General features: G+C 46.3%; 2 protein-coding genes across 5 annotated transcripts; both read left to right on the forward strand.

The window, feature by feature from the left end:
- The first annotated feature begins 2,849 nt into the window (after positions 1-2,849).
- On the forward strand, positions 2,850-49,036 carry LOC137421102 (neuronal acetylcholine receptor subunit beta-4-like). The gene is made up of 6 exons (XM_068106822.2): positions 2,850-3,114; positions 29,624-29,769; positions 37,542-37,586; positions 37,717-37,826; positions 38,041-38,986; positions 48,299-49,036. Exons 1-6 carry the CDS (start codon positions 3,054-3,056, stop codon positions 48,437-48,439), a joined length of 1,449 nt encoding a protein of 482 aa, XP_067962923.2. The 5' UTR covers positions 2,850-3,053; the 3' UTR covers positions 48,440-49,036.
- A 31,723-nt stretch (positions 49,037-80,759) lies between these two features.
- Positions 80,760-119,869, forward strand: LOC137421106 (neuronal acetylcholine receptor subunit alpha-3-like). Of its 4 annotated transcripts, XM_068106828.2 has the most exons (7): positions 85,581-85,861; positions 91,240-91,382; positions 91,490-91,534; positions 100,251-100,360; positions 101,530-102,307; positions 102,461-102,520; positions 119,292-119,851. In XM_068106828.2, exons 1-7 carry the CDS (start codon positions 85,633-85,635, stop codon positions 119,409-119,411), a joined length of 1,485 nt encoding a protein of 494 aa, XP_067962929.2. In that variant the 5' UTR covers positions 85,581-85,632; the 3' UTR covers positions 119,412-119,851. The 4 variants fall into 4 exon arrangements, with proteins under 4 accessions (XP_067962930.2, XP_067962929.2, XP_067962926.2 ...); XM_068106829.2 differs by lacking the exon at positions 85,581-85,861 and adding an exon at positions 80,760-80,880 and having other exon boundaries at positions 101,530-102,520; positions 119,292-119,869; XM_068106825.2 differs by having other exon boundaries at positions 101,530-102,520; positions 119,292-119,869.
- Positions 119,870-144,179: the final 24,310 nt, after the last annotated feature.

Below are 144,179 nucleotides of genomic sequence, written 5' to 3' on the forward strand. Positions count from 1 at the left end.
AAATTGTTGAAAGCACAAGCCCTTCAACGTGGTAGCCACATCACCTTGATTCATATGGATTTAACGTTAATTGCGCTTTTTCTTGGGATAACTGCACCTTAACCATACTATAAGTAAGCGTCTGAATATTAACCAAGCCTAAGGGTTGGCAGGGTAATGGTGGCACCAAGCCTAAGGGTTGGCAGGGTAATTGTGGCTTAGAGGTACACACACTCCCTTCTGAGTAGTCTCGCCCAGATTCCAAACTCTTGTCCAGCTACAAAACGGTCTGAGGCATCATGGTGTTTGTCAGGCAGGGCGATGCATAACTGTATGTGATGTCCCTCCGATGGATGTTAAACTGGGCGTCCCATCTTGCTGGCATTAATTGGTGGACGTTTAAAGATCCCAAGGTGTCCTTCATGAAACGTAGGCGAGCTATCGCTGGCTCCCTGGCTAAACTCCTGCTTCAACCTGCAGAGGGCAATGCATAAGTGGCATGGCCACTCTCCCAGCAGTGATGCAAACCATTATAGCCACAATTATATATTATAGCCACGGGCTCTGCATGCAAAATGAATGAAGTCAAGCCACATGGGTTTAATTTCACGTATACGTTTGAGAAGCAACCACCGTGGTCAGCAATCATTACCTCCGCCACCGAAGGTGGATGGACGTTGTTTTCACCCCTGTCTGTTTGTTTGTGAACAAAATATCTCAAAGTTGTGGATTCGGACGAAATTTGGCAGAGATGTAGCGTATGTCCAAGGACGAAATGATTCGATTTTGGTGAAGATTCGGATTCAGATCCGGCTACTAGAAAATTTTAAGTGATTCTTCACCATTCGGAGATATGGCCAAAAACGATAAATAGCAGGATATCTCAAAACAAGTACAAAAAGTTTTAATTAAAACAAAAGCCGCGTCGATGTTACACAATGCCTAGATGCAGCTGTGCCTATAACGTCGATGTTATAGGCACAGGACATTCCTATTGATTCGATTACTTGATGTTATTTTTGTGCAAAGTGAAAATATATCTCGGCAATTTCCCGTGTGTGGCGACGAATTTTTAATATATCTCGGCATTTTCCCGTCTGTTATTTCAGGCGGTGTATGACTGACCATGCCGCGATTTAAAAAAAATATATCTCGGCAATTTCCCGTGTGTGGCGACACGTGAACGAAGCTATGCTCCTCTCTCCACATTATTGTGACGATGTATAAATTAAATATTTCATCGTGACGATTGTCATCAAATGGACGAATTTTTTATATATCTCGGCATTTTCCCATCTGTTATTTCAGGCGGTGTATGACTGACCATGCCGCAATTTAAAAAAAATATATCTCGGCAATTTCCCGTGTGTGGCGACATGTGAACGAAGCTATGCTCCTCTCTCCACATTATTGTGACGATGTATAAATTAAATATTTCATCGTGACGATTGTCATCAAATGGACGAATTTTTAATATATCTCGGCATTTTCCCGTCTGTTATTTCGGGCGGTGTATGACTGACCATGCCGCGATTTAAACAAAATATATATATCTCGGCATTTTCCCGTCTCTTATTTCGGGCGGTGTATGACTGACCATGCCGCGATTTAAAAAAAAAATATCTCAATGGACTTGAAGTTACAGGCCTTTGAGAATTCATTTCGTTCTATAAAGGGCAACTTTCATTGGATTTTCTTCCCGTTTTTTTTCAACCGAGTCTAAAACTATGTTAGCGACTGTGAAAAATGAAATGATATATCGAATTTGATTTGAAATTAAACTGTGTGAGAGAGGAGGACACCACGGGCCTACAAAACAGGCCTCAAAGCTATGCGAGTTAATAAAATGGTGGATATTTGTTTATATGAAGGCTCTCCCAGAATGGGTGGAGCTATGGTTCCCAGAATGGGTGGAGCTTTGAGGTTTTGTCTTCTCTGCAAGAACAACAAGAAGAAGAAGAACAAGAAGAAGAAGAACAACAACAACAGCAGAGGGCACTCTATGAGCAGCGTCTGCGACGCGGCTAACAAGAAGAAGCAGAACAACAACAACAGCAGAGGGCACTCACTCTATGAGCAGCGTCTGCGACGCGGCTAAAAATGAGGACGGATTTGGACGAAACTTGGTGGAGAGGTTGGGTGTCTGACAAGGACAAACAGATTCGATTTTGGTGAAGATTTGAATATGTATTCGGTTATGAAAATTATTTAATATTTTAAGTGATTATTCAACATTGGGAGATTGGGCCAAACACTATACATTGCGGGATATCTCAAAAAGTTATGGATGGATTTGGACGAAACGTGTTGGTCAGGTTGTGTGTGTGACAAGAAAGAATCGATTCGATTTTGGTGAAGATCTGAATATGGATTCGAATATTAGAATATTTTTTTTTTAAGTGATTCTTCACCATTGAGTGATATGGCCAACCAGGTGGAGGTATGCTCTCTACTGAGTGCCGTTCTGGTTTCAACATGAACTGTCTGTCGCTCCAAGGTTTTTAGGCATGAGCGTGCTGTTTCTCAAAATGCCTTTTAAGCGTCTATCTTTTTAAGCAATAAAGACAAACTCATCGACTTATGTTTAAGAAATGTGCAGCAGCGTCTCAGTTCGCCTTGAATGGTTAACATCCCCATTGCCTGCATCCAGATCCTCCGAATCTTTAAAATCAAGACTTCTACATGCGCATCCGGATCCGCACATCAACCAAACCGAAGACCAAGAATCGTGAAATTCGATTCGGGTCAATGAAGCAATGAGAGTTCACTGCTATTTGTGCAGTCGGGATCACAGAGCTATCGGAGTTCCAGGCGGGGCAGTCGAGGTCTGGAGGCGCGTCTTGGGCAGCGGAGGAGCGCGCTCAAGAGGCACACGCATCGGGCTTTGTGCGCAGCGTGGGTCGACCGCGGCATCTCGAGCCGATTCATCTGCAATTTCGATGGTTGCTAGCGACGCGGGGCACTTCCGAGCACCGGCTCCGAAACTGGTATAGCCGCACCTTCCGTCGGAAGCCGTCCAGATATACCTGTCATCTGCGATACACTCCGTGTGCCAGCGCGGGTCAGGCCACACCATGGAGGGGTTAAGACTGCTTTGGTGCTTGACGCTGGTTTTCCTGTGTGCTGCTGCTCGGCGTGAGTACCCTTGCAAATCCGTACACCCATTTATTTCACCGATAGTGTGATTTCGATGTTGACCACGACCTATAAATGGACCCGCATACTCGGTTATAGAAATGCGTAATCGAGCAGGTATGTTTGGTGCTCCCAGGCGAGGCTCTCGGGGCGATGAAATCTCGTTTTAATGTGTGAAAGTATCGGCGAGAGTGTGAGATCGTGCAGACTTGTGTACATATATATACATAACCCAAACCGTTGTTTAAGGGAGGTATTACGCTTCTGCTTCACTTTGATTGCTTTAGCTCTCATCTTCATTTACTTTGGATGTCTTCCAATAGCCTCTTCTTTTCTCTTCTTCTTTCTCTTTCTCTCTCTCTCTCCCCCAGCTCTCTCTTTCTCTCAGGTCGAACATCTGGGACACGATCACTGTTTGGCCGGAGAGCAGACCCTTCAATCTGTCATTGGCAATTACACGAGAAGATCACCTCTTGACATTGAATCGTGTCTAATTAAAATTATTCTCGCCAAAGTAAAATTGCCCACCTGTCCCACTGAAAGAATCGCAATTTTCTACGTCTTCAATTTTAATTTCTATACCAAATGGGTCTTCCAGCATTGAATCGAACTTTAATTAAGCCCGATGTTATGGCTTGCTACAAATAGTTTGGAAACATTGTTACCACTCACACGCCTGCGTGTGCGTGTGTGCAAATGCAAGAAGCGGGGTTAAGCAATTGGATCAGTTTCTGTCTATCTGTCGACAGACGTCAATTTATGATCGAGGAACAACTATGATCGATTGGTCTATTTTGAACATGAAGTGGAACATGAATCGGAAAACGAGATCTCGGTTTTCTTTAGCTCTGGAATCATCCTGATCAGTGATCACACATGTGCAGAGAGGAAAGAGATTTTTTTTTTTTTTACTCTGTCTGTCTGGCAGTCAAAAAAATTGAAAATCATTCCAAACAAGAAACTTGCTGTTTTTAAGGGCATCATAAAGGACACAGAACAGGCATGGAGAACTAATATAGCGTGTTAAATAAGGTGGTGTAAAAGACGCTGCATCAACAGCGGAAACCTTCCAAAAAATTTATTTACAACCTTTAAAATCATTGTGTCATCTAAATTAAATAGTATAGTTGATGACAAATCATCTACACTTTCAGAACCCTTTCATTTAGCAGTACTTGGGCAAAATATAATGGCAATTTACATCATCTCGACCAATCAAATTTGCCGCTCGCAGACCTTTTTCTCAAGGCTACGCAGGGTAAAGAGTTCTAAGAACTCCCTAGTTTTTGTAGATTTTTGTATAAAATAGCGTCATTGTTAGACAATTGGAAGCGTATTGTGACAATATATATATTTCCACACCTGTTGATGTGGTGTTGAGGAATGTTTGTACATAGACATATGGTGCTTCAACCATTGAGTGCTTTATGGGTTCCAAATCTACAACTACATTTTCAAGGATTGCACATCCCATTATGGCTCTTCTAAGGTACACGCTCAATTTGTGCTCTTATGGATTACCTTTCCCATTTTACCTTTTTTTTAAACACCCATTTACTTCCTTATACAGTGCCTTCAGAAAGTATTCACACTCCTTGACTTTTTCACATTTTGTTGTGTTACAGCCTGAATCTAAAATGGATTAAATTGTGTTTTTTGTCACTGATCTACACATAATACCCCATAATGTCTGAGAATTTTTTTTTCTACAGAATAATTAAAAATGAAATAAAGAAATATCTATTTTTGAGTCAATACTTCATAGAAGCACCTTTAGCAGCGATTAGAGCTTCGCATCTTCTTGGGTATGTCTTTATCAGCTTTGCAAATCTGTATTTGGGGAGTTTCTCCCATTCTTTCTTGCACATTTGCTCAAGCTCTATCAAGTTGAATGGGGAGCATCGGTGAACAGCAATCCTGAAGTCTTTCCACAGATTATCAATGGGATTCAAGTTTGGGCTTTGGCTGGGTCTCTCTAGGACCTTTACATTATTGTTCTGAAGTCATTCCAGTGTTGATTTGGCTGTATGCTTGGGGTCATTATCCTGTTGGAAATCTTTGCCGCACTATGAGGTGTTTTGCACTCTGAAGAAGCTTCTCCTCAAGGATTTGCCTGTATTTGGCTCCATTCATTGTTCCCTCTATCCTTACAAGTCTCCCAATCCAAGCAGCTGAAAAGCATCCCCATAGCATGATGCTGCCATCGCCATGCTTCACAGTAGGGATGGTGCTGAATGGGCAATAAGCTGTACTCATTTTCTGCCAGATGCAGCACTTTTCATTCAGGTCAGAGTTCAATTTTCATCTCATCAGACCACAGAATATTTTTGCCTCATGCTCTGAGTCTTTTACATGCCTTTCTGTAAAATCTACAAGCATGCTATCATGTGCCTTTTTCTCAGGAGTAACTTCCATCTGGCCACTCTCCCATATAGCCTACATTTGTGAAGTGCTGCAGAGACTGTTGTCTCCCATCTCAGGTAAGGAACTCTGTAGTTCTGTCAGAATGGTCATTTTGTTCTTGGTCATCACCCTGACCAAGGTCCTTCGTGCCCGGATGCTCAGTTTGGTCGGACAGCCAGCTCTAGGAAGAGTTTGGGTAGTTCCATATTATTTTCATTTCCTAATGGTGGGGCTCACTGTGCTCTTGTGAACTTTCAACACTCTAGAAATTGTTTTATACCTTCCCCAGATCTATGCCTTTTTATAATTCTATCTCAGAGTTCTATGGACAGTTCCTTGGACTTCATGGTAGAGTTTCTGTTCTGACATGCACTGTCACCTGTGGGACCCTATATAGAAAGGTGTGTTTCTTTCTAAATCATGTCCAATCAATTAAATTTACCACAGGTGGACTCCAATCAAGTTGTAGAGACATCTCATGGATGATCAAAGGAAATTGGATACACCTGAGCTCAATTTGGAGTGTCATAGCAAAGGGGTTGAATCCTTATTGACTCAAGACATTTCAGCTTTTCATTTTTAATTATTTTCTAAAAAAAAAAAAAAAAAAATCCACTTTGACATAATGAGGTATTATGTGTATATCAGTATCAAAACAATCTCAATTTAATCAATTTTAAATTCAGCCCGTAACACAACAAAATGTGAAAAAGTCAAGCGGTGTGAATACTTTCAGAAGGCACTGTAGGTCGCATATCGAGCTTTTTGTGTGCTGCTACGTTTCCGACCCTCATTCGCCCCCTGAGGAGTTGCAGGACACCTTCATTCATGCACCTTCTGTGTTTCAGACTCTGATTTGCACCATGATGGCTTCTGCATTCTCATTTTGAGTCTCTTTTTAATTACATAAGTTAATTTGCACCCTTCTGTATCCCACAACCCATAATGTTTGACCTTTTAGTTTGCGATCCATTTATACCTTGCCCAAGGTACTTGTATACCTTGCACACCTTTTCAACACATAGCCTTATTAGCTGCGCACACACATTTGTAAAATCTTTATCAGAAACTTACTTTTAGCTGGATTTGAATCCACAAGTTCTGGGCGGCTGTAGTTAAACATACTTACCACTTAATCTTATGGATTGTTCATCTGCAAAGCTTTCGACATAGGATTACTTATTGAATAGCAAAAATAGGTCAAGCAAAGAGGCTACAGGGAGGTGTTTAAAGGGCTATTTTAGCCCATTTCCACCTTCTATATGCGTTGAATCTATTTTTATGGCGTAGCTCGTAGGGCATTGCCATCTAGAAGAACGATTGTCTGTCCATATATATGTATGTATATGCATATGCATGTGTGTATGTATGTATGTGTGTATGTATATGTTTGTGTATGGATGTATGTGTGTATCTATGTATTTGTGTATGCACGTATGTGTGTACGTATGTTTGTATGCATGTATGTATGTATGTAAGTGTTTATGTATGTTGTCCTTGTGATTTTCCCCTCGTTATTATAAAGCACAGTTGGCTAGCCATGTGATTGGCACGTAATTGTAAAATAACATAATCGCCAACGATACACAGACACCACTACACCACCCAGCTCAAATCTTCTCGTGTGGGCGCCAAGTGTGGCCGTGAGGCCACGCCCCGAAGGACGATTGGTTGGGACGATTTGACGGCGCTCATTGATTGGAGCGTGGGTGACGTCAGAGAGAACATTCTAGCATCGGAGCAAAAAGGGACACGTCCCACCATTTTCTCTCTCCTGGTCCGGGCTCTGGGTACGAGCGGTCGCAATCGCGCTCTCTCTTGGTCCTGGCTTTGGTCCCAGGTGGACGCATTTCCCTCTCTCTGTGCTGGGCTTCTTCGCGAGCAGTCACATATTCTCCCTCTGTCCTGGGCGGTTGTATTCCTGGCTCGTGTGCAATCGTGAAGAGGAAGAGTCCGTCTCGTTCTCTCTCTCTCTCTCTCTCTCTTGGTGCTGGCTTCGTGACTGCTGCGCTTGGTGCTGGCTTCATGACTGCTGCGCTTGGTGCTTGTGTACTTGAGAAACAGCGGAGCTTTGTGCAGCATGGAACGAGCGAAGGAGGAAGGAGTTTTGCCACCGCTTCACGGCTCAGTGTGCCGTGTGGAAATTCGTGCCATCCAGACCAGAGTTAAGTGCCGGCCGGCAGGAACATTATTTATTTTCATTTGTCATTCCCTTGTGTTGTATACGAGTCTGTAGGGAGCCGCCTCAAATAGGAATTAGGTGACTGTACATTCATTTTCGTTATCGTGGCATTATTTTGATTGAACCTATTATTTGTTACATTTTCAATTCCTTGTGTTGTACGTTTTTTTTTTTTTTTTTGGTTTTTTTTTGTATACAAGATCGAGGCTCGTGAAAGAGCTAACATTAATCACACAAAAAGTCAAACCGACACAAACCGACACATAAAACACAAAATAAGGGGAGCGGTGGACAATATTGGGAAAGAGGGGGGAGGACACAAACACAACATTTGAGAGCAGGGACATCGAGAGAACTGTGGGAGGGAGAGGGCTTGGGAGGAGGTGGGAGAGGTATAAAACATATGGACACTGCAAGGACTTCCAGGAAAGAAGTTGGAATTTCGAAAAAGTGTATCTGGGGTGAATTAGCGGGGGTAGAAAAGATCAAGGTTTTGGATGGGGGAAGATAAGAGATGGTGGTGAACAGCTGTTTTACAGACCTGGAGGGAGGAGTGGGACTGAAGGGAGTGGGGGAGTTTGTTCCAGAGGTGGGGAAAAAGGGGAATGACAGAGTGAAGGTGAGCATAGAGCCTAGATTTTGGCATTTTAACCATAAGAGGGTTGCTGGCAGATCTTGTGCGACCTGTAGGAATATTAGGGGGACAGACCACAGAGAGAGCTGGGGGAGCAAGGCCGGAGAGGAGTCGGTAGAAAACAGAAAGACCACCAACCTGCCTGTGGTGAGTGAGTGAAAGGCCCTCAGAGTTAGCTTCATCGCAGGAGATTCCAATGATTCTGAAAGCTTTGGCTTCAACAGCGTGAAGCCGAGCTAGGTGTGAGGCAGGAGCACCGGCCCAGAGGTGGGAACAGTATTCCATTGAGCTGCGGATGTAATGCTTGTATGTGGTGAGGAGCTCAGGTGTGCCAAGGAAGGACTTGCACGACGGAGGATGCCCAGTCGGCGACTGGCTTTGGAGGCCAGCTTGGCAATGTGGTTTTCCCAAGAAAGATCATGGCAGATAGTGAGACCCAAAAGCTTGAGCGACAGAACTTCTTGCAGAGGATTGTTGAGAAAGTAGATGGGAGGGTTTTCCAGTCGGTCTTTTCGGAGAGACATAGTAAGAGTGTGAGATTTGTCAGGATTGAAAGACATGTTCCACTTGTTTGACCAGTCTGTGATTTTGTCCAGGTCTGCAGAGAGTGAGGAGGCTGCAGACTGCCGATCTGAGGGATGAGGAATGGAGCGGCAGAGAGTGGAGTCATCAGCAAAGAGATAAAGGGGATTTTCCAGAGCGTCGGAGAGATCATTGATGACGACCAGAAAAAGCACAGGGCCCAGAATACTACCTTGGGGAACTCCAGCCAGAACAGGAAGGGGAGATGAGAGAAACCCATTCAGGGCCACACGTTGACTACGACCAGAGAGGAAGTCCGCAAGCCAAGCGTGGAGATTTCCATAGATACCATAGGAGGAGAGTTTAGTGAGCAGTTTATTCACTCAGTTTGGTGAGTTTATTCAATTGTGGGTTCGCGGAATAAACCCCCATCGTGTCCGCCCGTGCAGGTAAGCCCTTGCAACCCTCCACCCCCACTCCCCCACGCGTGCAAAAGGTACCGCCATAGTTTGGCATACGCCTCGGAGTTAAAGCTCGTTTGGCCATCTGTCGCCCTGAGGTCTTTACTACATGGTGGGCACACACGACAGTATGTATGTAAGTTTGTAAGTAAGTATGTATGTATATGTTTATCTATGTACAGTCACATGAAAAAGTAAGTACACACCATGTAAAGTTTTGACTTTTTCAACATATTTCAACATACAGCTATTTGATCTTCATTTCAACGATATTGATAGATAAAGGTGATATAATATAACAAATATCATGAAACATTTACATTTTGTAGTCCATTGTATAATTTAAATAAACATAAATGCAAATTTCGCATGTGGAAAAAGTATGTACACCCCTACATTTATCACTACTTCAAATACCTAAAATTAGAATCAGTTGCACCAGCTCAGGTGCAAATGATTAGAACATCGTTAGAGAGGATCTTGGAGGAACCTGTCTTATTTAAACCTCAGACATTTAGGTTCGTTTGCTGTTTGTTGTTGAAGTGTGCGGCATCACCGTGCCTAGATCAAAAGAGCTCTCTGAGGCCTTCAGAAAGAAGGTTATAGATGACTACGAGTCTGGGAAGGGATTTAAAAAGATCTCCAAACAAATTGAAATCAATCATTCGACTGTCCAGAAGATCTACAAGTGGAGAAGATTCCAAACAACTGCCAACTTGTTCAGGCCAGGCCGCCCCAGCAAGATCAGCCCAAGAGCAGACCGCAAGATGCTGAAAGAAGTCTCGAAGAACCCCAGAATGTCATCACGGGACCTACAGGTAGTTGTTGCCACTGTTGATGTCAAAGTGCACGAGTCTACCATTAGAAAGAGGCTGCACAAATTAATCTGCATGGGAGGTGTGCCAGGAGGAAACCTTTGCTGTCCAGAAAGAACATCAGGGCAAGACTAAAGTTTGCCAATGAACACCTTGGCAAAGACCAGCACTTCTGGAACAATGTGCTCTGGACAGATGAGACAAAGGTAGAGCTATTTGACCACAGTACCAGAAGACATGTTTGGTGAAAAGCAAAGACAGCATTTGACCACAAGAACCTGATACCAACTGTAAAGCATGGTGGTGGAAATATTATGGTTTGGGGCAGCTTTGCTGCATCAGGGCCTGGGCAGATCACCATAATAGAATTCACTCTGAATTCTTCATTGTACCAGAGGGTGCTTGAGGATAATGTGAAGCCATCTGTCGGAAAGTTGAAGCTCAACCAAAGGTGGACCTTGCAACATGACAATGACCCTAAACATACCAGTAAATCCACCAAGGAATGGCTGAAAAGAAAGAAATGGAGGGTTCTGGAATGGTCAAGTCAAAGCCCGGATCTAAATCCCATCGAGATGTTGTGGAGGGATTTGAAACGAGCTGTGCATGCAAGAAACCCCTCAAACATCGCACAGCTGAAAGAATTCTGCATGGAGGAGTGGGCAAAAATTTCTCCCAGTCAATGTCAGAGACTGGTGGACAGTTATAAGAAACGCCTACTTGAGGTTGTTTCTGCCAAAGGGGGCAATACCACCTATTCGAGCCAAGGGTGTACTTACTTTTTCCACATGCGAAATTTGCATTTATGTTTATTTAAATTATACAATGGACTACAATATGTAAATGTTTCATGATATTTGTTATATTATATCACCTTTATCTTTCAATATTGTTGAAATGAAGATCAAATAGCTGTATGTTGAAATATGTTGAAAAAGTCAAAACTTTACATGGGGTGTACTTACTTTTTCACGTGACTGTATGTATGTATGTAAGTGTGTATGTATGTGTTTGTGTATGTATGTGTGTTTGTGTATGTATGTGTGTATGTATGTGTTTGTGTATGTATGTAAGTGTGTATGTATGTGTTTGTGTGTGTATGTATGTGTTTATGAATGTATGTGTGTCGCTTCCACTGCATTTTGCGTGTCCATTCCCTTTAAAATCTGTTTTCTCTGCAACCGTTGGTCCGATTGACACACATTTTTCACCAAAGGAGTGCCTCCTCCTGTAGGTTATTTTAATGGTAATTATGACGTTATAGGTCATTTGGTACGGGCGCCATCTTGGAAATACCCAAAAAACCTTGTACATCTAAATCTCTGCAACCGCTCCATGGAAAAATTGAATGGTGCCTCATTGTAAAGTACACCCCATGGGGAATAACTTATGTTAATGATTATGTCATAGGTGCCTTCGTTATGACGTCATAAATCAATCAACATGTAGAGCATTTGATCCCATCAGTATGAAGTTTCTCCGGCTATGCCGTTGTTAAACTATCCGTCCTGTTTGTACAGTGGCAGACAATTCTACATACATGAGTGCAAGTGTGAAAGTCATTCGCATGAACACGAGGTTTCCCACCTTTTCATGAATTGTAGAATGCACTTTTTGAGTTATTACCCCTTTGGCATTAAAACAAGCGTCTTCTGCTTTTCAACCTTAGGCATCCTGTGCACAGAGGCATAATATAAACTGAAAACAATAGTCCCTTGTTCTTTTCTTATCTATTGCAAACACTTGTGTTGCGTGAATTGAGGACACTAGTATCGTACCTAGAGATCCCCTTATTTAGTCGCAGTGAATCCTGGTGCTTGGTAACCTGGAACTAACAATGTGTTTTATCTGTGTAGCTGTTGCTGCCATTACTCATTACATTTCTTAAATCAATGCCACAAATCCAATACATTCTGTCACTTTCCTCATCGTGTGTGACCTTTTGCCTCGTGTGTTAATCATTGTAGAGCAAAGGATGAGAGCAATAATTCCAGCTGCTTCCAAATCCAACGGGAACCAACAAAATGTCAAATATAAAAGTGATAAAGATGAATTTGATAATAGTGGTTTACGTTTAAATATAGGGGCAATATGCTTCTGGCAGGAGAGATGTGGCAACATGCCGCCTTGTAATTATTGATGTATGTATGTTATATTCTGGTTTAAATGAAGTCAATAGGGGTTAAAAAAAAACGTTATTCAGTAGAGTAGGGTTTATCACGTGATTTGTATGAAAGTCACAAAACCCCATATGGGGAAGACCTGAAGGCATGTATTAATTTGGCTCCTGTCCTCCCCAATCAACACTCTGTAACTTCTTCTTTTAAAAAGTGCTTTCCCTTCTCTTTCGTTATTTGCCCGTCCCCGGGGTTATTGCAATCGTGTGTGTGTCCGTCCGTCCATCCGTCTCGTAACCTTTTTACCATTTGAGCTTTTGTCATCAAATTTCAACAAAGCTTTATTATGGGAATATGAAGTCGAAAAGGTGAAAGGTCAACGTCATATAAAATACAAAAGGTCAAAGGTCAATGTCACATAACATCGTCAATTTTCATCGAATTCACCTGCAATTTTAAGAATTTTCATATTGTCACTGCATTGGTTAACCAATCAAAAGCTAGAAGCAGATTGTTTTTAGTTGTTTTTTTTTTAGATCAAAAGGTTAATGGTCAAGGTTGTATAAAATCGTCAACTTTCATCAGATTGACCTGAAATTTGAACAGAGTCTGCATATTGAGTCACTTAATTAGTTCAGCAATAAAACCCTAGAAGCAGATTGTTTTGAGGTCAAAATGTCAAGGTCACAAAATCATCAATTTCCATCTGATTGACTTGGAAGTTTCAGCAGGATTTGAATATTGTGTCAATGAAGCCTATTGCTTTTGAGGTCAAAAGGTCAAGGTGGCCTAAAATCGTATTTTTTTTTTAGTATTTTTATGCCTCTGCTGACAGTCACCGGAGGAATTATGTTTTCGGGTTGTCTGTCCGTCTGTCCATCTGTCCGTGATAGTTTTTCGTTACCATGATGACTTGAGAACGGCTGAAGGGATCTAAGTCAAACTTGGTGCAGGTATGTGTAACAAAGTAAAGATGAACTGATTCTATTTTTGAGGTCAGAGGTCATGTTAGGTAAAAATCCTGTTACCGCGATAACTTGGGACCAGTGTGGCGATTTGACCAAAGTTGGCACAAGTCTGTATTATGATGTAAAGATTTACTCATTTGATTTTGGGGTTAACAGGTCAAAAATCAAGGTCTGTAATAGGTTTATAACTTGAGCGTGGCTGAAGGGATCTAAGTCAAACTTGGTACAGGTAAATATAATGATGAAAAGATGAACTGATTAGATTTTGGGGTCAAGAGGTCAAAGGTCAGTTTCTGTAATAGGGTTTTGTTACCGTGACAGCTTGATAATGGCTGAAGGGAACGAAGTCAAACTTGGTACAAGTATGTATAATGTAAAGATAAATGGATTACATTATGGGGTCAAGAGGTCAAAGGTCAGTGTTCATGTCAGGTAAAATGTGAACCTAGAGAGCTTCTGAAGGGATTTAAATCAAACTTAGTATAATGATGTAATAATGTGGGTGGAGGCATATCGGTTGACTGTCGCGATATTGATGAGTGGCGTTCTCGTTTTTAGCTGTTTTTGTCATGTTCAGCAAACGGAAGAAGTCCGAATACAAAGCGGATGTGGACGTGGACAGACTTTGCATTTTCAGATGCTTTCTAGTTATCCCCCACCACCAAAGGTGGATGGAGGTTGTGTAACCACTGTCGTCTGTTTGTCTGTCTGTGAACAGGATATCTCAAGTTGTGGACGGATTCGGACGAAATTTGCTGGACAGGTTGGGTGCGTGATAAGGACGAAGTGATTAGATTTTGGTGAAGATCCAGATCTGAGAATGTTTTAAAGTCATTCTTCACTATTGAATGATAGATAGGGCTCAAATGATATATAATAGCACGACATCCCAAAAGGTTATGTACGGATTCAGAGAAACCCGTTGCACATGTTGATGTGTGACAAGGACGAATCACTTCGATTCTGCTGAAGATCCGAATACGGATCAGGATACGAGAATTTTTTCATTTTAAAGTAATTTTGCACCATTGAGAGATGCAATTTGCATAATATTTCAAAAAGTTGTGGACAGGTTATGACAAAACTTGGTGGATGAGTTGGTTAGGTGACAGATTAGTGATGGATGAAAAAGCGATTTGATTTTGGTTCAGGTCCAAATCCAGATCCGGCCTATCAGTGGGATACAAAACGTAAACTGTTCCACCTGGTGGAGGTATGTGCTCTACCAGGTGCCATTCTTGTTATTATTTTCTCTTTCTCTCTTACCTCTGTCTTTTTACCTTCGCCACCAAAGGTGGATGGAGGTTATGTTTTCACCCCCGTTTGTCTGTCTGTCCGTTTGTGAACAAGATATCTCAAAATCTTGTGGGCGGATTCAGCCGGAATTTGGCAGAGATGTAGCATGTGTGACGAGGACGAAATCATTAGATTTTGGTGAAGATCTGGATCCGGCTACTGGAATTTTAAAGTGATTCTTCACCATTGGGAGATAGGGCCAAAACCAACATATAGCAGGATATCTCAAAAAGTTATGGATGGATTTGTACAAAACTTGTTGGACATGTTGTGTGTGTGATAAGGAAGAATCGATTCAATTTTGGTGAAGATCTGGAGTCTGGATCTAGCTAGTAGAAGTCATTTAACTTCTACTAGCTGGATTGCTAGTAGAACAAGCATTCTGAGTATTGCGCTGCAATACATGTCCCCTACCGGCAGTCTGTCGTCCAGAAAACTGTTGGGGAAATTACCAAGGGTTATTTACCACAGGTTCTGAATCGTTCCCAATTGCTAATTACCTCAGGACGGGCTCACCTGTGATTCGCACTCGGGACTTCGATTTATACACCTTGCAGACAGGTCAGCAGAAGCACGAGAAAATAAGTTGTTGATAAAGAACCTTTCGAGTCGCTAAATATCAGTAATTTATTATATTTTCCGGTTCACGATCAATGATCGATGTGTATATATATGTTGCTCGGCTTGGCTCCGCCCCTGCCGAAAGCGCGCGCTGTGTCGCGCTTTTGACGTTCGCAGACGAGGCTGAGGGCGCGTGGTGCGGCTTGAGGAGAACACTACAATAAACAAGATATCCATTTTAAAAATAATTTCGTTTAATTAATGATATCTGCCAAACCACGTGCCCTATCGCAAATTCCAAAATGACATTTTAGTAGACTGACATGCTGAACAGATCTGTGAAGTTTCCCCTCGATTGGATAAAAAATGACGGAGGAGTTAAGTTTTAAAGGTTCATGCATAAAAACGTCATAACTCTGAAACCATGTGACGCATGACGTCATGCTCGTTGACTTTTTTGTTCGTCATGGGTATGCGATTCTGCCTGTAAAGTTTGGCCTCGATCTGTTCAGCCGTTGCAGAGAAAAAGGGGTTTTGTGTTTTCACGAAAAACAATATGGCGGCCGAACCACGTGACCTGTGACGTCATAATTACCATTAAAATATTCTACAGATCGAGTCCCCCCTACGGTGAAAATTTGATCTCAATCGGTCCTATTATTGTGGAGAAAATCTTTTTTAAAGGAAATTAAAACTTAAAATGGCACTGAGTTAAGGATCATCAGAATTATCAAAATTTCCAAAGTTCAAAGTGCCATAACTTTGTCAAAAATGATCGAAACGTCGTGAAGTTCGAACTTAAACTGTAACTTATCATGAGGAAACCATGTGCCAAGATTGAAATCATTAGCATTAAGCGTTTAGAAAAAAAGTCCGGAAAACTGTTCTTTGCGTGACAGACTGATGGATTGACAGACTGTTCCTTTGGCACGGGCTCAGGAAGGATGTGTGCGACTGGGCCAACCAGGTGAGCGTTCTACCTGCGTCGGCATCATACCGGCAGGCCGGGAGTCACGGTCCCACCCTGGAAGCCGCCAACGGCAGTGCTATTCAGACTTTTGGCAAACGGACCGTGGCACTGTGCTTGGGCGGGCAGCGGTTTACATGGGATTTTGTCATGGCGAGGGTGTCCACCCCCTTGCTGGGCGCTGATTTCCTCTGCGCCAACGGCCTATTGGTGGATGTTAAAAATCGGCGGCTCATTAATGCGGAGACATTCAGTTCTCTTCCATGCTCGCTGAGTGTGTCCGCCTCGACGAGTCTTGCGTGCACGCTCTCGACCTCTGATGAGTTCGTCCGCCTCCTCACCGAGTTCCTGGCCCTTACACGGCCCACCTTTTCGGCCGTTGTCGTCAGTCACGGAGTGGAGCATCACATTCCGACCACCGGCCCGCCTGTCTATGCCCGGGATCGACACCTCGACCCGGGGAAACTCGCTATCGCAAAGGCGGAGTTCGACACGTTGGAGCGTCTTGGCATCGTGCGACGGTCCGACAGCCCGTGGGCCTCGCCTCTCCACATTGTGCCAAAGCCGGGTGGCGGTTGGCGCCCGTGCGGCGATTATCGCCACCTTAACGATGCCACTACCCCTGACCGCTACCCAATCCCGCACATCCAGGATTTTTCTGCCCGCTTGGCCGGTAAAGTTTTTTTTTCTAAGGTGGACCTTGTTCGTGGTTACCACCAGGTACCCGTCCGGTCGCAGGACGTTCCTAAGACCACGGTGATTACACCGTTCGGGCTTTTCGAATTCCTCCGTATGCCTTTTGGGCTCAAGGACGCGGCCCAGGCTTTCCAGCGCCTGATGGACAGCGTGTTGCAGGATTTGCCATTTCTGTTTGTCTACCTGGACGATATCCTCATCGCCAGCGCTTCAAAGGACGGAGCACATGCTTCCCCTCCGAGTGCTCTTTGAACGCCTCAGTCAGCATGGCCTCATCATTAACCTGGCCAAGTGCTTGTTCGGGGTGGCCTCAATTGACTTTCTCGGCCACCACATCATGAGGGAGGGGGCCATCCCACTGCCGGCTAAAGTGGAGGCTGTGAAGGGTTTTCTGCGCCCCCTCACCATCAAGGCCCTGCAGGAGTTTTTGGGCATGGTGAACTTTTACCATCGTTTCATGCCCCGTGCGGCCCAGCTGATGCGGCCCCTTTATGAGGCCCTCAAGGGCAAGCCTACCAAACGCGCCATTGACTGGACCGAGGAGATGGCCAAGGCTTTCACGGATGCTAAACTGGCCCTCACCAGCGCAACCATGCTGGCGCATCCGTCGCCCGATGCACCGATTGCTCTCACCACAGACGCTTCGGACTACACGGTTGGTGCCGTGCACGAGCAGTGGGTCAATGGGGCGTGGCAGCCGCTTGCTTTTATTTAGCCGGCATCTCCGCCCTAACGAACGAAAGTACAGTACCTTCGATCGTGAGCTCCTCGGCCTCTATCTAGCTGTCCAACACTTCCGTTACCTGTTGGAAGCCCGCCTGTTCATGGCGTTTGTGGACCACAAGCCCCTGGTTTTTGCCATGGCCAAGACCTCGGAGCCGTGGTCTGCCCGTCAGCAACGCCAGCTCTCCTTCATTTCCGAGTTCACGACGGACATCCAACATGTTGCTGGGAAGGATAATACGGTCGCCGATCGTCTCTCCCGGTCCATAGTTGGCGCGGTTCACCTTGGCCTCGACTACGCCCGCATGGCGGCCGATCAGATCTCCGACCCGGATGTCCAGGCCTGCAGGGTGGCGGTCACGGGGCTGACATTGTCCGACGTGCCGTTCAAGGACACGGGCACCACGCTACTGTGCGACGTTTCTTTGGGTCAGCCTCGCCTCGTCATACCCACCAGCTGGAGATGGCTGGTGTTCGATGCCGTCCACGGTCTTTCTCACCTGGGCAGGAAGGCGTCGCAAAAGTTGGTGGCGGCGAAGTTCGTTTGGCACGGGCTCAGGAAGGATGTGTGCCACTAGGCCAACACCTGCGTCGAGTGCCAACGCTTGAAGGTGCATCGCCATACCCAGGCCCCATTGGCGCCATTCACAGTGCCCGAGCGACGGTTTGACCAGGTTAACGTAGACCTGGTGCCTTACGACGGGCCTTTCCGCGTTCTGGAGGCCGGGGACAAGTCCTTTGTGGTCGACATCGGCGGCAAACCGAACCACCTTTCGGTGGACCGCCTCAAGCCGGCTCACTTGGACTAAGACAGGCCCACTCGGTTGACTCAACCCCCACGGCGGGGCCGTCCCCCATCGGGTAAGTCCCCGGTTGGCCCGCCTACCGCCAAGCCGCTAACAGTCCCTGCTCGGGTCATCAGGGGTCGTTTCGGCCGGGTGGTTAAGTCCCCCCAAAAACTGGCATTGCCCGTGCGAGTGAATTCTGGAGGGGGGGAGGGGGGGTGCATATGGGGGTTACCCCATTGGGACATAATCCACAGGCACGGGACCAATGGGGCTATTGATTGTAAGGGCGTGGCGTGCGCTCGGTTGTTGGAGCCACGCCCCCTTAAGAGTGAGTTGTGTTATAAAAGATGCGTAAGTTCCGGTTTGAGTTAGTTCTGTTGGAATAAAGGAGGTTTGAACAAGCTGAGAAGTGTCTCGCCCTCTCGTCATCCGCAACTCCTACAACATGATATTTTAAAAAGTTATGGACGAGTTATGACTAAACTTGGTGGACGAGTTGGTTAGGCGACAAGAACAAGCCGATTAGATTTTGGTTCAGGTCAGAATCCAGATCCGGCCTATCAGTGGGATGCAAAATGTAAACTGTTCCGCCTGATGGAGGTATGGGCTCTATTGAGTGCCGTTCTGCTTACCTTTTGTGGTCGAGCCCGGTTATGTGTTGAAATAAATACTATTAAGCGAGGTCTGCTCCGCTTATATATTTTTGCGTAACTTTGAGGGTGGGGCCTTCCATTCAATTTGAGGGTGGGGAAGTTGGTCTGTGTTAATCCATTTCAATTTGTGTTATTAAAAGTCTTGTAAAACATAATCGCCTTCCATTCCATTGCTGAGGCGAAACCAATGGGCCGTGCCAGGAGGATGCCATTGATGGAGATGGCTGTGATAAATTCTAATTGGGATAACAACCAACCAAGAGGTCTCTGTATGTCGGAAATACCCCGTACACCCTGGTGTCTGCTAGGGACCAGGAGCTGTTAAAAAAAATAAGTATGTATATGTATATATACAGTCACGTGAAAAAGTAAGTACACCCCATGTAAAGTTTTGACTTTTTCAACATATTTCAACATACAGCTATTTGATCTTCATTTCAACAATATTGATAGATAAAGGTAATATAAAATAACAAATATCATGAAACATTTACATTTTGTAGTCCATTGTATAATTTAAATAAACATAAATGCATATTTCTCATGTGGAAAATATAAGTACACCCTTGGCTCTAATCGGTGGTATTGCCCCTTTGGCAGAAACAACCTCAAGTAGGCATTTCTTATAACTGTCTACCAGTCTCTGACATCGACTGGGAGAAATTTTTGCCCACTCCTCCATGCAGAATTCTTTCAGCTGTGCGATGTTTGAGGGGTTTCTTGCATGCGCAGCTCGTTTCAAATCCCCTGGCCTGAACAAGTTGGCAGTTGTTTGGAATCTTCTCCACTTGTAGATGATCTTCCGGACAGTCGAATGATCGATTTCAAATTGTTTGGAGATCTTTTTAAATCCCTTCCCAGACTCGTAGGCATCTATAAGCTTCTTTCTGAAGGCCGCAGAGAGCTCTTTTGATCTAGGCATGGTGACGCCGCACACTTCAACAACAAAGAGCAAACCAAACCAAATGTCTGAGGTTTAAATAAGACAGGTTCCTCCAAGATCATCTCTAACGATGTTCTAATCATTTGCACCTGAGCTGGTGCACCTGATTCTAATTTTAGGTATTTGAAGTAGTGATAAATGTAGGGGTGTACTTACTTTTTCCACATGCGAAATTTGCATTTATGTTTATTTAAGTTATACAATGGACCACAAAATGTAAATGTTTCATGTTATTTGTTATATTATATCACCTTTATCTATCAATATTGTTGAAACTAGGGCATTGCCCGTACTATATCTATATCTAAAATTATATCCCCCCCCTCTATTTACATGAAATGGTTTGGTCCAAAGCGAACGGCTTGCGAGTGGTGACAATCCCCCCCCTCTATTTACATGCAATGGTTCGGTCCAAAGCGAACGGCTTCCGGAGTTTGGTAAAGAAATCGCCATCGCGTACACAAACGCGCAGGAAAGCGAATGAATCGCAAATTCGTTTTTATCAGTTGTAAAACATAGTTTAACGCCAACATAGTTTGCAAACGTGAAATAAATGAATACGCTCTCAAATGTGCCATCCGAGGCAGAGTGTGCCCGCCACGTTCGGCAAACGCGATCGTTCGCTGCTCTGTGATTGGTTGAAGCGTTTTTTGGACATATCTCGGTAAGTAATTGTCCGATTAATTTCAAACCTTGAAAAGGCACATCCTCGGGTCCCCAGCAATATACCTGGCAAGTTTCAAGTATATCGGACCGGTAGTTGTCGAGAAATCGTTGTCGCATACAAACACACAGACAGACACACAGAGATTACTGGAATTATAGATAGATGAAGATCAAATAGCTGTATGTTGAAATATGTTGAAAAAGTCAAAAGTTTACATGGGGTGTACTTACTTTATCACGTGACAGTATATATACACAACACACACACACACACACACACAGACACATCTCGTTTTTTCATTTCTGTTCCTCACAATTCTATCTCTCTTTCATTCACAGACAGACAGACAGACACACACACACACACACACACACACACCAGCCAGTGCCAGTTGTAACGTGCTCCTCCCCGACCCCCTGGTCACGGTGTACCTCCGAGCCCCGAGAGGAGTCACGGCAGAAAAATGTGTTATTCTGTGTGTCAAAGATCAACGGAGAAGCCACCCCAATTGGGACTCACAAACAAATATTGTATAAAGATCACACAAGAATAACAGTACAACAACAATAGTATTCAAAAGTACAATCAATATGTCCTATGATGGTACCATCAGTTTTGTAATATATAACTCACTGTGCTCCAAGTGAGTGAAACACGAACATTCCCCAATGTCTCTTATTCCCGGCTTCAAGACGAAGTTGATTCGCTCCAGCGATCGCCAGAACGATGTCCAATCGAGACCAGAATCCCGTGCGGATGGCAAGTACCGACACACCGCCGAAGCTGTACAAATGTGCTCCAAGGCGGCTGGGAAATCGAAAGGTGCCCTCCAGGCGACTGAGAGATCACACCCTCGGGTATGGACGAAGTAACCTTCAAAAAGCCACGTCACACATGTTGTGGAAAACCAATCAGGTCCACACAACTTTAGTCCAACTGGTGGTTTAATCCCATTTAGATCATGACATCATTTCCTGTAATACAGGAAATGCAATAGGAATAAGATTTGCCATCACATGGGACCATTCATCTATCTATAATTCCAGTAATCTCTGTGTGTATGTTTGTATGTTTGTATGTTTGTATGTTTGTATGTTTGTCTGTGACCGCTGTTTCTCGACAACCACGGGTCCGATATACTTTAAACTTGCCAGGTATATTGCTGGGGACCCGAGGATGTGCCTTTTCAAGGTTTCATATTAATCGGACAAGTAGTTACCGAGCTATGGCGATTTCTTTACCAAACTCCGCAAGCCGTTCGCTTTGGACCAAACCATTTCATGTAAATAGAGGGGGGGGGATTGTCACCGTACTCGCAAGCCGTTCGCTTTGGACCAAACCATTTCATGTAAATAGAGGGGGGGGGATTGTCACCGTACTCGCAAGCCGTTCGCTTTGGACCAAACCATTTCATGTAAATAGAGGGGGGGGGGATTGTCACCGTACTCGCAAGCCGTTCGCTTTGGCTTTGCGAATGGACCAAACCATTTCATGTAAATAGAGGGGGGGGATATAATTTTAGATATATATATAGTACGGGCATGCCCTAGTAACATTCAATGCAAGCAAGCTTAATATTCTATGCTGGCGTACCGTTAGCGAGTCTACCAGATGTAACATGTCACAGGAGAAGTCTCGGAGCACCGTCCGCAGCAGCGGGTCTTATAGCCGCGCCCCTAGCGGTGTCAACGAGCAGCGAGCATCACCCCGGGTTCAGTACGAATACGATTTCACTACATTCTCCCCCCCATTAGAATTATACGGCAGAGCGGCTAGAAGCGAGCGAGCGTCAGCACGAACAGGGTGCGGAACAGGGTATCAGTCGACCCAACCGTACCGGTCCGGGCAGCGAATTTCTCTGCCAGCACGTGTCCGAAATTCCCCGGGTACGGCATCACGTATCCCAGTGTCCCCGGCGTCGGAGGCGCCACCAGGGTCAGGTGACGAAGGGGGTACCGCCAAGCCGTCGGGCCTGGGTAGACGCGGGGGGGGGGGGGCGAGGGGGGGGTCGGTAGACTTTCGGCGATGGGAGCGTCAGGAGAGTCCATAGTCTCATAGATGGGTTCGATCGGTTCGTCCGATTCCCTACTCGGGTCGGCGGCCCCGCATGAGGCAATATGACGTACGGAGACAGTAGTCTCACGGCCATCAGCCGTCATCACACGAGCATGCTCAGGATTAGCCTGGAGAATCTGCACTTTGTCCACTAGGGGGTCGTACTTGCTCGCGCGAACCGCCCGTTTAAGGTAGGCCGGCCCGGGCCCAGCGAGCCAACTGGGTAAAGACCGTATACACCCCATGCTCCTGGGGTGGTGGAAAAGTCGCTCATGGGGAGTTTGGTTGGTTGCCGTACACAGGAGAGCCCTGATCGAGTTCAACGCCGCAGGTAGCGACCAAGCCCATTTATCGAGGCCCCGGCCGAGGGTCCGGAGGTTGAGCATGACGGCCCTCCAGATAATCCCGTTGAAGCGTTCGATCTGCCCATTTGCCTGGGGTCTGTACGGCGTGGTGTAACTAGAAGCAATGTTATTTTGGAGCAGATAGCCGCGCACCTCCTGAGACAAGAAGACCGCACCCCGGTCGGTATGTACATAGGCTGGGTACCCGAACATTGAGAACAAGTTCTGTAAGCATCGCATCACCGTGGCAGCAGTCATGTCCACGCACGTATAAGCGAAGGGGTATTCATCTCATCGACGATAGTGAGCAGATAGCGAGAGCTACTCGACACCGGCAATGGGCCCTTGAAATCCATCGCCAAGCGTTCCCACGGCCTCGCAGCCCTAACCAGAGTCCCCATGGGTGGGTTATAGAAACGCGGTTTGATTTCCACGCATATAGCGCAGTCGCGACAGATACGGCGGATATCGTCAATCGAGTATGGGAGATTGCCACGCCGCACAAAATGAGCGAAATGTGTTACGCCCGGATGGCCCGCAGTGGCATGCAGCACACGTAGGCCCTCCAAAGAGGTGATACCCGCGCATGTAGCCGGTCTGGATAAGGCATCGGCGGCCCGGTTATCCTTCCCTGGGCGGTATTTGATGGTGTAACAGAAGTCGGCGAGTTCGATACGCCAGTGAGTGATTTTCTCATTCTTAATGCGCTGGGCGTGTAAGGTGTCGTACATGAACGCAACGCTTTGCTGGTCCGTGATGATTTGGAAGCACCGCCCGAGTAAGTACGGGTGCCATCGCCGAATAGACTCGACGATCGCATACGCTTCCTTTTCGACGGACGAGTGTCTCCGCTCAGCGGTGGTAAGAGTCCGTGAAAAGAAAGCCACCGGACGCCCTCCTTGGGAGAGGGTCGCCGCGATGGCCTGATCCGAGGCATCACTTTTGAGGACGAAAGATCCGCTCTCGTCGATTGTTGCCACGGCGGCACTGGTGATGTCGGCCTTAAGGCCTCCAAAGGCCGCCAACGCAGCCGGACTCAGTGTGAAGGTGTCGCAGGCCACGAGGGGGCGAAGTTTCGCGGAGAAATTTTGTACCCATTTGGAGTAATGGGCGAATAGCCCGAGGTCGCGCTTCAGGGACGCCCGATTGCAGGGAGGGGCCATGTCGAGCAAAGGTCACAGACGCTCCTTATCCGGAGCGACAGAGCCATGGGTCACGGTGTACCCCAGAAGATCTATCTTGCGTAGGGAGTATTGGCACTTATCCTCGTTCATAGTTAAGTGATACCTCTGCGCGACCTCGAGGAAGCGCTTCAGATTAGCATCATGGTGCTCTTGGTCATACCCACAAACCGTAAGATTGTCTAGGTAGACGAAAACATCGGTTAAGTGCTCCCTCGCAATGAGGTCATCCATGGCCCTCTGGAAACAGGAGACCCCGTTCGTTACCCCAAAAGGCAATCGAGTAAACTGGTACAACCGCTGCCCCGACTCAAAAGCGGTATAGATACGATCCGCCCTAGAGATAGGGATCTGATGGTACGCACTACGGAGATCGAGAGTGCTGTAGACCGAATACTGGGCCACCTGTTGCACCAGCGCGTCCATCCCCGGAAGGGGGTAGGCATCCATCTGTGTAAAGCGGTTAATCGTTTGGGAATAGTCGATTACCATGCGTCTGCGGTGGGCCTCGCTTTGCACCACCAAGACCTGGGCTCGCCACGGCGACCGGCTAGGTTCTATGATACCGTCTTTCAAGAGCTGAGCCGTTTCGTCCGCAATGAATTGCATGTCTGCGCGAGAGTAGCGCCGTGATTTTACCGCGACAGGGGTACAGTCGGAGGTTAGATTGGGGAACAGCGAAAGCGGCTGGATGTCCATTTTCGCTAGGGCACACACAGCAAGCGCGTCCGCCCCCACAACAAGCATGTCAGGCCCACCAAACTCCATTTCCAGACGTCCAAGCCGCTTAAGAAAATCGTGTCCTAACAGAATATCAGCACATAAAGCAGGTAAAACCATAAGGTGTACATCAGGAAAAACCCGTCCCTTTAGCACGAGTTTCAATCGGCATTCCCCCTTCGTGCTGAGTCAAAGCCCCTGGGAAGCCATGAAGATCCGTCTCGTAGACCTCCAGACCCGCCATCCATGCCTGAGCACTAGTCGCTGGTCGATAAAACTATCCGTAGACCCTGTATCCACCAAGGCCCGAACACAATGGCCTTCGACCATGAGGGGAATAAGGGCTTGAGCCAGGCCGGACGAGCCTGCTGGGAGTGGGACTGAACCCCCCGAGTGGGTCGGACGAGCCTCGCGGGTGGATCCTATGCCAGCAGCAGTTTTGCGGTCGTGGCCGGAGTATTCGTTGTCCATGGGGAATCCGTTAATGCCATCAGAGGGCTTTCCCATGCATTCCGGTGTTTCGCGATTCAAAATCTGACAATTTTGACGGGAAAAAGCCTCCGTAGTATTTGAAAACGCCTTTTGACACTTTTGGCAGAAAAAGGCCTCCGTAGTATTCGAAATCACCTTTTTCCGGGTGAGGGCCACCGTTAGCTCATGAGCGACACGACGAGAACGTACCGCTGGGGCTTGGCGAGGCTCCAAAGCCCCTCGCGTGGCCCCGGAGTCTGGTCAAGGACGCATACGCCGTGCCCGATTGAGGATGAGACTGTGGTGGCTGTCCGGTGACGCCCGCCAAGGTCGTCTGAGCGCCCAGGGGCCCGCAGAGAGGGGCCCTGCCCTTCGAAGCCGGGTAAGGCGCCGGGTTTCGGGCTCGGCTCGTAGGCTCCGCAATGAGCCCATTCAAGGTCGCGCGCGGCCACGAGCCATGTGCGGTTTTCCGGCACATTTTCGCGTAATGCACCTTTTGCGAGCACAAATGGCATATTGCGTCCCGAGCCGGACACACGGGCCGGGGATGACGTGGTCCCCCACTGGGATTAAACCACCAGTTGGACTAAAGTTGTGTGGACCTGATTGGTTTTCCACAACACTTAATCCCATTTAGATCATGACATCATTTCCTGTAATACAGGAAATGCAATAGGAATAAGATTTGGCATCACATGGGACCATTCATAACATTCAATGCAAGCAAGCTTAATATTCTATGCTGGCGTACCGTTAGCGAGTCTACCAGATGTAACATGTCACAGGAGAAGTCTCGGAGCACCGTCCGCAGCAGCGGGTCTTATAGCCACGCCCCTAGCGGTGTCAACGAGCAGCGAGCATCACCCGGGTTCAGTACGAATACGATTTCACTACAACACACATGCCCCAGATCGACGTCTGCATGCGGTGAAACTGGTCGAAAAGAGACGAAACCGCGAGCAAAGCACAAGTCCTGCGTGAGTCAAAATGGCCGACGACCCGGTCTCGTGGCGCACGGCACGGCGATGATTCTCTCCTGAATCGATCGCAAAACCTGACACACAGGTTAATCTGTCACTGCGCTAACCACTCTGTCGTAGGAATCCCTTCCCTGGGAAACCTCAAAGTTCGCTAGTGACTGTTGTTCGCCAACGTTCGCTCCAGACCGCAAATAGCTCGGCTCCTTCTTGTCCGACTCTCTTGCTCCGCCCTCTTTTCTCTTCTTCCTCTTCCTCCGCCAGTTCCCGATACGGTTTCCTGTTTCTTTGAACCTTAACTTTTTTACCTTTTGTAAACAGTTCATGAACAATAAACCTTTTGAAAACAATAATAGTACATGGAATCAGAAATATTTACAGTGGATGCAAACCACCACAACGGAAGTGAGTGACACACACACACACACACACACACACACACACACACACACAAACACACACACAAACACACACACACAAACACACACACACACACACACACACACACACACACACACACCAGCCAGTGCCAGTATGATAGGAGATGGGAGACACATGAAAGCCCGCTTAGAGTTTGCAAAAAAGCACCTAAAGGACTCAGACTGTGATAAACAAGATTCTGTGGGCTTTCATGTGTCTTTCACTGAGGAGAGGCTTCCGTCTGGTCACTCTGCCATAAAGCCCAGATCGGTGGAGTGTTGCAGTGATGGTTGTCCTTCTGGAAGTTTCTCCCATCTCCACACAGGATCTCTGGAGCTCAGGCAGAATGACCATCGTGTTCTTGGTCACCTCTCTTACCAAGGCCCTTCTCCCGCGATTGCTCAGTTTGGCCGGGTGGCCAGCTCTTGGAAGAGTCCTGGTTGTTCCAAACTTCTTCCATTTAAGAATTATGGAGGCCACTGTGCTCTTGGGAACCTTCAATGCAGCAGAGATATTTTTTGGAGGCTTCCCCAGATCTGTGCCTCGACACATTCCTGTCTCTGAGCTCTGCAGGCAGTTCCTTCGACCTCATGGCTTTGTTTTTGCTCTGATATGCATTGTCAGCTGTGAGACCTTATATAGACAGGTGTGTGCCTTTCCAAATCATGTCCAATCAATTTAATTTACCACAGGTTGTCTCCAATCAAGGTGTGGAAACATCTCAAAGATGATCAAGAGAAATGAGAGGCACCTGAGCTAAATTTCAAGTGTCATAGCAAAGGGTATGAATACTTATGTCAATGTGATATTTCAGTTTTTTCTTTTTAATACATTTGCAAAACTTTCTAAAATTCTGTTTTGTCTTTGTCATGATGGGGTATTGAGTGTAGATTGATGAGGGAAAAAAATGAATTTAAACGATTTCAGCATAAGGCTGCAACATAACAAAATGTGAAAAAAGTGAAGGGGTCTGAATACTTCCTGGATGTGTGTATATATATATATATATATATATATATATATATATATATATATATATATACAGACTTGGCTTTTAATATGGAATATTTTTTTGGTGGGGGTGAACTTACTTTCAAGATGTCTTCGAACCAACTTCCGCTGACCTTGGGGACGACTAAGAAGAAGACCGTTGTTGGTCGCAAGCTTGTCAAATATTAAAGCTCGACCGTCCTGAAGCTACATCTGCGTCTGATTTAATCTCCCGATTATATATATATATATATATATATATATATATCTATATACAGTATATATATATATATATATATATATATATATATATATATATATATATATATATATATATATATATATATATATATATATATAGATAGATACATTAATGTAATGTATTGTAATGTGAGTAACCGTGGAATTGCCCATATATATATATATATATATACACACATGCACACATTATCAAAAGTATGCAGACACCCCTTCTAATTAGTGGATTTGGCTATTTCAGCCACACCCATTGCTGACAGGTATATATAATCAAGCACAGCCATGCAATCTCCATCGACAAACATTGGCAGTCGAATGGGCTGTACTGAAAGCTCAGTGAGTTTCAACGTGGCACTGTCATAGGATGCCACCTTTCCAACAAGTCAGTTCATCAAATTTCTGCACTGCTGGAGCTTCCCCGGTCAACTGTATGTGCTGTTATTGTGAAGTGGAAATGTCTAGGAGCAACAACAGCTCAGCCGCGAAGTGGTAGGCCACACAAGCACACAGAACGGGACAGCCGAGTTCTGAAGCGCGTAGCGCGTAAAAATCGTCTGTCCTCGGTTGCAACACTCACTACCAAACTGCCGCTGGAAGCAACATCAGCACAACAACTGTTCATCGAGACCTTCCTGAAATGGGTTTCCATGGCAGAGCAGCCACACACAAGCTTAAGATCACCATGTGCAATGCCAAGCGTTGGCTGGAGTGGTGTAAAGCTCACCACCATTGGACTCTGGAACAGTGGAAACACGTCATCTGGAGTGATGAATCACGCTTCACCTTCTGGCAGTCTGAAGGATGAATCTGGTTTTGCCAGGAGAACGCCACCTGCCCAAATGCATAGTGCCAACTGCAAACTTTAGTGGAGGAGGAATAATGGTCTGGGGCTGTTTTTCATGGTTTGGGCTAGGCCCCTTAGTTCCAGTGAGTGAGATAGGCCCTAAATCCCAAAATCTGCCTTGCTCTTCTCTGTTGTTAGAACTCTGTCACCCAGTGCACCCGGTAGTTGGTTAAAGGAGGTTTTACACATGGTTCCTTCCCTTAATCCCTCGCTATCTACTACAAAGCACACCCTCTGTATGGCGAACATTCAAACAAACAATCATTAAGCTGATGTGTACCTACTTATTACATTGAGATTGGCTACCTACTTGTACATGGACCATACTACTCTATACAGTTGGCTACCTACTCGCACACAGACCATACTACTCTATACAGTTCTAAGGTAATCTCTGACCCCTCTTCCCTCCCCCCTGCCCCATAAACGTAACAATACTTTAATGGATATCCCCAAGGTGACAAGGGGCAAATCGACTTCATATGTGGAAAATGAGACTACGATCCCATGATGATGGGCCAAATACTCAGATAAATAGTTCCAAACAGGATGGGAATATTTTTCTCAAGACCAGCATTGCTGAAACAAACCACCCTGGCATACTGATCAAATCAATGGTATTGCTATTCCGTGCCATAGTTTGTTGAGAGTGTTTGGTATGATTCAAGCTGTACCTGTGAGAAATGTGAGCTGTTCTGATTTGTATGAGTCATATAATCCATGCAGATGGCAAATGTCTTTCCTTTTGCCCTCACCTCCCGAACACCTCCTTCATCTCATCCTCACTTCCTTCACATTGCCATGCTAGCAAGGAGTATGCTCCCTCCAAACTGAGCTTTTCTCATATCTGTAGGCTGTTGGAGTGCAGAGGCTGAAGAGAGGTTAATGGAACACCTGCTGAACCCAGAGCGGTACAACAAGCTCATCAGACCAGCTACCAACATTTCCCAGCTCGTCACAATTACTTTTAAAGTATCACTTTCACAGATTATTAACGTGGTAAGGTCCTGCATTCACATGTTGGGTGTGTCTAACTCTGCACAATAGACAGACACATCTTTTAATAAATAGGCTGCTGCATGACCTGTATATTACTATTGATTTAGAGGATATAACAGTCCAACTCTTAAGACATTTTTATTTAATTTGCAAATTTGTTTTGGCAAACTGATCAAGCTCAATTGTCCTACAAACCTGCTCTGTTGCTCTTGCACTTCCTCTTTCAACTCTGTTAACCCTATCATTTGCCTGAGGTCATCTTCCATCTGTTTGGAAGTCGGCCAACATCACTGCATTACATTTTCTTGGATCAAGAACCGATACCCTTGATGACAGACCTATCAGCTTACTTGCAGCCATCATGAAGTGCACATGGAATCCATCGTCAAAGAAAGATTTGTGGTTGACTGCATTTCCTCAAAATTGCTATGCTGCCTTTACACATGGTCTTTGTACTATTTCCACCCTGGCCTTTGCCCTAAGTAGTCTTTCATCTGCTTGCAAGTCAGCCAAAATAACAGCATTACATAAACAGGGTGCAAAATCCAATCCCCTTACTACAGACCTAATATTCCGTTTCTCCAAAGACCTCATCTCAGACCATCAGTTCAGATGTAGTCATTCTACCCTGGACATGCTGCTTCTGCTCTCCCAACAATGCATGGAGGCCCTCAATGTCAGTCATGAGATTAGGGCCGTCTCTCTGGACATATCTCTAGCACTTGATAGTCTGGCACCCAGCCTTGCTCTCCAAACTTCTGCCTATGACATCCAAGGCCACTTCCACTCATGGCTTACGGACTTCCTCATTCTCGTAGCCAACACGTGTCTCTCAACGGGATCCTCTCATCTTTTTTTTTCCTATCAAGGCTGGAGTGCCCTAAGGAAGTGTTTTGTGACCAGACCTATTATTCCTAATCTTCATCAGTGAGATTTCCTCCCCTCTGGGAAATCCTTTTTATCTTTTTTTGGTTGATGACTTCACCTTCTGCTAGAACATCCCTCAACCTCCAGATAGACCGGCAGCAGCTTATTCGCTCTCTGCAGACCTTGATAAAATCACAACCTTCCTGGCAAATGCCATTCAATCCTGTCAAATCTCACACTCACTGTCTCTCCGAATCCTCCCATCCTGGTCGATCGCTGAATTAACGCCAGGGGGGTTGACTCAGCCTGTCATCCTTCCGAGGTCGGCAAATTGAGTACCAGTTCACTGGTAATTCCCTGTTTGTTGTAAAAAGGCGACAAAAAGGGTTGGCGGCAGGAAGGGCATCCGGCCGTAAAACATTGCTTCAAAAAGGGGACCAAAAAAACAACAACAACCACGGTCCCCGAAAAAGGCCAACCCCTGCTTGCGGGGGAAAATGGCCTCTAAAGGTGTTTTTTTTTGTTTTTTTACTGTCTCTCCGAAAAGACCATCTGGCGAATCCTCCCATCTACTTCCTTAACATTTATCTTGAAGAAGTTCTGTCACTCAATATTTTGGGCCTCACTATCAGCACGATTGTTCTTGGGCACACCGTGTTTACAAGTTATCCTTTAAAGCCAGTTGCCAACAGGGCATCCTCCATCGAGCAAAGTCTTTCCTTGGAACACCTGAATGATTAACTTTCTACAAGGCCTTCATTCACAACTTGAGTGAGTACTGCAATTCCCTCTGGGCCGGCATCCCGGTCTCCCACCTTGTTCATCTTGATGCTGTGGAGAGCAAGACCTTCCAAACCATTAAAATCGCCCACGATGAAGCCGAGTCTCTGGCCCTATCACTTTTACATTGCAGACAGATAGAGGGTCTCTCTGTCTTCTACCACCTCTTTTCTGGTCTTGTACTCTCAGCCATTTTCATGCTCTGTTGCCCTCCCACCAGGTTTCTGCAGCGCATAATCAGTCTGCCAGTAACCCCCTTCTGGTGAAACTTCTGAATTCATCTCGACTAACTGCTCACCTCCACTCATTCATTCCTTTTTTCCCCACCTGTGGAACAAACTTCCACATTCTCTTCAGTCTCATTCTTCTCATCAGGGCTTCACGGCAGCTGTTCACCACCAACTCAGATTTTTTTTTTTTTTTTTTTTTTTTTTGTATACAAGGTCGAGGCTCGTGAAAGAGCGAACATTAATCACACAGAAAGACAAACCGACACATAAAACATATAACATAGGGAGCGGTAGACAAGATGGGGAGAGAGGGGGAAGGACACAAACACAACATTTGAGAGCAGGGACCGAGAGACATGGAGACATCGAGAGATCTGAGAGAGGGCGAGGGCTTTGGGGGGGGGGGGGCGTGGGAAGGAGGCGGTGGGAGAGGTATAAAACATATGGACACTGCCAGGACTTCCAGGAAAGAGGTTGGAATTTCAAACAAGTTGGATCTGGGGTGAATTAGCGGGGGTAGAAAAGATCAAGGTTTTGGATGGGGGAAGATAAGAGATGGTGGTGAACAGCTGTTTTAAAGACCTGGAGGGAGGAGTGGGATTGAAGGGAGTGAGGGAGTTTGTTCCAGAGGTGGGAGAAAAGAGGAATGAAAGAGTGAAGGTGAGCAGAGAGCCGAGATTTCGGCAGTTTAACCATCAGAGGGTTGCTGGCAGATCTTGTGCGACCTGTAGGAATATTTGGGGGACAGAGCACAGAGAGAGCTGGGGGTGCAAGGCCGGAGAGGAGTCGGTAGAAGACAGAAAGACCACCTACCTGCCTGCGGTGAGTGAGTGAAAGGCCCTCAGAGATAGCTTCATCGCGGGAGATTCCAATAATTCTGAAAGCTTTGGTTTCAACAGCGTGAAGCCGAGCTAGGTGTGAGGCAGGAGCACCGGCCCATAGGGGAGAACAGTATTCCATTGAGCTGCGGATGAAAGCCTTGTATGTGGTGAGGAGCTCAGGTGTGCCGAGGAAGGACTTCGCACGACGGAGGATGCCCAGTCGGCGACTGGCTTTGGAGGCCAGCTTGGAAATGTGGTTTTCCCAAGAAAGATCATGGCAGATAGTGAGACCCAAAATCTTGAGCGACAGAACTTCTTGGAGAGGATTGTTGAGAAAGTAGATGGGAGGGTTGTCCAGTCGATCTTTTCGGAGAGACATAGTAAGAGTGTGAGATTTGTCAGGATTGAAAGACATGTTCCACTTGTTTGACCAGTCTGTGATTTTGTCCAGGTCTTCAGAGAGTGAGGAGGCAGCAGACTGCCGATCTGAGGGAAGAGGAATGGAGCGGCAGAGAGTGGAGTCATCAGCAAAGAGATAGAGAGGATTTTCGAGAGAGTCAGAGAGATCATTGATGAAGACCAGAAAAAGCACGGGGCCCAGAACACTGCCTTGGGGAACTCCAGCCTGAACAGGAAGAGGAGATGAGAGAAACCCATTCAGGGCCACACGTTGACGACGACTAGAGAGGAAGTCCGCCAGCCATGCGTGGAGATTTCCATGGATACCAAAGGAGGAGAGTTTGGTGAGCAGAGCGGGGTGCCAGACCGTGTCGAAGGCACGTGATATGTCGAGGGAGACAGCTCTAATTTCCTGTTTGGCATTGAGGACCTCCATCCATTGTTGAGACAGCAGAAGCAGCATGTCCAGAGTAGAGTGACCTGGTCTGAAACCAAATTGATGATCAGAGATCAAGCCATTGGAGAAGAGGAAAGATTTCATATCCGAAGCAATGATGGATTCCATGACTTTGCTGATAATTGGGAGAAGGCTGATTGGTCTGTAATTGCTAGGATCTGTTTTTGCACCTTTTTTGTGCAAAGCGGTGATGTTGGCTGATTTCCAAGCAGATGGCAGTTGACCTTGAGCAAAAGAGAGGGTGAAGAGAACAGAGAGAGGGTGAGATAGAGCAGCAGAGCAGGATTTTAGGACCCGTGGGCTGATGCCGTCGGGTCCAGTTGCAGAATCAGAGTCGAGGGTTGACAGAAACTTTTCCACCTTGTCAGGAGGAAAGGACACGGAGTCCAGGAGCAGCAGGGTACGACTGGGTATGGTGGGTACAGAGAGGGATGGGTTTGGGACACAAGATTTAGAGGCAAACACAGAGTTGAGGCATTCAGCTTTTTCACGTGCGGAGTCAGCTGTGTAGCCGTTTGAGGTAAGGGAGGGGATGGAGGGGGAACAAACACCAGAAACGGATTTGACCAGGCGCCACCAGGATTTGGAAGAGGGAGACAGATAAGAGAGTTCGGTCTTGAGAACGGAGAGATATTGTTTCCTGGCTCTCCTGAGGGTGGACACACACTTGTTTCGGGCTTTGTGAAAGGAAATGAGATTTCCTTCCGTTGGATTTGCTTTCCAGGAGACGAAGGCAAGTTGTTTCTGGGCAACAGCCTCACCACAAGATTCCGTGTACCATGGACGGGAGGAAGGGTATGACAACTGAAGACGAGATGGGATAAATCTGTGCATGAGAGAGAGCAATTTACTTTGGAAGAATTCCCAGGATGAGTTGATGTCAGAGGTGGTAGAGATGGGAGACCAGTCCAGATGATTTATGGCTGCTTGAAGACCGTGCCAGTTGGCCTGAGTGAAATGCCAGACTCGTCGACGCTGAGCAGGCTCCCTGAGGATGGTCAGAGAGATGTCCACTTTAACAAGGACATGATCAGATGATCCGATCGGAGCAGAAGAAGAGCAGCAGACATTTTCAGGGAAGTTAGTCATAACCAAGTCCAGAAGAGAAGATGTTCCGTTGACTGAGATCCGGGTCGGGAAATTGACAGATTGTGTCAGTCCCAGTGAGTCGCAGAAGTCCTTTGCTGAGGAGCCATGGCTGGTGAGAGAGGTACCCACACCCAGCCAACTGGCATGATGACAGTTGAAATCACCACATATGAGGAAGAGAGAGTTGGGATGAGTAGATAGAAGTTGGTCCATATCATCAGACAGCGAGATGTAGATGGAGTCATCACTGTTTGGTGGACGGTACAACACACATATGAACAAGAGGTGGGAGCGAAGGGGAAGCCGTAGCCAGAGGTATTCCTGGGGGTGAGGTGGAGAGAGTGCAGTGCAGGGCGAGTGAGGAAGAGAGTTTTTGATAAAGATAGCAACCCCGCCTCCAGGACGAGGCTCAGGTCTATCATACCGGAGGAGGGAGTAGCCCGGGAGAGATACTATGGAATCAGAGACATCATAAAGGAGGAAAGTTTCTGTTAAGCAGATCACGTCTGGTTTGACAGAAGCAACCTGTATGGAGAGATCAGTTAAGTTTGAACGAAGGCCCCGGATGTTTGAGGTCCATACCGTTAATGAAGAGGAAGGGGGAGCATCAGATACAGAACAGGGGGGAGGAGGGGTAGGGTAAGATGTGGAAGAGGTGGAAGAGGTAGGGAGAGCTGTTGAAGGTGTGTCAGAGATTTCAGAATAGCTCGGAGAAAGGGAAGGATGGGGCGGACAAAAGGTTTGATGGTGATTGGGTGAGCCACAATGAGGTGTTATTTGAGGAGGGGGAAGAGCGAGGCAGAAGGTTGGGGGAGATGGAGGTGAGAGTTTGAAGGGGGAAGAAGCGGGGAGGACGCTTTGAGGAGGGGGAGTGAGAGGGGGGAAATTGAGAAGCAATGAGGGTGGGGAGATTTGAAGGGGAGGGGTGAGGGGGGAGTTTGGGAGGGAAGGGGCAAGGGGAGGGATTTGAAAGGGATGGGATATGGGGGAGATTTGGAGAGGAGGGGTGAGGCAGGAGTCTAGGAGGGGAGGGGCGAGGGGGCGTCTTGGCGGGGAGGGGTGAGGGGGTAGTTTAGGAGGGAGGGGGCAAGGGGGGAGATTTGAAAGGGATGGGTGATGGGGAAGATTTGGAGGGGAGGGGTGATGGGGAAGATTTGGAGGGGAGGGGTTATGGGGAAGATTTGGAGGGGAGGGGTGAGATTGGATTTTTGAAAGTGTACGATTTATGGGAAACGAACATTTATTGCAAAATGAGTTTCTTGTGACCTTCGAGTTAAAAATACGTTTAAGGACGCTGGATGGAGGATGGAGTGCAGGAGAGTTTAGGGAATGTAGAAAAAAGGCACTATACGAGATGGATATTTTTTTTGGGATGAATTGATTTGGTGAGCAAGTCGAAAGCAGCCTTTTAAAGAAGAAGAAGAAAAAGGTGTTATAAAATATGACGGAATACATAACTTGAGGGGAAAGTGTAAACATTGAAGGTTAATGAGTGAAAACTATCTGGGGAAATGGGGGAGAAACACGTGGTCGAAGAACGAACGAACGAATAAGAATGAATAAACGAATGAGAACAGAGAAGGAAAATGTTGTTTTTTTTTTTTGTTTTTTTTTTGAGTTGAGATTTACACAAGGAAGTAGGCTATGGGTGAAAAGACTGGAATACAGAGAACGAAAGTTATTGGATCACAAAAGACGGACCGCTGAGAGAAAAACAAAGCCTCAAGGTTGTACAGTGCACACTGTACAAGGCCTCAAGACACGACACGGCAAACAGACGATCAATTTATGAAAGATAAACACCGAGAAACAACCAAAGTTGCACACAATAACTTCACACACCGAAAGATAAATACAGTTTCGACAAAATACAATTGTGAACAGACTTAACTTCGAAAAACGTGGAGACCGTGTGGAGCTTCGAAAATCCCTGCCGCCGTCTCTAAGATCTCGCGAGATCTTTTGATCTCGATCCACAACTCGACTCGGTGATCTCGATCACCCCGAACCCACAACCCTGATCTTTTCTACCCCGATTAACCTTTCCCCAAGTCCACTTCTTTCTGGGTTTCAGGTTTCTCCTTCCATTTCTGTGATTGAGAGTTTGTGGCTGTATCCATCTTGTTCACCCCATGTGTCATCCGCTCGCTCTCGTTATTCCCCACATTCCTCTTTCTCTAACTCTTCCTTTATTTTGTTCCTCCAACCTGCTGTTGGGGGGTTTCTACTGTTCCTTCATTCTGTTACATCCTCCTCCATGAGCCTCGACACTGTATACCAAAAAATGTTAAAATATTTAACTAAGAAACTGTAATTATTAAATCATATTTTTTTCTGAAAGGACCCTCAACACTCTCCCTCACCCAAAGACCCACATTCCTCATAACCAGCTTTGAAATGTAAATATTTTGTAGACTGACCAACTCAAAGTCAATGTATGTCTTGTACTCTGAAAGCTATGCAGTGATAATGTGTGAAAGTACATTCAAAATTACTTCACCAGCTTAAAGGCCACATATGGTAGACTTAATGCCAAACAGATTGTAAATAGATTCAGCAAATTTCTGTGCCACCTGTTTATGTTGGTGATGCAATTTCATTGGTTAATGCACAGCATACAACTGATAAATCTTACCTCTCAGTGGCACCCGACTGTCTCTAGATGAGAGGTATGGTTAGAGTAACCATTCAAGGAATTAAGTCACCAACTACCCATGTGTCAAGATTAGAAGGTGTCTCTACTGAGCAGGTTATCTGAGTTAGTTCCTCGTGGTCTTCTTTATTGAAGCTGTTTTTGAATACGGATGTTCTCAACTAAAAACAATTTTTTGGGCGTTGGAATAGGCCGACATGACCGTGCGGGTTGTATATCTTGAGCATATTTGCCCCATACACTTGCTGTGTGTTAGGCTTGGCTTTATTATTCTTTAGAGTTTAGACAATGATATTATCACCATGGATAGAATGAAAACCCAATTCTGAGCTCAAACCACATCTCTCAAGCAGGCAATCAGCCGAGTAAAGTCGCCAGTGATTTTGTTTTATCTTTGTCTTAAGTCAAGAAGCCATGCCTTACCTTCAATAAGTGTGCACATTTCCCACTCTTCCCCCACCTTTTTCTGCAAATAGAACGAGAGGGATCAAATAATGACGACAAATGTCTGGCTGACGCAGGTAAGTGGATGTCCCTGACTGCCACAAACTTCTTATACACCCTCTTTAACAAGAAGTGATGGATGATGAATTATTGTGAACTGTATGTACTGCTGAGATAATGCTTTCCCAACTTGACCTATCCAAACAGGAATGGCTTGACTACCGGCTTACCTGGGAGCCGAATGATTATGAAGGCATAAAGAAATTGAGAATTCCTGCTCATTTTGTCTGGCTTCCCGACATCGTGCTCTACAACAAGTACAAAACTAGATGCAGATATTGAGCATTATTTCTATTCAAGGCACATAATTCGTTTTTATTCTACTTCCTTACATCCCTGGCTGTCATTTGTCAACAACTAAGATCCTTTAAACAGAAATTGATGCAGATATGAGGAATGCTGTAATTTATTATTTTGAATATGTGACTTTATCGTAGACATTTTCACCGACCATCGGGTTTTTTTCCGCAGTGCTGATGGAACCTACGAAGTTTCTTTTCTTGCCAACGTACTGGTGTCTCCGGATGGAAGCATCTTTTGGCTGCCACCGGCGATTTACAAAAGCGCCTGCAAGATCGAAGTGAAGCACTTTCCATTTGACCAGCAAAATTGCACTATGAAGTTTCGCTCCTGGACCTACGACCACACAGAAATCGATTTGGTCCTTCAGAGTGACTACGCCACAATAGATGACTTCACACCCAGTGGAGAGTGGGACATCGTGTCACTACCTGGTCGTAGAAATGAGGATCCTTCTGATCCAAGCTACGTTGACATCACATACGATTTCATTATTAGAAGAAAGCCACTATTTTACACAATTAACCTGATAATCCCATGTATTTTAATAACTTCCCTGGCAATTTTGGTTTTTTACCTGCCATCCGATTGCGGAGAAAAGATGACTCTCTGCATTTCCGTTTTGCTTGCGCTGACAGTTTTTTTGTTGCTAATATCAAAAATCGTCCCACCAACATCACTGGATGTGCCCCTCATTGGAAAATATCTCATGTTTACGATGATTCTGGTGACGTTTTCAATTGTTACAAGTGTGTGCGTTCTCAACATCCATCATAGATCACCCAGCACCCATACGATGCCAAACTGGGTTAAAACGATTTTCCTGCAGAAGTTGCCCACACTGCTTTTTATGCAGCGTCCAAACAAAACTTCGGCCCGAGACCGCATGAGGCAGAAGCACTTGTATGGCAAATCCTCCGATATTGGGGAAACATGTTACGGGAACACTGGTTTGAACAAGTACGGGATGAACATGCAGGACCATTCTGGCCATTTCTGTGGAAGCTCTGAGCTCAGGTTCCGGGCAACATCAAGGTGGTCGGCAGAACTACAGGAGGCTGTGGACAACGTTCGCATTATTGCCGACCACACTCGCAGCGAAGACAAAGACCAAAGTGTTGGTTCCAGATTTTTATGATTCTTTCAGTTATTAGGTCGCAGTATGCAGGTTATAGTAGTCAACTTCACGATGTTTTTTCGTTCAAAAATGTTGGAGATTAGCAAAACTATACATTTTTGGAATATTCAGAGTATGAGGAATCCAAAAATTAATGTTGGCATTTGCGTAGACACCTGCATGGCCGCCATTTTGGATTTTCAAAATGGCCGCCATAAAATACATAATTTGCGCTATCTCGGCTTCGAGTCAACCTAGAATCTTATTTAAATATGCTAATCCTATGTTTTCTGGGTCAAGAAAACCATTGATGGGACCATTAGACTTCTAATCCTAATACTTGCTTCACTTTTAGGACTTTCCAGATGTTAGTGATACAAAAAAATTCCACATATTCAGCATATTCCTGAACGGTATAGACCTAGTAGAAGCCTGTATATAGGACTTATAGTTCAATCTGATACTAACAAGGCTGCTTTCTTGCTTTATAAACCCATACCTATAACTTCAAAGGACTTGCAATATCATGTATTAATGTAATACAGTTATATCACAAATATAAAGACAATGGTTTTCAATTACCTTTGTTTGTTGCTTTTCTATAACCCTGAGCACTATTTTGAGGACTTTATTGGATTCCTTGACCCAGAAAACATAGGATTAGCATATTTAATTAGGTTTCTAGGTTGACTGGAAGCCGAGATAGTGCAAAATGTGTATTTTATGGTGGCCATTTTGAAAATCCAAAATGGCGGCCATGCAGGTGTCTGTGCAAATGCCAACATTGATTTTCGGATTCTCCATGCTCTGATGATTCCAAAAATGTACAGGTTTGCTAATCTCCCAATATTTTGAACGAAATTATATTTGTTACCATAGTGAACCTGACGATAGTTAAACTACTTGCACTATGTCAGTAGTTAAAGTATTTGCACTATGTCACATGTACAAGCGAAACTTGCAAATAGTCTGCCACCCTAATGGTGCTTCGGGGACACCCTAATGGTGGAGAGGAGGGATTATTTATTTTGTGGCCATGACCTGACTGAGTACCCCAAGAACATATGCTAAGTTTGGTAGAGTCTCGATTGTATAAGTTTCAGACATACATAGATATTTACAAATCATTTCTGAATTTTAGTATTGATTAGATCTCGTGGTGTTGTAGCTTTCACCTGGGGCCGACAATCCAAAATTGAGGTACATGAGCTACTCTTGAACATTGAATCTCCACAATTACCTCAAAAGGAAAATAAGTGTACGGCTGATAAATTTGAAACGGCTGGGGTTGACGGCACAGATTTTCGAAGCTGTACACGTTCTCCACGTTTTCAAAGTTGTCATTGTTCACAATTGTATTTTGTCGAAACTGTATTTATCTTTCGGTGTGTGAACCTATAGTGTGTCCCTTGGAAGTTTCTCGGTGTTAATCTTTCATAAATTAATCGTTTCTGTTTGCTGCGCGTGTGCGGCCTTGCCTCAGGCTTCCCCAGTCCCCCGTCGAAGTTTGTTCCTTCCTTCGCTGTTTTTGCTAGGTTCTTAGATTTTTCCCTTCTCCCCCAAACTTCCCCGAACATATACTCTTTGTCTAACGTTTTAACGCCCCCTCCCCCCCCCCCAAAACAAAACAAAAAAAACAATATTTATTTCCCATTCTCCACGTGTGAAGTGTCCCATCGTGTGCTTCTGTCCAGGTGCGCTGTCTCGCCCTGCCCCCATTATCTCCTTGCCTTCCACCTTTTCCCCTGTTCACATGACTCGTGGTTGTCCCTCCAGGCTCCCTCTCGGCATTGGTATTTTTCTGAATATAAGACTGTTCTTCACGGTTCTGTTTAAATATGTTTAAACTTTTCCCGGCAGTGTTTTATTCAGTGGTATATTACAACACGCTGTTTTTCTTCCTATTTAAAAGGCTTTTTTCAATTTCCTCTCCAACTCATTCCATTTCAAAAAAATATTCAATCTCTTATAATTCTAAATCACGACATGCTCTAAATTCACATTCATTCCACCCCTCCTCCATCGTTCTTAAACGGACCGCTAACTTGAAAATCACAATAAACCCAATTTGTTATCAATGTTCGTCTTTCATTAATCATCCACTTTCTAAACTCCCCCCTTGCCCCTCCCCTCCAAATCTCCCCCCTTGCCCCTCCCCTCCTAAACTCCCCCCTTGCCCCTCCCATCCTAAACTCCCCCCTTGCCCCTCCCCTCCTAAATTCCCCCCTTGCCCCTCCCATTCAAAACTCCCCCCCAACCCCTCCCCTTCAAATCTCCCCCACAACCATCCCTCCCAAATTCTCCCCCCTCCCACCTCCTCCTCAAAGCTGCCTCCTCCCCACTTCATCTCCCTTCTATCTCATACCTCCACCTCCCTCAACCTTCTACTTTCCTCTGCCCCTCCTCAAACAACCCCTCACTGTCCCTCATCCCATCACCATCAAACCTTTCGTCCTCCTCATCCTTCCCTTTCCTGTAACTCTTCTGTAATCTCTGACACACTATCGACAGCTCTCCCTACCTCCCCCTCTCATCCTTCATCTGATCCTACCCCTCCCCTCCCCTGCACCCGATGCTCCCCTCTCTCCTCATTAACGGTATGGACCTAAAACATCTGGATCCTTCGCTCAAACCTGATTGATCTCTCCATTCAGGTTGCTTCTGACAATCCAGACTTGATCTGCTTAACAGAAACTTTCCTCCTTCAAGATGTCTCTGATTCCTTAATATCTCTTCCTGGTTACTCCCTCCTCCGGTATGATAGACCTGAGCCTCATCCTGGAGGTGGGGTTGCTATCTTTATCAAAAACTCTCTTCCTCACTCTCCTTGCACTGCCCTCTCTCCATCCCACCCCCAGGAGTACCTCTGGCTACGGCTTCCTCTCCACTCCCACCTTTTGTTCATATGTGTTCTGTACCGTCCTCCAAACAGTGATGACTCCATTTACATTTTGCTGTCTGACAACATGGACCAACTTCTATCAACTCATCCAAACTCTCTCTTCCTCATATGTGGCGACTTCAACTGTCATCATGCCAGCTGGCTGGGTGTGGGTGCCTCTTTCACCAGCCATGGCATCTCAGCAAAGGACTTCTGCGACTCATTGGGACTGACACAATCTGTCAATTTCCTGACCCGGATCTCAGTCAATGGAGTATATTCTCTTCTAGACTTGTTATGACAAACTTCCCTGCAAATGTCTGCTGCTCTTCTTCTGCTCCAATCGTTTCTGCTGATCATGTGCTTGTTAAAGTGGACATCTCTCTGGCCATTCGCTCTCCTCAGCGCCGACAAGTCTGGCATTTCACTAAGGCTGATTGGCACAGTCTGCAAGCAGCCATCAATCATCTGGACTGGTCTCCCATCTCTACTGCCTCTGACGTCAATTCTTCCTGGGAATTCTTCAAAAGCAAACTGCTCTGTCTCATGCACAGATTTATCCCATCTCATCTTCAGTTGTCTTACCCTTCCTCCCTTCCATGGTACACTGAATCTTGTGGTGAGGCAGTTGCCCTGAAACAACTTGCCTTTGCCTCTTGGAAGGCAAATCCAACTGAAGGCAATCTCAGTTCCTTTCACCAAGCTCGGAACAAGTGTGTGTCTACCCTCAGGAGTGCCAGGAAGCACTATCTCTCCACACTCAAGATTGAACTCTCAAGCCTGTCTCCTTCCTCCAAATCCTGGTGGCGTCTGGTCAAATCCGTTTCTGGTGTTTGTTCCCACTCCATCCCCTCCCTTACCTCAAATGGCTACAAGTTGACAAAGCACGTGACAAAGCCGAATGCCTCAACTCTGTGTTTGCCTCAAAATCTTGTGTCCCAAACCCATCTCTCTCTGTTCCCACCTTTCCCAGTCGAACACAACTGCTCCTAGACTCTGTGTCCTTCTCTCCAGACAAGGTGAAGTTTTTGTCAAACCTCGACTCTGATTCTGCAACTGGACCAGACGGCATCAGCCCACTGGTCCTGAAATCCTGCTCTTCCGCTCTATCTCACCATCTCCCTCTTCTTTTCACTCTCTCTTTTGCTCAAGGTCATCTGCCAGCATCTTGGAAATCAGCAAACATTACTGCTTTACACAAAAAGGTGCAAAAACAGATCCTTGCAACTACAGACCAATCAGCCTGCTCCCAATTATCAGCAAAGTCATGGAATCCATCATTGCTTCGGATATCAAATCCTTCCTCTTCTCCAATGGCTTGATCTCTGATCATCAATTTGGATTCAGACCAGGTCATTCTACTCTAGACATGTTGCTTCTGCTGTCTCAACAATGGATGGAGGTCCTCAATGCCAAACAGGAAATCAGAGCTGTCTCCCTTGACATATCACGTGCCTTCGATACGGTCTGGCACCCAGCTCTGCTCACCAAACTCTCCTATGATATCCATGGAAATCTCCACTCATGGCTTGCGGACTTCCTCTCTGGTCGTAGGCAACGTGTGGCCCTGAATGGATTTCTCTCATCTCCCCCTTCCTGTTCTGGCTGGAGTTCCCCAAGGTAGTGTTCGGGGCGCTGTGCAATTTCTGGTCTTCATCAATGATCTCTCCGACTCTCTGGAAAATCCTTTCTGGAAATCCTCTCTGGAAATCTCTTTGCTGATGACTCCACTATCTGCCGCTCCATTCCTCATCCCTCAGATCGGCATTCTGCAGCCTCCTCACTCTCTGCAGACCTAGACAAAATCACAGACTGGTCAAATAAGTGGAACCTGTCTTTCAATCCTGAAAAATCTCACACTCTTACTGTGTCTCTCCGAAAAGACCGACTGGAAAACCCTCCCATCTACTTTCTCAACAATCCTCTCCAATAATTTCTGTCGCTCAAGCTTTTGGGTCTCACTATCTGCCATGATCTTTCTTGGGAAAACCACATTTCCAAGCTGGCCTCCAAAGCCAGTCCCCGACTGGGCATCCTCCGTCGTGCGAAGTCCTTCCTTGGCACACCTGAGCTCCTCACCACATACAAGGCTTTCATCCGCAGCTCAATGTAATACTGTTCCCCCCTCTGGGCCAGTGCTCCTGCCTCACACCTAGCTCAGCTTCACGCTGTTGAAACCAAAGCTTTCAGAATCATTGGAATCTCCTGCGATGAAGCTAACTCCGAGGGCCTTTCACTCACTCACTGCAGGCAGGTTGGTGGTCTTTCTGTCTTCTACCGACTCCTCTCTGGCCTTGCTCCCCCAGCTCTCTGTGGTCTGTCCCCCTAATATTCCTACAGGTCACACAAGATCTGCCAGCAACCCTGTTATGGTTAAACTGCCAAAATCTAGGCTCTCTGCTCACCTTCACTCTTTCATTCCCCTTTTCTCCCGCCTCTGGAACAAACTCCCCCACTCTCTTCAATCCCATTCCTCCCTCCAGGTCTTTAAAACAGCTGTTCACCACCATCTCTTATCTTCCCCAGTCCAAAACCTTGATCTTTTCTACCCCCGCTAATTCACCCCAGATACACTTTTTTTGAAATTCCAACTTCTTTCCTGGAAGTCCCCAAATTTCTCTCGATGTCCCTGCTCTCAAATGTTGTGTTTGTGTCCTTCCCCCTCTCTCCCCATCTTGTCTACTGCTCCCCTTATTTTGTGTTTTATGTGTCGGTTTGACTTTTTGTGTGATTAATGTTCGCTCTTTCACGAGCCTTGATCTTGTATACAAAAAAAAAAGAAAAAAAAAAAAGAAGTAAGTTGGGAACTTATGATTGTCATGATAACTTATATTACAACAACCTATGATGTAAGTTGGGCAATGTCTCGAAGGAAACATGATAATGATCATCTTAAGAAAGGTTTGCACCAAGGTGTGTGAAAATTCCATTATTGGCTTCAGGGAAGTTAGATATTTTAATTGAAGGGCTCCCATGGTATTGGTATAAGCTCCCAGGAACAATCCAGTCCCTCACTTTGTGTTTAATAAATTATATAATTATACACTTAACAGCACACCCCCCGCTCTAGCTCAGGGAAAATGGCCTTAAAATGCATGTTGTTGTTGTTGTTGTATATAATTATACACTTGTACACGGAGGTTATGTTGGGAGCATAGATGTTTAGGATGTGCGTTGCTGTGCCATCCTCATGTTGAGGCACAGTGCGACAATGTAGAAATATTCCATCTTCCCACATACCAGCGTCCAAACACCTTTCTTCCAGTCTGCTATCCGTTCTCCCACTCTCGCCATCTTTATATGACTCGTAAACCTGTGCCTCATCCACCATCGTGTTCGTCTAGTGCTGTCTTTCTTCATGTCTTTAATAATTATCATTGCCATCTAAATGCTGACAATACTTCCTCCCACAGGATGTCCCATATTCCTTGATGTCTCTCCCTGGGTATTGTCTTTTCAGGTTTGTGAGGCTGTATTCAGTTATCATACCCTTCCTCTTGCCCATGGAACACTGAATTGTATGGTGAAGCAGTTGCCATGAAATAAAGTGCCTTTTCTTCCTGGAAGGCATATTCAACCGAAGGCAGCGTTTCTCAACGAAGGCAGCCTTTCTCAGCGCAGGAATTCTCAAGTCATTCCACAAAACACAGAATATGTGTGTTTTCACTGAGGAAATCAGAAAACAACATCTGGTCAACCTCAAGGCTGAACTCTCAAACCTGTGTCCTTCTTTAAAGAACTGGTGGTGCCTTGTCAAGTCATTCTCTGGTGTCTGCACATCTTCCATACCTTCCTTCATGTAAAATGGCACCACAACTGACTCTGCTCGTGAGAAGGCCTAATACGTCATGTCTGTTTTTGCTTCCAAATCTTATGTACCCAATCCCTCACTCCCTAAACATACCCCTACCATATTGTACCCAACTGCTCCTGAATACTGTGTCTTTGCCACTTGAGAAGGTGGAAAGGTTTCTGGCAAACCTCGACTCTGATTCTGTGACAGGCCCAGACGGCATCAGTGCATGTGTACTAAAACATCAAATCCTTTCTGTTCTCCAACGGACTGATCTCAGATAAACCAGTTTGGTTTCGGACGTTCTACTTTGGCCATGCTGCTTCTCCTCTTTCAACAATGGATGGAAGCCCACAATCTCACATGAGATCATGGACATCTCTCCACATATCTTGAGCATTTGATACAGTTTGGCAACCCGCCGTGATCTCTAAACTCTCTGCTTATGCCTTCCAAGGCCACCTCCTCTCATGGATAACTGACTTCCTCCACTTCCGTATTCAGTGTAGCTCTTAGATTTATCCTCTCATTCCCTCTCCTTGATATAGCTGGAATGCTTTGGACCCAGTCTTGTTCCTAAACTTCATTAATGATCTTTCTGATTCCCTGGAAAATCCTGCCCATCCCTTTGCTGATGATTCCACCCTCTGCCATACCATCTCTCTTCTTTCAGGCAAGTAGGCAGCAGCCATTTCCCTCTCTGCAGACCTTCATACGATAATGAGGTGGTGCAACGCTTGGAATATGTCTTCAATGACAAGTCACACACACTCATGCTCCCAAAGGATTGTATGGACAAACCCTCCCATTTACTTCATAAACAACCCATTTAAAGAAGTTAAGTAACTCATTCTCTTGGGTCTCACGATCAGCCATGATCTGTCTTGGACAGACCATATTTCCAAGATGGCCTCCAAAGCCAGCCGCCAATTGGGCATCCTTTAATCGTGCAAGGCCTTCCCTTGGCCAGTCTGAACTTTTGACAACCAACAAGGCCTTCATTGACAGCTTGATGGAATACTGTTCTTTTTAGGTTGTTGCTCCTGCCTCACACCTTGCCCTTCTTGATGCTGTGGAAAGCAAAGTCTTCAAATACCATTGGGATCTCCCATTACAACGGTGAGTGTCTAGGCCTGTTACCTTTGCATCGTAGATGGCCTCTTTGTATTATACCGCATCTTTTTTTGTCTGCACCCTCTGTCTTCTCTTGGCTCCGTCTCTCATAGGTTTCTGCAGGGCGTACATGGTCTGCCTGTAACCATCTTCTTGTTAAACTCACAAAATCCCGACTCACTGCTCACCTCTACTTGTTCCTCTTTCGTCTGACCTGTCGAACCAACATCCCCAAAGTAACTATCGAGGATGCCTCTTTGTGGTGGTTGTACTCCCCAGCACAAGTCGGGGGCCAAATCTTCCACATTCTTCCCTGCTGAATGGATTTGTCAGGGCAGTGCGGTTGCAGTCAGAGTGCCAATCGGTCCCCATGGACTGTCCCTTTCCCTTTTGTCTCTTCCCTCTCTTTCTATAACCCTGCCATGGCACGGACTTCGTGAAGAGTGGGGTCCACCATCCTGGATGTGGGAGATCTCTGGGTCGCTCCTGGGAGATTGATCCGCCGTCTTCGTGCCGCAGGGCTATACAACAACAACTTCCCCAGTCTGTTCAGTCTTATTCTTCCCTCCAGGGCTTCAAGACAGCTGTTCACCGCTACCCCCATCCAAATAACCCCTTTCCGAAGCAGTCCATTTTTCCAGGCTATAATGATTTTTTTCCTCCTTTCATCTTTACGTCTTTTCGGTCGTTAGTTTTCGCTTGGTTTGTTCCTTTTTTTTGTTTTTCATCCCCACTTTTCCTATCCTTGTTGTGTTTCATTAAGCTTGTGTGCAGCTTGTTCACCCCCATGTGTCCTTCGCCCGCTCCCTTGATCTCATTCTCACTACTCTTCTGCCGTTGGTGTTTCCCCCTTTCCATTTTGTTCCCTTCCTTTCTGCTGTAGCTCTTCCACGAGTCTCGATCATGTATACAAAAGTGCCACAAAGTAAGCGATCAATCCTGGAACAACTGTTATGTGATATAATCTACTCCATAGTCTGGGAATAGAAGGTCAGAATACCATCATAAATCGATTCTTAGTTTCTTGTTGGATTTTGTATATATAGCGTCAGTCTGATAATAATGATGCTATTCAGCAGATGCGTGTTCTTTTCGCTCAATCAATTCATTGACTCTCCTTGCAGACATTGTATTTTTTTTATCCAAACGATTGTAGTACGCCATTCTTTTGAGAAGAGCAGTTAATTTTGAGCATAAAATAGCAAATGAAAGCCATCATAAGCGCATTCCAAATTCATATCTGGATGAGATGTTGGGCAATAACCTCTCCTGTAATATAGAAACAGTAAATCCCTCCTGTTCATGGAGACTTATTTGTTCGATTCTAATGAACTGCAAAGTCATTTGGGACATCCTTGTACATTTGGTTCATAAATATGTTATGGAGGATGTGAAAACATTACCATGGGCATTGGGCATGGGATTCTATGTAGTTATACTATTTGCTAGGTACTGCAGATACATTGCCTCTTTTGATGACCGGTGTGATCAATAATTCTCGTATTGAACAATTCTCTGCTGGCAGGTCATAGAAGATTGGAAATATGTGGCAATGGTCATCGATCGCCTCTTCCTCTGGATCTTCATCGTGGTGTGCGTCATCGGGACAATCGGGCTTTTCCTTCAGCCCTTGTTTCAGAACTACTCAATTCCCGTTAGCAGCTAATTATTCATTCGGAGTGACTCCAGCTGGCTGCTGAACCTTTTTTTTGTCCTTCCCGGAGCTCTTTTCCTGACCGCCAAAGAAGTACATGGGTTGCAGGCCAAGGAAGCAGTCACTGGGGATTCGTCGGCACAAGCAGGAGAGATGGACAAACGAGTCCGTGGCGAAACCACGACAAGTCACATCTGGGACGTCAAACCACCATCGCTGTTATCCGCCATCAACTTCATCCTTGGGTCCTGGGATGCACCGTCTTTTAATTGAAGAGGGCAGTGGACAATTTTTAGTTCCGCATCCATTGGAGTACTGTAGGTCATGGAAGAGTTGTGAGTTGAGGAGGAAAAACAAAAGGGATTATTGGTGTTCCTGCAAATCCATTGTGGTTTGAAGGTTTCGCACTCCTTATCACCATAATGCCTAGAGACTCGTGAAGCGCCTATAAGTCATTCCACATAAAGCCAAGCCTAGTGCCACCCTGCAATTGTGGTTTATAGAAGTAACAAATAAGTTGCCTTTCCACTTTTGCTTTCTTTTTATGCATATTATATTATTCGTTGTATTCTTGCACAATTTTATAATAAAGAGGACCAAGAATACATTAGATATTTGTTGGATTTGTAAGACATTTCACAGGTTTAATCATGAAGTGATTTTCAAGCAGGTGATGGCCAGGTAGGTGATGACAGGATGCCCTAGAGGTACGCACACTCCCCTCCAAGATATCTAATCCCGACCGGGCTATAAAACGTTCCGACTGGGAGGGTGATCCATCAATGGGTGTGCCGTCACAATGGATGTTCAACTGGCATCCGGTCTGCCCGCATTCGTTGGTGGACGTTAAAGATCTCATGGTGTGCCACAACGAGTAGGTGAGCTACCACCGGCACCTTGAACAGATTATAAATTCCTGCCATAACTTTTCCAACGTCAGGCCTGGCCAGCTGGTTCGTGAAAACTCGAGCTAAGGTTCCCCCAACTGACACCCACAAGTAAAGTGGGATACTGATGGCCATAGATGAAGAAGCTTAAATCTTGGTTGGTATGGGCCCCTTTTGATTGTGGGCCTGGCACCATTGTAAACCCAGCACTGGGCATGATGAGAGTTATAAGCTTAAAAATGTGGATGACTTGTAGCTGCTGATCTTTTAAAATGGCAAATTTGTCGTGGGAAGCAGGAGTTGGGAATGCAAACATCTAGTTTGTGGGCTGCAAGTGTGGCCTGGGAGTTATAAGATGTGTTATTGAATGCACCAAGTCTCGTGGCCTCTTGAATGGCTGAGAGATGCCAGGAGGGCGAGTTCGTTTAGGATTGAGGACCTACAGTTTGTGAGTGCCCGAGAATACGGTGTGTACCAGGCGGAGCCACATGGTGGGAGCCAGGGAGGACCCCACAATTAGGGAGCTTGTGGGACAGACACTGCAGGTTCTCTGCAACGTCTCCGGTGCCATAGAGAGATAGAGCCAGGGAAGGCCTGATTCGGCCTGATTCTGATCCGTGCCCAAATTCGTAGCATGAGACCAGGAAGCCAAGCCATGAGTAAACTGATCATTGGGACCACTGTGATGAGGATTCCAATAAAGTGAAACAGCTGTTTCGAATACGCACTCGGGTTTAGAAGACGCTCTCCTCCACACCATACGAGTGTCCGCCGCTCGAAAGGGCAGAATAGGATAATTGGCACTTGAGAGGACGCATTGAGTCCCAAATTATTATTTGATGAGGGATGGTGCCACCCGTCTTGGCTGGAAGCCGATCATCATTGCTCGCAGTTCTTGTTTTAAAAATAAATTAAGGCCTCCGACTTTCGGCCATCCTCCGGAGGGTTAACCCCGGCGACAACATGTTGGAGTCCAATTGGACATGGCCACCGGTGATCGTTACACGGGTTTCTGGAGTGGGATTTTTCATCCCATTTACATTTCATTACGGTGTTGTGCCGAAGTGTGATTGGGACCCGGGTTCGAATCTCTTTAAGTCATGTCATTATATGGTTTAGTAAAGCAATTTGATATCTTCTTAGATCTGGTCATGTTCGGACATGGTAGTTGTGACAGCATGAATCTGGGGAAAGAGTCAAAATGTGATGATGAAGTTGTGAGTGGTGTGATTCGGTGGTAATGGAAGCAATGTGGTCAGCATCATGACATTGCTCTCATGAACATGTAGAAGGAAAGGTGAATTAAACTACATGTGCCATGTCCGGATTTTAACATGAATCCAAGTGACCGGTGTGTAAACAGATTATGCAGTTTTAAAGCACATTCGGTTACCCCCAAAACAATATTGTCCGATTATTTCTTGTTTCAGTTGCAAAGAAAGAGAAATAGGTCGTGGCTTAATGTCGAGGTAGCCCTGAGCTGACCTTGTGTACGCCAAACACAAATGCAAAATGTGGTAGAGGTCAGCCAAGGAATTTTGGATGCCATTAGCAAGATATGCAGACACTGCCTTATCTAGCATATAAAAATTTTGTGTGTGTGTGTGTGTGTGTGTGTGTGTGTGTGTGTGTGTGTGTCTCTCTGTGTGTGTGTGTGTGTGTCTGTCCCCCTTCATAAGGCTAGGTTTGAAAGGGTTTGAGTTGTGCTTTAGGAGGGATTTGAGTGGCGGGGGGGGGAGGGGGGGGGGGGGTTAAGGGGCAATCTTTGAACACAACTGTGTGTCCACCGGTTAAAACCCCTGAAAGATTCTGAGGACCCAAAAGACCATAAAGACCCAATGGACCTCAAACACTCAAACTCATTGTATGGTGTGTCTGTCCGTCATAAAACAGGAGTGTCTGTCCCACAGTTTGAACACAACGGTGTGTCCACCGGTTAAAGCCCCTGAAAGATTCTGAGGACCCAAAAGACCATAAAGATCCAATGGACCTCAAACACTCAAAATACCCATAGACCCAAAATACCCTGTAGACTGTTAAAGGCACAAAGGATAATGAAGACCTAGAAGACCCTAAGGACCCAGAAGACCCCAAGGACTCTGAAGACCCAAAATACCCCAAAGACCCAAAATACACCAAAGACCCAAAAAGGACCCCCAAAGATCCAAAGGACCCCAAATACCCAAAAGACTGAAAAGACCCTGAAGATCCAATGGACCCAAAAGACCCTGAAGACACAAAAGACCATGAGGATCCAAAAGACCCAAACAACCCCAAGGACCCAAATGACAAAAAGGACCCAAAAGACCCCAAGGACTCAGAAGAACCCCAAGTACTCTGAAGATCCAAAATACCCAAAAGACCAAAAAGACACAATGAACCCCAAACACCCAAAATACCCCAAAGACCCAAAATACCACAAAGACCCAAAATACACAAAGGACCCAAAAGACTGAAAAGACCCTGAAAACCCAATGGACCCCAAAGACCCTAAACCTTGGTAAGACCCAAAAGACCCTAAGACCCAAAAGACCCCGACGACCCAATAGACCCCAAATACCCAGAACACACACAATACCAGAAGACCCAAAATACCCTGTAGACTGTTAAAGACACAAAAGATAATGAAGACCCTAGAAGACCCCAATGACCCAGAGGACCCCAAGGACTTTGAAGACCCAAAATACCCCGAACCCCCAAAAGACCCAAAGGACCCCAAAGACACAAAAGACTGAAAATACCCTGAAGACCCAATGGACCCGAAAGACCCTGAAGATCCAAAAGACCCAAACAACCCCAAAGACCCAAATGACAAAGAAGACCCAAAATACCCCAATGACTCAGAAGACCCCAAGTACTCTGAATACCCAAAATACCCCAAAGACCAAAAAGACCCATAAAGACACCAAAGACCCAAAACACTGAAAATACCCCAAGACCCTTAACAACCCATAAAGACCCCAAATACCCAACACACCAAAAAGACCCCAAGACCCTTAAATACCTAAAAGACCCAAAGGACCCAAAATACCCCAAAGACACAAAAGACCCTGAAGATTCAAAGACCCCAAAGGCCATTAAATACCCAGAAGACCCAAAAGACCATGAAAATAAAAATACCCTGAAGATCCAAAAGATCCAGAAGACCCTTAAATACCTCAAGTACCCAAAATATCTCAAAGACCCTGTTACGTGGTCCCCTCGGTGAATACCTGGTCTCGGTGACCCCCGGACCGTGAGAGGAACTTCGCCAGAAAGCTGTATTATATATGCGCTTTCGCCACGCAATCCATATGAATTTCACCCAAGAGACAACGGACGTTCAAGGATATATTTCAATGGTAATGATACCATACAATTTCAATGACACAACCACGGAGATTTTCCCCGAGCAATCAACCATACACAACCATCAACAATTCCCAATTCACAATCAATTCCCTATGAGTAGGATGGCCATCTTATATATGTGTGTCCCGGTGAGTACTCACTACCCCCTTTTGGTCTCGGTCCCGCACAATGTCTCTGGGCCCCTCCTGACCAAGGTGATGGTCGGCGTCGCCGCACTCGGGCGGTTGAACGAACCCCGGGTGGACGTTTTTCCACCGGGCAGGTATCGTACCAGGCACCCCGGCTACAGCCCCTCGTGGCCACTCGAAGCGGGTACGGGAAAGCAAGCCAAAAACCCCACGCCGCTTGCCAGGCGTGTTAGGCCCCAACGGGCGACCCGTACGCGTCTTTTTAGACGGTGTCACGAACGGCGCCAAACGCTGGGTCGGTGCACGGCCACACGACAGGTTGACGTCCACCGGGCAGGTATCCGTCCCGGTAACTCCTCTCGCCAGACAGGCTCGGGAACGCCGCTTTTCCACACGGCTCAATCAATCCCACCTTTCGTCGGACCGGGGCGAGGAAGAAGAATGCTCGTCCTTTTTCTTCCTCGTGTCTTTTCTCTTCCGTTTCCGGTCACTTCCGTTTCCGGACACTTTGCAGAAGGGCTCCTGACCCTCCAACCACAACAACCCTTAATCTATTACACATGGATAAGCAAAGACCTGAATGGTAATTCACATACATTCACATAAATATGTAACACTCCCCCCCTTCAAGAAAGAAAGTTTGAACCCAGCGAAAACTTTCTTTGCCGGCCAATTTGGAGAAACAAACCAGATAACTCAACCCCCCCCACATTATCAGTTCCCCCCGGGCACAGTTATCACTTAAAAATAAAGCAACCAAAATTTCACCACAACCCCTCCAGATTACTCCCTCTGGACTAAGCACCAGCAACGACATTGTCCCTGTCAAATCAAACTCCCTCTCATGACCCTCTGACTTTGACCGTCAGTTTCTTGTGAATGAAGGTTAAGGGGTTGATCAAAGATCCAAAGTTAAGCAACTCGATAGCACTTTTTCCGGGAGACCAAGCCGAGTATTCACTACATGGGTGCCTTTAGGAACGTGGAGTTCACGGTTAGTCCATGCAGGAAAGTTCTCTACATGGGCGCCTTGAGGAACGTGGAGTTCACGGTTAGTCCGTGCATGAAAGTTCACTACATGGACGCCCTTAGGAATGGCGTTCACGGTTAATCCGTGTAGGAATCTTGGCTCGGCGGCTCCGCCGCATTCAGTGCTTCAACTTCTCAGAACTTCCCTAATAATTATGGTGGGACCGCTTGTCCCTGTAGTCCCATGAATAGCGGTCTCCTTCTCGGCCACTACTTTGACAATCCTTCCTTCGGGAGCTGCCGTAACTCAGGGAGCCTCCATAATAATATCGATTGCGGCCACCACCAAAACTACCGCGCAGTTGTCCTCTCCTGTAGACCTCTCGACGCCTACGAAATGCCTTCCCTACTGTTATGGTCCGACCCTCCAAATCCTTGCCATTCCAATTCTTCTCTGCCTCTCTGGCGTCTTTTGTGCTGGCAAACGTGACAAAGCCGAACCCTCTTGACTGTTGCGTTTCCCAGTCTCTTACCAACCGCACTTCCACCAGCGGCCCATATCTGTTGAAGACAGAGGTCAGAACTTCTTCCTCTGTTTTGAAGTTCAGTCCCCCTACAAATAACTTGGCACTTTTGTCGCCATCCCGAGCTGGTGTGGTGTTATTTTCCCTGCTGGGCTCTTTACCAACCCTCAGGTTACCATAAACTTGACCCCCGGCCAAATCATTCCCGATAACCACAGATACACCCTCTACAGGAAGCGTGGCTTGTAAACCGACGGTGACCGGTCCTGACACCAAATCGGACTCCAAATGGATGACATGAAGGGGAGCACTAACACCGCCCCCGATCCCCTGTAAACGAACACTATCCCCCGTTGCCGTCTCCTCGGACCATGGCAAAATGCCTTCAAGCATTAAAGATTGATTAAAGATTGATCAAGCATTAAAGACTGTGTCCCTGTTTCCTGTGCCCCTGTGTCCCTCAATATCCTAACCGGTTTCCGGTTAGTCGAGGCTCCATCCCGTGACACAAACCCCTCTGAAATAAATGGTTGGTAACCCTTTTGATGGCGATTTCTCACAATGGCCATTGCATTTGGAGTCGTAATAGTCGGACTCCGCTCTGGGTCTTCCCTTTTCCGGAGGTAACATTGGGACATCAAGTGTCCAGTTTTATGGCAAAAAGCACAAGTAGGCCCGGGGGAGAACCTCGGGGTCGGCCTTGAGCCCCCCGAAAAATAAGTTTGTCTTGGGTCCGTAGCCCTCTGATTTCTAACAGTTGGGGTATCATAGTTGTCCCCATAATCATCTCGAGGTCGCCGCCATGTATTGTCGTTCTCCGCACCTGCTGTTCCCCACCTCCCCTGCGGAGATCTAGGCGAGGAGTTAGGTTCGTGGACCCCTATTCGGTGGGTTAAGGCATAATCATCTGCCATGGGGGCTGCGTCCCACAACTTTGGTACTTTCTTTTCCTGCAGGTACACTTTGATGTCCTCGTGGACACACTGCTGAAATTCCTCCACCAGGATCAAGTCACGCAATGTTTCAAAGTCTTTCCCGACTCCTTTTGACTCACACCACCGATCAAACATGTTTTCTTTCACTCTGGCAAACTCCACATGGGTCTCACTCTCCCTCTTTCTGGCATTCCTGAAGTTTTGCCTGTAAGCTTCCGGAACCAACTCATAGGCTTTGAGGATGTGCTTCTTCAGTACCTCATAATCTGCACATTGGTCCATTGGTAGCGCCGAATAAATCTCTTGAGCTTTCCCCACCAGCACACTTTGCACGAGTATGGTCCAGGCCTCCTCCGGCCAGTTTAATTGTCGAGCCACTTTCTCAAAGTGTGGAAAAAATCTCGCGACTTCCTTTTCACTGAACGGTGGAACCAGCCTCACATGTCTGCCCACATCCCAGGTTTTCTGGTAAGGTGTCGACCCCGTCAGCAAGGGTGGTGCCTCTCCCCGTTCTCTCATTAACTCCAGCTCCTTGAATTTAATTTCTTGCTGAAGCTCCATGTCACGTTCCTTTAATTCCCTTTCCGCTTTTCTCTCCTCTGCTTCGAGTTCCCTTGTTTTCATCCTTTCTAACCTTTCCTGGAGTTCTCGTTCCCCTCTCCTTTCTTCTTCTGCTTGTTTCTCTTCTCTCCTCTCTTCTGCTTTCCTTTCTTCTTCTTTTAACCTTTCCTGGAGTTCTCGTTCCACTCTCCTTTCCTCTGCTTGTTTCTCTTCTCTCCTCTCTTCTGCTTTCCTTTCTTCTTCTTTGATCCGTTCCTGGCTCCGTAATTGCAACTCCAGTTTCCGGAGCTCAACGTCTTCTGGTTCTTCGGGTAGCCACTCCCAGGCTAACTCGTCCCATGTTCCTAATCCCACCATAGATTGTATCACCGTGGCCTGCAACTCTGCCTTCCTCAAATTAGTTCGGACCTCCAAGTTAAAATGTTTGGCCAATTTCAAGAGGTCCGACTTTAGCAACGCTCGGAACTGTGCCTCACTCGGGGTTACCCCAAAGTTCTGTGCCACAAACGCCATGGTGCCTATCGTTAACACCTGTTAACCTTCACCCAAGACTTTACCCCAATTTCTCAAAAAATTTACCAATTAATAATTAATTAATTAATTTTAATTAATAAAAAATTATTATTTTATTATTTTATACAATTTTAAATCCCGGACGTAGACCCAATTGCGAAACCGCAAATCGTAATTTGGACGAGCCCCCAATTCTGTTACGTGGTCCCCTCGGTGAATACCTGGTCTCGGTGACCCCCGGACCGTGAGAGGAACTTCGCCAGAAAGCTGTATTATATATGCGCTTTCGCCACGCAATCCATATAAATTTCACCCAAGAGACAACGGACGTTCAAGGATATATTTCAATGGTAATGATACCATACAATTTCAATGACACAACCACGGAGATTTTCCCCGAGCAATCAACCATACACAACCATCAACAATTCCCAATTCACAATCAATTCCCTATGAGTAAGATGGCCATCTTATATATGTGTGTCCCGGTGAGTACTCACTACCCCCTTTTGGTCTCGGTCCCGCACAATGTCTCTGGGCCCCTCCTGACCAAGGTGATGGTCGGCGTCGCCGCACTCGGGCGGTTGAACGAACCCCGGGTGGACGTTTTTCCACCGGGCAGGTATCGTACCAGGCACCCCGGCTACAGCCCCTCGTGGCCACTCGAAGCGGGTACGGGAAAGCAAGCCAAAAACCCCACGCCGCTTGCCAGGCGTGTTAGGCCCCAACGGGCGACCCGTACGCGTCTTTTTAGACGGTGTCACGAACGGCGCCAAACGCTGGGTCGGTGCACGGCCACACGACAGGTTGACGTCCACCGGGCAGGTATCCGTCCCGGTAACTCCTCTCGCCAGACAGGCTCGGGAACGCCGCTTTTCCACACGGCTCAATCAATCCCACCTTTCGTCGGAGCGGGGCGAGGAAGAAGAATGCTCGTCCTTTTTCTTCCTCGTGTCTTTTCTCTTCCGTTTCCGGTCACTTCCGTTTCCGGACACTTTGCAGAAGGGCTCCTGACCCTCCAACCACAACAACCCTTAATCTATTACACATGGATAAGCAAAGACCTGAATGGTAATTCACATACATTCACATAAATATGTAACAACCCTTAAAGACACAGAAGACCGAAAAGACCCCAAAGACCCAAAAGACCCAAAAACCCAAAAGACCCCAGAGGCCCAAAATATCCCAAAGACCCCCCAAAAATCGAAAATACCCAGAAGACCAAAATGTCCCTGAAAACCCAAAATACCCCGAAGACCCTTAACGACCCCACAGAACCAAACAATCCAAAACACCAAAAAGACCCCGAGGACCCAGTGGAATCAAAAGACTCAAATTAACCCAAATACCCATAATACCTAGATGACTGAAAAGACCTGAGGACCCCAAAGAGGCAGAGAACCCAAAGGACTCAAATGACCTAAAAGACCCCAAAGACCCAAATGAACCAGAAGATCCCAAAGGATGAAAAAGAGCTTGAGCACCAAAAAGTCCCAAAATGAACCAGAGGACTCCGAAGACTCAAAAGAAGAGTAATTATGTCTCTTTCATTGGAATTGTAGATGGTGGCTTGCAAACCGAGCCTCCAGGTCGGTGTATGGAAGCATTTTTTCTTAAATCACAATAAATACAAGGCACAGGGAGGTGACATTCGCTGAACGTGACGTGCAAAGTGCGCAGAGTAAAACGAGTGTTCATTTACGTCTGGAGGATGTCTAATAAATAAAGATAATATAAGCACCCCTGACACTAGGCCCAGACTTCGGCATGCTCACGCCAGTGTACCGTCAAAAACTGTTCCAACCTGTCATTTTTGACGGGCTTTATACTCATTTATATTATAAAACACATGTCAGTTTGTGTGTTTGTACAGATGTCTGTCCCCTTCATAAGGATAGGTTGTAAAGGCCAATCGTTTAACATGAATGTGTGTTCACTATGGTCTATTCTTGAACACAAAACAAACTCTAAAAACATTTTCCATAACAGAGTAATTATGTTTCTTCTATTGGAATTGTAGACAGTGGCTTGCAAACCGAGCGTCAAGGGCGGTATACAGAAGCGTTTTTTTAAAAATCACAATAAATACAAGACGAAGGAGGTGAAATTTGCCGCAATGCGCACAGAGTAAAATGAGTGTTCATTTACATCTGAAGGATGTCTAATAAATAAAGAAGATATAAGCACATCTGACACTAGGCCGAGGCTTCAGACTTTGGCACTTTCACGAGGCTGCACCTTCAAATAAACTGTTCCAACCCATCATGTTTGGTGGGTTTTTTGCTGGTTTATATCATAAAACAGGAGTGTCTGTCCGTCCCAAAACGAATCCCTCAGTTTTGGGTCTACCCTGCCAAACCTTTTGTGGAATGTTTTGGGGTCCCAATGGATGTCATATGGTAGGTTGGAGGTTTCATAAGTTCCTGAATAAAATTATGATTTTGAAATGCGATCGACATGCACCTGCTCCCGAATCTGGAAGTGAAAAGATGACGATGATGGGCTGGCTTGATAATATCTTAATACATACGTGATTCAACATTGTATTTTGTTGTACGAGTATACCCGCAGACTCCGGGAGGGGCAGGAAGGGTCATTCCTCTTCGGGGTATATAGATTACAGTCGATCTATGGGCGGGTCTCAAGAACATTGGGTGTGTGTTCATTTACCAAGTCTCTTGTGAAGAGATCGCCAAGTGGTTTAAGCATTTGAGCAAGCACTCAATTCAAAACCGTTAAGGAACGGCTGGCTTGGCAAGCGCTAGCTAGCTGCTTGGTAAAGGAGCACACCCAGTCTTTCTCTCTTTCAGTTTCGTGTTAAACATCAGGAGCGAGTTTGAAAAGTTTGCTACGAAAAATACCAGGGTAGCGGCAGAAATGGCCATGTTATAGCCCAACTTTTATGGGTTATATAGAGTACAGTAGATCTTCGCTCAGTTCTGTAAGTAAACCTCACTTGAGGGATGTCGGGATTCCTCCAAATTTCTTCATTTGGTGTTATAAAGAGCATTAGCAACTGTTAAAAAGCTAAGCATACATGTTTGTGGTTTATAATATTTTTACTTTCTGTAGAACCCGTTGCTCCCACAGAAACGCCATTATGACTATAAGCTATTTATACACGTTATCACTGCAGGAAAACCGCCTTGGGGAAGTGGGACATTATTAGTGTTAATATTATTTTGTAATAACATTAACAATATACAATTATCATTAATTTTGTTATTAAAAGCGTCTTTGGAAAAACGCCACGATAAATCTTATTTGGACAAACGCCACGATAAAGCTAATTTAACATTGATATACACCTCAACACGCAACCCCATTGACGGCAATGGCGGGGCAAACCCGCTCGGGGGAGAAAACCCCTTTGGGGAGGAGGGGGGGGGGAATGAATGCGCTACAACCTTCATTATGTAACCCTTGGTCATCCTGTCAAGTTTGCTTGAGATTGGATAAGTAACGATGGAATGTATTGGCGTCAAAAACTCATCAGACGGACAGACACAAATGGTGTACAGTATTTTAGTATGATTAATACTATCGTATTAATTTATGATTGTAATGATGCTGTTTTGAATGAAAATACAGATATTGAGTTTAAATATGAATGAGGAAATGACGAGAGGGTTTCTAGTTTCTAACCATGACATTCGCAGATTCACCATATGCAGATTCGCCATTGGCTGGGGATAGAACCATTTAGACGGGTATGTTTTTTGCCCAAGTCTTTCACGAACCTGCTGTCAATGCCTGATGCTCGACTAAAGGTGTAACAACAATGTGGAATTTATTGGTTCATCGTTTAGCATTCACCGTTTCCGCATTGTTTGCTTGCTTTTGGCTTCCCACTCGTTTATAGCACGGGTACCTCACTGCCACTGGTAAATATATAGTACAGTATAGGATAGGATTAACAACTTGTTTCCTCGCTTCTCACCGACCTCGCAACCAATGGTCTTCCAGCCGAGTATTACACACTAATCATTGAATCAGGCCAATCGACGGCGTACTCAAGCTGGGCAACCAATGGGCGTGCCTCATGACGTCACGCGAGGAACTGCATCATAGTCCTCATTCTGCACACCTGCTGCTGTTCGACCTATAAGGTACAGGTATAAGGAATCATGGAGGAATAAGAGCATGACGTGTCTGTTTAATTTTGAACTCAAGAATGATTTCATTCAAGCGTCACAAAAAAATAGACTCTTCCGACTTACATTCTGTTTCCATTTTTGACTTTTAAAGCTGGAGGTAATAATTGTGGCGAGGGACGTAAAGGGCTCGAATACAAAACAGGGCAGGTGTATTCTTTTTTTTGTATACTTAGTCTAGGCTCGTGTAAGAGCTAACACATAGAACATATAATAAAGGGAGCGGGAGACAAGACAGGGAAGCACAACAACAGTAGAGAACAGGGACATCAGTGGAAGGGAGAGGGCTGGGGTGTGGTACACAGGATAAACAAGATGGACACGACAGGGGATTTCCGGAAAGAAAACAGGGAATTTGAAGGAGGTAGATTTGGGGTGGATTAATGGGGATAGAAAAGATCAAGGTTTTGGATGGAAGAAGATAAGAGATGGTGGTGAACAGCTGTTTTAAAGACCTGGAGGGAGGAGTGGGATTGAAGAGAGTGGGGGAGTTTGTTTCAGCGGCGGGAGAAAAGAGGAATGAAAGGGTAAAGGTGAGCAGAGAGTCTTGATTTGGCAGTTTCACCAGAGGAGGGTTGCTGGCAGATCTTGTGCGACCTTTAGGAATATTTGGGGGACAGAGCCCAGATAGAGCTGGGGGAGCAAGGCCGGAGAGGAGTCGGTAGAAGACAGAAAGATGTTAAACTGCCTGATGTGAGAGAGTGAAAGGTCCTCAGAGATAGCTTCATCGCGGGAGATTCCAATGATTCTAAAAGCCTTTGTTTCTACACCGTGAAGATGAGCTAGGTGTGATGCAGGAGCACCAGCCCAGAGGGGAGAGCAGTATTCCATTGAGCTGCGGATGAAAGCCTTGAATGTGGTGAGGAGCTCAAGTGTGCCAAGGAAGGACTTCGCACGACGGAGGATGCCCAGTCGGCGACTGGCTTTGGAGGCCAGATTTGAAATGTGGTTTTCCCAAGAAAGATCATGGCAGATAGTGAGACCCAAAAGCTTGAGCGACAGAACTTCTTGGAGAGGATTGTTGAGAAAGTAGATGGGAGGGTTTTCCAGTCGGTCCTTTCGGAGAGACATAGTGAGAGTGTGAGATTTGTCAGGATCTTGTTTGACCAGTTTGTAATTTATTCAGGTCTGCAGAGATTGAAGAGGCTGCTGCTTGCCGATCTGAGGGTTGAGATATGGGGTGGTATAAGGTGGAGTCGTCATCGTCTGTGCGGACAAACAAACACACAGACAGACAGACAAACAAAGACAGACAAATGAAAAATCACTCAGAGCGACACTTGGCAAAAGAGAACAAAGTAGAATAGCACTCAGTAGAGCATCCTTTTGACCTCACAAATAATTGGTGGTTGAATTATGTGACCTGATATGCAAATCTTCTTCAAATTAAGTTAATCGGATGAAAGTTGTCAATTTTAGAAATTCAGTCTATGTTGATCTCAAAAATAGTTGGTGGTTGGTTTCAGTAAGCTGATATGCAAATCATTTGGTGAAGTTTCGTGAAGATCGGATTAAAATTGTGGCCTGTAGGCAAGCATAAGTGAGCGGACAGACAAATGAAATACTAGAATGGCATTCAGTAGAGAGCATACCTCTGCCAGGTGAACAGTTTACGCTTTGTATCCTAGAGTAGACCAGAAAATCACAATACAAAATCACATTGAATCAAAATCATCCGTCCACAACTGTGAGATATCCTGCTTTGTATCGTTTTTGGCCCTATCTCCCAATGGTGAAGAATCACTTAAAAATTCTAGTAGCCGGATCCGAATCGAGATCTTCACCAAAATTGAATCAATTAGTCCTTGTGAAACACACAACCGGTCCACCAAGTTTCGTCCACAACCTTTTGAGATATCCTGCTATGTATCGATTTTGGCCCAATCTCCCAATGGTGAAGAATCACTTAAAAAAATTCTACTAGCCGGATCCGAATCCGGATCTTCACCAAAATCTGATCATTTCGTCTGTGTCACATACACTACATCTCTGCCAAATTTCGTCCGAATCCGTCCACAACCTTTTGAAAATATTTTGTTCACAAACAAACAAACGGACAGACAGACAGAGGTGAAAACATAACCTCCATCCACCTTTGGTGGCGGAGGTAATCACTCATAGTGACACTTGGCAAAAGTGAACAAAGTCGAATGGCACTCAATAGAGCATCCTTTTGACCCCAAAAATAATTGGTCGTTGAATTCAGTGACCTGATATACAAATAGTCTTCAAATTTTTAGTTAATCGGATGAAAATTGACAATTTTAGAAATTCGGCCTATGTTGACCTCAAAAATATTGGGTGGTTGGTTTCAGTAAGCCGACATGCAAATCCTTTTCAGATTTAAAGTCAATCAGATGAAAATTGAGGATTTTAGAAATTTGAAATGGTTATTGACCTTTGGCCTATGTTGATCTCCAAAATAGTTGGTGGTTGAATTTGGTTTGCTGATATGTAAATCATATTCAAATTTCAAGACAATCGGATGAAAATTTAGGATTTTAGAAATTTGAAAATAGTGGTTGACCTTTGGCCTATGTTGACCTTTTGACCTTTTGACCTCAAAAATATATAGCATTTTGTCGGACCACAAACTATACCATTTGGTGAAGTTTCGTGAAGATCGGTTTAAAATTGTGACCTGTAGGCAAGTATAAGTCAGTGGACAGACAAACAAACACACAAACACACAAACACACAAACACACAAACGGGAGTGATCAACATACTTGCAAAAATTTTTTCTTTGGGCCAAGTAACAAACAAACGGACCTAAATGCAATACCCTCCCCTATGGCGAGGGTAATAAGTTGAGTCATGCAATAGGAATAAGTTGAGTTGAGATGGTTTATGACAAAACTAGGTGTATGAGTTGGGTCGGTGACAAGAACAAGCCAATTCTATTTTGGTGTGAAGATCCAGCCTCAGTGGGATCCAAAATGTAAACTGTTCAGCCTGGCGCAGGTATGATCTCTATTGAGTGACGTAGTTTGGAGCTGTGATTGAGATTTTGGTGCACCGCTCCTTTCCTTTTGGTGCATCTCCAGGCACTGCATGACGTCATTGCCGGGCACCAAATGGGGCCCGGCGATGACGCGCGCTGAAAGGGAATACTCAGTTTTCACTCCGGTTTCTTTTTTTCTTTCTTGTTTGTTTGTTTGTCCGGGCATCCTCTTTAGTTTTTTCAGCCATCCTTTAAGCCTATTTATTGAGAAATTATTTTACTATTATTATTTATTGATTTTAATAATGGAATTAATCAATCAATTATTGTGCACCTCTCCCTCCCATTACCATCTCTGTGTGCTGCACAGTCGCCATAGGCGCTCCAGAAATGCCGCACCTGGAGGATGTTATTTATTTATTTGGCATCGGGGTAGAAAAGGCATTTGGCATGTTCACACAAGGACACGTGTGTGAACAAGCTCGGTGTACTTTGAATGTATCTGTACTTGTTTTCTTTCTTGTTTTCTTGTTTGTTTGTTCGGGCAATATATCAGTCATCCTTTGGCTAGGAAGCTGAAATTTGAGCACAATGTTGAGCACTTGCTTTGGAAAAAACAGTATTTTTTGTTTTTTAATGAATCAATTAATTGATTAGTTATTTAATTATTAGCGATTAAATAAGTACTTATTTATTTCCTTTCTCTTCTGGGCAATATCTCAGGCACCTTTCCAGCTCGGAAGCTGATATTTGGACACAACAATGACCAAGTGATTTGGCTACAAAGGATATTTTTGATTTATTGATTAATCAAATCAATCCATTATTTTCTTAATTGATTAATCAATTAATCGATTAATTTATTATGTTTTTTAAATAAATTTTATTAATCTTTAAAAAGTTACAGCTTCAGATGAAACACCGGTGGTTTAGGTATGCTATTAGCCAATTGATTAAGAAATTAATTATTTTACGATTATCATTTATTTAATTAAGCAATTAATCAATTATTGTACATCTCTCCCTCCCGATACTGTCTCTATGTGCTACATGGTGGCATTGCAGGGCGCCATAGGCGCCCTGGCAATGTCGTACGCTGGAGGGTATGATATTAATTTGGTATGGGGGTGGTGTACTTTGAATGTATCTGTTATTTAATATTTCCGCCACCAAAGGTGGATGAAGGTTATGTTTTCACCCCTGTCTGTCCGTTTGTCCATTTGTTTGTAAACAAGATATCTCAACATGTTATGGACGGGTTTGGACGAAACTTTGTGGACAGGTTGGGTGTGTGACAATGAAGAATCGATTCGATTTTGGTGAATATCTGAATATGGATTCGAATATGATAATTATATAATTTTTGAAGTGATTCTTCACCATCGAGAGATATGGCCAAAAACGATACATAGCCGGATATCTCAAGAATTATGGACGGATTTGGACGAAACTTGGTGGACAGGTTGTGTGTGTGAAAAGGAAGAAACGATCCAATTTTGGTGAAGATTCGGATCCGGATCCGGCTAGTATAATTTTAAAGTGATTCTTCACTATTGAGTGATATGGTCAACCTGGCGGAGGTTTGCTCTCTACTGAGTGCCGTTCTCGTTATCTTTTGTATCAGCTGAATTTGCGGTTAGGGTGCCGGCTTGGGATACTTGGATCCTGGGTTCGAATCCCGGGTGGTCGCTAAATTAACGCCAGTAGGGTTGACTCGGCAAATTGAGAACCAGCTCACTGGTAATTCCCTGTGTGTTGAAAGAGGCGACTAACAGGGTTGGTGGCAGGAAGGGCATCCGGCCGTAAAACATTGCTTCAAAAAAGGGGACCACGGTGCTCAAAAAAGGCCAACCCCCACTCTGCGGGGAAAAAATTGCCTCTAAAGGTGGTTCTATCAGCTGCATTTTACATATATGCCAGTTTTAAACTAACATTTTCAATGCATTTTCAAATAAGGAAATGATCTTTAAATGTGATCTCATTTTCCACAGGTGACAAAATGTCTCGAGAATACTACAAGGAAAACAAATCATGGAGAGTGAAAATATTTCCTGCCCGAAGCTGCACATGGGGTTTGACAAGGGAGATCTACAAGATTGGATGCTTCTGTTTTCAACATTGACCGAATGGCCCTCCAGCATTTTATTACAAAATGCATTGAGACCCATCAACCTCATGGGAACATGCTATTTGGTTGCAAAAACTTGGCATTAAAAAAAAAAAAAAAAAAAAATAGACAGTCACGTAAAAAAGTAAGTACACCCCATGTAAAGTTTTGACTTTTTCAACATATTTCAACATACAGCTATTTGATCTTCATTTCAACAATATTGATAGATAAGGGTGATATAATATAACAAATATCATGAAACATTTACATTTTGTAGTCCATTGTATAATTAAAACAAACATAAATGCAAATTTCGCATGTGGAACAAGTCAGTACACCCCTACATTTATCACTACTTCAAATACCTCAAATTAGAATCAGGTGCACCAGCTCAGGTGCAAATGATTAGAACATCGTTAGAGAGGATCTTGGAGGAACCTGTCTTATTTAAAACTCAGACATTTAGTTTGGTTTGCTCTTTGTTGTTGAAGTGTGCAGCGTCACCATGCCTAGATCAAAAGAGCGCTCTGAGGCCTTCAGAAAGAAGGTTATAGATGCCTACGAGTCTGGGAAGGGATTTAAAAAGATATCCAAACAATTTGAAATCAATCATTCGACTGTCTGGAAGATCATCTACAAGTGGAGAAGATTCCAAACAACTGCCAACTTGTTCAGGCCAGGCCGCCCCAACAAGTTAAGCCGAGAGCAGACCGCAAGATGCTGAAATAAGTCTCTAAGAACCCCCAGAATGTCATCATGGGACCTACAGGTAGCTCTTGCCACTGTTGATGTCAAAGTGCACCAGTCTACCATTAGAAAGTGGCTGCACAAATTTGATCTACATGGGAGGTGTGCCAGGAGGAAACCTTTGCTGTCCAGAAAGAACATCAGGGCAAGACTAAAGTTTGCCAATGAACACCTCGGCAAAGACCAGCACTTTTGGAACAATGTGCTCTGGACAAGATGAGTCAAAGGTGGAGCTATTTGGCCACAGTACCAGAAGACATGTTTGGTGAAAACCAAAGACAGCATTTGACCACAAGCAGCTGATACCAACTGTAAAGCATGGTGGTGGAAATATTACGGTTTGGGGCAGCTTTGCTGCATCAGGGCCTGGGCAGCTCACCATTATAGAATCCACTATGAATTCTTCTTTGTACCATAGGGTGCTTGAGGATAATGTGAGGCCATCTGTCGGGAAGTTGAAGCTCAACCGAAGGTGGACCTTGCAACATGACAATGACCATAAACATACCAGTAAATCCACCAAGGAGTGGCTGAAAAGAAAGAAATAGAGGGTTCTGGAATGGCCAAGTCAAACCCCGGATCTACATCCCATCGAGATGTTGTGGGGGGATTTGAAACGAGCTGTGCATGCAAGAAACCCCTCAAACATCGCACAGCTGAAAGAATTCTGCATGGAGGAGTGGGCAAAAATTTCTCCCAGTCGATGTCAGAGACTGGTAGACAGTTATAAGAAACGCCTAATTGAGGTTGTTTCTGCCAAAGGGGGCAATACCACCTATTAGAGCCAAGGGTGTACTTACTTTTTCCACATGCGAAATTTACATTTATGTTTATTTAAATTATACAATGGACAACAAAATGTAAATGTTTCATGATATTTGTTGTATTATATCACCTTTATCTATCAATATTGTTGAAATGAAGATCAAATAGCTGTATGTTGAAATATGTTGAAAAAGTCAAAACTTTATATGGGGTGTACTTACTTTTTCACGTGACTGTATATGCTGAACAAATGGAAAATGAAATAAACACATGAAAGAACCCGCTGATCAATTATTCCATGCACTATCGTCAATAGTGCCCTGAACTCGCCTTCCAATTTGCAGTTTTAAACGACATTAATGTTCCCCCAAAAAATTAATGTCTCATTATTTCTTATTTAAGTTGCAAAGAAAGAGAAATAGGCCATGGCTCAACTTACCTACATGGCTCAATTTATCGAAGACAAACGACCACATAGGGTCAGAATATTGGGCCACTTGACAACATTTTTCTGGTGGCACCATCCAAATATTTAGGCACTATCCAAAAACCAAGAGTTATTCCACAAATCTTTTAGGAACCCACCATCCAAAAACCAAAAGTAATTCAGCAAATGGTTTAAAAACCCCACCATCCAAAAACCAAAAGTAATCCAGCGAATGTTTTAAAAACCCACCATCCAAAAACCAAAAATAATCCAGCGAATGTTTTATAAAGCCACCATCGAAAAACCAAAAGTAATTCAGCGATTGTTAAAAAAACTCTATCAAAACACCAAAAGTTATTCAGCGAATGTTGAACAAACCCACCATCCAAAAACCAAAAATTATTCAGCGAATGTTTTATAAACCCGTGATTGAAAAACCAAAAGTAATTCAGTGAATGTTTTATAAACCCACTGTCCAAAAACCAAAAAATAATCCAGTGAATGTTTTATAAACCCACCATTCAAAAACCAAAAATAATTCAGCGAATGTTTTATAAACCCACCATCCAAAAACCAAAAAATTATCCAGCGAATGTTTTATAAACCCCCCATCCAAAAACCAAAAGTAATCCAGCGAATGTTATATAAACCCACCATCCAAAAACCAAAAAACAATCCAGCGAATGTTTTATAAACCCACCATCCAAAAACCAAAAATAATCCAGTGAATGTTTTATAAACCCACCATCCAAAAACCAAAAGTAATCCAGAGAATGTTATGTAAACCGACCATCCAAAAACCAAAAATAATCTAGCGAATGTTTTATAAATCCACCATCGAAAAACCAAAAGTAATTCAGCAAATGCTTTATAAACCAACCATCCAAAAACCAAAAAACAATCCAGCGAATGTTTTATGAACCCATCATCCAAAAACCAAAAATAATCCAGCGAATGTTTTATAAAGCCACCATCGAAAAACCAAAAGTAATTCAGCGATTGGTTAAAAAAAACTCACGATCAAAACACCAAAAGTTATTCAGCGAATGTTGAACAAACCCACCATCCAAAAATCAAAAATTATTCAGTGAATGTTTTAAAAACCCACGATTGAAAAACCAAAAAGTAACTCAGTGAATGTTTTATAAACCCACGATCCAAAAACCAAAAAAGAAATCCAGTGAATGTTTTATAAACCCACCATTCAAAAACTAAAAATAATTCAGTGAATGTTTTTTAAACACACCATCCAAAAACCAAAAAATTATCCAGCGAATGTTTTATAAACCCACCATCCAAAAACCAAAAGTAATCCAGCAAATGTTATATAAACCCACCATCCAAAAACCAAAAAACAATCCAGCGAATGTTTTGTAAACCCACCATCCAAAAACCAAAAATAATCCAGCGAATGTTTTATAAACCCAACATCCAAAAACCAAAAAGTAACTCAGCGAATGTTTTATAAACCCACCATCCAAAAACCAAAAGTAATCCTTAATGTTATATAAACCCACCATCCAAAAACCAAAAATAATCTTGCGAATGTTTTATAAACCCACCATCCAAAAACCAAAAGTAATTCAGCGGTTGGTAAAAAAAACTCACGAGCAAAACACCAAAAGTTATTCAGCGAATGTTGAACAAACCCACCATCCAAAAACCAAAAAATAATCCAGTAAATGTTTTATAAACCCGCGATTGAAAAACCAAAAAGTAACTCAGTGAATGTTTTATAAACCCACCATCCAAAAACCCAAAAACAATCCAGTGAATGTTTTATAAACCCACCATCCAAAAACCAAAAATAATCCAGCGAATGTTTTATAAAGCCACCATCGAAAAACCAAAAGTAATTCAGCGATTGGTAAAAAAAACTCACGATCAAAACACCAAAAGTTATTCAGCGAATGTTGAACAAACCCACCATCCAAAAACCAAAAATTATTCAGTGAATGTTTTATAAACCCGCGATTGAAAAACCAAAAAGTAACTCAGTGAATGTTTAATAAACCCACTATCCAAAAACCAAAAAATAATCCAGTGAATGTTTTATAAACCCACCATTCAATAACCAAGAATAATTCAGTGAATGTTTTATAAACCCACCATCCAAAAACCAAAAAATTAGCCAGCGAATGTTTTATAACCCCACCATCCAAAAACCAAAAGTAATCCAGCGAATGTTTTATAAACCCGCGATTGAAAAACCAAAAAGTAACTCAGTGAATGTTTTATAAACCCACGATCCAAAAACCCAAAAATAATCCAGTGAATGTTTTATAAACCCACCATTCAAAAACTAAAAATAATTCAGCGAATGTTTTATAAACACACCATCCAAAAACCAAAAAATTATCCAGCGAATGTTTTATAAACCCACCATCTAAAAACCAAAAGTAATCCAGCAAATGTTTTATAAACCCAACATCAAAAAACCAAAAAGTGACTCAGCGAATGTTATATAAACCCACCATCCAAAAACCAAATGTAATCCTTTATGTTATATAAACCCACCATCCAAAAACCCAAAATAATCTTGCGAATGTTTTATAAACCCACCATCGAAAAACCAAAAGTAATTCAGTGATTGGTAAAAAAAACTCACGATCAAAACACCAAAAGTTATTCAGCGAATGTTGAACAAACCCACCATCCAAAAACCAAAAATTATTCAGTGAATGTTTTATAAACCCACGATTGAAAAACCAAAAAGTAACTCAGTGAATGTTTTATAAACCCACTATCCAAAAACCAAAAAAGATTCCAGTGAATGTTTTATAAACCCACCATTCAAAAACCAAAAATAATTCAGCGAATGTTTTATAAACCCACCATCCAAAAACCAAAAAATAATCTTGCGAATGTTTTATAAACCCACCATCGAAAAACCAAAAGTAATTCAGCGATTGGTAAAAAAAACTCATGATCAAAACACCAAAAGTTATTCAGCGAATGTTGAACAAACCCACCATTCAAAAACCAAAAATTATACAGCGAATGTTTTATAAACCCGTGATTGAAAAACCAAAAGTAATTCAGTGAATGTTTTGTAAACCCACCATCCAAAAACCAAAAAATAATCCAGTAAATCTTTTATAAACCCGCGATTGAAAAACCAAAAAGTAACTCAGTGAATGTTTTATAAACCCACTATCCAAAAACCAAAAAATAATCCAGCGAATGTTTTATAAACCCACCATCCAAAAACCAAAAATAATTCAGCAAATGTTTTATAAACCCACCATCGAAAAACGAAAAGTAATTCAGCGATTGGTAAAAAAAACTTACGATCAAAACACCAAAAGTTATTCAGCGAATGTTGAACAAACCCACCATTCAAAAACCAAAAATTATACAGCGAATGTTTTATAAACCCGTGATTGAAAAACCAAAAGTAATTCAGTGATTTTTTTGTAAACCCACCATCCAAAAACCAAAAAATAATCCAGTAAATGTTTTATAAACCCACCATCCAAAAACAAAAACATAATCCAGCAAATGTTTTTATAAACCCACCTTCAAAAAAACAAAAAGTAACTCAGCGAATATTTTATAAACCCACCATCCAAAATCCAAAAGTAATTCAACAAATATTTTATTACAAATGCATGGACCAATAGTTGCACTTTCATTTTCGACCCTTCACTTTATCTGTACACACTTTGTTTTACTCTGAATATCCGGGATGTGAAAATTGGCTCCTCCGACCTCACTCGACCTTGCTGAGAAATTGCCATCGATGTATAGTCCAATGGTGAACCCGGTGTGTTCCCCGGTTTGGAATAGGTACACCGTATCCCTGCGTGTCGTAAGAGGCGACTAAAAGGGTTGGCGTCAGGAAGGGCATCCGGCCATAAAAACATTGCCTTAAAAAGAGAACCATGACAATTACAACTACATATGGGCAGGGTACAGCCCGAAGTACCCCGTGGGGGATCCCACTCCCTCTCGTCAAAACTCAAGGTGGGGAACCCGATCGAAGCAAGGGTGGAAATCACTCCATTTATGACGACGTAACGTCTGATGCCCGACGTGGAGATCGGTTTCTGAGGTTTGGGACATGGAATGTAGGGACAATGACAGGGAGATCAGAAGAAGTGGTGGAAGTATTGGTCAGAAGAAGAGTGGACATATGTGGTGTGCAAGAGACGAGATGGAAGGGAAGTGGTGTGAGAATGGTGAAGGGTAGGCAGGGACAGAAATACAAGTTTCTGCGGCAAGGGTGCCCGGAGGGCGTGAATGGTGTTGGTGTCCTGTTTTCTGAGGAGTTTGTAGACAGTGTGGTGAGTGTGACGAGAGTGAGTGACAGGTTGATGATGGTGAAAATGATGATTGGAAAGCTCTGGTGAACGTCATCTCGGGATATGCTCCGCAGGTTGGTCGGAGCGATGAAGAGAAGGACAATTTCTGGTGTGCGATAGAGAAGCTGATGGAAAAAGTGAAAGATGAGGAAGTTGTTGTGGTAGGAGGAGACCTAAATGGACATGTGGGAAGGAGTATGGACGGTTTTGAGGGAGTTCATGGGGGTTACAGATATGGTGTGAGAAATGAAGAAGGTGAAAGGATTTTGGAGTTTGTTGATGGAGCTGATTTGTTGATTCGTAATACTCAGTTCCAGAAAGAGGATAATAAGCTTGTTACAATGTTACATACACGTCAGGTGGGTCGACGACAACCGTTGACAACCTGATGGTGTGTCGGCGAGATAGGGGCACCTCCGGGACACAAAGGTGATCCCGGGGGAAGAGGCTGTTTCACAGCACCACTTGGTTGTCTGCGACATAAGGGTGAAAGGTGCGAGGAGAGCTCGGCGGGTGAAGTACCAACCGAGAATGAAGGTGTGGAGGTTGAAAGAGGTGACAGTAAGGGAGGCATTAAAAGAGAGGTTGTGTAGGGTAGAAGATGATGTAGTTGAGCTTGAAAGTGGTTGGATGTCAATGAAGGATAGTCTGTTGGGAGCCATTGGTGAGGTAAGTGGATGGACAAAAGGACCACCGAGGCACTTGGAAACATGGTGGTGGGATGATGAAGTTGGAAAGAGGATTGACGAGAAGAGGAAGAAGTTCAAGGAGTGGCAGAAGGCGAAGGGTACGGGGGCAGAAAAGGCAGAACATGAAAGTTATAAGGCAGCCAAGAAGGCTGCAAAGAAAGAGGCAGCAAAGGCGCAGGAGGCATGGAGGAAAAAGTTCGGAGAACGCTTGGATTTGGAAGAGGGTCAGAGAGCAGTATTCAGGATTGCAAAGCAGATAGCGAAAGAGAGGTGTGATGTGATGGGGGTGAGTTGCTTGAACGATGAAGTGGGACAAATCGTTGTGGACCTGGATGGAATTAAAGGAAGATGGAAGAGATATATGGAAATGCTGTCGAATGCAGAGAATGAATGGGACGGCAACATCGAGAGTCACCCAGTTTTAGGACCGGCAGAGAAGATAACTGAGAAGGAAGTTGAAGAAGCGATAAAAGCAATGAAGAGCAGAAAAGCGGGAGGGCCGACGGGAGTTGTGGGAGATATGTTGAAGGCAGCGGGAAGTTGGGGTGTGAAGAGAATGACAGAGATCTGTAATCTGGTGGTGAAAGAAGGCCGCATTCCAGTGGATTGGGAACTGAGTACCCTCGTCCCTCTATAAAAGGGGAAAGGTGACCCTCTGGACTGTGGCTCATATCGAGCGATAAACTTATTGGAGCATGGAATGAAGGTATTGGAAAGGGTGTTGGAGAGGAGGATAAGGAAGAAAGTGAAGATCGACGGAATGCAGTTTGGATTTATGCCAGGAAGAGGAACGACGGACATGCTTTTTATTGTAAGGCAGTTGCAGGAGAAGTACATGGAGCAGAGGAAGTTATTTCTTGGGTTTGTTGATCTGGAGAAAGCATGCGATAGGGTTCCATGCGAAGTAGTGACATGGGCATTGAGGAAGTTAGGAGTGGAGGAATGGTTGATCAGAGTAGTGATGGCAATGTACGAGAGAGCACACACAGCTGTAAGGACGAAGGACGGGAACAGTGGTGAGTTTGAAGTGAAGGTGGGAGTGCATCAGGGGTCGATACTAAGTCCACTACTATTTGTAGCTGTGATGGATGTGCTGGCTCGGAATGTAAAGGAAGGTTTAGTGTGGGAGTTGTTGTATGCAGATGATCCGGTGTTGATTGCGGAAAGTATGGATGGACTGAAGGAAAAGATGAACAAGTGGAAGGAATGTATGGAGACAAAAGGTCTGAAGGTGAATATCGGAAAAACAAAGGTGATGGCAAGTGGTAAAGCATGTGGTGAGGTGGAAAGAACTGGGAAGTGGCCGTGTGCTTTGTGCAGGAAGGGTGTCGGAGTGAACGCCATTCAATGTACAATGTGCGCTGAGTTGGTTCATCAAAAATGTAGTGGTCTGAGAGGGTCATTAACCAGTGTGGCAGCTACATTCAAATGTAAGGTGTGCACAGAGGGAGCTGCAGATGGCGGAAATGTCGAGTTGGATCGTGGAGACGGTGTGAAGGTGGAAGGTGTGAAAACATTTTGCTACCTCGGAGACATGCTGAATGGAGAAGGTGGAACAGACTCGGCAATGGTTGCTCGAGTGAGATGTGCATGGAAAAGGTTTCGGGAATTGAGTGGCGTGCTGATGAGGAGGGGAGTGTCGTTGAAGCTGAAGGGAAAGGTGTATGCTGCATGTGTGAGAAGTGTTATGATTTATGGGAGCGAGACATGGGTCATGAATGGAGAGCAGCAACGAAGGCTGGAAAGGGTGGAAATGCGAATGGTTCGGTGGATGCGTGGAGTATCGTTGAGAGAGAGGAAGACAAATGATGAATTGTGAAAGATGATGGGAATAGAGCCAGTGATGGATGCTGTGAAGAGAAACAGTTTGAAATGGTTTGGTCATGTGTTGAGGAAGGATGAAAGTGACTGGTTGAGAAGAGTGATGGAAATGAATGTAGAAGGAAGTAGAGGACGGGGAAGACCGAGAAAGACTTGGCTAAAGATGGTGGAAGAAGAAATGCGGGCAAGGGGGTTAACAAGGGGAGATGCAGAAAATCGGGTAAAATGGAGAAGATTGTCATGGGGACCGCAAGGCTAACCCCCGCTCTTGCAGGGAAAATGGCCTTAAAATGTCTGTTGTTGTTGTTGTTGTATGTGTAGTCCAATGGTGAGCAATCCCTTTTTCAAGTCTAAGCAGAGAAGAGCACAAATCAGTTGGGGAGGATGTAAAGCATAAAACGAGAAAACTTATAAGCAGTATATAAAATGTCAATTACAGAATTTAATGAGGAAAATATCGTTTTACATCCACCCTCCCTATCCCAAGAGCTGTCTACCTTTCCACTCATAATGACAAACCTGAGTTTTCAGCTGCCTCGATTTTCACCAATATGAATGCAGGGCTCTGCAATTCTGGAGATGATGGACAGGTGCAGCAATGCATCAGCCTTTTTATATATACAGGTGAAACAGGGGCGAAAAGTGATTGAAGATTGAAGGAGAGGGAGGGGAACAAGTAGGATGGGAAGGAGGAGGAGAGGGAGGAGGAGTAGGAGGAGGTGGAAGGAGAGGGGGAGGAATAAGAAGAGGAGGAGGCAGAGGAGACAGTGGAAGAGGAGTAGGAGGGGAAGGTGGATTAGGAAAGAAGGAAGAAGAAAGAGGGAAAGGAGGAGGATTAGTGGGAGGAGAAGGAGTTGGGCAGGAGGAGAAGGCGGAGGGGGAAGAGGGGAGAATGAGGAGGAGGGGGAGAAGGGGGAGGGGGAAGAGGGAAGGAGGAGGAGGAGGAGGGGGAGAAGGAGGATGACACATGTGTGAACAAGCTGGATACAATTCGCTCAAACACAGCTGGCAGAGGAAGGCAAAACTGGTGATAAAACAAAAACTAAAAAAGAAGTTGAGAGAGGGGGGAAAACGCAAGTTGGAAAGGAAGGTGTGGGTTCAGGAAGGGTTAATGAGGGTATACAAGATCATAAGTAAGGATGTGAGATGACCTGAACTCATGGTGACCAGTCATATTGAAGTCCTAGAAAGAAGAATGGGATTGAACAGAAAAGGGAAGTTGGTTCCACAGGTGAAAGAAAAGAGGAACAAATGAGTGGAGGTGAGCAGTGAGCCTGGATTTTGGGATTTTCACCAGAAGGGGGTTACTAGCAGACCACATAAACCCTGCAGAAATCGGGGGCATGGGGCGGGAGAGGGAGGGGACAAGAGAGGAACCCGGACACGGGCGGGGGGGGGGGGGGGGGAGGGGGGGAGGGGATAAGAGAGACTTTATCCCAATCGTCTCTGCCATGAGACATCACCATGCAGATTTAAATATCACGCAATAATTAATGCAGACAAAAGCAGCGTCCAGGAAAGTACACCCGGGTTCATCATGGTGTTTTTTGAAATCCTTAAATCGATATACGTATGTGTAATATGCTTGTTTGAAGTCATCATGCTGCTGCGTTGTTGTTTCTTTCATTACTGACTACAGAGGAACCACTCATGTCATGTGGTTACAATTATTACATTGCCTACAATGGCTGCTTGCACTTCGTTTGATGTGGGCACTTTTCAATGAAAGCCATTTTGATTGATTAACAAGTACAAATTGTGTTTATCCTTAAGCTAAAGTAGAGTCTAATGACCATTGAAGATGATTTATATGTTTCTGGTAAGAAAAGCTTGAACAGTGTATGTATGTAATCCATCACCTTTATTAATCACAAATGTATCAATCGTGCCAGTGATTTGTTGTATTAAGAATGTCCGTATGAGTCTTCCAAGACATTTTCCTGCTCACATTTATAAACTGCTTGTTATATAGCGAGGTGCCCGATCAATCGAGGGAAAGTATGGGGTTGGTTAGAACAAGGGCCATTTGTAAAAATGGATGTCACCCTTCATGTCAGTAAATCGACTCGAGTCGGCGGTTTTATGGTGGATTGTGCACAAGCTACTTTCGCTGAAATGTAATGACTGCTGGATTCCCTATACGATGCATTACTAGACACTCAGGTAGAGTAGACGCGCTGTCACCGTTTTTCAGTTTTTTTTTTTGTGATAGATTTTAAATTTCATTTTATTTCATCTGAAGCTCATCTGGTCTCAGAATCCAGCTCATCTGGTCTCAGAATCCAGCTCATCTAGTCTCAGAATCCAGCTCATCTGGTCTCAGAATCCAGCTCATCTGGTCTCAGAATCCAGCTCATCTGGTCTCAGAATCCAACTCATCTGGTCTCAGAATCCAGCTCATCTGGTCTCAGAATCCAGCTCATCTGGTCTCAGAATCCAGCTCATCTGGTCTCAGAATCCAGCTCATCTGGTCTCAGAATCCAGCTCATCTGGTCTCAGAATCCAGCTCATCTGGTCTCAGAATTCAGCTCATCTGGTCTCAGAATCCAGCTCATCTGGTCTCAGAATCCAGCTCATCTGGTCTCAGAATTCAGCTCATCTGGTCTCAGAATCCAGCTCATCTGGTCTCAGAATCCAGCTCATCTGGTCTAAGAATCCAGCTCATCTGGTCTCAGAATCCAGCTCATCTGGTCTCAGAATCCAGCTCATCTGTGCACTTGGCTCTAAGCTACCTCGCCTGGGTTTGAATGTCACCCTGGCGTTTCGTATGCAGGGGACACGTCAACGTGTGCGCCATCTATGGGAATGGTGTTGAGCCAGAGGACCAGTCTGCCAGCACCAGGCATTGGTGGGGAAGCCTCGGAATTTGGAGATTCATTCAGTGAGCAACAGGGTCCAAGGTGCAGAGTGGGTGAGTTAGATAATCTGTGTGGATAGAGATTGCAAGAAAAGTAAGATACCGGTACAGTACTTCTTGGATGCTTTTATAGGACTTCTGGTGTGAGGAAACAGCAGGAAAGATGGATATGTCAATAATTCAGAAAAGCGCATGTGATAACTCGTAGACTACGGATTTTTATGTTAAGAAAATAGGCCTTTTATGTTTTGAAAAGCGGAATTTTTTTTTTTTTATGTGAAAAAATCCCGAAATATTTTTTTCCCCCGTTTTATTCATTTTTTATTATTACCAAGTTTTTCAGAAATCAGTCAAAAAAAGAACAAAAAATGGTAAGCTTTTTCCTGCACAACATTAAGCATTCTGGGCTAGTAAACAGGTAAAAAATGACGTTCAGGTACCTTTATTGCAACCGCATTGTTTGATAAGTAGAGGACTAGAAGAAATTGACAAGACCCTTTTAGGAACGGTTAAAGTAGGTGTTTGAAATCATTATCTTGGTAATGTTCTCCTTGGTGAGGCGGTATCGGCGGTCGGTGAGGACGTTTCTGTAGACGGAGAAGGACCTTTCCACGTCGACGCTGACGATGGGGCAGTACCTCAAGAGGGGGATGTCAGCAAGCTTGACTCCAGCCGGCACACCAACCTCAGATCCGTGCTGATCTCCATCCAGGATCAAAGCCACTGTCCTCAGCACACCAATGTCGGGATTGCGCTGCAGCACCGCCTTGAACTTGGTGAGCAGGATCTCCTTACGGCAGCCTCGGATCTTTTCGAGCTCCTCCTTGGCCTGATCAAGGAGCTGGAAGGCCTTGGCCAGCTCCATGCCGGCCTCCTCCAGCTGCTTAAGGATCTTCGGGATGAACGACACGTGGGCATTTAAGAAGACCAAACTGAGCTTGATGTCCGCCTTTCCGAACAGGTCCTTGGCACTCCGGATTGCCATCGCGTCGTCATCGTTCAGCTGGTCCACAATGTCCTTGACGGCCTCGAAGTGCTCGGCGTAAAACACCGCGGCGTCGATCCACGTCCCCCACCGAGTCAGAATGGGCTCCGGGGGGAGAGAAAGATTGGGCTGCTGCTCCTTCCAAAAGACAACACGCGACGGGGCTTTGACGAACACCTTCTTCGTCGTGGCAATCAGGTCGTTGACGTCCTTGAACATTTCTCGGACTGTCTCGCAGACACGGTGGAGCGCGTGGGCAACGCAAGTCACATGCAGCAAGTCCGGGAAGAGTTCCTTCAGGGCATGGCCGGCCTTGATCATATAGGCCGCGGCGTCGCTGACGAGGACCTTGAGGCACTCCGGCTTGAAATCAGGCCAAAGATAGCGCAGCGTGTCATTGACTGCACGCACGATCTCCCCGGAGTTGGTCTTCTCCAGAAACATGCACTGGACGAGGTGGGGACGAAAGTACCCCTCCTTGGACAAGCGTCCCGCGATGATGTTGGCCACATATCGACCTGCCGAATCGGTCGTCTCGTCGACGGACAGCCAGATGGGCTGCTGTCCGAGGTCGGCACGGAACCCCGCCAAGGCCTCGTCGTAGCACTTGTCGAGGTAGTGCTTTCGAATCCAGCTTTCATCGGGGATCTGGAGAGTGATGTGCTTCTCCAGGAACGACCGGAGGGCAGGGTTTTCCAATTTCGACCATGGGATGCCAGCGGCCAGCATGGCCTGGCACAGCTCCTGAGCCACGACGTCGCACTTGTGCCTCTTTCCGCCACCAAAGTCCTCCATGGTGGCTTGCGTGACCGTCCTCTTCTTCTTCAAGGCCAAATTGCTCTTGTGGCGGTCTCCTCGGACATGTTGGGCCAGCTCAGACTTCTGCTTCGCCCGGAAAGTCTTTTCACAAGCTCGACAGAAAGCCGTGTCGCTCGACACGTACTTGAAGGTGGCCCCATCGCCGCCAGCGTTGAATTCCTTCAGCCACTTGTCACGAAGAGCAGCACTCATCTTGAAAGGAGACTTGTTCACACTTTGTGTACACTCTCTCACTGTAGTACACCGCCTCACTGCTGTACACGCTGGGGATGCAACGCACGCAAGTGGACGCAACGTTTTGTTTTTGAGATCGATCGCAGTTAAAAATTTCGATCGCAGTTAAAAATTTCGATCGCAGTTTAAAATTTCGAAAAATTCCCTAATTTTTTTTAGCGTTGCCAGACATTTTCGACCAAACAGGGCATTTTATTTTATTTTTCCCGAAAAAGGGCGAAATTCTTTTTTTCTCCGAAAATAGCAAAATAATTTTTTTGCACGCAAAAAAGCCGTTTTATGTGAAAAAATAAAAAATATTTTTTCACATAAAAATCCGATGTGCAGTGATAAGGGAAGATTATTGATTATGGGGGATTTTAACGTGCCTGGGATAAATTGGGTCCAGGAACAGGGAAAAGGCAGAGTAGATGACGATTTCCTAGATCTAGTCCATAATCACTTTTTAACCCATTTTGTACAAAAGCCCATGAGGAGAACCTCTTTTTGGGTAACGGTCCTAATATGGCGGAGGGGGTAGAGGTGGGCAGAAGGTACCACTATGTAGTAACCGCAACTCTTGTCGAGATATGAAGTTCGGGTGGTGGTGTAAGGCTATTGGATTTTAGAAGGGAAAACTTTGAGGGCCATTTGGTACCTTCTGCCCACCTCTACCCTCAGATCTCAGAATCGACCTCAGATCCTCAGATCTCAGATCTCAAAAAGGTGATTTTGGAGCTTTAGATTGGGTAAAATTAATGAGTGGGTGGCCTGCATCGGAGCAATGGGTAACCTTCAAGGTGCAAATGTGTACGGTGCAGGATAGATACATTCCAGTAAAGGTAGAGGCAAATGAGAAACAGGGTGGTTGAGTAGGGAGGTACGCATTACAATTGAAGGTAAACAAAAAGCATTAATTCAATAAAAAACAAAAAGACTAGAATCCAACTCACATCGATATACGAGGAAACAGTGGCTAGTTAAGTAAATAATTTGGCAGCTCAAAAGGGAATACGAAAAGGAGATAGCCAAGAATATTAAACATAATATATTCTTTATGTAAGGGGTAAAGAAAGGGTTAAGAAGAGTGTGGGCCCATTGAGGAACAGCACAGAAGAATTGGTGGAAGATGAGGGTGAGATGGCAGAACTATAAAATGTTTTTTTTTTTGCTTCTACATTCAAAGTCAGAGGAACTTCCAACAGCGGAAAGTATCCATCTCAGGGATCCCCTTGAACCTTTTATTTACCGTTCAACCCTTGTAATCTGTCTTATATGTCCTTTTTAGAGTTTAGGTGGGATGTCAGTCTGCATTTTAGGTGCGAATGTGACTTTTCTCCTGTCTGAGTGGAAGGAAGAGGGCTCACCCAGGTGGCAAGTGGAAATGGGAGGTCCTCCAACCATCAAACGGGCCTTTGGGCCAATGGTGAGTGAGAGGGGAGAGGCTCGGCACATCATCAATGACATATGTGCCAGAGGCGATAAAAGCACGTGCATTGGAGGTTCACATAGCAGCTGCCTGGGACCGACCTCCAGAGAAGGCGGGAAGTCTGCTCAAGCTGCCACGTGGTGCCACACTCTAACCCAGCCAGCCTCTCCTCTCCTTTCACACACTCGGCTGGGCACGGGGCCACCAACCTGCTGCAAGGTCGTGACTGGCATCGCTGCTCTGCATCAGTTTTTTCTGTATCCTGCCGGCACAGCAATGGTATTTCCCATCCTGTCAACCTTCTCGTCTATCTCCTGAGGTGTGTCTGAGGGCCACAAGGACATAGTTATTTAAGGCATCCTGATCATTTGTTGGTTTCAGGTGTGTAAGTTTGATAGTGGTTAAGGGGTTCATTATCGCCATTTAACTGTTATTGCTTGCTTCCCCTTGTGTTCCCTTCCATTTGACCACCATCATTATTGCTCTTGTAAAAAATATACCTATTGTAATAAGTATATCCTTCAGGTACTGCCTCTCTTCAGCACTCTCTTCCGGTACAGCCCATCACTCTCTTCTGGTGCTGCCCCTCACTTTCTTTCGGTCCTACCACCCTCTCCCACTGGTGCTGCTACACTGTCATCATTGCATTGGTCTAGCCACACTGTGCGATCGTGCCACTCTCCCTGGAACTGGCAAACTGTCCAGTCAGTGTCTCTGTGCGGCCTTTTATTACCTACCCCGATGGCCACATCCCGTGCCCTCGAGCATATTTCGTTCATAATCTGGGACCATCTAATGGTGCAGAACATACAAAGGTAATGTCAAATGTACAAAGGTAATATCTTGGCTAATGATGCTACCCTGCAGCCTTGTGCCACAAACAAACAAAGGACATTACAGAACTAAAAGAAAAGCAGAAAAAGAAGGGGAACACACCAACAGCAGGGTTGAAGGACAAAATTGAGGGAGACTTGGTAAAATAAGGAATGTGAGGAGGAATGAGGGCACAGGGAGGGCACGGGGGTGAACAAGATGGATACAGCCACAAACGCCATAATACAAAAGTAATGTTATGCAGGTGAGGTGGTGCCATTAGTCCCGCCCGAACCACTGGCTCATCGCCTTGCAAGCTGCCAATCACAATGTGCCCTCTGGGGCCTTGTAATAGCTGGGGCAGAGTGTGATCAGCACGGGGGTTTATCAAATCGCACATGGACCGCAGACATCCAGTGCGACTCCAAAGCTTACCTTGCCTGGGCCTCGCCTGGTTATACAGAAAGGATGTGCACAAGTTGCACTTTCATAGTACTCAATCTGTACATAAAAATAGGACAACTTCACTCTAATATGTCCCGTGTTACAGAAAATGACATAGCCTACAAGAACACAAGGGATAGACTAACAACATCCTAGCTATAGCTGGTGTGTACCCCGCTCCAGCATAAAAATATTACAGCAGAGTTGATCTCCTGACTGGGTCGAACAGGAGCTGTCGGAATGGAATTGCCAGAACGCTGAGTGAAGGTGTTTTATGCACGTGTGGCGACCCTGCATTGTGAGGCGGTTAGAATTTAAATAATTTAGCAAGTGTGCTCAACTTGGAATTTGGTTATGCCGGGAGGAAATTGTGTTGCACAAAATCCACAGCGCCAGTACTTTTAACCAAAACCGGTTTAATGAATCCATGTAGGGCCTACAGTATAATATGAAGGGAAAGTATTATGCATGTTGTATGTTTCATCTACGCCTCTGAGAAGATTTGACCTAGGAAGCTGAAGCTTTCAGGGATTAATGAGGATACATAGAAGGTGTGTTTCCTAAAGTTTTGTTTAATTTCAACAAGGTTTGAAAAAACAATTCCACCCATGTTGGCATTTTCTTCCTTTGGGGGGAGTGAGGGTGCAATGGGGATTATCTGAGCTATATAAACACAATGCAATATGCACATGAGCAGTACGCATGTGTTTGCTTCATGTATGTATGTAGTACATCGGGTTATTTGTATTGTTGCGGATACATCGCCGGCCTTCTCCCCTTATCAAGGGGGGATTAATCCCCTTGTCTTTACTGACCTGGCGCGACCCGAGACCTATTACATCCCTTCCGGACAGCGCTAAATAGGGTTTCGGGACCAAATTCGCTGTTACCTAAGTACTAGCGCTGCCCTGGAAGCGAGGGAATAAGCCTCGCACGAACCACGTGTGATGGTGATACACCGAGCGGTTTGCGTACACGTGATCCGCGCTATTTATAATTACTAGACCCGATTTGAGCGATTTTATTCGTACCACGCTTAGTCAATGGAGAAATCACAAAGGCGATCGAATTGGAAAGAAAAGGAAGAACAAATATGTTTAATTATGATTGCACGTATTTACAGCTCAGGCTGAAGAGACACAGGGAAATCCTTATACAGTCTTACTCTTAATACCCCAGGACAAACGGGCCCGTCTCACACACACTCACACGGGGTTTGCAGATTGGCAGGATGATGTTCACCAGCGCCACGGTGGTCGTCCAGGATCGGCCCCATCTCACTCTCCACGGTCCCCGGCATGTTCCGTGAAGATGAAGGTAGGTGAAGGCAGGGACTCGTATCATGTCGCTCAAACAAAGCGGGTAATCTCGGGGCGAACGGTAGAGGGTGGACTTTGCGCGGCTGGCGGTTACTCAGCCGCGTTCACTCGCTTTGGCCGAACCGCGTGAGTTATCAACGCCCTGTCTGCGCCCAGGTATTCCACGTAACAAAGTTCATACAGTGCGAAGGATCCTTTCCAAGCGCATCTCCTTAGAATCCTCTCTATAAACTCCGCACCAGCTCAGCGCACCTCCCTCGATAACTCTCAAGTCCTTCTCTCCACGAGTCCTTTACAACGTGCTTATCCTCTGCAAGTCTTGTTATCAAGCTCCCTCTCTGCAAGTCCTTCCCTTCGCGAGTCCTTCCGAGGGCTTTTCGCATCGGGTTATATATGCCACGCCCTTCGAACCCTCTGGAACTCACCAGACGCTCTTCACCACGCCCTCTCACGCCATGCCGCTCGAGCTCTGATTGCCTGGTTCATTCTTACCGTCCCCACTGCTGCTGCGCCAAGCTCAACCCTCCTTCACCTTTCGAGGCTCTGCCTCGTGTTAACTTGACTAGTGGACAGCCAAATGGGATGCAGGAATGGATTGCGCCCATAAAGGTAGAATGGAGGTGTACGCAAAATGATTGTAGGGCCTATTTTCCTGTCTTTACACAACGCAGGTACTAAGAGGGGAAATGGCCTATTCTTACACTATACTAAGACATAACTATACTACAAATGGGCCTATATGTTGCTCGTGTGACTAACTATGGGGGGGTGGGGGGGGGCGGGGCAAACCTTCAACATTTATTGACGTCAATGTGCCAATCTCAAAACCGCCGCAGTATTTTTTAGAGCAATCGAGGCAGTGGCACATTGCCTATACACCGCCCGAATAAAGGGATGTGTCAGGATAACGTTTTGCATGCTGTAGGGTGGGTACACTGCTATGGTATTAATAATAATAGAGAAATAAGAAGAAAAAGACATAAAATGTTAGAGCCGTGGCCGTGGTTTTACTAATTTTTCTGCACAGAGTTAAAGGCTGTCAGTCGGCCATCTTTGGTCGGATGACAAAACACAATCTTTTGCATATGTATACTCATGTATTCTCTTCGTGCCAAGTTTGAAGAAAATCGGTCCATGCATGTCCAATACATGCATGTGTGTTATGTTTAAGTAACACAATGGCCGCCAGTCAGCCAGCTTGGATCTGTTCTTGAAAAAAATTATGTGCATATGTAAGCCATCATTCTTTATCTGTGTGCCAAGTTTGAACAACATCGGCAAATGCATGTCCGAGAAATGGTTGAGGACGTGTTTAACATCGGGTTTTTAAAAACTAAAATGGCCGCCAGTCGGCCATCTTTGATCGCATCTTGAAACAAAATTATGTGCATATGTACACCGTCATGTATTGTCTTTGTGCCATGTATGAACAAAATCGGTTAACACAGCTCCAAGATATGGTTGTGGATGCACAGACGGACGGACAGATGGACAGACGGATGGATGAGACTCCAATTGGGGATAATAACATGACCCTGCTGGCAGCTTCCATGGGGAGTGGGTGCTTTTAGAAAGCATAACAGGGATTGGGAACACACACAGTAAATCAAGCAGTGAAGATAAAGAGAAAAACCTGATCAGCACAATGCACTTAACTTAGACAAACATTAGGACTGTGGGACTATCTTGGTCTAACAATATGCGCAGACTTTGCTCAGCAACACATGGCAGACAAAATAATAAACCAGAAATGGAGGTGAATGTGGGATGTGAGAAATCACAATAGGAAAGGATTAAGAATGTTAATTACAGAGGGGAAAGAAAGAGACAGAAGGACTAGATGGAAAAGGAACTTCCCATACACCTGAGACTGATTGTTTTTGACTGGGGTAACAGAACACTCATTCAAAACTTCATTATGATATAACTAATTGACAATGAATCCTTCATTAACCCTTAAGTCATTTTCTTCATATGTTTATGGCAACACCCAAAGAGGCGTGACAAGTGGTATCCTTGACAGATTCAATAACGCCAAGACGACGCTCTTAAAAATTGATTCAAACAACACGCAAAGGAAAAGATTGAATGAAGCTTTGGTCTATTGACTTTAAAGGGTTGGATGAGAAACTCAACGAGACCCAATCCAGCCATCAGTGTATATCCGACAAAATACAATGCAGGAATAAAGAATATGGTGTTGAAACTGCAGTAATAAAGTAAAGGTCTTGCAGTAATAAAAAGAATCAATGAAAAATAGATTTACAAGTCATACACACACAGGGAGAGAGTAGGTAACTCCCCGAAAATGGTTAAACCTTCATATCATGTTCACATCCACTGAGGATATTTGCAGTAAGCGAGGCACAAGATAAGAAAAAATAGGCGAGCAATGGTTCTTTGTCGGAGCTTCGTACATCATGTCATAGGCTTGGCCATGAGCCGACAGCAAATCGCATTACAGAGCTGGGGGCAGGACAACAAATGATGTCTGGATGTTAGTTCTCCCGGATGAGCTTTGCCAATCCTTAGGTTTTTTTTTTAATCAATGCCCATGGCTGAACCTCCTCTCTTTGGCAACATCCCTTACTTGGATTGAACGCGTTTTACCTCGGAGTTCGTTTTTGGCTTGGGCAGTGAGGCATCGCAGAGTAGTTGTTCACTACGACATGGGCAACTGTCAATGGCTCATGATGCTCTTCACTTTGGAATCTGCTGCATTAGGTAAGTGTGTTTGCCTTATGTGCAGTGTTTCACTTTCATTAAGGGCTGTGGTACAAGGATTGTGTTATTTTTTTTATAACATATGATGATGTCGATACCCGATGAGGTGGTGGAGTAGGGTGAAGGGAAGCTTGGGTAGAGGGGAGTGGGGAGTAGTTGGGTAGAGGGGTTTTGTCTAGGAGGAGTTGTTATTACATTAATTTAATAATATTGTCATGTTGCAGTTATTACACAACAAATTTGATTTTTTTTTTTGATTGGCCGATGTTGTTTTGATTGGCATCGACATACTACATACAGGGTGCGCCCAAGATAAAGAAGTTCCATTTGGGTTTCTTTAATCACACGTAATGTGAAATAAAATCTACAATAACTTAAATAATATACTCTAGTACTGAGTGGAACCCGAAACATGCTAAACAATGGAAAGGTTGCAGTGGATGCTTCACTAACAATAACCCGCTAACACAACATTCATCTGGTTTAAACTTGCGAGTTACTGCTCCAATATGCAGTGAATCAATCACTTGAGGCCTCTTTACCTTGGGCCACCCTGTATAATTTGAAGAGTGTCTACTTATTTGCTTGTGTGTTTGACTTGTGTTCACTCCTGAACTGCGGGACAGAAGGAGTTGAAAATTGATGGTTGTACTCGGCGAAAGGATGTGGGGCTCGGGGGTTAAAATATTAAAAGTTCTGGGGGTTCAGGGTGGTAGGACCACCCCCAATTATCTTTGTGCATGTTTATCGTATAGTGCCACCTGGTGGAAGCCAGAATTAGAAATCATAAAATACGTCAAAGACTCATAGATCATAAAAGCGGGCGATTTAAGCCACCCGTAAGGACGGGTTCTTTGCTGGTTAATTTCAATTGCCCAGTGATTGATGTTGCAACAGAGAGCACATTTCCCATATACTCTGATGATATGGCCTTAAATCCACTAAAGGACAAAATTGAGGGAGACTTGGAGAAATAAGCAATGTGAGGAGGAATGAGGCCACAGGGAGGACATGGGGATGAACAAGATGGGGACAGCCATAAACTCTCAATCACAGCAGTGGAAGGTAAAACTGAGAACACGGAAAGGGGTATGCTTGGCGATGGTTGATGGGGGTAGAAAATATCATGGGGGTGGATGTGGGATGACCTAAGATGATGATGGATACCCGTCCTGAAGCCCAGGAGGGAAGATTGAAATTGAAGAAACTGAGGAAGTTGATTCCACATGCAGGATGGAGAGGAACGAATGAGTGGAGGCGAGCATTGAGTCTGGATTTTGGGAGTTCAAGAGAAAGGCATTACTGTCAGGTGGCATGCACCCTGCAGAAACCTGGGGGGAACAGAGCTCGAAAAGCGAAGAAGATGGAAGAACAGAAGGGTGGAAGTAGAAGACAGAGAGATAACCGAGCTGTCTGTAATGTGAAAGTAATAGGCCCAGAGACTCAGCTTCATTGCAGGAGATTCCATTTGCGAGAAAAATTTGAAGCCCCTTTCTGGTTTGCAACGCATTGAGCTGAGCAAGGTGTGAGGCAGGTGTGCCAGCCCAGGAGAGAGTAATAATCCATAAAGCTGTGGATGAAGGCCTTGTAGGTAGATATAAGTTCAGGTGTGCCAAGGTAAGACTGCATGACAAAGGATTCACAGTCGGCGACTGGCTTTGGAGGCCAACTTAGATAAATGGTTTGCTGAAGAAAGATCATGGCAGATAGTGAGGCCCAAATGTTTCAGTGTCTGGAGATTCAAGTAGATTGTTAAAGAAGTATATTGGAGGGTTTACCAATTCCTCATGTAATAGGAAGGGATTGGAGGGATTATCTTTTCAGAGAGGCAGAATGCGAGTGTGAGATATTATTGGGATTGAAAGACATTCTAGTTAGGCAGTTAAGAGGAAGCATCGTTCATTTTTTCAGGAAAACACCAAATTTGGCACAGATGTAGTATGGGCCTATACAATTGTTTTCCTGAGGGGCGCCCAAAAATTCAGAAAATTCAAAAAATCCCAAAAATGTCCTGGATGCCGTAAAAAAGGGGTGAAAACGGGTATTGATTCGAACTGTAGATTCTGATATTGTGGTCTTGGCAATAGCACACTACTTTACCTACCAGTCACACGGTGTGGAGGAACTCTGGATTGCCATTGGCACTGGTAAAAGCTACCGCTACCTTGCCATCCATAAAATTGCCACCGGCCTTGGCCGCAGGAAGTCCGAGTCTTTGCCATTATTTCATGCCTTCACTGGCTGCGACACAGTGTCATTTTTTGTCCAACTTGGGAAAAAGACAGCCTGGAAGGCTTGGGAGGCATACCCCAGCATCACGCAGACCTTTCATGCTCTCGCTTATAGGCCATCTGTGGATGCTATTACTATGGAACTACAGAGCATAGAAAGATATGTTGCCATCCTCTATGACCAGACTACCGAGATGAAGTCAGTGAATGACATGCGCCGACACTTGTTCACGAAGAAGGTAAGAACAATTGATCACATTCCCCCAACAGCAGACGCCTTCGAACAACACCTAAAACGTGCATGTTTTCAGGCTGGACACGTATGGAGTCAGGCACTTGTGCCCTACCCAGAACTTCCATCACCAGCTGATTGGAGCTGGATGAAAACAGGGACTTCTTGGACACCAATTTGGACCACAATACCACTGATACAGGAGGCATGTTCAGAGCTTACAAGCTGCCATTGTAAGTCGGCCTGTAAAGGCAACTGTAAATGCTCCAGGGCAAAACTGCCCTGCACATCACTGTGTGACTGCGATGGACAGTGCTTGTAGTACTACGCGTCTGTGCGAGAGCCTCCACCTTTCAAGTGCCCACAATATTTTAAGTTAAAACTGCAACTGTGTGTAACTTTGATTAATCAATACCATTCCATTGTTATCAGAGACCAATAAAACAATGTGTATCACTTGGAATTGAAATTTTACCTAAAATACTATGAGAGATCCAAGGAAAATGGAAACACCATGGCGGCCATCTTGAAATTAAAGATGATGGATGCCAATCTTTATGCAATTGATCCCATTGGATTCAGAGACCATGAAAACATGGGGTAAGACACTGGAACTGTGGTGTTATTGCTCATAGTATAGAAGTTATTGAGGGAAATAGGTCACAGAGGGCGGTCATGTTGAAATTCAATATGGCGGCCACCAGGGGTTCTGAATTTTTGGGCGCCCCTCAGGAAAACAATTGTATAGGTCCATACTACATCTGTGCCAAATTTGGTGCTTTCCTGAAAAAATGAACGATACGCCCTATTTTTCGGTCTTAACTGCCTAAGTATTTGACCAGCTCATAATTCCGTAAAGGTTTCCAAGGATGAAGGCACTGTACAAGCTAATGCCCAACGTGCTCAGACCCAGAACCGGAAGTCCAACGATATTGTTACGTTTGTGGGGGGTAGGGATACCTTAGTCCAGGTTGATTGCAGAGGTAGTGTGCTCCGACTGTCGTGAAGAAGAAACTTTGATGTATTATAGGTAGGAAATTTGTGTAGACCGGATGTCGGGTAAGCTTGTGTCTTTGTTCCCATGAGAGGGGTGGGGTTTGTTAATTGGCGAGGGATTGTGGGTAGATTAATCCCCTGTGTGTGGTTGCCTCTGTGATCTTTTCCTGTGTTCCTTGAGGCGCTGCGCTGCAGGCATCTGGCCAGGGGTCACCCATTGAACACACTAAATGGAGCCCGGCTGGAGGCCAGGCGTCGAGCACTACCCCTGACAGCATCGACTTGGTAAGGGCAGCGGCACAAAAGCTCTGTGAAGCCACGCCTCAGGGAGTGGTGATTAGTGGGGATTTGATTGGCACGGGGGCTGGTGGGATGGGACTGTGGGATTGGTCGGGGGGGGGGGCATGGGTGGCATTGGAGCCGCGCATGCAAAGCAATTGGAGCGGTGGACATTTTGGTCTTCTTGGGTCCGGACATTGTTGTTGGGTGGTCGCCAGGGGGCTCTCTCTCAGCATCGACATTTTGTCTCTCTTGGCGTCAACGTCCTTTTGATTCTTCTCGTTTTGGGACCTGTTGGTGAACGTTCGCGATTGCTCTCGCACGAGGAAGCTTCATCGCGAACGATCATGTTCCGACATCTTGCTAGTGGTCGTGAAGAGGCAGAAGCGCTGTGACTGAGAACTGCATTTCCCGTGCAGTGATCGTGAGGACAAGCGCGGCTCTAAGAGCGAGCTGCATGCCAAGGCTGTTCACTTCACGCACTGAGCCAGGAATGAGCGATCCTCGAGTGAGGCCTAGTTCGCGCAAATGAATGTGCATTTCCCGCCAAGGCCTCAGACGATCTTTGACGATTCCTGACTAGATACACCAGCCGATTGGAGATAAGTGCCACAAATCGCACCTACTTATTCTCCAGTTATTTTGTCCTCTGCATTTGGGTGTGTGGGAGCGCTCCAATTAGGAATTTAGTTTATCATGTATTTTCTTTGTTTCCGGCATTTTGGTTAATAAAGCCGGCATTTTCTTGAACATTTTGGGCCTGTGTCGGTTGAATTGATCATTGCAGGTTTGAGGATTGCTGGTGGGATCCGTGAAGGTAAGCGCTCTTCGGTCTCCCCCCCCCCCCCCTCCCCTCGCGTATTCTCCGCTATATATTGACTGAACGCCCTGCAGTTAAAGCTTGTTCGGCAATCCCACTTGTGTGCTGGGTGTCTGCCTCTGGTTATGTCAATGCGTACTAGAAGCAAGACAGTGGCTGATGGTACAGGTGTCCTGTTTGGAACAGCCAGCAATTGATATTTCTCGTCAACCAAAGCATTGATACCAGTGAAAAGAATATGGTGATGGTTGAGAGTCAAGGTAATATACAAGCTTAGTTATCAACAAATTAAACGCCAAAATTGAACAAACCAAATACTTTTATGTGAATAGACTGGAGAAATCAACAGAGTATAGTTTATGGGACTTGTGCCTGGACCACAACATCCAAGAGTGACATTTTCAGATTGTGACAGCAAACAAGCTAGAACAAATGTGAACAGGTAATAACATTCCTGAGATCATGTCGGCAAACATTGACGAAGTAAATATGAGCGTCAGGAGTACTGTCGATTGGGAGATTTTCCTGAAGAAGCAAATGTTGGTATAAGGGAGTTGAATAAGTGGAAAAATACTCTAAGAGTTTCTGGGTTTCTGGACAGTGAATACGAGTCGAGCGTATAACCGGCCTTGCAGTATATGTGTAAACTCCTGTGTGAGCCTTAAAAAAAGTTTGAAGAAAAAGAATCTAAATTAACTGTGCTATATCCTAGTAGGTTAGTGTGACAGGCCTTTGGCCTACAATGGAATTGACTGGTCATTTCGAGTAATCCTTAATTTTTGGCCGATGCAATTTTACATACTGTGAATTGTGCTTAAAGCAGGTTGTTGGGCATTGGAAGCAGAGATCAGACTTCATGAAGATCTTTTCAGCAAATACATCTCCTACATCCGGCCTGTGACCAAGGTGTCTGACCCAGTGATCGTAAACTTCGAGTTATCCATGTCTCAACTCGTCAAAGTGGTACGACAATCATACAGCTCCAACACTCATTTTGATAATGACGTTTTTTGACAACAGTGAACTCAAATTCATTTTCGTTTTTAACCAAAAAATTCCGTTTTTTCCAGGATGAAGTCAATCAAATAATGGAAACGAATGTATGGTTGAAACAGGTAGGTGAGATTAAATTCTCCATCAGATCAAAGGTCAAAGATATTACAAATTCTCAAGTAATTACCATTAAAAACGAAAACTGTACAGGAAGTATACATATATATATATATAGATATATATATATATATATATATATATATATATATATATATATATACACTGTTACGTTCATGAGGGAAGAGGAAGGGGGTGACATCCTTCCAGATTTTTTTGGTCCCCACCTCCTCGCTGCCACGTCGACTGAAATTGGATTAGGCCCATACCAGGTGTTAGGGTGGCATGGTGCAGAGCCCCCTTTCAACCCATGAGGGTATCCAGTCCAAAGTGCTGGCGAAGTCACAGTGGTACTATACGTTGGAGAACGAATTAACGCTTCTATTGTTTGATAAGCATGTACACGAGATGCTGAGAATCTTGTCTGAAATGATCTCTGCACTCTCTTTGGTAACTTTGTTTCAATGTATCAAGCAGATTCTCCCACAGACGTATAGTGAGTCGCAAAGCGTCCACGATAGCCCCTCATCCCAGGAATCTCCTGTTTGATCCAACATCCAGAGCTGCGTTACCGTGCAGATTGACGTTCTTGGGATGAACCAGTATGATGCCGATGGGCAATCACATGATAGATCTTAACTTTGGCCAAGCCCACCAAGTCATGTGACCACGGTCTTATTTATGCACTAATCGCTATCTCTAGCAGATTCCGTCTTAGCTGCCATATGCCACGTCGTGATGTAAGCAGGATGGGTCAGGAGACCAAATCGGTTTAACAAGTACTCGTATGTTCAGGAATAGCACATATTTACAAGCAAGCAGCAACACAATTTACCATTACCCCGACCGAACACTTGTGACCCACACAATATTAGCATAAACTTAGCGATCTAATTATGGCCGCATTTGTCCAACAGAGGAAGAGACAATTGTGGAAAGACAGATGGCCCCCTAACCTGGTGCGATGGGCTCTTGGGAGCCCAGCACGTCCCTCTGAACTGTTCTTTATTTCCTGATGCTCTTGGGGGGTACCAAACAAGGTTCACGACCTGCACTACAGTGCACTACCACCAAAAACCTACATGAGCCTCGAGCAACAACAACAACATGCATTTTAAGGCCATTTTCCCTGCTAGAGCGGGGGTTAGCCTTGCGGTCCCCATGACAATCTTCTCCATTTTGCCCTATTTTCTGCATCTCTCCTTGTTAACCCCCCACCCCCCTTGCCCACATTTCTTCTTCCACCATCTTTAGCCAAGTCTTTCTCGGTCTTCCCCGTCCTCTACTTCCTTCTACATTCATTTCCATCACTCTTCTCAACCAGTCACTTTCATCCTTCCTCAACACATGACCAAACCATCTCAACCTGTTCTTCTTCACAGCATCAATCACAGGCTCTATTCCCATCATCTTTCGCAATTCATCATTTGTCTTCCTCTCTCTCAACGATACTCCGCACATCCACCGAACCATTCGCATTTCCACCCTTTCCAGCCTTCGTTGCTGCTCTCCATTCATGACCCATGTCTCACTCCCATAAATCATAACACTTCTCACACATGCAGCATACACCTTTCCCTTCAGCTTCAACGACACTCCCCTCCTCATCAGCACGCCACTCAGTTCCCGAAACTTCTTCCATGCACATCTCACTCTAGCAACCGTTGCCGAGTCTGATCCACCTTCTCCATTCAGCATGTCTCTGAGGTAGCAAAATGTTTTCACACCTTCCAGCTTCACGCCGTCTCCAAGATCCAACTCAACATTTCCTCCATCTGCAGCTCCCTCTGTGCACACCTTACATTTGAATGTAGCTGCCACACTGGTTACTGACCCTCTCAGACTGCTACATTTTTGATGAACCCACTCAGCGCACATTGTACATTGAATGGAGTTCACTCCGACACCCTTCCTGCACACAGCACATGGCCACTTCCCAGTTCTTTCCACCTCACCACATGCTTTACCATTTGCCATCACCTTCGTCTTTCCGATATTCACCTTCGGACCTTTTGTCTCCATACATTCCTTCCACTTGTTCATCTTTTCCTTCAGTCCATCCATACTTTCCGCAATCAACACCAGATCATCTGCATACAACAACTCCCATGGTAAACCCTCCTTTACGTTCTGAACCAGCACCTCCATCACAGCTACAAATAGTAGTGGACTTAGTACCGACCCCTGATGCACTCCCACCTTCACCTCAAACTCACCACTGTTCCTGTCCATCATACTTCATACTTCTCCCACCCCCCCCCCCCCTTCCCACGCCTCCTCCCACCAAGCCCTCTCCCTCCCACACATCTCCCTGCTCTTAAATGTTGTGTGCTCTCAAGTGTTTGTGTGCTTCCCCTTCTCTTGTCTTCCGCTCCCTCTTTTTATATATTTTGTTTGTCTGATTGATTTGTTTGTGAAGTAAATGTCAGCTCTTTCACGAGCCTCGATTCAGTATACAAAAAAAAAAAGGTGTTTTCTTTGAAGGCTTCATTTTGTTTTCTGTAAACATAGAGATGATGTGCTTTACTAAAAAAAGGCTCTAATTTGGTCTCATCCGTCCACAGAATATTCTCCCAGAAGGATTTTGGCTTGTTCAGGTGTGTTATGGCACACTCCACTCGGGCTTCCTCAGCAGTGGGGTCCTCCTGAGTCTCCTACCATAGAAACCCCTTTCATTGAGTTGGCGACGGATAATGTGAGGTGAAACTGTCGTACCTTGTTTCTGAAGGTCAGCTTGAATCTGTTTGGGAATTGATTGAGGTGTTTTCTCGACCATTCAAACAATCCTTCGCTGCAATCTAAGATGAAGTTTTCTCTTGCGGCCACGTCCAGGGAGGTTTGCTGCAGTGCCATGGGCCTTAAACTTTCTGATAACATTGCGTACGGTGGATACAGGAACATCATTGTCTCTGGAGATGGACTTGTAGTCTTGAGGTTGTCCATGCTTGGCTGCAATCTTGTGTCTGACCTCCTCAGACAATTCTCTGGTTTTCTTTCTTTTCTCCATGCTCATTGCGGTACACACAGTGACACAAAACAGCACACTGACTCCTTTTCTCTATTCCAACTGGTTGAATGAGTGATTTTTATATTGCAGGCACCTGAAGTTCACCACAGGTGAGTTCATTTCCAAAGGAAAGGAGAATCACCTGCTTGAAATCTAATTATTTCCAACAACTTCTAAAAGGTGCCAATATTATTGTCTGGGCCATTTTAGGATTTCTGTGTGGGATAACCTAAGATTTTGTAATTTTTCAGCTTTTTTTGTTTTGTTCCACTGCAAACCAAAGAAATACATAAGTGGATACCAATATATATTTTAATTTCCACAATTTTCTGGAAGAAATGGTGCATTATTTGAAAAAAGTGCAAGGGTGCCAATATTTTTGGCAGGACTGTATGGAGACTCCAGGCCGTTCAGCTCCCCATCCCCATTCAGGACTTATCCACAGCACACAAGGCCGCTCAGGTACCAGCAGAACTGCTATGCCCACGCATGGATCTTTGTAAGCATCCATACTGTACTGTAAAGCACATATTATTGCAACGTTTCAGTACCTGTGTAAAATACACAAGTCCTCACTCAGCATCACTTGAAAACAGGAGGTTTTGCACAGCAATCCTTCTCCGTATTGTCTTAAGGTTTATCCAACTGAAGGCAATCTCAGTTCCTTCCACCAAGCTCGGAACAAGTGTGTGTCTACCCTCAGGAGTGCCAGGAAGCACGTTCTCTCCACACTCAAGAATGAACTCTCAAACATGTCTCCTTCCTCCTAATCCTGGTGCCGTCTGGTCAAATCTGTTTCTGATGTTTGTTCCCCTTCCATCCCCTCCCTTACCTCAAAAGGCTACACAGTTGACACCGCAAGTGACAAATCCGAATGCCTCAACTCTGTGTTTGCCTCAAAATCTTGTGTCCCAAACCCATCTCTCTCTGTACCCACCTTACCCAGTCGAACCCAGCTGCTCCTGGACTCTGTGTCCTTCTCTCATGACAAGGTGGACAAGTTTTTGTCAAACCTCGACTCTGATTCTACAATTGGACCAGACCGCATCAGCCGACGGGTCCAAAAATCCTGCTCTGCTGCTCTATCTCACTAACTCTCTCTGTTATTTTCAGACTCTCTTTTGCTCAAGGTCATCTGCCATCAGCTTGGAAATCAGCAAACATTACCGCTTTACACAAAAAATGTGCAAAAACAGATCCTTGCAACTACAGACCAATCAGCCTGCTCCCAATTATCAGCAAAGTCATGGAATCCATTATTGCTTTGGATATCAAATCCTTCCTCTTCTCCAATGGCTTGATCTCTGATCATCAATTTGGATTCAGACCAGGTCATTCTACTCTGGACATGCTGCTTCTGCTGTCTCAACAATGGATAGCGGTCCTCAATGCCAAACAGGAAATCAGAGCTGTCTCCCTTGACAAATCACATGCCTTCAATACGGTCTGGCACCCCGCTCTGCTGACCAAACTCTCCTCCTATGGTATCCATGGAAATCTCCACGCATGGCTTGCAGACTTCCTCTCTAGTCATAGGCAACGTGTGGCCCTGAATGGATTTCTCTCATCGCCCCTTCCTGTTCTGGCTGGAGTTCCCCAACGTAGTGTTCTGGGCCCTGTGCTATTTCTGGTCTTCATCAATGATCTCCCCGACTCTCTGGAAAATCCTCTCTATCTCTTTGCTGATGACTCCACTCTCTGCCGCTCCATTCCTCATCCCTCAGATTGGCAGTCGGCAGCCTCCTCACTCTCTGCAGACCTGGACAAAATCGCAGATTGGTCAAACAAGTGGAACATGCTTTCAATCCTGATAAATCTCACACTCTTACGATGTCTCTCCGAAAAGACCGACTGGACAACCCTCCCATCTACTTTCTCAACAATCCTCTCCAAGAAGTTCTGTCACTCAAGCTTTTGAGTCTCACTATCTGCCATGAACTCTCCTGGGAAAACCATATTTCCAAGCTGGCCTCCAAAGCCAGTCGCCGACTGGGCATCCTCCATCGTGCATAGTCCTTCCTTGGCACACCTGAGCTCCTCACCACATGCAAGGCTTTCATCCGCAGCTCAATGGAATACTGCTCTCCCCTCTGGGCTGGTGCTCCTGCCTCACACCTAGCTCGGCTTCACGCTGTTGAAACCAAAGCTTTCAGAATCATTGGAATCTCCTGCGATGAAGCTAACTCTGAGGGCCTTTCACTCACTCACCACAGGCAGGTTGGTGGTCTTTCTGTCTTCTACCGACTCCTCTCCGGCCTTGCTCCCCCAGCTCTCTCTGTGCCCTGTCCCCCAAATATTCCTACAGGTCGCACAAGATCTGCCAGTAACCCTCTTTTGGTTAAACTGCCAAAATCAAGACTCTCTGCTGACCTACACTCTTTCATTTCTCTTTTTTTCCCACCACTGGAACAAACTCCCTCACTCTCTTCAATCCCACTCCTCCCTCCAGGTCTTTAAAACAGCTGTTCACCATCATCTCTTATCTTCTTCCATCCAAAACCTTGATCTTTTCTACCCCTGCTAATTCACCCCAGATCCATATTTTTGAAATACCAACTACTTTCCTGGAAGTCCTTGCAGTGTCCTTGTGTTTTATTCCTCCCCCCCCCCCCCTCCCCATTCCTACGCCTCCTCTCCCCAAGCCCTCTCCCTCACACAGATCTCCCGATGTCCCTGCTCTCAAATGTTGTGTTTGTGTGCTTCCCCTTCTCTCCCCATCTTGTCTACCGCTCCCCTTATTATATGTTTTCTGTGTCGGCTTGAATTTTTGTATGATTAATGTTAGCTCTTACACGAGCCTCGATCTTGTATACAAAAAAAACAAAAAAAAAAAACACCTTAGCACTCACTGATTCGTCAGCGCCAGTTTTTACCATACCACTTACTTCTATACAAACAGGTAATATACAAACAGGTAATATACAAACAGGTAATACACGAGGAATATACGCTCCATGCTGTTTTATGCTCGTTCACAAGGTCCCGTGCTATTCTTACCACAGTCCAGCTATGGAATCCCCTTCCACTTTCCACGTAACAATATACAGTATATGAATTAAACCCCCAACTTGATGAAGCAGCAAGGCACAGATCGCGTCCCATATCAACTATTGCCGCTCGATTTGTCAACAACTCTGTCGTCCGCCACATGAGCGCATTGTCTCCGCCTTGCTACGCACCAGTTGGGAGATGGAATTGCGGTCGGCTGTGATTATTACTCTGCGCTTGCGAAGCGAAAAGCGGGGTTAAGCATTCAAGTACGTACGTGTGCGGTGTGCCGTGTGACGTACGTGTCCGCATTTTAAAAATTCATTTTCTCGGTAACGGTTGGTCCGATTGACATGTAATTTTCACCAAAGGAGGGCCTCCTCCTGCAGAATACTTGAATGATTATGACGTCATAGGTCACGTGGTACAGCGCCATCTTGGAAAAACGTCACACCTCTATATCTCTGAAATCACTCCATGGAAAAAATTGAGACCTGGCTCATTGTCAGGGCCAAGGCAGTGTTCTGGGCCCTGTGCTTTTTCTGGTCTTCATCAATGATCTCACTGACTGTTGAAAATCCTCTCTATCTCTTTGCTGATGACTCTACTCTCTGTCGCTCCATTCTTCATCCCTCAGATCGGCAGTCTGCAGCCTCCTCACTCTCTGCAGACCTGGACAAAATCACAGACTGGGCAAACAAGTGGAACATGTCTTTCAATCCTGACAAAACTCACACTCTTACGATGTCTCTCCGAAAAGACCGACTGGACAACCCGCCCATCCACTTTCTGAATAATCCTCTCCAAGAAGTTCTGTCACTCAAGCTTTTGGGTCTCACTATCTGCCATGATCTTTCCTGGGAAAACCACATTTCAAATCTGGCCTCCAAAGCAAGTCGCCGACTGGGCATCCTCCGTCGTGCGAAGTCCTTCCTTGAAACACCTGAGCTCCTCACCACATACAAGGCTTTCATCCGCAGCTCAATGGAATACTGCTCTCCCCTCTGGGCTGGTGCTCCTGCCTCGCACCTAGCTCGTCTTCATGCTGTTGAAACCAAAGCATTCAGAATCATTGGAATCTCCTGCGATGAAGCAAACTCCAAGGGCCTCTCACTCACTCACCGCAGGCAGGTTGGTGGTCTTTCCGTCTTCTACCGACTCCTCTCTGGCCTTGCCCCCCCCAGCTCTCTCTGGGCTCTGTCCCGCAAATATTCCTACAGGTCGCACAAGATCTGCCTGCAACCCTCTTATGGTTAATAATAATAATAATAATAATAATAATGCATTTATTTTATATAGCGCTTTTCAGGAAGCCCAAAGACGCTTTGACAGAGTGCAAATCATCAAATCAAAACATCAAAACATCAAAGTTAAACTGCCAAAATCAAGACTCTCTGCTCACCTTCACTCCTTCATTCCTCTTTTCTCCCGCCTCTGGAACAAACTCCCTCACTCTCTTCAATCCCACTCCACCCTCCAGGTCTTTAAAACAGCTGTTCACCACCATCTCTTATCTTCCCACATCCAAAACCTTGATCTTTTCTACCCCCGCTAATTTCACCCCAATCCCAGTTTTTTGAAATACCAACTTCTGTCCTGGAAGTCCTTGGTGTCCTTGTGTTTTATACTTCTCCCACCCCCCCCCCTTCCCACGCCTCCTCCCCCCCCCCCTTCCCACGCCTCCTCCCCCCAAGCCCTCTCCCTCCCACACATCTCCCTGCTCTCAAATGTTGTGTTTGTGTGCTTCCCCTTCTCTCCCCATCTTGTCTTCCACTCCCTCTTTTTATATATTTTGTTTGTCTGGTTGATTTGTTTGTGAAGTAAATGTTAGCTCCTGAACTCGATTCAGTATCAAAAAAAAATAAAAAATTGTCAACTACTCCCCATGGGGAATAAGATAAGTTAATGATGATGTCATCGTTGCCTTCATTATGACGTCATAATTCGACAAGTACAACACTTATCCGATCATTATTCATATTTTTTTCAGCAACTGTTGGTCTGATGGACACGAAATTTTCAGCATTGGAGCACATCCTCCTTTCGAATATTTTAATGATAATCATGACGTCATAGGTCATGTGGTACAGGCGCTATCTTGGAAAAACCGAAAAATGTTGCACCTCTATATCTCCAAAACCGCTGCATGGAAAAAATTGAAACATGGCTCATTGTGAAGAACTCCATATGGGGAATATGTGTTGTTAACGATGACGTCATTGGTGCCATAATTATGACGTCATAATTCGACAGGGACAACGCTTACTCTGATTAGTTTGAAATGTATTGAGCGTGATCTATGCAACAATTATATTAGAGAATATAAATTTATGATGTCATCGCTCACGTGATCTGGCAGCCATATTCGATGAAAGAAAAAAAATGTTCAAAAACAGAAGAGTTGGCTCGCAACAAGTTGACTGCGCAGGGTAAGTATTCTATGAATACCATCTGGTTAAATCAGAAACGGCCATTAATCCGACCCTAAAGCGACATGATGCTAACCGCTGAAGGCTTGGATTGGGGAAGGGGATTAAAGCCTTGGGGTTGGCAGAAGTGGTGGGGGGAGTTGATTCATCAAGTAACTATTCTTTGCATATTGTTCAAATTACGCTTTACATTTTGTGGAATGTCCGTGGGTACCTGCAAGTACCCATAACATCTAACCCTTTTTATTCACCGTTTGTTGAAACCTTTGTTTGTTTGTTGAAACAAATACTTTTCAGATGTGGAACGATTCAAAACTTCATTGGGATCCCACGAAGTATGGCGGCATCAAGTACATCAAAATCCCATCCACGAGTATTTGGAAGCCGGACATTGTGCTCTATAATAAGTAAGGCCTTTCAAACAGTGCGATGCAGTACTGTAATCATTATTTAATTTTGATAGGTGTTGGCATGAAATATTGAAATAGTCTTAAGTGCACATCTGGGAAGATTAAAAAAAACATGTTAATTGTGTAAATGGGACATCTCACGCCTCCACTAATGGAATGAGTTGATAATACAGATACAGAATGGCTTTAGAGTTGCTGAGCAAGTGTGTATAATGATGAAAACATGAACGGATTCCATTTTGGGGTCAAGAGGTTAATGGTCAGATGTCATTTTAAGTAAAAATTATGTTGCCGCACCAACTTGTAAACCAGTGATAGGATTTTGAACAAACTTGGTATAAGTATATATGATGTAAAAATGAACTTATTGGATTATGCCAACAAGAGGTCAAAGGTCAGAGGTCATGTCAGGTAAGGTAAGAATGTGATAAGTTAAGAACAGCTGAAGGGATTTAAATCAAACTTGGTACAAGTATGTATAATGATGTAAACATGAACTGATTAGATTATGGGGTCAAGAGGTTAAAGGTGAGAGGTCATGTTAAGTAAAAATTATGTTGCCGCACCAACTTGTGAACCGGTTATGGGATTTTGACCAAACTTGGTATAAGTATATATTATGATGCAAAGATGAACTGATTATATTTTGGCATTAAAGGTGAGGAGTGAGGTAATTTTGTGATTTTGGTGAGGTCAAAGGTCATGCCAGGTAAAAATGTGATAACTTGAGAACAGCGCTGAAGGGATTTAAATCAAACTTGGTACAAGTATGTAGAATGATGTAAACATGAACCGATTCCATTTTGGGGTCAATGAGTTAAAGGTTAGAGGTCATGTTAAGTAAAAAATTATGTTGCCGCACCAACTTGTGAACCAAGTGATGGGATTTTAAACAAACTTGGTGCAAGTATATATGACGTAAAAATGAACTTATTGGATTATGCCAACAAGAGGTCAAAGGTCAGAGGTCATGTCAGGTAAAAATGTGATAATGTAAGAACAGCTGAAGGGATTCAAATCAAACTTGGTACAGGTATGTATAATGATGTAATAATGTGGGAGGAGGCTTATCGGTCGACGTCATGAAGTTGAAGAATGTGTCGTTGTAGTTTTTGGAATTGGTGAAAATGATGGGTTTTGCTATTGACCTAATGATCTGTCTACAGTGCAGATGGCGATTTCCATGTCCAAGAAAGAACGAAAGCGATGCTGAGGTTCGACGGCTCCGTGCTGTGGATGCCCCCGGCCATCTTCAAAAGCTCTTGTAAAATTGACGTCACATACTTTCCTTTTGACTACCAAAACTGCACCTTGAAATTTGGGATTTGGACGCACGACATGGCCCAGATTGACCTGAGACTTGTCGGGTCCAAAATTAATCTCGAAGACTTTTTGGAAAATGGCGAGTGGGTCATCATCGACGTGCCCGGGTACAAGCATGAGAAAAAGTACAACTGCTGTGAAGAAATTTTTCAGGATATTACTTATTCAGTGTATATTCGTCGTCTGCCATTATTCTACACGATAAATCTCATCATTCCATGTTTACTGATCTCTTTCATTACGGTGTTGGTCTTTTATCTTCCTTCGGATTGTGGCGAAAAGGTCACCCTGTGCATATCTGTGCTTCTCTCTCTGACTGTTTTCTTGTTAGTCATCACGGAGAGCATCCCTTCAACTTCACTGGTCATACCTCTCATAGGAGAGTATCTACTCTTCACCATGCTTTTCATGACACTGTCCATCACCATCACCATCTTTGTTTTGAATGTGCGCTATAGAAGGCCAGACACATATTCGATGCCAGATTGGGTAAGGACTGTTTTTCTGGAAACTCTCCCAAGCATCATGCTCCTCAAACGGCCCAAGGTGAAACGTTCGGAAGAAAATCAATCACGAAGCTCTGGAGGCAGCTGCAGGCTTTCTCCTGACTCTCTGTTCACGGTGAGTGCCGGAGCTTGCACGACGCCATGCTTGATGGACGCACATGGCAGGTACAATGGGCAGACCCAAGTGGAAAATTTGTTGAGCGACTGCAATGTGGAGTCTATTGACACGCTCCTGGCACTGTTTGTGCTCTCACCTGAAGTTCAACAGATTGTTGATAGTGTCAAGTGCATCGCAGAAAACCTCAAGAAGCAGGATGAAGCAAATGATGTAAGCTTTTGCATTACTGTCTTGTCTATCAAATCCTGAATGATAATGAGTTTTTATGCACAATATCTTAGAGATGCCTCAATATCTTATATATATATATATATAGATATATATATAGGTATATATGTACAGTGGTGTAGTACCAATTTTTGAGGTGCTGGAGCTCTACAAAAATGTCAGCCGTGACGTCATCGCCATATCTACCATTACATCAGGTTTTAACATGACACTAACCATTTGAGTTCCCCAAAATGAGTGATAAATTAAGTATGCACATTTTACCATGATAAACAAAAACATAACACTCACACCAACTTAATCTCACAATTAAGAATCCCCTTAGAAAAGTGCAGGCCAATGTAGTCTCTATCCACCATTTTTCGACAAAACAATGTATTTTAAGGCCAAAACAGAAAATTCTTACTTAAAACTTAGCACCATGTGGTATTTTTTTGTATACAGAGTCGAGGCTCGTGAAAGAGCTAACATTTATCAAACAAACAAATCAAACAAACAAGTAAACAAAGTATATAAAAATGGGAGCGGTCGACAAGATGGGGAGAGAAGGGGAGGAAGCACACAAACACAACATTTGAGGGCAGGGACATCGGGAGATGTGTGGGAGGCAGAGGGCCTGGGGGGAGGCAGGATAGGTATAAAACGCAAGGACACCAAGGACTTCCAGGAAAGAAGACAAAAGTCACCTCAAAAAAGTGGATTTGGGGTGAAATTAGCGGGGGTAGAAAAGATCAAGGTTTTGGACTGGGGAAGATAAGAGATGGTGGTGAACAGCCGTTTTAGAAGACCTGGAGGGAGGAGTGGGATTGAAGAGAGTGAGGGAGTTTGTTCCAGAGGCGGGAGAAAAGAGGAATGAAGGAGTGAAGGTGAGCAGAGAGTCTTGATTTTGGCAGTTTAACCATAAGAGGGTTGCAGGCAGATCTTGTGCGACCTGCAGGAATATTTGGGGGACAGAGCCCAGAGAGAGCTGGGGGAGCAAGGCCGGAGAGGAGTCGGTAGAAGATGGAAAGACCACCAACCTGCCTGCGGTGAGTAAGTGAAAACCCTCGGAGATAGTGTCATCGCGGGAGATTCCAATGATTCTGAACGCTTTGGTTTCAACAGCGTGAAGACGAGCTAGGTGTGAGGCAGGAGTACCAGCCCAGAGGGGAGAGCAGTATTCCATTGAGCTGCGGATGAAAGCCTTGTATATGGTGAGGAGCTCAGGTGTGCCAAGGAAGGACTTCACACGACGGAGGATGCCCAGTCGGCGACTGGCTTTGGAGGCCAGCTTGGAAATGTGGTTTTCCCAGGAAAGATCATGGCAGATAGTGAGACCCAAAAGCTTGTGACAGAACTTCTTGGAGAGGATTATTCAGAAAGTGGATGGGAGGGTTGTCCAGTCGGTCCTTTCGGAGAGACATCGTAAGAGTGTGAGATTTGTCAGGATTGAAAGACATGTTCCACTTGTTTGCCCAGTCTGTGATTTTGTCCAGGTCTGCAGAGAGTGAGGAGGCTGCAGACTGCCGATCTGAGGGATGAGGAATGGAGCGGCAGAGAGTGGAGTCATCAGCAAAGAGATAGAGAGGATTTTCAAGAGAGTCAGAGAGATCATTGATGAAGACCAGAAAAAGCACAGGGCCCAGAACACTGCCTTGGGGAACTCCAGCCTGAACAGGAAGAGGAGATGAGAGAAACCCATTCAGGGCCACACGTTGACTACGACGAGAGAGGAAGTCCGCCAGCCATGCGTGGAGATTTCCATGGATACCAAAGGAGGAGAGCTTGGTGAGCAGAGCGGGGTGCAAGACCGTATCGAAGGCACGTGATATGTTGATATGTCGATACGTGATAAGTATAATGAATAATTTAGTGTTTAGCATCGCTCGTGATATACCGTATTATCAATTTTCGCACAAACTTTACACACGAGTTTTCCATCTTTTCAGTATATCCAAGGATATGGCCCCTTTTTCCTCTGTCCTCATATCCGCACAGGTATATACACCTTTTGCTGTCTCAACTCCAATTTCAGTGCCACACTGTGTGTGTGCTCCATGTTGAACTTGAAGCTGCTGCAACACTGCAAATCTCCTCATCTCCATTGTCAGTCCGTTTGTTCATGAGAAAGTGTTTTACTTTCTTTAACAAAGAATGAAATGATGTTTCGCAATGACACAAAAACTACCTTCATCAATAGATTCCGCCATTTTGCAAATGCAGTGCATTGTGGGATATCTTGTGCAACATGGAATATATATTTTTTGTTGTGAAAAAGAATGATTTTAATAGCCGGCGAAGCCAGTGTTGTGAATGAACGCGTACGTATTATGTTGAAAAACCAGATTTTGCTGGATCCTTTGAGAATTCCAAGCTTTGACGCACCAAATCACTCAATGGAGGCCACTATCTTGCGGATGCGGAAGTATGCATAAAAATTTGAGAAAAAGTTCAATAGGAGTTCGTTTCACCCGTATTTTTTTGATTCACCATCTTATGCACCTCGAATTTGTAATTAAAATACTTTAAGACCAACCTCGTCCCCCGGGCCCACACGGGCCCTGGTTGTCTTCAACGAAAATCATCACCAAACACCGGAACCAATGAGATTCGACCATTTGAAAAAATATTTCAAAAAAGCTTTTTACTGCGTTTCGGAAGCTGAAAACGGCATCAAATATTCTAAAATTGACGAAGAATTATTTTTTAGAAATCTCGCGGCCGTAGGGCATAGTTTTCACGGCTGGAAATATCCGAAGATGAGACGGAATTCACCGAATTAATCAAGAAGGAAATTTTCTAAATTTTAATCTCCTCCAGAATGCAAATGGTGTCATTTTGAACTAGGTATGGTACCTACTACACCTACCTACAACCAACTACCTAACCTACTGATGCCATAGTGATGGGTAAAATAGTGGCAAGAGGCTTTGGCTTCGCCGGCTCATTGCAGCTTCGCAGTCACGTACTAGTATAATAATTATAATGTTTGGTCTAAACGTAAGATGTACAGTCACGTGCAAAAGTAAGTACACCCCATGTAAAGTTTTGACTTTTTCTACATATTGTTACGGATCTCGGAGTACGGCACTCCCGTTATCAAGGGGGGGTTAATCCCCTTGTCTTGTTAAGCTGGCCGTCTCCGGTCCTGGAACTATCCCGCTCCTTTGCGGGATGAGATTGGCCAGGGTGATTGGTCAAAGGTTTCCCAAATACCTTCACCAATCCCTCCGCAAAGCAGGGAGATGAGTCCCTGCTCGAACCGCGGATGTGATGGTAATTGCCGAGTGGTTTAGCAACCCACGATCCGAGCCGTTAACAAAAGGAACTAGAACGGGCACTCGGTAGAGCGCATACCTTCGCCGCAGCTATGGTAAAAATACGATTTTGACCTTTTCGTGACCTTGACCTTGACCTTTGACCCGATTGCTCCCAAAATCTAATCAAATGTGTCCCGTATAATAACCAATCATCCCACCAAATTTCATGCAATTCGGTTGAATACTTTTTGAGTTATGCGAATAACATACACACACACACACAGACATACAAATAAATACACAGCGATCAAAACATAACCTTCCGCTTTTGCGAAGGTAATAAACCCGATTTAAAGCGGTTGGCCAAATCGTGCCACAGGTACTCAATTGGGGACAGGACGCAAGCGATCGGATGAGAGGAACCAAAGAATAAGAAGGGTGAAGGAAGAACAAATATGGTTTATTTACTACACTAAAAGAGGAAACGAAAGAAGGGAATATACAAGAAGAGGGAAATAAAAGGACATAGGGCAAACTTATCTAAACAGTCTTAACTTATCACGACCCCAGGACAAACAGCCAGACTCACACGGATTGGTAGCTGGTAGGGGAGGAAGGTCCAGGCAGATGGTTCCAGGCGATGGGATTGGTGTCCAGGCTCCGGGTCCGCGGGCGAAGAATGGCAGGCAGCTTCGCGTCTCGTTGGCGCGCGACCGGACCTTACATATGCGAGGGACTGGAATGCTGGTTACGTCTAGCGTGCCGAACGCTCTCAAAACCACACGGCAGTTCGTATCACACGATCGTTCCAAGTGATGCTCCGTGCAATGTTCGTATCATTCGCCGCATCTGCGCTGTTCTCTCAAGTTTGCCGATTATCTGCCGATCTTCTCTCCTCTCTGCCGATCATCTCCCCCGCATCTGCGAAAAAGGGCTTCGCGCTCGCGCTTTTATTACCAGCCTCGCATATCAAGCCGCGTCCGCTTTGCTCCGCCTACCGGTGAACACGCCTCGGCCCGGATTGGTCGTGAGGGTTCATCGGTACCTCCCCTCGTGACACGTTGATGGGGCCACGCCTATGTTCCTGGCCACTCCTCCCTTCTTCTCCCACTCTGCCACGTGGCTTATGGCGGCTTGGGGCGAGCTTCAGCTCAAAGGCAGCGACCGCTGAGGTGGCTGCGGCTGGTAGAATCGTGCAATATGATTTGGAGGGCAGATTATGCCGCAATATGAATGGAATGGGAATTTGAGAAGGGGGCCTAGGTTATTTGATTAATACAACGCAGATTCAACTATTGGAAACAGATCCTTACCTGAAACACATACTAATGAAATAACTAAAGAAGAAGCCTATGGTGTGCTACGTGTTGCTCGTGGCCTAAGTAGGGTGCGACCTTTTAACGTTACAGAGGTAATATTTACAAGTTGATATTTACAAGTATTTACTAGTGAAGGATTCTCAAAACTGCAACAATATTTAAACATACAGCTATTTGATCTTCATTTCAACAATATTGATAGATAAAGGTGATATAATACAACAAATATCATGAAACATTTACATTTTGTAGTCCATTGTATAATTTAAATAAACATAAATGCAAATTTCGCATGTGGAAAAAGTAAGTACACCCCTACATTTATCACTACTTCAAATACCTAAAATTAAAATCAGGTGCACCAGCTCAGTTGCAAATGATTAGAACATCGTTAGAGAGGATCTTGGAGGAACCTGTCTTATTTAAACCTCAGACATTTCGTTTGATTTGCTCTTTGTTGTTGAAGTGTGCGGCGTCACCATGCCGAGATCAAAAGAGCTCTCTGAGGCCTTCAGAAAGAAGGTTATAGATGCCTACGAGTCTGGGAAGGGATTTAAAAAGGTCTCCAAACTATTTGAAATCAATCATTCGACTGTCCGGAAGATCATCTACAAGTTGAGAAGATTCCAAACAACCACCAACTTTTTCAGGCCAGGCTGCCCCAGCAAGTTCAGCCTGAGAGCAGACCGCAAGATGCTGAAAGAAGTCTCTAAGAACCCCAGAATGTCATCACGGGACCTACAGGTAGCTCTTGCCACTGTTGATGTCAAAGTGCACGAGTCTACCATTAGAAAGAGGCTGCACAAATATGATCTACATGGGAGGTGTGCCAGGAGGAAACCTTTGCTGTCCAGAAAGAACATCAGGGCAAGACTAAAGTTTGCCAATGAACACCGAGGCAAAAACCAGCACTTCTGCAACAATGTGCTCTGGACAGATGAGTCAAAGGTAGAGCTATTTGGTCACAGTACCAGAAGACATGTTTGGCGAAAACCAAAGACAGCATTTGACCACAAGAACCTGACACCAACTGTAAAGGAAGGTGGTGGAAATATTATGGTTTGGGGCAACTTTGCTGCATCAGGGCCTGGGCAGCTCACCATCATAGAATCCACTATTAATTCTTCATTGTACCAGAGGGTGCTTGAGGATAATGTGAGGCCATCTGTTGGAAAGTTGAAGCTCAACTGAAGGTGGACCTTGCAACATGACAATGACCCTAAACATAACAGTAAATCCACCAAGGAATGGCTGAAAAGAAAGAAATGGAGGGTTCTGGAATGGCCAAGTCAAAGCCCGGATCTAAATCCCATCGAGATGTTGTGGATGGATTTGAAATGAGCTGTGCATGCAAGAAACCCCTCAAACATCGCACAGCTGAAAGAATTCTGCATGGAGGAGTGGGCAAAAATTTCTCCCAGTCGATGTCAGAGACAGGTAGACAGTTATAAGAAACGCCAACTTGTGGTTGTTTCTGCCAAAGGGGGCAATACCACCCATTAGAGCCAAGGGTGTACTTACTTTTTCCACATGCAAAATTTGCATTTATGTTTATTTAAATTATACAATGGACTACAAAATGTAAATGTTTCATGATATTTGTTATTTTATATTACCTTTATCTATCAATATTGTTGAAATGAAGATCAAATAGCTGTATGTTGAAATATGTTGAAAAAGTCAAAACTTTACATGGGGTGTACTTACTTTTTCACGTGACTGTATATACGTAACAAAAATAACCAAAATGATGAATTAAAGAAACCCATCGAGTTTGGAAATCGTGTCGAATACGTCATCAGTGATGACACCCCTGATCTCTATACTAACTGGATAGGAAGGGAAGCTCATTTTTTGAAGCCATTTGTCCGCAATCTTTGTTCCCCCCACGATTCCCCAAAACGAATGTCATTTACCGATGTAATGTGATTCCTCTTCTTCATTGTAATCGACCGCAGCGGTTTTTATAACCGTAAGCAGCGTACGATGGCATTTCATCAATCCTGTAATAATGCTTTTTCAACCCTGGAATGGATTAAAATCAATTCGGTATGGAATAAAATAAAGTGGGAAGGTGGAATTTTCGTATGAAATATGCTGATAATTAAATATTAAATTCTTTAAATTCCCTCCAATGACATATTAAATAAATTAAATATTCTAATAATAAATAATAATATTAAATATTAAGTAATTAATTAATTAAATATAATTAAATAAATTAAATTAAATATTAAATAATATTAATATTAAATATCAATAGTAATTAAATATTCTTTAAAAATTTAAAGAATAGGTAAATAGGACTGCGTTTACTTTTTCATGGCTGATAAAATATAACATGTATCTGCAAAATAAATTCATATGTTAATACCTTGTATACCATATTTGTGTTCAAGTGTTGGTTTTGTTTTGTTTTGTTTTTTCATTCCACATGGCACAATATTCTTACTGAAGTGAGTACCATTGAAAATAAATTGATATGTTAATACCTTGTATATCATATTTGTGAGCAAGTGTTTGTTTTGTTTTGTTTTGTTTTTTCATTCCACATGGCACAATATTCTGACTGAAGTGAGTACCATTGAAAATAAATTGCATCCATTTATCAAAGAATCAGAATCAGAAGAGTATAGTGAAAACAAACTTCTGAGTTATACTTCTGGGCAGAGAAACATGATGGTCATAGTAAATATTTTTGTTATTCTCCTCCAAGACAAGTCAGGATATTGCCAAATTATGATAAATTATAATTACAGAATATAAAATAGCAGCATGTGTACAGGACGGCATCTTTCCTCACAGCAACTTGCTGTCTAAAGTCAATTTGCATCGAATGTTTTGTTGAAATTTCGATTAAATTATTTTATAAAATATAGCAGGCATTGTCTTTTGATAAAGACAATGAACGGACGCAGATTTTCTGGGGGAACCAATATGGCGACAAATCTACTTCCGGTGACTTCACAGCGAATGGACCGATTAGTGTTGATTTGGCGTCGAGCCTCCAATCCAGTTAGTATAGAGATCAGTGGATGACACACATGCTGCCATTTGTTCCCGGTAACTAATTCCATGGGGTGTCTTTTCGGAAAAATAAAAGGAAAAACAATTTTCATTTCCGATATCTTCTGCGGACGAGAAACCAATAAAGACGTTGGATAACAATCCGGAGATAAAAATTTGTTTGCGTTCAATGCTCGAGTTAATATTGGAAAGTATTTGGGAACGGCCTCCATGTGGAGACACGTTATTTTTCATTTTTTTTTTTTTTGTATACAGAATCGAGGCTTGTTAAAGACCTAACAATTATCACACAAACAAATCAAACAGACAGAACAAAGTATATAATAAGGGGAGAGGTAGACAAGATGGGGAGAGAAGGGGAAGCACACAAACATAACATTTGAGAGCAGGGAGATGTGTGGAAGGGAGAGGGCTTGGGGGGAGGAGGCGTGGGAAGGGGGGGGGGGGGGGAGGGACAAGTATAAAACACAAGGACACCAAGGACTTCCAGGAAAGAAGTTGGTATTTCAAAAAAGTGGATCTGGGGTGAAATTAGTGGGGGTAGAAAAGATCAAGGTTTTAGATGGGGGAAGATAAGAGATGGTGGTGAACAGCTGTTTTAAAGACCTGGAGGGAGGAGTGGGATTGAAGAGAGTGAGGGAGTTTGTTCCAGACATGGGAGAAAAGAGGAATAAAGCAGTGAAGGTGAGCAGAGAGTCTTGATTTTGGCAGTTTAACCATAAGAGGGTTGCAGGCAGATCCTGTGCGACCTGTAGGAATATTTGGGGGATAGAGCCCAGAGAGAGCTGGGGGAGCAAGGCCGGAGAGGAGTCGGTAGAAGACAGAAAGACCACCAACCTGCCTGCAGTAAGTGAATGAAAGGCCCTCGGTTAGCTTCATCGCGGGAGATTCCAATGATTCTGAACGCTTTGGTTTCAACATCGTGAAGGCGAGCTAGGTGTGAGGCAGGAGCACCAGCCCAGAGGGGAGAGCAGTATTCCATTGAGCTGCGGATGAAAGCCTTGCATGTAGTGAGGAGCTCAGGTGTGCCAAGGAAGGACTTGGCATGACAGAGGCTTCACTACACCCCTGCATATATACATCTATACATATGTATATAACAAATTAATCCATCTTGAGTTCTCCAACCTTTAATGAGCAAAATAAATAACTGCTCGACGTTTCGATCAGCAACACGGACGGACAACCGTGCATCCACTGACGTTTCTCAAGAGTAAAGAAAAATAATTCTAAACCCTCCCTTATATCAAGGGAAAAAGGGGGTGGGGAACTTTTTTGTGGTGGACTTTGTCTCCCTACCACTTTTTGCCCACTGATGGCGGTTCCCCACTGATGGTATGAAGTCGCATAATGACTGATATATATTGTTACAGACGTGGCTTAGATGTTATTTACCGAGCGGTTTGGTATGACCACGTCTGCACAAGTTACCCGATTATACCCGAACGTTGACTAATCGCGCTACGCTAGATCAATGAAGGAAAAGACACACGGCTGGGATTAAAATGACGCGACACCAGGGATACGGTTCTCAAGACCTCCGGAGGAGATAATATTCGTTCGGAAGGTTAGATTACAACTACAAGAGGGACAGCAAAGGAAGATAGGCACTTAGACACAATCTTATATTAACCCCAACAGACGACAGATAAACGGGACAAAAGGCTGACTCACACGGGGATTGATGGCTAGGAAAGGCAGGATCGATGGCTCCAGGTGCACCTGGGCTCAGGGACAGAATCGACTTGGTCCGGTCCAGAGATGCAGCATGCAGGGAGGTCGCAGCGCTCGGAGGTAGTGACTTGCTCTTCTTCAAGCTGGGGGCGCATCTGACCTCACGTCCGGTGAGTCGCTTCGTATATCCGGCGGGGAGTGACATGCCCTCGGCTCGTTAGCTCCGCCCCAGATGGAATCGGCACGTCGCCTCTCATTGGGTGCGTGCGGGGGGGGGTTACCGGCTCCGCCCTTGACGGGGGACTGACAAGGAGCCCCTTCGTGGTAACCCCGTGGAGCGCATGGTCCGGAGCGCATTGTCAATGGCGGCTAACCGAGCCGGTGTGATGACGCACACTCCCCCGTGCAGCGTCGTTGTTGTTGTAATTGTTGTTGTAGTTGTAGTTGTTGTTGTTGTTGTTTGGGGAAGAAGATGGAAGGAGGTATGGGAAAGGTCCTAAACTCACTACTGGTGCCATATAATCACATTCTGGTGCAACGAAGAGTCATAATTAATGGAAACGAGTCCTTAACTGACATAGACTAAGAATAACTAGCAAGATGTCCGAAAGTTGTCTACGTGAGATGCGGTGGACCTGGGCACGACATTTAATGGGGGAAAAGGGGGAAGGTCGGCTCTACTGATTGTTGTTTACAGACAATGGGACTAGGGAATGGGGGATTGGGGATAGTTGGGGAGTATTGGGGAAATAGGGGAATATTTACAAGCGGATATGGAGGCCAAATTCCATATTCGCAACATTGCACCCTTCTCTACCCTCGGGGCGTCCCGACCCGATAAATTTTTACCTACTTTAGTGTGGCACGCAATGTAGTTCCCTCTACTATTAACTCTACCCTGAGTGCGACAGTTTTACAGATATTCACAAATGAGTAAATATGTCCCCCTGCGACGTTGCACCCTTCTCCTCACAGAAACACACCCACAGGATAACCGAATCCGGAAAGAATCCTCAAACTAAACATACAGCCGGTAGGGAGCATTATTTACACAAGACTACGCTGATATTTACACTACGATCCAGGACCTGTTTTTGGAGGGACACATGCAGATGTTATGCATAGAGAGAGCACGCATGCTAGCATCGATACACCAACCCACGAGTGCTCTGTGGCCTACGGCCTTTAATAATGTGCAGAGCACCCCTTCCAAGCATCAAGCACCACCCCATCACTCAGTGAGCACCATCCGGTGCACCAATAAAGTGTCTATAAATCATTGTGTGGTGTCGCAGCCGGCCGATGTTCTGCCGCTGGTCTTGCCTTCGTGTGGTGCACTTGGCCTTCTTACTTCTTTTTAAAAATAAAGAAAGGCGCCAACCGCGTCCATTTCTTTATTGTGGCCGTCAGGGGGCCAACTGTTAGTGGTTCACCTGTTTGGCATAGGTGCCACGTTGACCCATAGGTCCTTCCACGGGTGGTGCTTGGCCGCAAAAGAGCTGCGGTCCATTGTGGGTGGCCACAAACATTGCGGTCCATATGGTGTATCGATCCAAGCAGCAAGCAGCGAAAGTGCAGGCCCACAACTGCGTAGCCAGCACCTCTCTCTCCTCTCTCTCTACCCCAAAGCCAGATCCTCGGAGGTGGGAGACAAAAGAAGCAGACAAGTGAGTAAGGTGGTAAGGGCGCAAAAGTGCACGCAATACAAGATGATGCACACTGGGGGCACATGGGAACCAGGTGAGACAGGTACGTTCCTATCGTACGCCCCCCCCCCCCCCACCAGGTAACCTACATGGCCCCTCCCTTACCCCTTACTGTATCCACAAAACACAACACTACCCATAAACATCTACTTTACAAATCAACAAACATCCCTACTGTCTTCCCCGTTCCTCCCATATACCAAATTCGTCTTCTCTCCCTCCTAACCAATCAAATTTGCCATTTTCAACTCAACATCATAATTTGCCATCTCCAACTCAACATCATAATTTGCCATTACCAATTCATCATCAGTCCCTCCTAGGGAGGGAGAGATGGAATCACCCCAATGTCTCATCCACGTCGTGATGCGTCTCACAATCCACACAGCAATTTCATTTCCTGCAACAAAACAAAGAAAACACAGGTGTGGAGTCATCATCATCACCACAGGTAAGTGGCTGCGTATGGTGCGACAGGTTCATCAATCCTAACTATTTCCTAAATGACTTTAACAACTTTACACTACCCGGGGTCTTTCTCCGGCCAAACCATTGGCCCTCTTACACTATGGGTTCTAAAAACCAATTCCCATTGGCCAACTGTGGTGCTTTTCAATTTGGGGTCTCACTCCCCCGATTCATCTCCCGGTGCCCTCGCACAATTTCTGGGCTGTGGCGTGTACCTCTCCCAGCGGGACTACCCACCTGCACACCTCCACCACTGCGGTTGCCTCCGAGCTTACCTGCTCCTTACCCTAACCTAACTACCTGGGGAAGGCCCTCTGGCGCTCTCCCCACTCGGTGCCCTCTCTGGCACTGGGCTGCCCGATCCACACCCGGGATCCTCAGGCACCCACTCACAACTACCGGCTCCCAGAGCCCACCTGCGGCCTCACCTGGCCGACATCCTCACAGTGGTGGAGTGCCCAACCAACTACACACACTAACAGGTTACACGCCCAGCCATTTCCACAACACTAATGCACCCATTCACAACACCATTCTGCAACCGCACCACAAATGCCAATATCCAACCACAATTTACCTGTACCCTCTACCTAACACTTACACTACCCGCCCCGGGTATCCGTGATAGGGGTCCACTCTTCCCCCATCCACACCTTCGCACCATGCACACCACTCCGTACCACTTACTCCAACTCTCTCCACACACCTGTACTGGCACACCTGTGCTCTCACACCTGGTGCCACCTGCACCCTTCTCTCCCCAAGCGCATTCGCGCTGATCCACAACACTCATTACTCACACACTGCTCCACACACCTGTCCAGTTGCACACCTGTGCAATCACACCTGTTCAATTCTCACACACACAGCATCATCTCAGCTAACTACTCCCTTCTGAAACTTGCGCTTCCCAGTCGTCCCTTTAAACTATTGCGCTCCCACGTCATTATCATCCACACTAATCTACCTGCGTCCCCACTACAGGTATCAGTCACTAACTAAACTTAACGTTACCTAATGTCACCTTCTAGGGCCCTATCAATATAACCTAACCCACCCGGGCTAGTTTTCACTGCCATCACCCCATAAACTATTGCTCCTTTGCCCCCACACATGGGAAGGGTGGCAGGGATGCCCCCCTTACCCACCGGGCCCATCGCTCACTACCAATTTTGCACATCAAATTTCAACAAATTAAAAATTTGCCAATCACTGCCCATCATCTGCCAATCACTACTGCCAATCCTTTGCCAATCATCAAATTTTGTTTTTCTCCAATTTTTGGGTCCAAAACACTAACCTCATCACCCAGTCTACTCACTAATACCTCTCGGTGCGCCAATCCCTGTCCAAAGCCCGGCTTCGTAAAGCCAAGCCATGAATGCGGGTTGTTCCGTGCCAGCGGCTGGATGCGTCCGGCATTCGGTGCAGGGACGGGGGCTTACCCGTGCCGAGATCCCACGCACCATCTCGGCACGGAGCCATCCAATGTCCCGCTCTCGACCTGCCGGCACGTCTCACCAAAAAGTGGTCGCCATGACGACCCTTTCTATCGGGCTGCCCGCTCCGCCTAGTGGAGCACGGACGCGGCCGTTCAAAGCGAGGCCCAGCGCGCACCGAGGGCCCGATTCGGCTAAAAGTCGACCTAACCTCTAACCTGGTTACCGTCGATGCTTCACCTGGATGCTTACACCCCGCAGCCCGTTCCTTGCTCACACATCCAGCCGTGCCCATGCTCCTTGTACCGTTCCTTACACACCCAGGTACACCCATTCCACTCACAGCCTTGGTCACACACCTGACCACCGAACACTTTGGCACACATTCGTTGCTCGCACACCTCACCAATACACCTCTTCGCGCCCCCTCCTCTGTGACAATCACAGGTGTGCTCTCATTCGCACACCCAACCACGTGCCTCACCACCAACTCCAGCGTGCATTCCCACTCACGCTCTACCATTCCAGGTGTGCTTCCTTTCTCACCTGTCACAACCAACTCACGCTCCGTGTCACTCTTACTACTCTCACCACCACTCTTGACAACGCACTCACCCTTACTCTTGACAGCGCACTCTTTCCTCATGCACCTGTCCGTCACACACCTTTCTCGCGCACACTCTCCCGTTACACCCTCTGTAACACTCACCACAGGTGTGCATTCTTCCTTGCCTTTGACAGCGCACTCTTTCCCCATGCACCTGTCCGTCACACACCTTTTTCGCGCACACTCTCCCGTCACACCCTCTGTAACACTTACCACACCGCGCTTCCATGTGCCCCCTCGCACACGCGCTACGACCGACTCACTCTCGCCAGCACCCTCACTCCTTGGCACGCACTGTTTCCTCACACACCCCAGAGTCGGACTTTCTCGCACACCTCCTTTTTCGCACACCAGACCTGTCGCACACTTCACCAACGGCCTCTCACGAACACCCGGGTCTATCTCGACCCCCAAGCTTATTAAATCACCTGGCGCATCATACGCACGACCATATTGGTCACCACTTACACCGGGTCCTCTTTCTCTTCGCTTCTCCTCCATCACCTGCGAATCCCTCATCCGGTTAATGAGCACATCATCACGATCCGAACACAGACTTTGGACCAATTCTTTTACTTCCTCCTTTATCTCTTTCTTATCCTCTCTCCGTCGCTTCTTAATTTCGCTCACCCCTTCTTCCACTTTTTCTAATTTTTGCTTCATCTCCTTCATCTCTTCGTGCGCCCCTTTAAGTTCTTCCTCTAACTCCACTTTATTTTTTTCTATGTGCTCCCGCACCTCCCGCTCTTTAACCTCCATCACCTCTACCACCTTGTCCATTTTCCTCGTCAGGTCTTCATGTACCGTCTGACACTCTTTTTTAATTACCCCTACGTCCTTTTTCATCTCCTTCTGTGTCGATTTTAAACCCTCTATTACCGCTGTGTTCTTCTTTACCTGGTCCCCCAACTCCTTTTGTCCCACTGTCAGTTGTTCTACTCCCAGCGTCAACTCCTCTATACCCCCTTGCAATTTTACAGTCCCCTTTCTCACCTCCTTCTCCATGTGCTCCTTACAGTGCCTCACCTCCTCGCGCACTCCTCCGACCTCCTCACTCACTCCTCTTCTGATCTCCTCTCCCATCACTTGCATCTCCTGCCCAGATGCCACCCTCATCTGCTCCATTTCCTCCCTGTGAGCATCCAGTTTAGTTTCTACCCCCATTCTGACCCCCTCTATCTGCTGCTCCATTTGTTTAACTTCCCTTTCCGCTTGGTCCCTCATGTCCCTCAATTTGCCTTCCATACTGTTTTCTAACCCTATTAACCCATTTCTCACTCCCTCTATCTGATTCTCCTGGGCAGCCATTCTATTTTCTACCCCCATTAACCCATGTTTCACCCCTTCTATCCCATTGTCTAACCCCTCTAATTTCTTGTCTAATCCCTCCCCGGTACCCCTCGCTTCGTCCCTCATTACCCCCATTTCGTTTCCCATTACCCCCATTTGGTTCCCCATTACCCCCATTTGCTCACTCTGAGCCCTCATTTGCTCACTATTCTGGGCCATAAGGGCCTTCATTTGTATTAAAAACAAGTTCAAATCCACCGGTGGCGCTGCCACGGTCGCGGTGACCAGCGAGGCGCCATTTTGTGCGTTTGCTACCCTCGCTGCTTCGCTCTCCTCCTGTCCCTCATGTCCCTCAATTTGGTCCTGGACCGACCCTGCCTCACTCTCCCCTACCGGACCCCAGCTGTCTTGATCCGCCATAGCGCGACTTTCAAAATTCGGGTTTTTATTTTTGTAAAACAAATTCAAATTTCGCCGTTATAATTTCGCGCGGGAAACGCGCTCCGAATCGATTCTAATTGTTACAAATTTGGGCCTAATAAATTTAGTCCCGGGTCCGAATTCCACTCCTCGACACCAATTGTTACAGACGTGGCTTAGATGTTATTTACCGAGCGGTTTGGTATGACCACGTCTGCACAAGTTACCCGATTATACCCGAACGTTGACTAATCGCGCTACGCTAGATCAATGAAGGAAAAGACACACGGCTGGGATTAAAATGACGCGACACCAGGGATACGGTTCTCAAGACCTCCGGAGGAGATTATATTCGTTCGGAAGGTTAGATTACAACTACAAGAGGGACAGCAAAGGAAGATAGGCACTTAGACACAATCTTATATTAACCCCAACAGACGACAGATAAACGGGACAAAAGGCTGACTCACACGGGGATTGATGGCTAGGAAAGGCAGGATCGATGGCTCCAGGTGCACCTGGGCTCAGGGACAGAATCGACTCGGTCCGGTCCAGAGATGCAGCATGCAGGGAGGTCGCAGCGCTCGGAGGTAGTGACTTGCTCTTCTTCAAGCTGGGGGCGCATCTGACCTCATGTCCGGTGAGTCGCTTCGTATATCCGGCGGGGAGTGACACGCCCTCGGCTCGTTAGCTCCGCCCCAGATGGAATCGGCACGTCGCCTCTCATTGGGTGCGTGCGGGGGGGTTACCGGCTCCGCCCTAGACGGGGGACTGACAAGGAGCCCCTTCGTGGTAACCCCGTGGAGCGCATGGTCCGGAGCGCATTGTCAGTGGCGGCTAACCGAGCCGGTGTGATGACGCACACTCCCCCGCGCAGCGTCGTTGTTGTTGTAATTGTTGTTGTAGTTGTAGTTGTTGTTGTTGTTGTTTGGGGAAGAAGATGGAAGGAGGTATGGGAAAGGTCCTAAACTCACTACTGGTGCCATATAATCACATTCTGGTGCAACGAAGAGTCATAATTAATGGAAACGAGTCCTTAACTGACATAGACTAAGAATAACTAGCAAGATGTCCGAAAGTTGTCTACGTGAGATGCGGTGGACCTGGGCACGACATTTAATGGGGGAAAAGGGGGAAGGTCGGCTCTACTGATTGTTGTTTACAGACAATGGGACTAGGGAATGGGGGATTGGGGATAGTTGGGGAGTATTGGGGAAATAGGGGAATATTTACAAGCGGATATGGAGGCCAAATTCCATATTCGCAACAATATATAACCGAAAGGTTTTCAGAGTTACAAGTGTATGGAATGCTCACTGCGTTGCCCTGATGAAGCCGCAACAAGGGCGAAACCAGGTCGGTAGCTGTGAGTTTTGCATGCACTTGTGACAGTATGTGAATTTAACATCCATAATGACGCACTGCTAGATGGCTCCTCTGGAGCTTGGCAGGCAATGCGGACATGCGTGCGGACAACATTAGAATTAGAAGTAATGCCATATTGGAAATAGAGATGCGCTGAAAATGTGGGGAGTGTGATCTTTTCGCAATGTGTGCTCCACAGGTTGAGAGTGATTGGAAATATGTCGCTTTGGTTGTGGACAGAATATTCTTATGGGTCTTTGCCATTGCGTGCTCACTGGGCACGGCTGGCTTGTTCCTGCAGCCACTTATGGCAAGATGATTACATCCCAGATGTGTTCAGGAAGCTCATGATGGAATCAGCATGTAGTGCCCTTGTTGGAATAATAACATCATCGCATCGAGAATTAGCATCAGATTCTAAACGCATCCTCAGCTAATCTATAAAGTGCATGAATTTGCTTGAAATGTGAGCTTAACTGTAAGGAATGTACTTTTTCATGTACTCAGTCTTCAATCTGCTATTATACTCCTTGCATTTTGATTAAGCTTTATTATATTTACCTTTTTCAGTGTTTGCTGAAGAACGATTTTGATGGCAAAATGATTGACAGTACCTTACATGGAATAATAAACATTAGAGAGCTATTATTAGAATATATATAATGATGTCAAATGTGAATTATGATTTGCTGTATGTGAATTATGATCTGCTGTATTTGCATAAATTTTCCCACCTCTGGCACAAGTGGAAAAATTAAAATCATGAGAAAGAACCGGTCCATAAAATAGATAAAAATAATTGCCGGATCGCTCTGATATTTTGTGCAAATATTTTATCCTAAGACATCATTTACGGAAAGAACAAGTATCACTGATAGAGCTAGAAGGGCATTCGGTGGAGCACATACCTCCGCCAGGCTAAACAGTTTACGTTTTGTATCCCACTGATAGGCCGGATCTGGATTCGGACCTGAACCAAAATCAAATCGAATTGTTCTTGTCATCTAAGCAACTCATCCACCAAGTTTTGTCATAAATCCATGCACACCTTTTGGAATATCATGCTATACCATGTATCGTTTATAGCCCTATCTCTCAATGATGAAGAACCACTTAAAAATTCTCGTATCTGGTTCCGGATCTTCACCAAATTTGAAGCAATTCTTCCTGGTCACACATCCAATCAGTCTACCAAATTTCGTCTGAATCAGTTACCAACGTTTTGAGATATCTTGCGAACAGACAGACAGACAGGGGCGAAAACACAACCTCCGTCCACCTTCAGTGGCAGCAGTAACAATGGGGCTGCACTGGAGATCCCCTGGAATAGGTTAAACTGAGGAAGTTTCAACACCACAACAACTCACAAAACCTCCACTGAACTGGAAGACCTTACCACAAATAGTTTGCACTTTCTCGTTACAAGATACAACTTTTGCTTCTTGCAGAACTGAGCTGATAATACACAACTTTTGAAATGACACAATCCATTCCAGAATGTTTTGCGCACATGCAAAGAAACCCTGAGACACGGAAATATTTGGGGCACCATAAAGTATGTTGTGTGTGAGAGATAAGGATTGCTTCATAAAATGGCTCGCAAAGCTTCTGAAAGAAGCCAAAATATTTGGAAAAATACCTGAGAGAAAGGGCTGTCCTTCTGCACAAGGCAAGACACGGAGAACTTCATCAACCTGCCGAATTGGCAGCTGCCCGTCCTGCAAACTCTCGACCACGTTGGCTGGTGCATGGCCTAGGTGGACGGGCGTGTGCTACACAATCCCCTAACAGATCATCCCGATCATTGAATGCACTTTGAACCTTATGGGAGTGTCTCCTATAAACATGGTAGGCCTGGTGATTTATTTAACGGATACCACAGGAGAGGTTATACTACATTTTTGCATATATTGCTAAAAGGATAAGCGTCTGGGCATGTGTTTTATATACAAGTACACCCACTCCCAACAGAAGCAACAGGAAGTTGTCCTAGTTGGAAACCCCCATTGGGAAGGGGGAATATTATTAGTATTAATATTATTTTGTAAGAACATTAATATTATGCTATGATTATTAATGTTGTTATGACTTTTGTTATTAAAAGCCACCTTGGAAAAACGCCACGCTAAGCTATCTTAATACGGATATAAACCTCAACTCGCAACGCCATTAGCAGGGAAAAACCCCCTTGGGGAGGGCAAATGAAGTCACCACAACCTCCATTGTGTGACCCTTAGTCCTCCTGTCAAGTTTGGTTGCGATGGGATAAGTAACGACTGAATGTATCACGGTGAAAAAAACAGTCAGACAGACACCAAATTGTGTATTTTAGTATGATACTATCACATTACCCGAAGGATGATTGCGTCACTACCCTCCAGTTGCGCGCGCGCACATGCACACACACACACACACACACACACACACACACACACACACACACACACACACACACACACACACACACAGACACACTCTTACATTTTTACTGAGTGAACTGACCCATTCAATTCTCACAACTCAACAAAAAAGCCTTAGTCTCTCCCTCCCAACTCTGTCGCACCTTTGCTCTCCCCCACTCTAACCCCAAGTCCTCACCCTTCTCCTCATAACCCTAAAGCATCAATTCCTTTCACACACTCAAGTGTTCAAGTATTCAACCCCCTCCCCCCTTCCAAAGTTATCCCATCTTTAATCTCACCCTCCTTCCCCTCTCATAAAAGCAAACAAGCAAAACGCGTCGAAACAGCGAAATATTTAATCCTTTCTGCTCCCCTATTATGCTATCATTGGCTTCACAGAAACCAGTCACAGGTGCCTGTTCAATTTTTAGAAGTAAATAGTCAGAAATAATAGCAAGCCTGCGCAACCTTTGCAAAAACTGTAATCCCAAAGAGTGCTGAAGGGTAAATTCTAAAAGGTTTTTAAAAATTCCCTTTTTAAGGCCATTTTCCCTGCTAGAGCAGGAGTTAGCCTTGCAGGCCCCATGACAATCATCATGGTGCCCTTTTTGAGGCAATGTTTTTTATTGGCCAGAAGCCCTTCCTGACGCCAACCCTTGAGTTGCCTCTTAAGACATGCAGGGATACTGTGTACCTATTCTAAACTGGGGCACACACCGGAAAACTTCTAAAAGGTTTAAAAGGATAAATTTGAAGTTTTAAAGGGTAGTTCTAAAGGGTTCACCTCCACTCATTTGTTCCACTTATTTCCCACCTGTGGAACCAACTTCCACACTCTCTTCAATCTCATTCTTCCTTCCAGGTCTTCAAGACTGATGTGCACCACCATCTCAGATAGTCCCCAATGAACCAACCGCTTTTAGAGGCCATTTTTCGTCTTCAAGACTGCTGTGCACCACCATCTCAGATAGTCCCCAATGAACCAACCGCTTTTAGAGGCCATTTTTCGCCGCAGAGCAGGGGTTGGCCTTTGTTGGGCACCGTGGTCCCCTTTTTGAAGCAATGTTTTACGACCAGATGCCCTTCCTGCCACCAACCCTGTTAGTCACCTCTTGCGACACACAGGGAATTACCAGCAAGCTGGTACTCAATTTGCCAACCTCAGAAGGATGACCAGGCGGAGTCAACCCCCCTGGCATTAATTCAGCAATCGACCGGGATTCGAACCTAGGATCCCAAGCCGGCACCCTAACCGCTAAGCCAACACAAGGCTTTTTCTGAAACCAAATCATTTCTACACCTGCTAAACCATCCTAGGCCACCCTCCTTCCAAATTTCCAGTTTTTTCGTCGTGAGAGTTTCCTTCTGTGTCCATGTTGTTCATCATGTGCATCCTCCACAGTCCACATCCCTCTGTTTTGTCTCTCAATCCTGCTGTTAATGATTCCCGCTATCTTTATCCTGTTCCTTTTGTTCTGTTACGTCCTGATCCGTTCTATCTTCTCGCTCTTCCGGGGAAATGATTTTCCCTACATTGGGGTAACGCAGATACCATCTCTTGCTATGCTTTAGATATACCAACTCTGTATGGTATCGAGTACATGGCCCTGTCCACCCCCACAAGATGTGAAGGTGTGCATGCTGTACTCGCAAGATGGATGGGCGAAGTGTTAGATATACCAACTCTGTATGGTATCGAGTACATGGCCCTCTCCACCCCCACACGACGTCAAGCTTTGCGTGCTGCACTCACAAGATGGATGGGCGAACAGATATCGTGCGACAGCCCTTGAAGTTCCCTCGGACGCCTAATGCCCCTCGGAGGTTTGCATGCCCACCCGGCTTTGGCGGGCATACAGGAAAAATTCATCCAAAGTCATTTCACTTCTCAACCATTTTCCCTACATCCTCACTCCTGCCTCATAATTTACCTTCATTTGTTTCCTCCTCTGTCTTGCCTTCCTTCCATTCTCCAAATGTTATCTTTCCCCTTTTTCATCTGCATCACCTTAGTCTCTTCAATATGATCTTAGGGTAACCTACATAATTAGTATGTGAAGTATACAATTTTTGACTCCATTTCCCCCACTTACCACTTCCCCTAAATCAACTGCATTAAAAAATTATCTTGTCGGGTTGGACGAGATGGAAGATCAGCCTGAGTCTTCCGAGAAGCGGCTGGCCAGGCCTTACGTTCAACTGGAGCTGAATTTTACACCTATATTGTACTATAAAAGCAAACTTGCTTGCGTAATCTTGTGGAAAATGTATATATTTTTCTTGCAAAATCGAAGATTCAATCATATTGGTTGGTCTGGTCTGTTATGAATTGCGAAAAACCAAGATTAAAAAAAACGAAGTCACTGAATTCAACCAACAATTATTTTTAAGGTCAAATTTATTTTAAGGATCACGCACCCACCACTGCAACGCACCCACCACTGCAACACACACACACACACACACACACACACACACACACACACACACACACACACACACACACACACACACACACACCATTCACACATCTCGATTTCTCTTCCACGCTCAGTCACAACCCCTTTAGGCTCAAATGAACCACCACCAACAACCTAAACCTACACCATTCGATGTGCCTCCATAAACTTACTCCAAATCCCAAGTAAACCTTTCAAGGCAACCTGGGCCACTCTGTCACACATCCTCCTTCTTTCTGTCCCACACACTCCAAGCCGAGCAAGAAATGCAGAAAAAGAATTGCTAATATGCCCTCTACACCCCACCTCAAATGGCTGACAAGAAACTCGCCAACCCCTCTCCGGACACTGCCATATTATATATGTATATATATATATATATATATTGTTACAGACACGACTTTGATGTTAAGGTGGGCCGAGCGGAATGGCCGTCGTGTCCGCACAAATTACCCGATTGTACTCGAACGTCGACGAAGCCGCGCTACGCTGGCTCAATAGGAAAGAGAAGACACCCGGCTGGGTTATAATCACACAATACGACACCAGGGGTTCAGTTCTCAAGACCTCCGGAGGAGGTTATATTAAGGCGGAAAAGGTTAGATTACAGGGGCTAGAGGTATATTACAGGAAGACAGGCACTTAGACACACTCTTATATTAACCCCGGACAGACGACAGACACACGGGACAAAATGCTGACTCACACGGGGATTGATGGCAAGGAAAGGCAGGTAGCGATGGCTCAAGGTGCACTCTTGGCTCAAGGCAGAATCGACTCGGTCCGGTCCAGAGATGCGGGGAGGTATCGTCGCGCTGGGGGTGGCGGTGGCTTCTCTCTCCAGTCTCCAAGCTGAGGCGCATCTCTCGTCACATCCGGCGCGGGGCCGCGTATATCCGGCGGGGAGTGACACGCCCTCGGCTCGTTAGCTCCGCCTCGTGGAATCGGCACGTTGCTTCTCATTGGGTGCGTGCGGGGGGGGTTTACCAGGCTCCGCCCTTGACGAGGAGCTGACAAGGAGCCCCTTCGTGGTAACCCCGTGGAGCGCATGGTCTGGAGCTAATCGAGCCGGTGTGAGGACGCATCCTCCCCCGCTCCGCCGCCATCTTCTCTGTTGTTGTTGTCATTGTTGGGGAAGAAGATGGAAGGAGGTATGGGAAAGGTCCTAAACTCACTACTGATGCCATATAATCACATTCTGGTGCAACGAAGAGTCATAATTAATGGAAACGAGGCCTTAACTGACATAGATTAAGAATAACTAGGAAGATGTCCGAAAGTTGTCTACGTGTGGTGCGGTGGACCTGGGCACGACATTTAATGGGGGAATAAGGGGAAGGTCGGCTCTACTGATTGTTATTTACATGCAATGGGACTAGGGAATGGGGGATTGGGGAAAGTTGGGGAGTATCGGAGAAAATAGGGGAATATTTACAAGCGGATATGGAGGCCAAATTCCATATTCGCAACATTGCACCCTTCTCTACCCTCGGGGCGTCCCGACCCGATAAATTTTTACCTACTTTAGTGTGGCACGCAATGTAGTTCCCTCTACTATTAACTCTACCCTGAGTGCGACAGTTTTACAGATATTCACAAATGAGTAAATATGTCCCCCTGCGACGTTGCACCCTTCTCCTCACAGAAACACACCCACAGGATAACCGAATCCGGAAAGAATCCTCAAACTAAACATACAGCCGGTAGGGAGCATTATTTACAAGACTACGCTGCTATTTACACTACGATCCAGGACCTGTCTTTGGAGGAACACATGCAGATGTTATGCATAGAGAGAGCGCGCTTGCCAGCATCGATACACCAACCCACGAGTGCTCTGTGGCCGACGGCCTTTAATAACGTGCAGAGCACCCTTTCCCAGCATCAAAAGCACCACCCCACCACACAGTCAGCACCATCCGGTGCAGTCACCATTGTTCATTGGTATAAAAATAAATTCGACAACCCCTAACCCTGCAGGTGTCTCTTGCTCTTCTTGTGGTGCACTTGGTGGTAACTAAAAGTGGTTCACCTGTATGGCATAGGTGCCACGTTGACCCATAGGTCCATCCCCGGGTGGTGCTTGGCCGCAAACGAACTGCGGTCCATTGTGGGTGGCCACAAACATTGCGGTCCATATGGTGTATCGATCCCGGCAGCAAACAGCGAAAGTGCAGGCCCACAACTGCGCAGCCAGCACCTCTCTCTCCTCTCTCTCTACCCCAAAGCCAGATCCTCGGAGGTGGGAGACAAAAGAAGAAACAAGTGAGTAAGGTGGTAAGGGCGCAAAAGTGCACGCAATGTAAGGTGATGCACACTGGGGGCACATGGGAACCAGGTGAGACAGGTACGTTCCTATCGTACGCCCCCCCCCCCACCAGGTAACCTACATGGCCCCTCCCTTACCCCTTACTGTATCCACAAAACACAACACTACCCATAAACATCTACTTTACAAATCAACAAACATCCCTACTGTCTTCCCCGTTCCTCCCATATACCAAATTCGTCTTCTCTCCCTCCTAACCAATCAAATTTGCCATTTTCAACTCTCATCATAATTTGCCATCTCCAACTCATCATCAGTCCCTCCTAAGGAGGGAGAGATGGAATCACCCCAATGTCTCATCCACGTCGTGATGCGTCTCACAAATCCTCACAGCAATCTCATTTCCTGCACAAAACAAAGAAAACACAGGTGTGGAGTCATCATCATCACCACAGGTAAGTGGCTGCGTATGGTGCGACAGGTTCATCAATCCTAACTATCTCCTAAATGACTTTAACAACTTTACACTACCCGGGGTCTTTCTCCGGCCAAACCATTGGCCCTCTTACACTATGGGTTCTAAAAACCAATTCCCATTGGCCAAACTGTGGTGCTCTTCAATTTGGGGTCTCACTCCCCCGATTCATCTCCCGGTGCCCTCGTACAATTTCTGGGCTGTGGCGTGTACCTCTCCCAGTGGGTCTACCCACCTGCACACCTCCACCACTGCAGTTGCCTCCGAGCTTACCTGCTCCTTACCCTAACCTAACTACCTGGGGAAGGCCCTCTGGCTCTCTCCCCACTCCGTGCCCTCTCTGGCACTGGGCTGCCCGATCCACACCCGGGATCCTCAGGCACCCACTCACAACTACCGGCTCCCAGAGCCCACCTGCGGCCTCACCTGGCCGACATCCTCACAGTGGTGGAGTGCCCAACCAACTACACACACTAACAGGCTACACGCCCAGCCATTTCCACAACACTAATGCACCCATCCACAACACCATTCTGCCACCGCACCACAAATGCCAATATCCAACCACAACTTACCTATACCCTCTACCTAACACTTACACTACCCGCCCCGGGTATTCGTGAAAGGGGTCCACTCTTCCCCCATCCACACCTTCGCACCATGCACACCACTCCGTACCACTTACTCCAACTCTCTCCACACACCTGTACTTGCACACCTGTGCTCACACCTGGTGCCACCTGCACCCTTCTCTCCCCAAGCGCATTCGCGCTGATCCACACACTCACTACTCATACACTGCTCCACACACCTGTCCAGTTGCACACCTGTGCAATCACACCTGTTCAATTCTCACAAACACGGCATCATCTCAGCTAACTACTCCCTTCTGAAACTTGCGCTTCCCAGTCGTCCCTTTAAACTATTGCGCTCCCACGTCATTATCATCCACACTAATCTACCTGCGTCCCCACTACAGGTATCAGTCACTAACTAAACTTAACGTCACCTAAGGTCAATCCTCGCTAGATCCCTACACGCCATATCCTAACCCACCCGGGCTAGTTTTCACTGCCATACACCCCATAAGCTATTGCTCCTTTGCCCCACACATGGGAAAGGTGGCAGGGATGCCACCCTCTCCCACCGGGCCTATCGCTCCTCAATCCCCCAGTCCTCTGGCACTAATAAGCCCCCCTTATTCAGAGGTACTGGGTCCCGCCTCGGCATCTAAAGCCGAGGCAATCCACGGGGGCGCCTGCTCGCCGGTGTAAGGTCTTATCCGGTCGGCATGGACGATCCGAGGGAGGGCTCGTGGCCCCATTTTGATCTTAAAGACCACGTCACAGATTTGCGACAGGACGACTCCTGGGCCTTGCCAGGGGGAGGTGAGTTTTGGGCACCTTCCCTTCCGCCTCCGGGGATTAAAGAACCAAATCTTCATCCCCGGAGCGTATTGACTCCCCTGGCTCCGGTCGTCGTACCTGCGCTTCATCTTTTCCCCCGCCAGATGGAGTTGGCGGCGGGCGAAGGCATGGACTAGCTCCATGCCTTCCTCTAGGTGACGTGCGTACCCCTCCCTCGGCGGGTTAACCACTGTGTCTGGCACGGGACCGCATAGCAAGTCGGCGGGAGCCCGTAACTCCCGCCCATACATAAGCAACGCTGGACTGCATGCGGTGGCCCCGTGCTGGCTGGTCCGGTAGGCCATAAGCAAATAAGGGAGATGTTCGTCCCAGTCATCCTGACGGGTGGTGGTGAACAGTGCCAGTTGTTGGATTAAAGTTCGGTTGAATCTTTCCACCATCCCGTCAGATTGAGGTCTTAAAGGCGTTGTCCTGGTTTTTCGAATTGACAGGAGACTGCACACATCTTTTAGTAATTTGCTCTCAAAATTTCGTCCCTGGTCGGTGTGCAACTCCTGTGGAATCCCATGCCGGCACACAAATCCTTCCACGAAGGCCTGCGCTACCACCCCTGCTTCTTGGTTGGGGAGGGCGTAGGCCTCCGGCCACTTGGTGAAGTAGTCCATCACAACGAGGATATACTTATTACCTTGGCGGGTGCGGGGCAGCGGTCCTAGAATATCCATAGCCACCCGCTCAAGGGGGGCCCCCACCTGATGTAATTGAAGGGGGGCCCTCATCCTCCGTGCTGGTCCCTTTTTGGCAGAACAGGCGTCGCATCTCCGACACCAGTCCTGTATGTCGCGCCCCATATTCACCCAATAGAACCTCCGGCGGACCCGAGATATTGTCTTTGTCCTGCCCAAATGGCCGCCGGAGCGGGTACCATGCACCTGTTGCAATATGACGTTCTTGAATTTGTCAGGGACTATCACCAGCCAGGAAGTTCGATCAGAGGGAACCTCCACCCACTTGCGATACAAGATGTTGCCTTTCAATTCCAGGGTCTGCCACTGAGCCCAATATGCCTTTGTTTGTGCCCCGAGGGGGGTGACCTCTTCCCCCTTTGGTCTTTGCCCCAATTTGACCCATTGGAACACCGGCCCCAGAACAGGATCCTCCTGCTGGGCCGTGCTCCAAGCCAACTCTCCAAATTCCTCGTCCGCGGTTAGTGGCAAAATTGGCCCTCTCACCCGGGTTGCCCGGACGACGAGAATCGGGGCGGAATCGCCCAATTGCTCCCTCTCCTCGTGTCTCGCACAAAATTTACAGTTTTCCCCCAGACAAGGACGCCGAGAGAGTGCGTCCGCATTACCATGGGCCTTCCCGGCCCTATGGGCCACATCAAAATCGTACTGCTGCAACTTTTCCAACCACCTTGCAATTTGGCCCTCCGGTTCCTTGAACCGAAGGAGCCATTGCAAGGAGGAATGGTCAGTTCTAACCAAAAATTTCCGCCCGTACAAGTACGGGTGGAAATGGTTCATGGCAGCCAGCATAGCCAATAACTCTTTGCGAGTGACGCAATAATTTCGCTCGGGCCTACTTAAGGCCCGACTATAATAACCAATCACTCTCTCCACGCCCTCCTGTGTCTGAGACAAAACTGCGCCCAATCCTTCCTGGCTCGCATCCGTGTCCAGGGTAAATGTCCCGTCACTAGTGGGGTAAGCTAGAAGGGGTGCGGATGTTAGACACCCCTTCAATTTTTGGAAGGCCTCGTGGCACTCCCGTGTCCAATTAAATCGCGTCCCCTTCTCCGTAAGCTGGTGGAGGGGACGGGCCAACTCCGCAAATTTCGCCACAAAGCGCCGGTAGTAGGAGCAGAGTCCCAAAAATCCCCGCACCTCTTTGATGGTACGTGGTGCGGGCCACTCCTCTACCGCTTTAATTTTGTCTGGGTCTGTTTTTACCCCCTCGCGGCCAATCACGTGACCTAGATAGGCCACCTCTCTTGCAAACAAAGTGCACTTACTCGGGTTCAGCTTCAACCCTGCCTGTCTGAGGCACCCGAACACCTGGTCCAAATTAGCTAGTGCCTGGGGGAACGTTTGGGCATGTACCAGGACGTCATCCAGGTACACCAGGCATGATTGCCATGGCATGCCGCCTAGTACATGCTCCATCAATCTCTCAAAGGTGGCGGGGGCGTTACACAAACCAAACGGCATCACAGTAAACTGATACAGTCCCTTACCTGTGGAAAATGCCGTTTTCTCCTTCCCTGCCCTATCCATCTCCACCTGCCAATACCCACTCTTGAGGTCCAAAGTTGTGAACCAATTTGAGCCCGCAACGGCATCGAGGGTGTCATCAATCCTTGGCAGGGGATATGAGTCCTTGAGTGTCACGTTGTTTAGCTGGCGATAGTCCACGCAGAACCGCGTGGTCCCATCCTTCTTTTTGACCAGCACAACAGGTGACATCCAAGGACTTCCCGAGGGCTCGATCACACCTGCGTCGAGCATTTTTGCAACCTGCTCGTCAGCTTCCGCCCTCTTGCTCCAAGGGAGCCGTCGGGCGGCCTGACGAATAGGCCGGGCCTCACCGGTGTGGATCTGATGTTTCACCAGGCCCGTACGTCCAATATCCTCGGTGGACAGGGAGAAGAGGTCCAAATGGGACCCAACCAGTTTGTGTAAGGCCTCCCTCTGGGTACCTCCCAACTCTACGCTACTACGATTTACCATCTCGCAAATGGGATCGGGCCAATTCCTACTTGTTATTGAAGGCTCCCCCCGGGGTCGGCTCGGCTGGACGTTCTCGCCCCTCACTGTCGCGACTTCCTCAACTGGGGTGCAGCCAGCTACCCTCGTGCCCCTTACTATAGTGCGTGGTTCTGTACTCACATTTACTACTCGGACGGCCACTACCGGTCCGTCCGTTTTTACAAGGGTGCGGCCCACGATTAAACCCGGTATGGACTGCGCTGCCACCGGTTCGACCAGGCCGCAGGACTCCTGCCATGTTGGGCGAGCTGCCCACCGGGCCGGCACTATCGCCTCGGCCCTTGGGGGGATGGTCACGGCCTCGGAAGCCTCCAGCTCCGCTCTCTCGGCCGTGCTCACTCCCCCTAACGGCAGCTCTTCTACTCCCACCTGCAGGATCCCCCGGCACAAGTCGATTTTACAACCGCTGGCAGTCAACAGGTCCAACCCTATTAAACATGGGTCGCACACCTCCGCCACCCAAACATCTATCTCTCTCCTTACCGACCCTAACTTGAGGGTCACAGAACCACGCCCTATGATCGGGGCCGTTACCCCGGTAGCAAGCTGCAAACTATAATTTTGCAGGCGCTGGATCTTATCCCAGCCACCTGCGCTCGAATCAAGGACCACAGGGCTGATGATCGTGGCGCTAGCTCCTGTGTCCACTACGGCGTCTACCCCCACGCCGGCAATTTTGCATCTAATTGTCAGGCTACCGGTTCCAATTTGGCCACAATAAATGACCTGTCGCGTCAATGAGGGCTCTCCTCCATCCTCTGCTGCCGAACACCGCCCTACGTGCCCGACACCTTCTAGTTTCCCGGGGTCTGGCGGGGGGGGTGTCTGGGGTCGGCTAACCCGCTCCCCCCTGGGCGGAGTTGAGGACCTCAACTGCCGGGGATCATCCCGGCGCGCGTTTCGACAGTGCCGCGCCAGGTGACCCAGGCGGTTGCAGGTATAGCACCTCACCTGATAAGGTGCTTGCCTCCGGAATTCCAAATTCCCCCCCCTGTAGGTCCGAATTGGATTACCCGCTCGTGGTCCACCGCGGGCCACCTCCGTGGCCGCCTGCCATGGTCCAGGTCCCGCCAGGCGCTGGTCCACCAGCCTCCGGACCATGCCCGCCAGGTCAGGACCCACGTCGGGGGCGGGTCCCCTAAGGGGTCCGCCCTCCACCGGGGGTCCCACCTGGCGGACCGCCATTGCGAGACGCTCGCCCCCTCGGGCCAGGGGCCTCGCTGCTTCCCAACGGGCCGCAGCGTCAGCCGCCTGGCTCAGAGTCTGCGGGCGCCACATGGCGAGCTGTTGCCGGAGCTCAATATCCGGGAGGGCCTGGATAAAATGGTCCAGCGCCAGGCTTTCCCGGGAATCCGCTGCCATGCTAGCATGTGCGATCCCCACTGCGCGGCGAATGTCGTGGGCAAGTTCCCCGATGGCTTCCTGGGGCTTGCGTTTTCGCAGCGCGAGCTGAGCTTTAACAAGCTCGCTCTGCTGTTCTATGCCGAATCGATTAATTAGGGCGTCGCGGAGGGCTGGCAGGGTGAGAGCACCCGCTGGTAATGCCGTCAGCACCTCCGCCGCCGCGCCGCGCAATGCGGCCACCAGGTGTACTCCACCTTCGTCCTCACCCCAACCGTTGCCCTTACACACACAGTCGAACTGCGCCAGGTACGCGCGTAGATCACTCTTGCCGTCATACGGCGCGAGTGGGACCTTGTGGGACCACCTCGTATGTGAGTCGTTGCCCGCCTGCCGGACCCCGTGCGTCGCCCCTTGCGGGGTCAGCGCGGGGCCGAACCGGCCGGGCCCCCACAGTACACTACCCCCAAGGGGCTCTCGTGCCTCCCCGGTCCCTCCAACAACTACCCCTGTTGGTGTCGATGCATGGGTCACACCTCCGCAACCCGCTACCCATTCCATACCACCACCACCACAACCTTGCTCACCCACACCTCGCACCTCTCGTTCCATACCCTCCGGACCAGCCATACACCTCACTCTTGGCCTCTCACGAACATCCGGGTCTATCTCGACCCCCAAGCTTATTAAATCACCTGGCGCATCATACGCACGACCATATTGGTCACCACTTACACCGGGTCCTCTTTCTCTTCGCTTCTCCTCCATCACCTGCGAATCCCTCATCCGGTTAATGAGCACATCATCACGATCCGAACACAGACTCTGGACCAATTCTTTTACCTCCTCTTTTATCTCTTTCTTATCCTCTCTCCGTCGCTTTTTAATTTCGCTCACCCCTTCTTCCACTTCTTCTAATTTTTGCTTCATCTCCTTCATCTCTTCGTGCGCCCCTTTAAGTTCTTCCTCTAACTCCACTTTATTTTTTTCTATGTGCTCCCGCACCTCCCGCTCTTTAACCTCCATTACCTCTACCACCTTGTCCATTTTCCTCGTCAGGTCCTCATGTACCGTCTGACACTCTTTTTTAATTACCCCTACGTCCTTTTTCATCTCCTTCTGTGTCGATTTTAAACCCTCTATTACCGCTGTGTTCTTCTTTACCTGGTCCCCCAACTCCTTTTGTCCCACTGTCAGTTGTTCTACTCCCAGCGTCAACTCCTCTATACCACCTTGCAATTTTACAGTCCCCTTTTTCACCTCTTTCTCCATGCGCTCCTTACAGTGCCTCACCTCCTCGCGCACTCCTCCGACCTCCTCACTCACTCCTCTTCTGATCTCCTCTCCCATCACTTGCATCTCCTGCCCAGATGCCACCCTCATCTGCTCCATTTCCTCCCTGTGAGCATCCAGTTTGGTTTCTACCCCCATTCTGACCCCCTCTATCTGCTGCTCCATTTGTTTAACTTCCCTTTCCGCTTGGTCCCTCATGTCCCTCAATTTGCCTTCCATACTGTTTTCTAACCCTATTAACCCATTTCTCACCTCTTTTATCCCGTTGTCTAACCCCTCAAAATTATTGTCTAACTTCCCAAATTTCTTGTCTAATCCCTTAAAATTATTGTCTAACTTCCCAATTTTCTTGTCTAACTCCTCAAAATTATTGTCTAACTTCCCAATTTTCTTGTCTAACTCCTCAAAATTATTGTCTAACTTCTCACCGGTACCCCTCATTTGGCCCTCTAATCGCCCACTATCAACCCTCATTTGCTCACCCAATCGCTCAATCTGGCTTCCCATACTCATCTGTACAGCTGCCTGTAGCTGCGCAATGAGGGCCTGCATGTCAATCGGCTGCATGTTAAAGCCCGCTGATACAGCCGGCTCGGCTACCGCACGCTCGTGCGAGGCGCCTTTTTGCGCGCCCGCTACTTCGTGCGTGACGGCGCTATTTTGCGAACCTGCCGCCCTCACTGCTTCGCTCTCCTCTTGTCCCTCAATTTGGTCCTGGATCGACCCTACCTCACTCTCCTTTACCGGACCCCAGCCGTCTTGATCCGCCATAGCGCGACTTGCAAAATTCGAGTTTCGTAAAACAAAACAAATTTCGGCCGCTCCAAATTTTGACCAAATTTTTTTTTTTCCTCTATTCGTTTTTTTTTTTCAAAATTTGGTCGGGCCTCGAATCTCACTCCCGACACCAATTGTTACAGACACGACTTTGATGTTAAGGTGGGCCGAGCGGAATGGCCGTCGTGTCCGCACAAATTACCCGATTGTACTCGAACGTCGACGAAGCCGCGCTACGCTGGCTCAATAGGAAAGAGAAGACACCCGGCTGGGTTATAATCACACAATACGACACCAGGGGTTCAGTTCTCAAGACCTCCGGAGGAGGTTATATTAAGGCGGAAAAGGTTAGATTACAGGGGCTAGAGGTATATTACAGGAAGACAGGCACTTAGACACACTCTTATATTAACCCCGGACAGACGACAGACACACGGGACAAAATGCTGACTCACACGGGGATTGATGGCAAGGAAAGGCAGGTAGCGATGGCTCAAGGTGCACTCTTGGCTCAAGGCAGAATCGACTCGGTCCGGTCCAGAGATGCGGGGAGGTATCGTCGCGCTGGGGGTGGCGGTGGCTTCTCTCTCCAGTCTCCAAGCTGAGGCGCATCTCTCGTCACATCCGGCGCGGGGCCGCGTATATCCGGCGGGGAGTGACACGCCCTCGGCTCGTTAGCTCCGCCTCGTGGAATCGGCACGTTGCTTCTCATTGGGTGCGTGCGGGGGGGGTTTACCAGGCTCCGCCCTTGACGAGGAGCTGACAAGGAGCCCCTTCGTGGTAACCCCGTGGAGCGCATGGTCTGGAGCTAATCGAGCCGGTGTGAGGACGCATCCTCCCCCGCTCCGCCGCCATCTTCTCTGTTGTTGTTGTCATTGTTGGGGAAGAAGATGGAAGGAGGTATGGGAAAGGTCCTAAACTCACTACTGATGCCATATAATCACATTCTGGTGCAACGAAGAGTCATAATTAATGGAAACGAGGCCTTAACTGACATAGATTAAGAATAACTAGGAAGATGTCCGAAAGTTGTCTACGTGTGGTGCGGTGGACCTGGGCACGACATTTAATGGGGGAATAAGGGGAAGGTCGGCTCTACTGATTGTTATTTACATGCAATGGGACTAGGGAATGGGGGATTGGGGAAAGTTGGGGAGTATCGGAGAAAATAGGGGAATATTTACAAGCGGATATGGAGGCCAAATTCCATATTCGCAACAATATATATATATATATATATATATATGTATATATATATATATATATATATATAATATATATATATATATATATATATATATATATATATATATATATATATATATATATATATATATATATATATTGTTACGGTTTTCTGCCGCCCTTCCTGCCCTTACCAAGGGGAGGTTAAGCCCCTTGTTCTTCTTGGGTCGGCGCAACCGAGACTTGAAGCGCCCCTCCCGGGCAAACGCAAGGTAGGGTTTCGGGACAAGTCTCGCACATACCTAAATCCCTGCGCCGCCGCGGAAGCGGGGAATCAAGCCTCGCACGAGCCACGTGTAATTTGGGTACACCGAGCGGATTGCGTACCACGTGGTCCGTGCAGTTACCGTTAGTATTGGGACCGGATTCGAGTGGTTCTATTCGTACCACGCTTAGTCAATGATGGAAAACACGAGACGGTCGAATAAAGGAAGAACACGATTTAATTATTATTTTCACAATTATGTACAAGTCGGTAGAAAGCAGAGAGACACAGAGCAGCCTTAAGCAGTCTTATATAAAGCCCAGACACGGGCCCGATCACACTCACAAAGGGGAAATGCAGGCAGGATGTTCACGCTTGCCTTGGTCGTTCAGGAATGGCTTCGCCCAGCGTGGTTCCCCACGGTCACAGCACATCCCGCGATGAAGGCAACCAGGTGGTGGAAGGGATCCTTGTAGCGCGTCTCTCGAAAAAAGGGCAGATGAGGCAGGAGGGAAATGTACGCGTCTCTCGCCGGCTTGGCGGTTTTCCACAGCGCGTTTAGTTGCCAGCGCGCTATCACTCGCGTAACCCAATAGAGGCTCGGCCTCAAGCTCAACCGAGCATCCAATTTGGTAAGAGCGCTTATAACTTAGTTCATGCGCGTCTTCTCTCTTGTACAACACTCAACTCTCACAGAACTTAGTCAAGCGCCTCCCTTCGCAGAACTGCTCAACAACTCTCACAGGACTTTAATAACTTGCAAGCTCACCCCTTCGCAGAACTACACACCCCGAGCTCATAACTGAGGTCGGGGGCTTCACGCAATGGGTTATATGGCCAACCCCCTTAGCCCTCTCGAATGTTCCAACCACGCCCTGTGACGCAGTGCCGCAGCCACTCCCTTCGAGCCCTGATTGGCGGCTCGCGCTTACCGTCAGCTTCTCCTCCGCCCTGCCTTCGGTCTTGCCTCGATTTGCCAGGCCTGCCTCGTGTTAATTTGCGCCAAAAAGACAAAGGCGGCATAAGGAGGCATAAGGCGGTATAAGGCAATAGAGGCGGCATGAGGCAATAAAGGAACCTACTCTCATTATTCTGCTCAACGCAAAACTAACACAGGAAAAGGACTATTCTCACACATACTAAGAAATAACTGAACTATCGCGAGGCTACATGTTGTTGTGTGACTAAACTATGAGGGGGAAATTAACCTTTATTGTACAAACTCAAAACTGCAACACTATCCCTCTCCCTCGTCAGACTCGTCCCCGAGTCGAACCCAACAAAAACGGAATGACCGGTTTTGAGAATGATCTGGAAAATTACTTTTACTTTTACATGTGACATATAGGTGTGGTTCCCCCTAACATTTACTCTAACCCGTGGGTGCGACAGTTTTAAAACACTAAATATGTCCCCCCTATTGCATTGAGTAGCTAATCTAACAGAATCACGCCCACAAGTAACCGAATCCGGAATTTGTCAAACTAAACACATAGCCGGTGGGCAGCATTTTATATACAAGCACAAAAAATTAACCTTATTTACAGTTATATGACCCAGTACCTGTCCTTTTTGAAAGAGAAGATTTGAGGGGAGAAAAAACACAGCAAAAACACAAAAACACTCAAAAATCATTACATTTGCTGCTTGCTTCTTGCATCTTGCTTCTTTTGTGTGCCTATCAAACAGGCTAGCCCCCCGGACCAGCAGACAGGCCATTCCTGATCTTCAGGGCTATCTACCTTACAAATCTTCTCGTCCCGAGCAAACCATAATAAAAATGCACAACAAATGCGTTCATTTTATTTCATTGCCAAGCAGGGCCAACCTCCATGTTGTCCGAATGCGTGACATTGATGCCACTCAAAACAAAGTGGTCCGAAGATGCAAGGTGATGCTGCAGAAAGGTGCTGCACAGCAGAGGTGCAAGGCCACAAAACCTGTGGTCCATAATGTGTGATAATGTGCAGCAAAGTGTTTGTGGCAGCAAAGTGCTGCAGAGGTGCAGCAAAGTTACACAAAAGGATGTGGCAGCAAAGTGCTGTGCAGTTCGGCTGCACAAATGTAACAAATTGCAGCAGGAATGCTGCACAGGTTGCTGGTGCTGCACAGTTCCACCTCCAAAATGGTCCTGGGGTGGGGGGAGAGACAAAGCACGACCAGCAAAGCGGAAAGGGCGCAAAGGTACACAGCAAAACAAGGTAATGCAGCGTGAGGGGCGCGGAAGAACGAGCAGAGCAGGCTCATCCCTATCCGTTCGTACCCCCCAACGTCGCTTACACTACCCTAGCCCTTCCTTGTATTTACAAATTCGTCTCTAAGTCTTGTCTCCCATATCCCCCTCTATACCAAATTCGTCTCCCAATCCCTCCCAGGAAGGAAGGAATGGAACAAACACAATGTCCCATGACGTCATGATGCGTCTTACACTCAAACAGTTCACTTGGTCCTGGTGTGGAGCTTCGTCCTCCTTGGTGAATGGCTGTGGATGGCGCGAAGGGGTTTCTCTTCCTAACTACACGAATGACATTAACTCATTTAAACTACCCGGGGTCGTACCCTGCCAATCGGCCATCTGAAAACTATGTGGTTCTAAAAACCGAATTCCCATTGTCCACTCTGCGGTGCCCTTGAAATTTGGGTCTCACTCCCACAAATTTTCCCTCTGTGCCCTTGCACAATTTCGGGGCTGGGTCGTGTGGCTCCACTAGCAGGTCTACCTACCTGCACACCTCCGCCACTGAAGTCGCCACCCGAGCTTACCTGATCCTGCGGCTACCTAAACTGGGGAAGGCCCCTCCTGGCACTTTACCCTCTGATGCCCACCTTGGCATTGGGCAACCGGGTCCTTCCCTTGGATCCTCGGGCCCCACTGAGCAACTCACAACTACTCTAACTGGCTCCCAGAGCCTACCTGCGGTCTCACCTGGCCGACAAACTACCAGTGGTGGAGTGCCCCAATAACCATACGCACCAATTAAACCACACGCCCAGCCATTCCACAGTCTCATGCACCCTCCAAAGCAGGGTGCATGAGAAATGGCGGCATAAGGAGGCGTAAGACGGCATAAGGCAAGAGAGGTGGCATAAGGCAATAAAGGGACCTACTCTCGTTATTCTACTCAACGCAAAACTAACACAGGAAAAGGACTATTCTCACACATACTAAGAAATAACTGAACTATCGCGAGGCTACATGTTGTTGTGTGACTAAACTATGAGGGGGAAATTTACCTTTATTGTACAAACTCAAAACAGCAACAATATATATATATATATATATATATATATATATATATATATATATATATATATATACTAGCAGAAGTACCCGGCATTGCCGGGCGGGGGAGGAGGAGGGGAGGGGGAAGAGGAGGGGAGGGGAACGGGGGGGAGGGGGGAGGGGGGAGGGGGAGGTAGGAGGGGGAAGGGGGGGGAGGAGGAGGGGAGGGGGAAGAGGAGGGGAGGGGAACAGGGGGGAGGGGGGAGGGGGAAGGGGGGGGAGGGGGGGAGGGAGGAGGGGAAGGGGGGGAGGGGAGGGTGTGGGGGTGCCCGGGGGAAGAAGGGCCCCTCCCCCCCTCCCCCTTCCCCTCCCCCCCTTCACCCCCCCCTTCCCCCTCCCCCCCCCATTCCCCTCCCCTCCTCTTCCCCCTCCCCTCCTCCTCCCCCTTAACACCAGGGGGGTTGACTCAGCCTGTCATCCTACCGAGGTCGGCAAATTGAGTACCAGTTCACTGGTAATTCCCTGTGTGCCGCAAGAGGCACCTAACAGGGTTGGCAGCACGAACCCGGAAGTCGGAACTCATTGTCGTCAAATAAATGTAGCATGTATGTTTCACTCTCTGTCACATGCCGTTGGTCCCATGTCAATCGGATGAAGTTGAAAAATTAACATTACGAAGTTTCTCTGGGACGTACTGATTCCGAATAATGAAGTTGAAAAATTAACGTTCCGAAATACGCTAATTATGCTAACAGAAGCGCTGGCGCTGCGAAGCGCTAGAGGGAGCGCTCTCCCTTCGATTCCCTCCCTCTTCTGCTAGCGCTTCTGCGCTAATACGCTAATTTTAAAACCCGAAGTTTTTTTAAATTTAAGGTATACTGTAGTTGCTCTGAGACGTACTGATTCCGAATATGCCTTTGGTTTTTCTCTGCGATGAGTAGTTCTCGAGTTATAAGAGGACAAACAAACAAACATACTTTACTGCTTTACATATATATAGATACACACACACCACAGCATATACCACATATGGGTTATATACAGTCATATGAAAAAGTAAGTGCACCCCATGTAAAGTTTTGACTTTTTCAACATATTTCAACATACAGCTATTTGATCTTCATTTCAACAATATTGATAGATAAAGGTGATATCATATAACAAAATTCATGAAACATTTACATTTTGTAGTCCATTGTATAATTTAAATGAACATAAATGCAAATTTGGCATGTGGAAAAAGTAAGTCCACCCTTGGCTCTAATAGGTGGTATTGCCCCTTTTGGCAGAAACAACCTCAAGTAGGCATTTCTTATAACTGTCTACCAGTCTCTGACATCGACTGGGAGAAATTTTTGCCCACTCCTCCATGCAGAATTATTTCAGCTGTGCGACGTTTGAGGGGTTTCTTGCATGCACAGCTCGTTTCAAATCCCCCCACAACATCTCGATGGGATTTAGTTCCGGGCTTTGACTTGGCCATTCCAGAACCCTCCATTTCTTTCTTTTCAGCCATTCTTTGCTGGATTTACTGGTATGTTTAGGGTCATTGTCATGTTCCAAGGTCCACCTTCGGTTGAGCTTCAACTTCCCGACACAACAACTCACATTATCCTCAAGCACCCTCTGGTACAATGAAGAATTGATAGTGGATTCTATTATGGTGAGCTGCCCAGGCCCTGATGCAGCAAAGCTGCCCCAAACCATAATATTTCCACCACCATGCTTTACAGTTGGTATCAGGTTCTTGTGGTCAAATGCTGTCTTTCGTTTTCGCCAAACATGTCTTCTGGTACTGTGGCCAAATAGCTCTACCTTTGACTCATCTGTCCAGAGCACATTGTTCCAGAAGTGCTGGTCTTTGTCTTGGTGTTCATTGGCAAACTTTAGTCTTGCCCTGATGTTCTTTCTGGACAGCAAAGGTTTCCTCCTGGCACACCTCCAATGTAGATCAAATTTGTGCAGCCTCTTTCTAATGGTAGACTCGTGCACTTTGACATCAACAGTGGCAAGAGCTTCCTGTAGGTCCCATGATGACATTCTGGGGTTCTTAGAGACTTCTTTCAGCATCTTGCAGTCTGCTCTCGGGCTGAACTTGCTGGGGCGGCCTGGCTTGAACAAGTTGGCAGTTGTTTGGAATCTTCTCCACTTGTAGATTATCTTCCGGACAGTCGAATGATTGATTTCAAATTGTTTGGAGATCTTTTAAAATCCCTTCCCAGACTCGTAGGCATCTATAACCTTCTTTCTGAAGGCCTCAGAGAGCTCTTTTGATAGAGGCATGGTGACGCCGCACACTTCAACAACAAAGAGTAAACCAAACGAAATGTCTGAGGTTTAAATAAGACAGGTTCCTCCAAGATCCTCTCTAACGATGTTCTAATCATTTGCACCTGAGCTGGTGCACCTGATTGTAATTTTAGGTATTTGAAGTAGTGATAAATGTAAGGGTGTACTTACTTTTTCCACATGCGAAATTTGCATTTATGTTTATTTAAAGTATACAATGGACTACAAAATGTAAATGTTTCATGATATTTGTTATATTATATTGTAGCGGTTACCGCTGGATGTACATAATCGCCTTGCACCGGCCAGAACACGGCCAGACGCGCCTCTCCCGGGCATGCCCAGACTCACTGTTCCCGGGCACGCCCGAACCTCCCGGGCACGCCCGGTCTCGTCTTTCCCGGGCATGCCCGCTCTCGCCTTTCCAGGGCTCGCCCAGAGCGTCCGGGCATGCCCGCTATCGCCTTTCCAGGGCTCGCCCAGAGCGTCCGGGCATGCCCGCTATCGCCTTTCCAGGGCTCGCCCAGAGCGTCCGGGCATGCCCGCTATCGCCTTTCCAGGGCTCGCCCAGAGCGTCCGGGCATGCCCGCTATCGCCTTTCCAGTGCTCGCCCAGAGCGCCCGGGCACGCCCAGCCTCGACTTGCCAGGCCGCAGCCAAACACGCCCGGGCAGGTCCAGACTCGCCTTTCCAAGGCTCGCCCTTGATACCCGGGCATGCCCGGTATAGCTTTTGCCGGGCAAACTTCCCGACATAAATGTGTATATATATTGTTGCCCGGAAAACGGGCTTGTCAGAATACCTGAGCTGTTTTGTTTCAAGAAAGCAACTTGGACGAATTCCGTCTTTGGTCGCGTCAATTCTTTCGACTCGCGTTGGAGCGCAGTTCCTTCATTGGTGACCTACCGACATGGATACGGCAGTGACGCTTAAACTGCCTACCTTCTGGGAGGCTCACGCGGCTGTTTGGTTCGCCCAGGCGGACTCCCAGTTCGCCCTGCGAGGCATCACCGCGGACGACACCCGCTTCCACCCTGTTGTGGCGGCGCTCGGTCCCGCCACCGCGGCCCGCGCCTTGAGCCTCCTCCAGCACCCGCCGGCTGCTGACAAATACGACGCGCTGAAGACGCTCCTCCTCGGCGCTTTCGCCCTCTCACCGGCAGCACGCGCACGGCGCCTGCTTGACCTGCCCGAGCTCGGCGACACGCGCCCGTCCGAGCGCATGGACTATATGCTCTCGTTGCTCGGCGAGCACTCTCCGGCATTCCTGTTCCGGGAGCTGTTCCTCCGTCAGCTGCCTAACCCGGTACGCCTCGCCCTGGCTGGCACGTTGATCACGGATTCCCGCGCCCTTGCCAGGGAAGCCGATAAGATCTCCTCGGCGGGCCAGCACATCGGCGCGGTTACCTGGAGCCCGCCGCCGTCCGAGGCGACGCCCACGACGCCCGAGCGCCCTGCGCGGTTGGAGGCCGAACTGCCGGTGCAACTGGCGGCCGCCACGCCGCACCGCCCGCTTCCGACACGACGGCCGGGGCCTCCACCTGACCGGGCGTGGTGTTATTACCACGCCAGGTTCGGACACAAGGCTCGGACGTGCCGGCCCCCGTGCACTTTCGGCAGGTCGGGAAACGGCCGGGCCGGCGTTCATTCCCAGCCATGAGCGCCGGCCACTCGGGCAACTTGCTGTTTATTCAGGACAAAGCGTCTGGACGGCGTTTCCTGTGCGACACCGGCGCCCAACTGAGCGTCATACCTGCCTCCGAGCAGGACAGGCTGGACGCAGTTTGCGGCCCCTCTTTGGTCGCTCCTAATGGCTCGGCCATACGCACTTTCGGCCCACGCGTCGTCACCCTCTGCTTCGGCAGCCAGTGCTTTCAATGGACTTTTGTTACCGCCAGCGTCCCCGTGGCTTGGCTGGGCGCCGACTTCCTCTGTGCGCACGGGCTGCTGGTCGATGTCAAACGACGTCGCCTTGTCCACGCCGAGACCTTCAGCTCCCTGGCGTGCACAATGAGCAGCTCCGCGCCGACCGAACTGGCGTGCGCCCTCCCGGCAACGAACGAGTTCGCTCGCCTGCTCGTGGAATTCCCGGCCCTCACGCGGCCGACGTTTTCGGCCGTCGCGGTGCGGCACGGGATCGAGCACCACATACCCACTACGGGCCCGCCGGTCTACGCCAGGGCCCGCCGCCTCGACCCAGCCAAGCTCGCCATGGCAAAGGCCGAATTCGACGCGTTGGAGCACCTCGGCATCGTGCGGCGCTCCGATAGCGCGTGGGCCTCGCCACTGCACATCGTGCCAAAGCCGGGGGGTGGATGGCGCCCGTGTGGCGACTACCGCCGTCTCAATGACGCTACCACCCCCGACAGGTACCCGATCCCACATATTCAGGACTTTTCCGCCCGTTTGGCGGGACGGGTCATATTTTCGAAAATTGACCTGATACGGGGCTACCACCAGGTACCTGTCCGGGCGGCCGACGTCCCGAAGACGGCCGTCATCACGCCGTTCGGCCTGTTCGAATTTTTGCGGATGCCGTTTGGCCTCAAGAACGCGGCCCAGGCGTTCCAGCGCTTGATGGACGGCGTGCTGCGCGACCTGCCGTTTCTTTTCGTCTATCTGGACGACATCCTCGTCGCCAGCACGTCCCGCGCCGAGCACCTCCTCCACCTCCGAACACTGTTCGGTCGCCTCAGCGAGCACGGCTTAATTGTCAACCCGGTCAAATGCCACTTCGGCGCGACGACCGTTGACTTTTTGGGCCACCGCATCACCAAGACCGGGGCCGTGCCGCTGCCGACCAAGGTCGAGGCCATCACCACGTTCCCGCGTCCCCGTTCCATCAAGGCCCTCCAAGAGTTCCTCGGCATGGTGAATTTTTATCACCGATTCGTGCCCCGCGCTGCTCAGCTCATGCGGCCCCTTTACGAGGCCCTCCGGGGCAAGCCGGCCAAGCATGACATTGTTTGGTCCGC

The sequence above is a fragment of the Myxine glutinosa genome, chromosome 2, assembly GCF_964187855.1.
Source record: "Myxine glutinosa chromosome 2, kmMyxGlut1.1, whole genome shotgun sequence".
Lineage (NCBI taxonomy): Eukaryota > Metazoa > Chordata > Myxini > Myxiniformes > Myxinidae > Myxine > Myxine glutinosa.

Coding starts and splice junctions, on each gene's coding strand:
- LOC137421102 (XM_068106822.2), top strand. CDS start 3,054: ATGGAGGGGTTAAGACTGCTTTGGTGCTTGACGCTGGTTTTCCTGTGT. Junction 29,770..37,541: donor TTTCACAGATTATTAACGTG/GTAAGGTCCTGC, acceptor TTCTGCAAATAG/AACGAGAGGGATCAAATAAT. Junction 38,987..48,298: donor GCGAAGACAAAGACCAAAGT/GTTGGTTCCAGA, acceptor CTCTGCTGGCAG/GTCATAGAAGATTGGAAATA.
- LOC137421106 (XM_068106825.2), top strand. CDS start 85,633: ATGTTAGTTCTCCCGGATGAGCTTTGCCAATCCTTAGGTTTTTTTTTT. Junction 91,383..91,489: donor TGTCTCAACTCGTCAAAGTG/GTACGACAATCA, acceptor CGTTTTTTCCAG/GATGAAGTCAATCAAATAAT. Junction 91,535..100,250: donor CGAATGTATGGTTGAAACAG/GTAGGTGAGATT, acceptor AATACTTTTCAG/ATGTGGAACGATTCAAAACT.